Raw genomic sequence first — 143,860 nt, forward strand, 5'->3', positions numbered from 1 at the left:
GTGTTGGGTCACAGCTGTTCACATGAGCCAACCCAGAGACATCTGCTACAGCAGCCTCTTGTAAATGGCAGTGAACCCCATGATATTTCAGGTGCCACACTTCTAAAGCAGTTGCCAGTGTCTCACATGTAAGATCATTTTCATATACAGATAGAATCACAGAATGGTAGGGTTGGAAGAAACACTTGGAGATCATCTAGTCCAACCCTCCTGCAGAAGCAGGTTCACCTGGATCATGTCACACAGGAACACCTCCAGGCAGGTCTTGAAGACCTCCCAGGAAGGAGGCTCCACACCCTCCCTGGGCAGCCCTCACCCACATAGTAGAATAGCCTTTTCTTATATTTAAATGGAACTTTTTGTGTTCCAGCTTCATCCCATTACCCCTTGTTCTGTTGCTAGATACCTTAGAGAAAAAGTGCTGCCCCAACCTCCTGACACTCACCATTTATATACTTTAATGAGATCCCCCCCTTAGTCTCCTCTTCTCTAGACTAAACAGCCCCAGTTCTTGCAGCCTTCCAGTAACACCTCACAAAGGATCCCAAACATTTCTTGGGAGAAAAATGGATGAAAGTATAAGTCTAATTTTAATTAAGTAACACAACTCTCCCTTCAGCTGTTCCACACACTCCCAGAAGAGCTAAAGAACTCCAAGCATGGATGTAGATTTTTTAAATGTCAGATTTATTTCCTTTTTGATACCAGAGAGCTGTTCTGCTCTGCAAATTAACTGCGAAAATAAGCTTTCTCGTGGTATGATTTTCACATTGTATTTGCTTAAAAAAAGATGGATTTCCCAATGATAAGCCCTGCAAATTGAAACTCAAATTACATTCTTCTCTTCTCATAATACTAGCATTTTATAATTAAGCCTGCAAATCTTGAGGTTTTATTACTTCTGCTTTAGCTCTTCCTGCTACAATATGGAAATCATACTGCACACATAATAATCCTTTATTAATCTACAGACACAGATCCATAGAAATAAAAGCACTGGGCAAACATAAAAGCTGCCACTGAGTTTTATATTTCCCAGCAGGAATTCCAGTCAAGCAATGTCTTGCCCATAAACCTAAAGGGGATTCCTCCATGGCCTTCAGGTGAGGCTCAGCAAGAATATCTAAACCATAGCAGGAGAAAGGGGGAAACTGACAACTCAAGATCAAATCTAAAGCATCTTAAATAATACCAATTTTAATTATTTTTATGCTAACAACAGCAACAAAAATATATAAATGTTTAAAAGTAGCACATTTACATTATCTTCTTTTGTACCAGTTTAGTTTTAGTACAGATGATCCTCCCTAACAGAGTATTTACAGACAAGGAAAACCAGTTAAACATTAGGATATTTATTTTGCATACAAATATTTACAGAAAAATACTTAAAAAAAACCCTATTCAAAGTTTAATTAACTTAGCTTAAAAAAAGCTTCATGCTTTTATGTTATAAAAACATATTGCCTTTACTGTGCTCAAATTTACTGTTCAGATCTCTGGACTTTCTGATGAGAGCTTTCTTCTGTGCTTCATCGAACCGGTTGACTTTGAGATCCTGGTCTCGGTCAAAGGGCCTTCGTTCTTGAGGTTTGCTCTTCTCTTCAGAGGCTTTGCTCTTTAGCTTTTTCTGATGTATGTCCATGAGAGATTCTGACCTCTTTGACTCCTGCAAAATGAGAAAGAGGAAATAAAGTATTGCAAAATATCAACAACATACAGAAAATCCAAATGGAAAGATTGGGATTAGGAAGGCTAAACATTCCAGGCAAAAAAAGGAAGACAGTTTAGTGAGTGGAGAACAGAATGCTAAATGTAACCTGCACAGAGCAGAAAGCACGTTGTCATCTTGCCTACACTGCATAAAATACTGATTCACTGACGTGAACAATACCCATCATGTTGTTGAGCCTCTGCAGACAGTGGAGATAAACTACACAAATAATGCGGGAAAAATACACAAGTTGCCCTGCCGTTATTAGCAGAGACAAATGAAGACGTGTCAAGGGAAATGCCTCAAGGTGCAGGCTCAGTTTCTTATGTACTTCCCCATAGCAGCTGGTTTTGACCACTGCTAAATGGGGCAAGAACAAGCTGGATACCCTTTCAATCTTTCTCTCACACACTGTTGTGTTCTTAATGTGAGCTCTTCACTTTTCAGTATTTGAATCGTCTGTTGCCAGCTCACAGGACAAAGTCACAGGTTTGAGCTACAGCATGTGTTCTGACAAGCCAAGGACTTGAGCTGCAATTATTAAAGAGCCCAAGCACAACATAAAACTTTTGCCATTTTCACACAGGAGCAGGATTAGCTCTCAGAAGACTGCATGGCCCTTCCTTTACTCAGATAAAGTGTAGTTGTATGTCCCTAAGTGCTCTCCAATCATCACAAACGAGCCAAAAGATCAGTCCAAACCCATCCTCTCATCTGAAAGATGAAAAGATGAGCAGCTCTGTTTTCTCATGTCCAGGAACACAAGGTCTTCATTTTGAAGGTTCACTTTCCTTCACTCCCTGGGAAAACGCTTCCTTCATCACACAAATAGTAATTCATATGTAAGATGATTCTCACAGAAAACTGGAAATGGGCAATACTTTTTTGGGGTGTAACTGCATCAGTGCTGACAGAATTGAACCAGAGGATGTACATAGCATCAGCACTGAAAGAATTAACTGTAAGAAACCTGTTTTAAGAATTAAAGCTCCTGTTCTAGAAAAGCATCCTTGAGAAAAGTCAGTGGAGAAATAGGAAAGAATAGAGGAAAACTTTAAGATAAAAAACCCCAACAACGACCTGAAAAATGAGAAAAGAGTAGATTAAAAAAACCCCAAAGAACCCAAGAAATGTTGTTTTTAACCAAGATGCCTTCTTCAGTTTTTTTTTTTGAGAGAACTCCATTAACCTTAGAAACTGTAAAAGCCTATATATGTTTTATTTTGACAATGGTACAGAGCAAACCCCATAGTTTTACATTTAAAAGAAACAGACATTACAGAAGAAGTTTCTAAGAGAATATGCTAAGAGCTCTGGATTTGCAAGCCTCCAAGTCAAGAGGGACATGTGATTTAATGAACTACAAATAAATTATTAGAAGTGCCAGATAAACTTCAATCATGTAATATAGGCCAAGGCTGCGATTCTCAAATTAATTATACTCCCAAGAGACCATTCTGCCTTCCATAAGGCTTCAGGCCATAAATCAGGGAAGAACTGGAAGGAACAGCTGTAAGGCAGGCAACAGCCCGTATGCTCCGGTGGACGGGGCTGACAGACAGAAAATGAGAGGAAATTCTACGTGGAGTTCAGATTTCTAGTAAGCAACATCTGTGAAATTTATCTGTTTCTGTAGAGACTGAGGAAAACTTCATGTCATAATGCTGCTGTAACGAGCAGTTAATGGAATTAATTACATAGTGCAATTAATGCATTGATCTGCTTAGCCCATCAAGCTTCTTTAAGAGATAAACTTTTACTACTGTTTAACTCTTGGGATGTTGGTAATTCGGTGAAGCAAGGTAATATCTGAATTAAGGTTGTCTGCTCCCAGCAATCATGTCCTGAAGTGAGGAAAACACCTTTAAGAAAAACATCACCTAAAGCAATAAGGTAATACACCCCCCCCGCCATCACCCTGTCTTCAGCAGCGGCTTGAGGACCCAATCCTGCTCTTGTTGAAGTCAATGGTAAATGCTCTAATGATTTGCACAGCATTAGGGCTGGGGCACAAAAAGAGAAGGCTGTAGTGGCATCACCATGGAAACCAGCAGCACTAGAAATGAGAAGCAGAAGGGTGAAGAATTAAAGGAAATGGAGTAAGAGGAAGTATTTTCCTATTCTACTTACATTGTATGAAGTCACCTGCTCAACAAGTCTCTTGTCTCTCCCAGATAATACAATTTCTTCATTATCCCTACTGGTTGACTTTTTTGCCTCTTCTCTTTCCTGAAGAGTAAAAGTAAATCACATAATACAATAATCAGAACTTTTGAAGAAAAGAGACAGTAAACCTAAATTTACTTGAATTAAATCTGAAGGGCATGATAGAAGCTACCCAGTATTTTTTGTTTGGCTTGATAAAAGAAACTGGACATGCTGCAACTGGAATTTCAATGAACTGATACAGAGTACTGAAGAAGCAAGAGAGAAGAAAATGAACATCAATATTACTTAAAATCGTTATTTTGTTGCCTTTACCTTTAAACCCAAGTTAGTGAGTTCTGATAACGAAATCTGGGCAAAAAATTAGTTGTACAGCTCAGGGTATCTTTGTTTTCAAAGAATATCAACAATATACACACTGCCTGCAGGTGTATATGAATGAATAAATGCTCACCTTGGCTTTTCTCTCTCTGTCAGCTGGAGTATCTGTCCAAATAGATCTATCACCTGATTTGTCATCAGCTCTTCTCTTGAATGTTCTTGGGCCAAATCCAAAGCTTTTCAATTCAGGTGGAAGCTCCGTCATCCACGATTCCCTGGTAACTTGCTTGGGTTCAGCCTTTACAAAAGCAAAAAGAGGGTAAAGGGAAGAAGAGTAAAAAAACCAGTGTCATGGAAAATTGCTGTCTGGATCTCTTAGCTTCCAGCAGAAATCACGGGTTTTTCATTGCCTTAACACTTAGCGTTCCAAGCAGAACTGCAACTTGCTTCACATGGAAACAAGCAAATACAAATATGCTCCAGCAACAAAATACTAGACATTTAAAAATGCAACTTACACTTTCTGCTGAAGTAAGTTTTTCCTTCATTCTCTGAGCTCTGCGTTCAAATTCTTCAGACACGTCAGATTCCACTGGTCCTTTTGCAGGCATTGGGCCTATAAGATTGTCTTCTTCCTCACTGCTATTTGTCACCTTCCAAAAAAAGAAAACATTTCTATGATTTCTCTCAACTATAGTGCCAAGACCATCAAGAAACACTTTAGCTTCATAGGTTAGGATGGTTTTATCTAGAAGGGCATATAAACCTAACGCAATGTACCTGCCATTCTTTGTTCTCTCATTCACTTCTTCAATCCCTTCTGGCATTGCATGCTAAGCAATTATTTGGATAATGGCTCAAAAACCAAAGTTTGAAAGGGACTAGATGTTAGTAAGAATGTTTGTGGATGCAAGGGATTGTGGAGGAAACTCACAGGTCCCTCCATGTGAAAACAGTACAGCTGTGGACGAAGGCAGAACTAGACTGAAAACAGTGACACCACAGTGCCCTGGGAGGAGAGATGAGGTTCCCAAGAGCTATGGAAGTGATAAGATTTAGCTCCAGCCTCAATGTGGGTGATAGAGCAACGGCAGTAGAGTGACAACAAGGCTGCAAACTTAGGAAGCATAGAGCATTACTTGAGAATATAGAACCATAGAATGGTAGGGGTTGGAAGGGACCTTTAGAGATCATCTAGTCCAATCCCCCTGCAGAAGCAGGGTCACCTAGATCATAATGTGGTGATGGCAAAGAAGTTTCCAATGAAGGATGAAGAAGGCGGGGAGGAAAGGCTTGCTTCTGTCACACCAAACTTCCATGACCACATGGACACCCCAGAGCAAAGATACGATACCATCAGAGCAGGCAGGGGCTCAAGGGCAACGAGCAGTGGACAAACAGTATCAGGAGCCTTCTATAGAAACCAAGGTGCCAAGGCAGAGGTGACCCAATGGGGAATGCAAAAATAGAATGCAAAACCTGACTAGAATCATCACCTAATGGGACCACGGAGAATGACTGAAAGGAGAAGACCAAGGAAAGCTATCCTGCTACACTGAGTCCAAGCCTAAAACTTCAGGCTGCTCACAGCTGGCACACCACTGCTGTCGGGGAATTTGAGCTAAGGCAGGGCGCAGATGTGAAATAAGTTACTTGATTCTCCTACGTGCCACATGCTACAGAAACTGGCAGGCTTTAATGACACTGCTCCACGCCAGACAAGCCAGTTGGCCCTGTCTGCCCCTGGGAGCCAGCAAAGGTAGAAACAGGGGGCAAGGCATGCTTTATGTAGCAAGAGACATATGTTACATAGTTACATATGGCTGTGGACCACAAAGTGCAAGGACAGGCTTAGCAAGCTTAATGGCTATATGATCAGTTGCATGAAATAGATCTGAAAGACTGACGGGGGTGAGAAAGAGCTGGTCATTTATAAGCTCCATCAATGCAAAGTGGGAATGCCAATCTCTCTCATATTTTTTCTCAGAAATGGTAACAGGAGGAAGCTTGAAGGCAAAAAGTTCCATTTAAACATAAGAAAAACCTATTTCACTGTTCAGGTGAGGGAGCCCTGGCACAGGCTGCCCAGGGAGGGTGTGGAGTCTCCTTCCTTGGAGGTCTTCAAGACCCACCTGGACATGTTCCTATGCGACCTGATCTAGATGAACCGGCTTCTCTAGAGGGGTTGGACTAGATGATCTCTAAAGGTCCCTTCCAACCCTACCATTCTATGATTATTACATAGACAAGCTTTTACTAATAATCCACCATTGCTACTTTGCTTCAACTTTTAGAGAATGGGATGAAAGCATTCCTTCTCGCTCTCTTTTTTTTTTGTAAAGAAGGAGCTGGTGGGGAAGAACAATAACTAATTTGAGAAACCAACATCGTAAACCACATCCTTCTCTCTGTGTACAAACAAATAAAAAATGCAAAGATTTAAGATTTTCATAATAACACTGTAAAGTAGTTGAAAATAAAAGACAAATTCCACGCTGGGCTTTAATTGAGGAAACGTGTCTCATTTCCTTTCTCAGTAGTCTTAAGTTCAACTCACTTCATTACACCTGCTTCAAACAAGATGTAATTAAACCTACATTAAGAAACACTGCCTTCAAGTCTGAAAGGGAAAATCTATGCTAAGTGAAGAGTCAGCATGGAGCAAGCTGCCTTTAAAGATGTACTAGAATACAAAATAAATTCAAATAAACAAAATAATTACCCATCATATGCAAAGGTAAAAGAAAGATATTAATTAGGAAGAACAAAAAGGAAAATAAGACAAGTTCTGTAACAGCTGTACAAAGCTGATGCTAGAAAATCTATTTAGGAGCAGGAGACTTTTTTGTTTGTAAAATACATACACAGATCAGTTTTGACATCCCTGCCTCAGGAGATTTGTCACTATGATAAATTCCTTAATCGTTATTTGGAGTTATAAGATGATGAGTATCTTAAAAATGTCAGACAATCATTCTTCATGAGGGATTATGACACCACTCGCTGTAGGAGGCTGGAGAATGATATACTTGGCAACTATGGATCAAAAAAAGTGAAGTTCCAGAGGAGGCTTTGCCTCATTCCTTCCTAGCATGTCTTGCCTGTCCCACAGTGTCTAGGACTTAAACATGTAATTATTTTAGAAATAAACAGAATAGCTGTTCATTCTCACAAGGAATATGTAGTTTATCATAGTACGAGAGATATTCAATTGTCTAAACACTGGTATCCAGCACCATTTTTGCTAAGAGGAGCTGCTCAAGAAGGATGCCAGCTCCTCTAATGCTCTAGTCCCTATGTGCCAGCCTGCTGCAGACGGTTCAGATCCCTCACAATGGTACCAAAGGTCCATGTTTGTAGACCTAAATCTTCCCTACACAGAAGTATTTTATCATACATCTTATTCCTGACCAGTTTACTGTAGTCCATGCATTGTTTTGTGGCTAGGGATTAGACTATATGACTTCTACCTAGTTTTTACCTAACCTGATGAGAACAGTCAAAACCCACAAACCAGTGTAACTATCCTGCTTTGCCTTACTCCCAGTTACAGGCGTCATCTTGCTATTGATAAGAACAATGAGTGACACTGTAGTGTCACTCTGAGTTGCATTCTTTTGGATAAATTTAATTCATCCACTAATATTAAGGAGGTAAAGATACGTGAAATATTCAATCATTTTGCTCCCCTATCAGCAAAGCAGTAAAAGATTATAAGTAAATGTTTTTATTTTAACTGGTTGCACCACTTCTTTAATACCTTCAAAAATTTGAACATTGACAAGATGTTCACTTGTGAAGGACGTCACACCAAAAGAAACAATGGAAAAACATTAGGAAGTAACACTGTGACTGCAGTTTGGCATGCCTAGGTCTCTTGTGCATCTGGGAAGGAATAATCCCAAGCACCAGTACAGGCTGGGGGTCGAACTGCTGAAGAGCAGCTCTGCAGAGAGAGACCTTGGAGTCCTGATTGATAATAAGCTAAACATGAGCCAGCAATGTGCCCTCGTGGCCAAGAAGGCCAATGGTATCCTGGGATGCATCAAGAAGAGCGTTGCCATCAGGTCAAGGGAGGTTCTTCTCTTCCTCTCCTCTGCCCTGGTGAGGCCTCATCTGGAGTCCTGTGTCCAGTTCTGGGCTCCTCAGCTCAAGAGGGACAGGGAAGTGCTGGAGAGAGTCCAGTGCAGGGCCACCAAGATGATCAGGGGACTGGAACATCTCTCATACAAGGAAAGGCTGCGGGAACTGGGGCTACTCAGTCTAGAGAAGATGAGACTGAGGGGAGGTCTTATTAACATTTATAAATATCTAAAGGGTGGGTGTCAGGAGGTTGGGACATCCCTTTTTTCTACAGTATCTAGCAACAGGACAAGGGGTAATGGGATGAAGCTGGAACACAAAAAGTTCCACTTAAATATAAGAAAAAACTATTTCACTGTTCAGGTGAGGGAGCCCTGGCACAGGCTGCCCAGAGGGGTTGTAGAGTCTCCTTCCTTGGAGGTCTTCAAGACCCACCTGGACATGTTCCTATGTAACCCGATCTAGGTGAACCTGCTTCTGCAGGGGATTGGACTAGATGATCTATAAAGGTCCCATCTAACCCCTACCACTCCATGATTCTATGATCTGTCTTACAGCAAAATCACAACAAACCAGACCAGTCTTTTTATTTTTCTTTTTTTTTTTAAGGCTTATTTATGCTTCAGTATTTGACTCAGGCAAAAATACGCCAGACACTTACTGGTCTAAAATTAAACTGTCATGCTGAAAAGTATGTCTAGTACACTTTTTCAGCCTCCTGCTTGTTTAAGCATTTCAGATACCTTGCATTAAAACAAAAGGAGGTTTTTTTTTCACAGACCTGGGTCTGGAATTCTGACGAAACAGACGGTCCTATGGAACATCTGTTATTCCCGGTGTCCTGTGAAGGTTTCCTAAAGCCAGGTGGTAGCGCGGGACCTATTATGGGCCTTGAGGGAGAGACAAAAGAAAATCTTGGTTTTCATTGAAAGGTGGGGAAAAGTTACATAATCAACCTGGACAGTACATTAAATGAGTGCTGCAGGAAAAAATATGTAATAGATGAATATACAATAAAGATAAAATGTTGATTAGAAGTGTGATTCTCCTCCCTCCCCGTGCCAAGTACATCCCCTATGCACATACCAGAGAAATTACTAAGAAGAGTTTCTCTGTTTTCCATGAGGAACTCTGCAGACAGAGGTCCAGAAAACTGGAAAAGTTGTAGCCTATAGTCAAGGATATGCACTTTTTTCTTATCTGGCTTCCTTTACCACATTCAAGAAAAATGGAAAGTGTTAGGTCAAATATACGCTACTCTAACTACAAAGCCAATTTTGTTCGTTCTTGCTTGCACCAGTTTCACTGTCCTTCACAAACAGAATTGGTGAACTGCTCTGATTTCAAGTTTATTCTCCCTTGGAGATAGGATGAGAGAAGAAAAGCTGTGTGATCCCAGGTAACATGACTGATTTGTTTTTACACAGCAGCTCTGTAAGCAGTATAATTCAACTCTGTCTAGGAACATAGAAAGGTGAAAATATTTCAATGGTGAAAAGTTCAAAGCCAACAACAAACTCTGCTTGCAGTACTGAAAAGACTTTGGTATACAAGTTCCTCTTAATAATCCACCACCATCTTCTTTAAAGCTAATAAAAGCTAATTAAACCCACAAACAATTATCACCTGGAGAAATAACAAAGTGAGGATATCCCCCTAATGCATCAGCAGAGATTTTGTTTATTATGATCTTCAGTTCCTAAGCCTTAAGGCAATCAAACATAACACAACATGAACTGAATTATGCTAATTATGGTCTTCTACTAAATCCCACATAATCTAATCAGTACAGCCCTGCTGTGGTGATATTATTGTCAGGATTTGAAGAGGGGAAATAAAAAAGCAAAAAGTCCTGCCAGAAAGTCAACCACGGACAGACAGACACGAGCAAAAAATGTGAGCTCAGGCCATGACAAGGGTACTGGTGAGGTTTATAACCCAGGCAAGAGGTTTGAGTTAAATTTGAAGTTCCACCCCCACCTAGCTGCTGCAAAAAAACAACAGCTTTCATTTTCCCCTCTTCCTTTCTCATGTCTTTCTTGTTAAGAGCATATTTTAAATTCCCAGTTTAATTTGAAGAGATTGAATTTAAACCCATGCAGATATGGCCAAAATAATCTTTTATTTTAGTACACATGTACCTTTATTTTGCATGGAGAGACAGTTAAATTAAGCCTTAAAAAAAAAAACTTTAGGCTAAAACATAGAAGAACATCTATATTGTGGGCTGTTTCTGTGCAACTTGTGAAAAAGAGCAGATCTCAAATACACTGCTTTGCTTCTGTCACAGCTCAAAGGCTCTTCCAAGGAAGAGAAAAATGGTTTCCATATTCATTCCTCCCACACTTCCCATTTCTATATTTTTTTTATCCATGTGAATAATAACCCTGTTGCTCAGGTCTTTCCTCAGCAGCATGCAGCTGACATGATTCTTGACAGTTTCCTAGATGTCCAAAGACTCTGATACAGGTGAAGTGAATCTAAATAAAACTTGGTAAAACATATTATGCTGCTGTTGGCAACATCAGCTCTCATCTATATACTTTCAAAAACCACTCCAAACTTATAATGAGGTAAGCTTTCATTTAAGGAATACTGGATTTCTTATATGACAAAGAACGCCTTCCTGTTTGGAGTACTTGCCAATGCATGTTCCAAGATGTTCATTTCAGCATTCTTCTGATGGGTAACAATTTATCAAGATAACCTTTGCTCTTTATCTTTGTGTGTGAATACTTTGGGGACTATTTACCAGTGCTGCACTTCTGTCTAACATTGATAAACAGCAATTTCCTTTCCAAAGTCAAAGGAAATCTGCTTAAATATACACTTTTTTTTTAATGCTGGAATGATTCAAACAATTTCTAACAAGCTGCAAATTGCCACAGGAGCTGCCCCTAATCACGAATGTGAGACTTTGACAAGTTTGGGAAAGATGTAACAGAAGAAAAACTTTTCTAAAAGAAAGTGTATGTGAGACAGAGCTAGTAAACAGCATGTCCATACCCTGAAATAAACAGTTTGTTTAAATCATTCACAGCTAGATTGTCAGCTGGCAATCTGCTCAGTCCCAGGGGACAATGCAGGGGAGAGAGACACCAGTACTGTGTCTACAATCCTGCGCAGCTCAGGTGCCTCAGCCTGTTAGCACAACCAGACTGCCAGGTGTATGGGGGAGGAAGATAGACAAGGCTCTTCCCACGCATCACACCTTTCCCACCTATGCAGGCAATCAGGCTGGGTGCAAAACAGCCCTGCTCAATCTGCTTTCTCAGTGTGTGCTAGGAGCAGTTGTATGGTGAGTTAGGACATAAAATAAAGGCCTGAAAAATTAGCAAGTGCCTTTTGCTGTTTTAATCTCTCATGCTCAAAGACATAGGAGAAAACTCTTGCTCTCTGAATGTAAATGCAAGTTATGCAACATTTTGGAAATCAGCTGCTAAGAAGAAATACAAGCTGGATGAACATACAAAAGACCAAGATGATATGATGGGTGACCACCTGCTCATCTCTCTAAACTACAAGTTGCCTCTTTTCTTCCTCTTTTTCTTTGCACACTTTGACAAGTTTTACTACAAAAGTATTCATGTTGAAATCAAGAAAACAAGAAGTCTATCTCCGCTGGTATTAGAAGCTACAAACAATTATTTGCTTTATAGGAGTCACATTATTTTTAGTGATTACTAAATGGTATAATTAAAATAACACATTGTACGTACAAAATGCAAGAAAAAAAAAATTGTTACTCTTGGGAAGATCAAAGCACCAAAACAAGGCCACTGAGCATGGTACACTCAATTACAAAAGAGTTACAAAGTGTAACCAGACAGGAAAAGGATACTTCCAAATAAGCTTAGTTCCCTAAGTTCTTATTGTCCTAACTGCTACCAAACATCATAAAAATGAAAACTAAACTAAAAATAAAACTCACAGCTGATAGGTAGGTATTGATTTATCTGCTCCCTATTGCTCTGAGGAAGATAACAGGGATGGAGGGACTCTCTTCTACCTGTCATCAGTAAGCGTCCCCTTGGAAGTACCAATTTCACTATGGATTTTCATTTCAAATTTCAGAAGGAAGTGCACAGATTTATGTAAAGACTGGAGGGCTGGGAGACGTGGATAAGTTTCCCATAGAAAATTTATAAGTGTTTTTTTGAGGAGGGCAGCATTTTATAATGGTGTGTGATCAAATCCTGATAGGAGCTATAAATAATGCTTATTTGCTTAGACCTGACAGCTTGCTTTCTAATAACCTACACTGTTCAGATTAGTTTTCTACCTGGAGACACATACAGTAATTCTTGGTGCATTAGCAAACAACAATTCTAATGATTTACATTGTATTGCACCACTCAAAAGACCTACTCCCCCACAGTCCAGAGTGAACTACAGAACTATGCACAGTTTGGTTTTTTCCTTCACTGACCTGGGACCTAACATAAGAAACAGAAGAAATTTGACATTCAAAATGTAACTCTGACAATTCACTTCCTTTTTTTTTTTTTATCTTCAACCTTCCAAGCAGCATGGGGGGAGCCTTGTGTTCTGTTTCAAGGGAATGCTGTTCCTGTTCTCAGGATGGGGAGGAAGCAATTCTAATCATCTGAATCTTAACTGCACAACTGAAGTGTTTTGTAGTAGTGCCACAAAATATTTTGTCTATAATAATTGTGCTTTAAAGAGTGAATATAATTCTGTTTTAATTACCTCTCTGGAGAATCATCCTGTTTTTTAAATCCAGGAGGAAGAGCAGGCCCAAAAAAGCCATCATCATCATCATCTTCATGAATTCTTTTTGGCTTTCTGCAAATACAAAGATTTCACTTAATTACCTTGACAAGCATAGCAATTATCTACATTTTAAACAGGAAAAAACCCCCATAAAATTCTTTCAGACAATCTTATGTACTAAATACCCTGCTGTTACCAAGGAAACACTGCAAAGGGATCCAAAATAATTTGAAGCAATTAAAAAATTGGGAGCATAAGCTTCACTCCAGAAATGCTCTGACATTTAAAAAAACCCATTAAGAATGCTTCTGCTGTAGAAAGCAGAGTAGTATAAATGTTGAAACACCATTTTCTAGCCACAAAGTGATTTAAATTCAGCACACTTCTCCATTTTTATACACTGTCTGCATTTTGACTAGTATTTTCCCCCTTCAATTCTAATTAACTGGTAGACTGTTGAATAATACAAGGAAAAACTTGAGCAATAATTACTCTGACACCCATTAAGGTGGCATAATGCCCTTCAAGTCCCTTACAGAAGGCCTAACACAAACACACAGAAGTTCTTAACACAGCAGTTTAGAGTAATCAGCCTCACCAAGTAAGAGTATGTGTAGACTCCTGTTATGTGCTAAACAATTTCTGGGGTTCTTTCAATAGAGTTGACTCAACTGAATGCAAAAATTCGTGCCCATAAATGGTTCTTGCGACTTCTCAAAGGCAGTATACCAGAAACAGAGCAAGACTGAAGTACCAGATACTTACACACATGATTAAACAGTGCATGACTTTAGTGCAAACAAGCAAAACATGTTATGACTTTAATTGCAGAATTAAAAAGAAACATGTAAATACAGAGATGTAATTGCTCTAAATAGCTTCATTCCACTGTACAGTGTTAAACAGGTTGGTGGGACACTCTTGACCACAAAGAACGTATAGAACATGACACCAACTTTTACACAGGTATAAGGTTTACCTCTTATTTATAAAGTACTGTCCCTTTCTCATAATTTATGCAGACACATTTCATTTGCAATACAGTGTAAATATACAAATAACCCAAGAACGTACTCACTTGGGTGCTGGATCTCCTTCTGTCTCTTCTTCAGAATCAATGTTTGCATCTCTGGGTAGAGTAAGAGATTCCGAGTTGTCATCACTGTCAGAAGTTTCTGAGCTACAGTTGCTTTTATAGCCTGGAGGCAGTACTGGTCCTGCAACTGAACACCCACAGTTACTGGGGGCACTTATGAAACACTTCAAATGAGTATGATCTGTCTCATGTTTGATACTCCCAAAACACATATCTACCCGGAACGAAGTTTATTGATCCATTGCTCTCTCTAGCAGATAGAGAAGATCTCTAACCACACTTATAGAAGATACTTTTGTCAGCACTGCATTTCAATGAGCAACCCCCCTCTGAATTAAATTAGTATGTGACTAATCCATTACTACATGAGCCTCTTCTGGAACCAGACTACAAAGCCTTGTTTTATCTAACAACTGATTTACCGTGCATATGTTATAAACTGGTATATTTAAAAGAAAATATCACCTTAATACAGTATTTTAAGCTCACCAGTGAAAAATTACATCATTTGTACATATACAGAAAGGGAGATCATGAATTAGTGGAATTTAATTGCCAGTCTGCTTCAGAATTGGTTTAATGATTAAGGCCATTCCCAGTTCAGCTAAGTGTGAACAGCAGGCACACGTCCTGCTGGAAGAAAAAAATCCAGATGATTTAGGTATTCAGACTTCAAAGAATTGTTGCTGTCAGAAGGCTGGGGCTGTGGATGGAGCTCTCATGCTCCAGTCAACCCTTTATCATCTGGAGTAATGAGGAGGATATCCCAGTAAAGGAAAAAAATCAGATGCTGACACTGCTTACAGACCTGAGCTGTTTCTGGCACTGTCCCCACCTGCAGACACAGTTCTTTGCAGACTTATTTCCATGTAGTACACCACAGGCAGTGTCTAGAAGAGGCTTAGACACCCAATCCATATAGCAAATGCCTCCAAAACGAGTCACTTAAATACCCTCATAGGCTCAATCAACACAGAGACAGTGGGAGCAAGGAAAGACCAGCAATGCTCCCAAGATAAAGGGCCTTCCCAGATCCAAGGCAGTGCATGCAGGGTCAGCACCCATTTGTACACACAGAACACAAACAGACATCTAATACAATGTAGACTTGACCCTACTGATGATTTAGCATCCTGACACACAGACACCATCGTTCCTCTTAATATTTCAAGCCTTGAGCCAAGGCTGACAGGACAGAAAGATGTTTTGGTGGGGAAAAGATATTGTCAGCTTTATGAATAGTCAAAGATTAGATGAAAAGATGAGGTGCAATAAACCCACAATAATAAAGGGTACCAGGAAATTACATCTTCAGTTAAAGAACAATGATTTTTTGATGGTGCAACATAAAACCTGATATACATCATGGTTCTATTGTTAGCTGACAAAGACGAGACAGAAACTGAGTCCATCAAGTGAGCTTCTTAAGCTTTTTACTCATCTTTAGCACTAGACACAGAACAAGGACAGTCTAATAATTACAAAGGATTCAGACAGCTCTGCCACTTATTTTGCTTTCTATTTTAATGGCAAAGTCTTCAACCAGGACATACAAACCCACTTCTCACTATGAAAAAAAAAATGACAATACCACAGCCCATAAAGGTAATGATTCTGTTCAAGATGAGAGGGAACCAACACATGAATGATAAATAGGAATAAAGACTTCTATCAAGAGGTCTCCCATTTTGACATGAGAAAAGTCCCTGGATAAAAAGCACTTAAAAATAAAACCCAGACAAACCCCACATTTGGAGACAAAATATCATGAAAGCAGAGCTTCCTTTGTTCTACATGCAGACAAGCATGATAAAGGACTTATTGATGGAGTAAAATGAGAACACTACAATGTAGTTTGATGTGTTTGATACTGCAGAGGGAGAGAGAAATTGGGAGCAGCTTTGTGGGCTGGAAAGAACTAGTAAAACCAAAACTATTTAAGGAAGGAAGGAGACTGGTCCCACTGACATGTTGTCTGATGTCAGGGCTAATATACTTGCATTCTATCCCAATTCCTCTCCAGTATGCTGGCACAACTCTTTGCGTGGGCTATGCAATAACTGGATCAGGGAACTCAAGAGGCATAAAAATAATGCTGTAAAACCCAGCACTCCCCTGAAAGAACTGTTTGTTCATGGAAGTGCAGCCTAAGCAGGACAACCAGAAATAAAACAGAGACTAGTTCACAATGGGAAAATGGCATTTAAAGCCTGGGGAAGGAAAAGTAATTGGGCACAGTGAAAGAAGTGGAGAAGAAATAGGCCTGGGAGAGTGGAGATTAAAATTTAATATGGCCATGGAACTGCCTGAGACTAACAATCAGCACAGGCAAGGATACAGCTATGGATTAGGGCAGGGTAGGGAGCCTCAGGAAAGAGTAGAAAGGAAGGAAAGGGAATTGCTAAGCACAGATTCTGAAAGTAAGAAAGGAAAGGGTATGGAGGGAGGCCAAGATCTAATGAGAAGTCTGTGAATTAAATTCCCTGGAAGCCACAGAAAAGTGGAAAGGTGCAGATCAAAGGCAGAATAGAGGAGAGCTCAGTGTCAGGAAGCTGAAAACAATAGGCGAGGAAGATAAATGGATGTAGCAATAGCAGAGCAACAGGAAAGTAAGGAATTAACCAGGACTCAGAACAGGTTGAAGCAAGACAGTGGGATAAGAAAGCTGGACAAGAAAATTTTGGGGATGATGAGAAAAGAAACAGAGCCAACTACATGACTCTCAAGTCAGACTGAAGTGAATGTTTTACAGCTGCTAGAAGCTGTCATCTTACTATTGTTGCTCTGACTTGCCCTCTGAATTGAGATGGCTCTGATGACTCCCTGTCTGGAAATGAAGTCAAATAAACCAAATGAAAAACTACTTTTTTTTTGGTCCTATTTTTTTTCCTCCCTAAGTTAAATGTCTGCTGTATTGAGCAACTCTAAGCAACCTACCACTCCACGAGACAGGCACTGGGAACAGGCACAAGGACAAACAGGATAGCCTTTCATCTTCAGCAACAGTGATAGCTCAGACATATCACATCAATGCACCTGTACTTTAACAAAGGTGGCCTCAGTGCTGAAATCTGGATGTTTTTAGCCATCCCCTAGCATTTCTCTCCTGCTGCAGCAAGGACAGTACACAGGCAGGGACAAAGGGCCAACAGAAGTGTGAATCTTCCAGCAAGCATGTATTTAAGCCAGGTTCAAAGATTCACCATGAGACGAAGCACTGAGAGATGAGCATGTCCCATGGGTTGGACAGTGACACCAATAGACATAGGGATCTCCTGATAAAGTCCATTTGGGCTCCCTCTGTGCTCACCCACAGGCAGAGCAGCAACTGGTACTTTGCCTTAGCTACCCTCTTATTTTTCGAGGCTGGGATGCAAAAGGAAACAAACCACCAAGCTTTTAGTTGTGTTCATGTTTCACAATACAAAGCATCACGTTAACATTAATGTGACTGTACAAGCTACAACTACTACATCTTCAGTTTTACTCCATTTAAAAGAAAGAAAAAAGATGAGGCAAACATTTGCATGCTGAAAATTACATCTGTTAACAGAGTTGTTGTGTCAGGGGTTGGAACTAGGTGATCTTTAAAGGTTCCCTCTGATCCAAAGCATCCTGTGATTCAGAATGTCCAGGGACAGGCAATGAAGCTAGTGAAGGGTCTAGAGCACAAGTCTTATGAGCAGCGGCTGAGGGAACTATTTAGCCTGGAGAAGAGGAGGCTAAGAGGAGACGGTGAGTGTCAGTCTCTTCCCTCCAGCAATGAATGATAGAACATGAGGAAACGGGTTCAAGTTGCACCAGGGGAGGTTTAGACTGGAGATGAGGAAGAACTTTTTTACCGAGAGAGTTGTTAAGCATTGGAACGGGATGCCCAGGATGGTGGTGCAGTCACCATCCCTGGAGGTATTTATAAGGCTTGTAGATGAGGTGCTGAGGAACATGGTTTAGTGTTGGGTTTGGCAGTGTGAGGTTAGTGGTTGGACTCAATGATCTTAAAGGTATTTTCCAACCAAAGTGATTGTATGATTTCATGTTAAAGATGAAAGATGCAAATTCAGGAATGGATCGACAGACATTTACTTTTTTCACTACATCTGGTACATCAAGGTGATACCACACATGGGAGACAAATGTTTATCTGGCAGCCAAGAGGTACCCCACATCCTGAGGTACATCACACACAACAGAATCAAAGAGTCCAAAGAGGAGGTTATCCTGCTGTGTGCAGCGTTGGTGTGGCCTCACCTGGAGCAGTGTGTGTTGCCACTAGCGGTAACTTCACCAGGCCACCCGTATGGATCACTCAGCCCACCCCCTCTGAGGGGACAAGATCACTGCATACTCAGTATGGATGATGCTTTATTCCAACTAATTGTTTACACCATATGCTTTTATCTGCTAACACAAGCACCTCCTTTCACTCCACCCTGTGCCTGCCTCTTCTGTACCGTCCACCTCCCATGTTACAACCCGAGATCTTCCAGATGCCTACCAGCGTGCAGTTCTGAGCTTTGCAATTTAGGAAGGACGGGAAGGTCCCCAAATGTGTCCAGAAAAGGGCAACTAAGCTGATGAAAGGGCTGGAAGAAACGTCCTGTGAGGAGTGGCTGAGGACTCTGAGTTTGTCTAATTTGGAGAGGAGGAGGCTGAGGGGTGACTTCTGCCCTCTGCAGCTTCCTGAGAAGGGGAAGCAGAGAGGAAGGTGCTGATCTCTTCTCCCTTGTACCCAGTAATAAGGCATGTGGAAGTGGCTCAAAGCTGCACCAGAGGATGTTTAGAATGGACATGAGGAAGCATTTCCATACTGAGAGACAGTGGTCAAACACTGAAACAGGCTTCCTAGAGAAGTGTTCAATGACCCAAGCCTGTCTATGTTTAAGATGCATTTGGAGAATGCCTTTCACAACAAGGAAAGACTGCGAAAATTCTTCAGCTTTAGAAGGTGAAGGATCTCTTAAAAGAGCTGAACTACACAAGGATATAGTCACAGAACAACTTTTAGGTCCATTCTGTCTCAAGACGCAGCAAATACAACAGCGCAGAAGATGCTTGTGGCACCCTCACCACACGACTGTGACACTCAGAACCTCCAGCTAGAGCTGCATTTCTGTACAACAAAGTGTGTTACACCAAAGTACTCGCTCTCTCTTCCTCCTCTGCACTACACCAGTATGCCTCATGAGCTGAGCAGGTCCATGTAGCTGTTGTACGTCAGGTATAGTCAATAAACATTATAAAAACGAATAAATAACCCCCCAATAGATTGGGCTTGGCATTTAGTTTTTCTTAATTATATCTTTTTAAGGCAAATAAATTCCTTCACTCAGAAATCCCCAAGCAGATCTGTCAGCATAACTGTACTGCTATGGAGCTGATGCATGCTGGAACAAAAAAGTGGACAAAGCAGGCTAAATAACCTGGACTAGATACTGCCAAAACTCTTGGTATCATGAAACCACAGCCGAATGGTAAGTTTAACTTATTTTCTTCAGTGGATTCATAGACAATATAGATACTTGCAACACATAGCAGTTTGTCGATGGAAAGTAAATATGTTATCAACACACAGAGGAATAGCAAAGGGTGCATCTGCTCAAACGAACGTGTAGGCAGCACTCCAGCACAAAACCAGGCTACTGTCTCGAGCCTGATGTTGCTATGGTGCCAGCTAAGGCAGCAGCTTTGCTTTCTCTTCCTATTGCTCCCTCTTCTGGATTTAAACATAGAATTGCGGATGAGCACAGCAAACCTGTCCCATAGGAGCTGCTTGTTTGGAGTAACTGAAAGATCACCAAAACAGTACTAGAAATTGAGTATATATACACTAGTGGCTTGAAGCTGGATTAAAAATAGGGAGTAACGACACTCAAAGTGCTACTTCCAGAGATATTACTGATAGAGAACATATCAGAGTTTAAGAGAGGGAAACTAAGTTCCATTGCAAAAGAGCCAGACTGGCAGTCAGCTGGCCTGAGAGAGATCTCACTTGTGACTTGACTGCTCTCAACATTAGAGGCCCTGGCAGGTGAGGAACCACAGCCTCGCTGGTCACCAGCTACTTCTGCATCCCGAGCAAAGCTGACCAAAAATGCCCCTTCCATGCGGTGCTTTGGTCTGACGAAGGAAAGCGTGCTGCAAAGACCCAACCACTGCCCTCCTTTCTTTTTTCTGCCCATTAACCTCACATTTGGAGCTGACAGAGGCCTAAAAGCACACGTGGGACTTGAGCGGGAAGACAACAAACAAATCAACGCAGTTTTTACACTAAGCTCTAGACCGCTTTCTACCTGCCGTATCCCACGGCGCTGTTATTTGTTTTCCTTCTTTCCGGAAAGAAGCTACTCTAACCCCTCCCGTGTAGTTCAGTCCCATCCGGACACCACTTCGGCGCAGCCCCCGCCGTCCCGCACCGTCTGCAGCGCCGCCTGGCCCCTGTCCACGGAGCGGCCGCGCTCCGGCACCGCAAGCCCGGGAGGTCCCGCACGCCGGGAGTCCCGCACGCCGCGGCCCCCGGGGAGCTCCCGCCGCATGACGACGCTGTTCCGCTGAGGCGCGGCGAAACGCGGGGGACACCCTACGCCTCGGCCCGGGAGGGCTGCCGCGCGTGGGCCGCGAGGGAAGCAAGGGGAGGCGGCGGCCGCCAGCTCGCCCTCGCCCGGGGCCCGTCCCGAAGGGAGCGGCAAGCCCGCGGCCACTGCCCCGGGGCCCCCTCAGGCCTTACCCTGGCTGAAGTCTTCATCCGGGTCCGCCTCTGCGCGGCGCGGGAAGCCGGGCGGCAGCGCGGGGCCGATGAGCTCGCGGGCCATGGCACCCGAACCCCGATGCCGGAGCCCAGCTCAGTTCCCACCCCCACAACACGGCACCGCCGGCGCAGACAGATGACGCCTTGACCCACACTCGTGACGAGCTCAGTTCCCGCCCCCGTGAGCGGTGGAGCCCTGGAAGTGACGTGTTTTGTAGCAGCCGGCGGTGTAGCCCCACGTGGTGGCGGTGGCCGCGGCAGCACATCGCGGAGCAGAGGCTGCGCCCGGGCGGCCACTTCGGGCCCCACATGAACCCCTTCGCCTGGTACCCGCCGCCGCCCCCGGGCCCCCCCCCGCCCGGGGTCCCCCCACCCTTCTTCTGCCCGCCGCCCCCCTGGGAGCCCGCCTTCTGGACTCCTCCCGGGCCCTACCCGCCGCCCGGGCGCTACCCTCCTCCTGACAAGAGCTACCCGCCCCCCAACAGCTATACCCCCGCCGAGAGCTACCCGCAGCCTGCTGACAGCTACCCGCCCGCCGACGGATACTCTCAGCCCACCGAGAGCTACTCGCAGCCCGAGAATTACCCGTCCACCGACAGCTACTCGCAGCCTGCCGAGAGCTATCCGCCCTCCAAAAACTACTCACAGCCCTCCGAGAGCTACCCACCGGCCAACAGCTATTCGCAGCCTGAGAATTACCCGCCTGCAGACAGCTACTCACAACCTGCTGAGAGCTACTCTCAGCCCGAGAGCTACCCTCCTGCTGAGAACTACCCTCAGCCCGAGAGCTACCCACCGCCTGCAGAGAGCTACTCGCAGCCCAAGAGCTACTCACCTGCTGAGAACAGCTTCCCTCCGCCCGCCGAAGGCTACTCGCAGCCCAATGGCTACCCTCCACCCACTGAGAGCTACCCAACGCCAGCCAGCAGCTACCTGCAGCCCAGCAGCTACCCACCACCTGCTGAGAGCTACCCCCCCACCAAGAGCTACCCACCCCCCAAGGGCTACATGCCACCCCCTGCCTGGTACCCATCTGCCTACAGAGAGCGACCACAGCACCCACACGCTGGTGAGGAGCATGGTGGAATTCATCTCTTGGGCCTATGGGCTCTTTTCAAACCCTGTGGCTCTCCCGAACCCTTGAGGGACAGAGGATACTCTCTCCCTCCAAGCGTGTGCTCCACTGTCTGTGTTGGTTGTGCAGCCCCATCTTGTGTCTCCCGCAGGCACTTCTGTGCCAAATGAGGTAGCAGGGGATGTGTTTTACCAGCTGTATATATAACTAATTGAGTTTTTTCCCTATTTTCTGAAGGTATAAATGGCAATTTCTCTCAGAAATGGCAAGGCGAGCAAGGACCTGGGTTTAATAAACGTTTTCCAGATGAAAATAACAAGCCAAAGGTATGGACTGGGGTTTCCAGTGCCAGATAGATATGGATCTGTTAGAGCAGGTCCAGAGGAAGGTGATGAAAGTGGTGAGAAAGGTAAAGCACCTCTCCTGTGGAGACAGGCTGAGAGAGTTGGAGTTGCTCTATCTGGAGAAGAGAAAGCTCCAAGGAGACCTTATTGCAGCCTTTCAATACTTAAAGGGGACTTGTGAGAAAGATGGGGACATATTTTTTTGACTAGGCCCTGTAGCAGTAGGACAAGGGGTGATGGCTTTAAACTGAGAGAGGGTCGGTTTAGATTGGACATAAAGATGAAGTTTTTTATGATGAGGGTGATGAGACGCTGACAGAGGTTGCCCAAAGAAGTGGCAGATGCTTCATCCCTGGAAGTGTTCAGGGCCAGATTGGATGAAGATTTGAGCAACCTGATCTAGTGGCAGATGTCTCTGCTCATGACAAGGGGCTTGGAACTGTATGATCTTTAAAAGTACCTTCCAACTCAAAACCATTCTATGATCCTATAGTGGTATCTGTTGTGTGGAACTTGCCTCGTGGTACTGCAGAAACCCTGTGCTCTTGTCAAATGGGGGAAATGTAGGACAATTAGTCTGCAAATCTTGAGACAAATTCTGCCCCAGGTTTAATTTAGCAAAGTTGTTCCCATGGTGCTGCTTGGGTACTCTGTTATGTTAACAGGACCAGACAGCCAGGTCACCCTGATGTGTGTAGGATCTCTACTGCCCTCTGAGCACTTACTGCTCTTTGAGGACTCACATGTTCTGACTTAATAGGGAAGATTGTTGATGTACTGTGGCCTAGTTCTCTCCCCAGGCCCCGATAAATCTGTGCCAGCCTGATACGTTTGCAGAAAGGATAACTGAGGAAAAGGTAGTGGAAAAAGCTGAGTGCAGGGCTCTTTGGAATATGAGTGATTTGAACTTCACTTTCATGTGATGTAAGTTTATCTCTGAAACTTTTGAAACAGGTTGTAATTGATGGCTTTATTAAAAATAAGGAAAGTATTTTACACCTAATTAAAACCAGGAATACCTTGTAATCTTGTAACTGCAATCTTGAGATGATCTCATTTCTTTTTTTTCCCCCCCACAGCCTAAAAAGAAAAAAGAGCCAGTTTTCTCTCATTATTGTGATACCTGTGACCGTGGCTATAAAAACCAGGAGAAGTATGATGAACACATTTCACAACATAAACAGGTTGATGAGTTTGGCTTGTTTTATTTATACTTTGATTTTAAACTTTGTACTTGAACAAGTAGTTAGCTGTATTCACTCTTTGAATGGAAGACTTGGCAAAGAGATTCCAGAGCTACAAAAAGTATTAGCAGGGGACTCTTTCTGGATATTCTGTGTTGGTGAGGTCTCAGCTTTAATTTTGGTTGTATTGCTTAAGGCATTTTAACATCTTTCTTGTGAAGGATGGTAGGAATCAATTCATTGTCATGACTATGCTTGTAAAATTTTTATGTTAAAAGCCTTTATAGTTAAACTATAAAAGAATATAGTTTAAAAATTCACTCCTTTCTTGCAAAGAAGTATCAACATTTAAAATTGGAGTTTTGCAAATCTTTCTCTTAGGTTAACATTATGTTATCTCCAATTATCAGGTATATTGGCATCACTGAGTATTCTAAAGCCAGCTGAAATTTGGAAGTACGTTATTCCTTCTGACTGTCTTTGTGGTCATGTCTGTTCTGAAACTGGGTGGCTTAAGTTCTGTATAACTAACTGCACAGGCATCTGGCACAGAGTTTGTTTGAAGTGTACTTGAATGCTCCTGTCTAGTTTACTTGTGTAATTTGTTGTCTCTTCAGTTCACTCTCTTATTTTGCAGTGCACAGAGGAAGGCTGCAATTTCAGTGCCCATGAGAAGATAGTTCAGATACACTGGAGGAATGTACGTATTCCCCTGGTCCCAAAATGTGGGTCTATGCAGTCTTTACTGTAGTCCCTTTCCTCATTCTTCAGAGGGTTGCTTTCATTCTTCTGGGAGGAAAATGGATTGCCTCTGAGTAGAATTTGTTGTAAGAAAATGCTGTGGATGAAAATATGTTAGATACTATGGTTTGGGTTTTTTTTCATTGATTAATTTTATAATTACTGTGTGCAGTCTTGATACTTTTGGAGATGAAAATAGTGTGATACTCCTAGACCTGACAGAGTGATATTTTGGGGGTTTTTTTTCCCTTCTGTGTTTTTTCCTTCCCCTTTTCAACACCTATGAAATGCTTTTTCCTTAGGCACATGCACCTGGTGCTAAAAGAATAAAATTAGATAGTCCAGAAGAGATCGCTAGATGGAGAGAAGAAAGGAAAAAGTGAGTAAGACTTGTGACCTGTGCATTTGCTTTACTGTATTTTCCCTGTGTGATCGTTAGATGGCAGCTGAAAGGCAGTAGCAGCACATGGTTGCTGCTGTGCTTTCTTTGACTCCACAGCTTAAGATGTACCAGTAGACTCCAGCAAGGAGTTTTCCTGATTTTTAAGAACTTTCTGCACTGCTTGACTCTTTTCTACTGAAAGAGAATGGAATCCATGAGTGATGATCTCTCAGGTAGTGTGTAACTTGCATGTTACCTAGGGTACAAGGTAAAGTTCCCATGCAAGCCATATTTCTCACTTCTCATTCTGTGATGTGAACTGTTAGTAACTTTTTTTTTCTGTCGATCAGCACTGAAGTGCACTTCCATATCCCCCTGATTTATTTTTTTTCCTGAGAGTAGAAAAGATTAAAATCTAGCCTCTTCAGCAGGTGAAACGTGCTGTAGGCTTTTCTCACTTCCATCCCAGACTTATCATATAGTCCTGTGAGTGATCAGTATAAGAGTTTTATTTCCATGAGCAAGAGTCCTATATGCAGAGTGGGAAATAATACAAATTTAATCTCAAGGTCACTGGTGATGAGCTGAGGCAGTGTGCTGTCACCTGGGGTTTTTTTTAAATGAAAATCAGCCCAACTGTCTGCAGTCTTACTGATTAATCCAGCTTGCATTTATGCCAGAAAGTGGTGTTAATGCATTCTTGCTTTGAACCTGACCTCCCTTTTGAATTTTTATACAGTGGCTTTGTGAAAAAAAGGAAAATGAGTGGAATGTGTCTGTTAGGGGATTTTTTTTTCATTGCCTTCTATCACTTTTTGCTGTATTTAGAAGCAAAATATCTCCCCATGTAAATTCATCCTTCCAAGTTTTAACTTTCATTTGGACGTGTTTTCAGCTTTTTTCCCCTGCAAATTTCAGAAAGGCAAAGGGAAGCCTTATCACTGTCAGCACATCACAGCAGTCAGCTGTTGCACCTACTGTTAATTTTTTACAAAGGAAGATAATCTGTACGTTCCAGTTTTATTTTTAAAACCAGCTTTTGTTGATACAGAAACAAAAATGTCTTCCATGTTTAAAATGCTACAGTTAACCAGACAAAAATTTCATCTACAAATTGGGTGTTAGGTTACTTTTAGTTCCAAGGTTTTCTTTTTTCAAAGAATACTTGAGGGTCTGGATTTTATTGCTTTCATGTCTCCATCTTGCTGTCTTTTTTTTTTCCATGTCTTTTTACTTTCAATATGATGTGTTAATAGGGTTATCAAAACCCTAGATCTCCTTAGATTTGCCTGTGTGGTGGCCTACACTTAATTTTCTAACAAGGAAAAACATCATTGCTTGCTTGCACAGTGTTACTGGTTTTCAACTTTTTATACACTTTCCCGTCTTGGGAAGCATTTGGGAGAGTTGAGGACCTTCTAAGCCAAGGCCACTAGATGGAGTAGTGCTGTGGTTTATTTCGGTACTTCAGTCCTTCTGTGGGCATCTCGTTTAGCTATAATGAGTGGATGTAGAATGACTACCTGGGTGGCTTTTGTTACTCTTTGTACAGCAAGGAAGCTGTACTAACATCCTTCTATTTTTTAATTAAAGGGGGAGGGCAAGGAAAGAGAGAAGCCCAGCTGAAACTTTTGTGAAGCACTAATTGGGTCGCCAGCAAAGCATCAGTTTAGAACTGAAGGTCTGTTGTTGACTCACAGTAAACATTGCATTGTACAGGAAAAAAAAAGGACACCAGAGGGAGTCTGAGCTATTAGGCAGTTTTGGTTTATGGTGGCAGGAAAAAGCCTCTTTCTTTTCAGAAGCTCCACTCAGAGCTAAGAATGAATCTTTTTAGGCCATTAGTAGTTTGTTTCTAATTAGGTTGTGGTGATTTAACATGTGTGTTTCCATGCTGCTAACATTCCTGTCTTGATTGTTCTTTCAGCCGTTATAAATAATTACTTACAGAGTTGAGGGGTTTTTTTCTTCTTAATTAGCTTCTGTGTTGCTCAGTTGTGTATCCTGCTTAAAATCTTTTAGAAACAAGCTGTATTTAAAGTGCAGCCTTATTCATGTGGAGGGAAGAGAAGGGGGAGAGAGCTGGTAAGGAGTATCTCTGGATGAAGTATGCTGGGTTGGAATGCTGTTTTCCTGTCAGATTCTGTACAATGCCCTGTTCATTGCTGCAGCCTTCATGTATCTACTTACCTAAAAGACTCTTTAATGGTTTCTGTCCCATTGGACCTGCTGGGCCAGGCAATCTAATTAAGGGAACAGCAATAGAGATGAAGTTCCACAGGATCTCAGGGTTTCCCTGTGTTTTACAAACAGATGGCTGTGAAGTCTGATATCAACTTTTCTTGTTTTGATTTGTCCTATCCCTTCCAAGTGTTGAGAAGTGTGCTGTTTTCAGCATATTTTTTCTTAAATGTGAGCTTAGAGGGAATTGTCTACAGTGCATTTCTTTAATGTGACAGAATGAGGTATTGCTGTCTTCCCTTCTTCCCAAGTGATACTTGGGTTCTGCTAACCCATTTATTTCTGACCAACTTTTCTTTAGCAAAGGTTATTAGAAAGAATGTGGCAAGGCTGCTATAGTGTTAAAGTGAATCGTTAAACTTACTTTTGTTAAGGTCCTAATATAGTATTGGAGGATTTTCTTGATCTTATGTGTTGCTTGTAAATTCTCCTTCTCCTCTCCCCACTTTCTTTAATCTTGTGGGGCTCTTTTGTTCAGTTAGACACTGACTGCTGCATTTCCTTGCAGTGTATCCCATAGGCCGAGCACATGCTTAATGAATCAAGGCCAGTACTATCAATCACACCACTTTTAATTAATTTGTGGTTCTGTAGTTGAATAATGGCAATCCTAGAGCTGCTTGGAATCTTCCCCAGTCCTCCATTCATAGCAGTTAAATATGTAATAAGGAGAAGAATTTCTTAGTACTTGGTAAAATTGGAGAAGATGAAGCAAAGCAGAAGGAATGTGTAGATGGAGGTAAACAGAGACAGTAAAGTCTGCTCTGAATTGCAGGAGTGGATTAGCAATAAAGCTGCATCAGCCAACATGTGGTAAAATCACACTGGAGATGCATTGTTTGAAGTGCCTGGGAGTTTTAAACCAAGATTTTATAATTTCTCTGTTGAGCCATCTTTGTTCCCTTCGGGCTATCCATGTCTGTTTTGCTGTTGGTTTTACATATGCAATCAAGACCAGCTCAAGAAATTATTGAGTGAATTTGATCACGGTGTTGTTCTTTTAAAGATCATAAAGTTGTATATCTGTCAGCTCAGAAATTCATTGCCTAAACTGCTGTAGAAAAGTCTCTTCTCTTAGGCATTGGCAAAGCTCTGTTTTTCCACTGCTTGCTAAGAGCTAGTTTATTCTGACATTTATGTGAGCAAGATAAGAGTACACTGGCCTGTAAAACATGTATGGCTCTGGCTACTGCACTCATTTATTGGGTGAAAAAAATATCTATTCACTAAGGCACAGATGTTAAGTGGTTATGCACTGTGTCACCATTCCCCATCTCCAGACTTTGTTGGTGTATATGTAATATATTCAGCCTGAAAAACAGTTTGAATTATGGAAATGCCTATGGTTGGAAACTGCAGCTGCTATGAAATGAGGCTACCTGGCTCCTTCAGGGCAGTACTGGCTCCTTCATGAAATCTACTGGGCCAGACCATCACATCCTGATTAAAACTCCCTCTTTTACAGTAAGTTACTTAGGTTTGTGGAGCCTTTGTGGTGACTGGTGAAGCAGTTTATATTCAGTCTCTGACAAGTTGTTTGCAGGACCTAAGTGCTGGGCTACTTCTGCTTCAGAGGTATTTGTGGATAATGTTTTAAGAGCCTCCTTTTGTTAAGGGAGAAGGGGAGCATGCCTTCTGAGAAGAAGTCATGAGTCAGCTCATCAGATTTTAACTAGTGTCCTTTTATGTGGAGGGATTTAGTCTAAGCTCTTCCTTCTGCATTGTCCCACCTCTATTCAGGAGCAGTCAACTAAATTTGGCCTTCTTGAATGAGAATTCTCTGTATATATATATATATATAAAATCCTCTCTTTGAGTATTGCTGCCTTCATGGATAGATCTAAGCTGATGCTAGGAGGTGTGCAGAACCTCTTTGTACTGGGACTGTAGTACTTGATGAGTTGTGGAATTGCACTGGGGCTAGTACATTGGAGTGGTTGGATAACTTTGATCCACACCTCTTTGGTCCATTTTCTCGTTATAGGGCTGACTGGGGTTTAGGTGACCGGGTCCCAGCAGGACCCACTAGTGGGCTTTGCCCAGCCTCCTTGTCTCACAGCAGAGTACCTGGGGAGGACTGAACCCAGTCCTCCTTGTACTGAGGCTGGTGACCTGGCAACTCAAATATCTAGAGCTTACTGCCCACCAAGTCCTCAAATGGAAGAGTAAATTAGCAGATGCTCATTCTGAATGAAGTGAATCAGTGCACATGCACTGTCAAAATAGGTCCATTTTCTGCATAATGTAAAGGCAGTGAGTAAAATGCTATTTAATGTTTGAGAGGAGCTACAGATGCCTTCAGATCTGTTTTTGCAGGCCTACTTGGACTTACAACTTGAGCTATCTTTAGCTTTAGTTACTGCCTGTGTCAACTGGAAGAGTGGTTTAAGAGAAACCTATCTGCCTTGGCAGTGAACTGAGAGCAGTCATGGAGACCATTATGGTGGCTTGGTGGAGGGAGTGGTAACTCATAGGAATGAAAGTGGGAGGCAATCATGTCTCAAATCATGTTGTGAGAGCATGTCTGAATATGTTCTTAATCAGTATAACTACAGGAGTACTTTGAAAACTCCTTTGCTGCAGAATTAGGGGTCTTCTTTTAAGTCTTAGAAATATATATATTTTTTAAAGACAAGCTTGGGGCTCTTTTGAGCATAGCTTCTTAGTTTATAGCTCTCTCTGACTGTGAGCCTTACTGATTGAAGGAAAGCACCTAAAACTCTGGAGAGGTGCCAAGCATAGGGGATCTTTGTCAATGTGAAGCTCTTGAGATTAAATAATTCATCGCACACTTGCTGTGTGCTGGATGTGTTTGTAACATGGATGAGCAAATGTAGCTAACAGGGAAGAGCAGAGATAAAACACCACACCCCTGTGCTCACTTGAGCTGTATGATGGATTTCTCCCAGAAATCTAATGAAAATAGATACTGGCAGATTGTGTTCAAGTCCTCTTAAGGGAGACAAGTTTTGTGGAGTGTTTTTAGGTGTGTCTCATAGGAAATGCTGCTTCTCATCTTTTCTTCCTTGAAACTCACGTGCATCAATGTGGCACTTAACATTCCTATTATAAATTGGGGAAGATGCATATGATAAGGTTAAATATTTAAAAACAGATAAATGTCCTTTTTGATAGCTATATAGAGTGAGTAGCTGTTTTAAGTTTCTCGTTACTCCATTTTAATAGGGCTTATCAAATATTTATACTTTGTGTTTCTATCCAGAAGCTAGTGGGGGTGCACTGGTGTTTCTCATTTACCACCTTCCTCTCAAAGCACTGGGATTTAGCAAACTAATGTTTACAGAGGAACTAGCATAACCATTTTGGGGCTTTGACAGTGATTTGCAGCAGCCTTTGCCTATTGGACCCAGCGTGGTGTTTGTCCATAGGGAAGTGGGGAATAGAAGAGAGGGGTATTTTGGGAGGTGTTTATAACTGTAGAATTGTTTTGATCTGCATGGCTTAGCAATTTTTTCTTGAAGCTGGAATTAAAAAGGGGCAGTAATTTTGCTGAACTAGAGGTCAGTGTGCAAGCACAATACCGAGTATTGCTTGAGAGGAAGCTTGCGTCACATTAGAGGAATCTTATGCACTCAGAAGCTGTTCTTATAACTTTCTTTGTATAATGCAAGAACTCAGCACTTGGTTTGCTAAATACATACTTTAAAATCATTCAAATACTCTAATTGAAGCACCATAAAAATAAAATTGCAGGACTGAATTGTGCTGTTATGTGTAGGGGCAGGTGGAGGGTCTATGTGCGTTACTGAATTGTTTATGTATAGCTTCTCTGATGGTTTGTTAAGTCTGATCATGCCAATTTGGTATCCTTTTTTTTTCTTGTATCTGAGCATGTAAGCATAAGTGCAGTCAGATTTCTTTTCCTCACCGATGCCTTTTTAAGGAGGAAACAGTCTGTTAAACTTCCATGGAATGTTTAAAAAAAAAATCTGTTATGTTTATAGAGGATACAGCTTTGGTAGAAGGGGAATTGATAAAGTGCAGTAAATCATTTAAGAGCTACTGAATTGGGTTTTTTCCTCCTAGAAATTTCCCTACGTTGGCCAACATTGAAAAGAAGAAGGCGGTGCAGATGCAGAAGGAAGAACGGGGTGAAGTGCTGACTACCCAGCAGTTTGGGTAAGTGTTCTGAAACAAGTGTGTTTCTTTCCTCCTAATGAGTTCAGAAGTATGCTCTCTTTACTGTGGTCTCCCAACACTTGCTACTTCCACTTTACACATGATCTAGCTGCCCTTTAACAGAGGACGGGTCATTTGTCAAACTGCAGATGTAGTGTTCTTTTGCTTACAGGGCTTCATAGTCCACTTCAGTTAAATTAAACAAAATTTATATTAGAAATCTGATGTTCTTGTTCAATTCTGCACTCTGGTTTGTTTGATAGAATCACATTCTAGTGGCCATTCAGTAGATCAATATAACTTTGGTCTCTGAGAGAGAAATAATGGGGATGGGAGTCATGCAACATAATAAATCTGTATGGTCTAATACTTTAATGCCTGAAGACAAACAGGAGAGATTTTTGTGAGTGGATTTGGCTTCTTACTCTCTCAAATGATAAATCAATAATGGAGTGAAAAGGGGAGGAATGTTTACCTTTATTTTCATAGCTTAAGTAGTGCTTCTACTTTTTTTCTATCCTCCATCATCTTTATCTGCTACCTTTGTTCTGAGCCTAATCCTTACTCTTCTTGGATTTTTATCTGTTCTCTCCCTCACATTGTAAATTACCTTCTGATTGGATCTTTATTCTTTTCTCTTCCCCTCAGTGTTATGTGCAACCAGCTAACTTCTTTAGCTCTACTTTAGGGATTAGCTCTACTTTAGGGCCTGTGGGAAGACCTTTCTTAAAAGAATGTTATAGTGATCCACACTCCTGGAACGTCATTTGTTTAAACTAGAATGACTGAGGTGGAAGGCAGGAGCAGGCTCAGTTCTAAGTGGCTCTTGCTAAACACCATTTGTTGATGCATGAAAGTGAAACTGAAGCTTGCCTAGTTTGGGTTTTTTTTTGTTTAATAGGAGATGACATCAAACAAAATAAAACTTGCATGGTGGTGAATTGGTTGAGCTAGGGCAGAATAGCATTCAATGTGAGGCTAGTGTCATTTGTTTAAATGGTGACAATGCAAATTACCTTAGTACAAGTCCCTCAGATGACCCACCTCTTACCCACTCCCTCTAACCACTTGCCTTCTATGACTTTGAAAAGAAAGTTTTATAAAAGATTGAAGTAAAACTTCTTTTAAAGTACATAAAGTTGCAGAAGTGCTTTGGTCCCGTGGAACCAAACCCAGGAATTGGGACTAAAGCTGCAAACATCTGTTAATACAATGTTTGGAGATTCTTATGAGTAAAGATGTGTTTTGCATGTCATGGTAACAAACTGTATGGTGTCTGCAGGTTTATTTAGTAGCTCTTGTGGCTCTGAGTCAGATGTATTATGTAATTAAATGGCCATCAGCAATTCCATACTATTAACGTTTGTTAGTAAATTTAGATCTGGGAAAATTGCTTGGAGGGCAAAAACCTTCAAAATTCTAGGTTGTTTGTTTTCACTTAATGACCTTTAACTGTGGTTGATTTTAGAAATCTCTTTTTTTTGCTTTTCCCTTCCCTAAGCTGATAGCACTATGGACTTGAACCATCAAAAAAGTTGTCATTTCTGCTTTGTAAATCAACAGTGAAGATTCTGGAATTGGTTCTTATCTGGCAAATTTGCTGATGCATGAGGCAAAAATAGAATGCAGCTTATTGTCTGCAAGCAGTACTATTAAAGCAAATAGCTAAATAAGATTTAGAAAGGATTAGATAGTTAACACTTCTATGGCACTTTCCATTTGTGGTTCTTTGAAGTGCTTTACAACTGATAGTTTTCAGCATCCCCATGTGTGAGATCAGAGATGCAGAAGGACCATGTTGGTAGTCTGTCTGGTGTCTTGCAACAGCTGATTAACAGCATGTGGCTCTCCATCCCCTCTGAACGGGAAGTGAGGAGTAGTATATCTTTCATGAGGGGAAGGCAGAAGGCAGATGCCAGGCTGACATTTGTTGGGATGTGTTTGTGACCTTGGGGTTTCCTTCTGGGTGTTTGAGGCCCCAGGGAAATCGGAATGTTGTTTTTAACTCTTGGTTAAGGACAGCGCTCTGATGGAGCTTCTATTTGCTCAATATTGTCTAGGGTATATAACAACATCCTGAATTCAGAAATTCAGATCTCTGTCTAGATGGAATTGAGCTATGGGAGCTTATATCAGCCTCCTTTGGCGGATGAGAGATTGATGCACAGGAGGGTGGTGACTGGCCTCTTGTGGCACAGGAGCTCTATGATGGATGATGTGACCAGGTCTGAGCAATCAGTGTTAGACACTATCATGAAATGACTGGAGAGTGAAATTATATGTTTTTGTTGCGATATAAAACCATTTTGAATGCTATGACAGACTCTGTTCCTCTCTCAAGAAAGGACTTAGGCTAGAAAGGTATGGAAGAGAGGAATGTTTGCAATGAGAACATTTCTATACAAGCAATGTAGTGGTTGACTGGGAAGGGCTGTGGGATAGGTGTCTAGAAAAAAAATTGCATGTGTGGGAAGAGGTGAACAGAATACAGTTACATACTGTTTCTTGTAACTGGAGAAGAATGGGGATACTAAATGACAATCGTAGATACCAAACCGAAGGCAGATGAAAAAAAAACCTTTTTCTCAAAATATTAACACTTTACTGCAAGATTTCAGGAATGCCACATATTCAAACAGCATCCTGCGGCACGAGACACAAAACCATTAGTGTCTTGAACATCTCTAGTTGGAGAAGATCTCTGAGTGATAAAGCAGGCAAGGAGAAAGGTGATCATTCTCCCTGCTCTTACACTCTTTTTGTTCTTTCTTCACATGTTCCACTGGCTGCTTATCAGTGAAGAGTTACCAGGTTAGAAATACACCTCTGAGACTGTGTTTTCAGATGTGTGACTTTGCAGATGTGTAACTCTAGATCCATGGAGAAGCTTCAGAAAGAAGCTCTTGCTCAAGTATGGTGTTATATGGGTGACAGACTAGGGATAGCGGGACCTCTGCTCTGCTAGCTCTAGGTGAGGCTGAGAGTACTGTGCAGAATGAGGCATGGGGCTCATTCAGGGTGGTAAATCTTGTATGTCGTTTTGTGTTTGTAATATGCTGATGATTAATTGCAGTCTTGTTTTACTGAATTAAGTTTCTGTGGAACATAAGTGGTTTCAGGAAGCCTGGGTTGTCCTTTCTGTATTTGTTTATCTGTCTAAGTCACATCTATTTTTGTATCTGTATAGTTAGAGAGTTTAAGCTCTCCACTCTCTAGGTACCTTCCTATAAATGTGTTTTGTGTTTATAGGATACCTGGAAGATTATGGAACACAAGTGAATTTTAAGACTGTATTTTAAGACTTGTATTTTGGTTCAGGTTTTTAAAAATCCATTGTCCTGATAGAAGTTTCTTTTCATGCTTTTCCATTGGAGTGAAAAAGGTGAATGGCATATTAGTTGGAGGCAGTCATTGCACCTGATAGTGTTAGATGGCTTGAATGGATTTAGTGCAGCAAGATCCTTGTCTGAGCTGTAACTTGAAAAAGGAGACCTAAGGATTGGAAATATGCTTATAGTAGATGCTTCCCTCTTAGTTCCACATTCCCTGTTTTGATTAATTTGAATGAGTTGTTTAACTGCTTAGATGAAGGGAATATTTGTCGACTTTGTAATGTGAAATGAAAGCACCGTATCCTTACACTGTAGGTGATCAAGGAATGTGTTTACCCCAGGTGCCTTTTGCCTGAGCTGTTTGGCTACATCACTTGCTTTATTCTCATAGCTTGTTTGTTTGAACTTTGTATTTGTATTCTCCAGCAAAATGAAGGGGATGTGGAAACCTCCAGAAAATGAAGAGAGGCCTGGGCAGCAAGGAAGGCAGAAGAGAAGACAAAGGCGCCCATTCTGGAAGAAATTTAGGAAAAATGGTGGAGAACATAATGTACATAGAACTCAAAATGAAGCCAATGGATCGGAAAATAGCACGTGTGAAAAGGAACATGAAAACCAGCAGGCTTTGGCAGCTCAGCCATGTGTGAAGGACATGGACCCTCTCAGTCTTCTGGCAAACAGTGATGTTGGTAAGATGAAGGAACTTGGAGAATTTTGATTTTAAGTAGTATTTCCAAAGCTGTTGCTGACCTTGTGCCCAATCAGCAGCTTCTGGGGAGAGCTGAGGATTTCCAAAACCATATAAGCTTTGTCCTTGATTGAAAGAGAGCTAACTGCATGTTTAAAATGGGAAAACTCTCTTAGTAGAAGGTTGATGCATTTATGTGAGGCTTTACAGTATTTTTAGAGAATAATACTGTGGAGCCCTTTGTCATATTTACCTTCTCATTGTTACTACCAAAAAAGCCCAGATGGCTATACAGTGGCTAACATAGTGCCAGAAACAAGAGTTGTAAGCTTGAAGGTAGTGCAACATGCTTGTGCCCAAAACTTGCACTTAGAACTTTCTTTTAGATAGAAATTTCCATAGAGATCGATCCTGATTCAGGACATGACCTAAGAAAATTCCCAGTGGGATTGTTGTGAAAGAGTAGGTTTGTGCTTTATCCAAATGAACGGTGGTGAATCTTGCATTTCGGGGATCTTCTTCCCTAGTAGGCTTGGCCTGTTATGGAGAAAACTGTCTTAGTAATCTAGAGGTCTTTGAAGTATTTATCTGTCTAATTGAATTCATGTCCACATGTGCTGGTAGGAGGAGCTAAAGCAAGTCGACTTGGCTGAGATACAGTTTGAAAAGAAGCTGAAGTGGAAAGTCATACAAGAGGAAGAAAAATTCTGATTCAGGCTGACACAACAATGTTTGAAATATTTCCAGCATTAAGCATTTCTACATAAGTCTGCTTGCAAGCCAACTCGATTGTATTATAAACTGTGGTAGTTTGACCCTGGCTGGATGCCAGGTGCCCACCGCACCACTCTATCCCCCACCTCCTCAGCAAGCCAGGGAGGGGAGATAATAAGATGAGAGTCTCCTGGGTTGAGATAAAAGCAGTTTAATAAAGAAACAGCAAAGCTATGTGTGTGGGAAGCACAGCAAAAGCAGATAAAGCTGTTACTCTCTACTTCCCATCAGCAGCATTGTCCGGCCACCTCCTGAAGGTCTGGCCACCTCCTGCTTAATCTGAAGGGGAGAAGGCATTGGGGAAGCAAGATGTAGGTGTGTCTTGGATTTGAAAAATAGCCACACTAGCTGCTTAGTTACCTGAGCTTTGTATGTTTTAAAAATGCATTAGTAGCCTTAAATCAATATTTAGCTAACAAACTGAAGAGGATGTCTGGGCTCTTAAGGGACTACTGCAATTATGTCTCTGTTTTAACAGGTACTTTACCATAATAATCTTATTTTACCTGTAGTCTCCTGATTAGGAATTCTTTTTTTGTGCAAAACATGTGGGAGAGTCAGCAAAGGGAAAGTGGTGCAGGCTGTAGGGAAGAGATGCTGTAGTAACCTTAGGAAAGAGAGGGAAAAGAAACAGCTTTTAAGTTTAGCTTGCTAGACAGGGTATTGAAAGTGCTGCCATAAATTTTGTAGGCAGTATTACACCTTCTGGTGTAAATACTGTACAATAGTCTAAGGGACATGTGCCAAATTGAGGTGGCTAAACTAAGATGCAAAATAAGAAAACCTTTATAAAGCCAGGAGAAGAATAAAGTTCTTCAACAATCAAATTATTGTTTACACACTATTAAATATCCCTGGGTGGTTTTGAAAAGAAAAGTGTTTTGAGTGTGGAAACAAATGGATTTCCTTGTGTGAGTTAAGCAAGTTACTTTAAAATATCAGTATTTTTATTTTAATTCTGTTTTTTGCTGTGTTATTACTCTTGGTACTCCTCACACGTATGTGTTCTCTGAAGAAGCTGCTTAGGTTTCTATTTATTTATTTTTTTTGTGAGAATGTCTTGTTTCCACATGCTGGCAGCAATATAAACTCTCCAGATAGAAATATTTATAATGTAGTCAGCAGTGATGCAGTACTTTTAGACTATGACATGTAAGCTGACTTATACTCTAGCTATTTTTAGCAACAAGGCTCAAATGCATTCTCTGGAAAGACATCTAATGCTGAATTTTTCCTCTTGAAAACATAATCTGCAATTAGTGGGAACAAGGACTCAGCATCCCTATGCAATTTGTTTGTTCCACTAATCTCTTTGTGTTGGGAAACTTAAGTATGCTTAAATATATTTCCCCACATCATCTGTGTTTTACTTAATGATTAAAAAGTCTAATTATACCAAAGTACTGCTAGTCATTTCTGTTACAATAGGTAGAAGAGGAATGTGGTTGGCTATTACATGTTATTAAAGCCAGTTGCAGTTTTTGATACTATTGAAAAATCCAGTCATAACAAATAATAATAGACACAGTATAACCAAGTAGAATTAAGAAGAACCCAACGTACAACTGGATTTTTACTGTATTGGTACATTTTGTTGGGAGTATTTTAACCTTTCTAACAGCAGCACCTCTTTCTCTAGAGTGAATTTATTTGCTTCTGTTAAGTGGCTAGTTCCTTCAAAGATAAGAATCTGAACGGGAGAGAGAAAACAACTTTCCTCTTGATTTGTAAACAGAAACAAGGTATGATGATGAGTCTGTGAGGTGTAAAATTTTGAGGGATCTACTGACCAGAAGCAGTCAGTTGGATTGAGTAGTAACATGACACTTCCTCCAAATGTGTTACTCTTTAAAGAGAAAAGGTGTTTGTCGTGGTTTGGCCCAGCTAGCAAAGAAGCACCATGACAGTCTCTTGCTTGGTGCCCCCCATTCACTCCCACGCTAGTTAGAATGGTGGAGACCCCAGTGAAATGGGAGTAAAAAGATAAGCAAGGTTGTTGTGGGTTAAGACAGGGACAGGGAAGGCTCGCTGCCAATTACCATTCTGGGCAAAACAGACTCCAATACTCGACTTAGAGAGGAAAGTTTATTCTATTACATACAAGAAACAGAACGGAACAAAAAGCAAAAAGAAAGCAGGATGATGAGAAAATTACGACCAGCACTTTAAGATCTCCCTCCCCCATCCCTCCTTTCTTCCTGGGCCCAGCTCTCTGCTCCCGATATCTCTACCTCCTCCCCCCCCAACGGCTCAGGGGGGCAGGGAATGGGGGATGTGGTCAGTCTCTCACAGATGGGCTCTGCTGCTTCTCTCTTCTTAGAAGAAGACAACTCCTGGCATTCTTCCTCTGCTTCAACATGGGATCCCTCCCCCCAGACACAGTCCTTAACGAACTTCTCTGGTGTGGGTTGTTCCCAGCAGCTGCGGCTTCTGCTGATACAGGGTCCCTCACACAGGACACAGTCCTTGTTGAATATCTCTGGTGTGGGTTCTTCACCACAGTTGCAGCTTCTGCAGAAACAGGGTCCCTGCCTCTGGACATGGCCTCTTCTGGGCATAATTTTAATGAGCTTCTTTGGTGTAGGTTCTTCCCCACAGTTACAGCTTCTGTGAATGCTGGGTCCCTTCCACAGGACATTGCCTCTTCCAGCCATAGTCACTGCCCCTGGCATGGGGTCTTTAATGAAGTAAGTCACTGCTCCTGGCTTGGGATCGTCTTTAGCAAAGTGAATCTCCACACTTGATGCGGCATCTTTAGCAGAATACAAACAAATCACAGCTTCACTAGTCTTTTCCATAGAATGCAGGGGAGTCTCTGCTCCAGCACACCACCTTCTCTCTTTCCTCACTGACCTTGGGGTCTGCATGGTTGATTCTCTTCCCACTCCTTGTACCACCACCAGCTGGAGAAAAAGAAGAGGGAGAAGAAGAGAAGGAACAGGAAGAACCCTCCTCTTCTGGCTTCTTCTTAAAAAGTGATAGTGGAGGCGTCTAATTGGCTCCGCCTCAGAAGTGGGTCTGGCTCAGAGCTGGGGAGAGTTTTGAGCAACTTCTTACAGGAGCCATCTTTACAGCCCCTTACCAGAAACGACTGTCATGTCAAACCATGAGAGTATTCCAGTCAATGTATTTTCCTGCTTTGCTAAAAAGCAAATTCTTTAAAGTGATTCTTTAAAATGTAAAGAAATAAGAAGAAAAGGCACCCAACCTCAGTGTACACTCAATGTTTTGGATGACTTAGAAAAAAGCTGCAATGAATCAAAATAACTTGAAGTAAATGCTGGTTTTAGTTGCTTAAGTATGTGCAGGTGCTATGTATTCTCCATTAGAAAAATATACTGCTTCTAGCATGAGCTTCCAGTGTAAATGCAACTTGGTATGATTATGAAATCTGAGAATCAACCTTTCTCAGATCTGAAAAGTAAAAAGAGGTAGGTAAGTAATTTAGAGATTACACAGGAATTTTATTTGATGTAAGCTCCAATGAATCAAACTGCCAGTTGTTAATGGTATGTTAGAAGAGAATAGGGAAACATTTATGATTTCAAAAGAAGCATCTCAAACAGCACTTGTTTCAGTAAAATTTCTTAAGAAGTATGAGACTGCTTTCCTGTGAGGCAGGCTTGGACAGAGAGAGGATGGGAGAGGGCACAACTCCTTGTTAAAAAGAATATTGCAACAAGTCTTTTTCTAGAAGTTTCAATAGGATGGTTTCTCAAAATGTTTCCTGTACTGTTGTGTGTGGAGGGGGGTGTGTGTGTATATATATATATACACACACACACACACACGTATGTATGCACACATGAAACTTGTATGCAGGAGTCTTTCTAATATTTTAGTGTGTATAGATCCTTTGCTGCAAACTAAAGCCACCACAATTTTGCATGTTTATTTCCAGGATTTTTTTTTTATCTGGTAGAGCTCTCCCTTCCTAGTATCCTGAATTTCAGCATTTTTCATCCCCTTGCCTCCTATTTTCCCAATATTATCTTTTGAATCTTTCTCCTCCATCCCCTGCCTCCGCAGGACTAAATCCAGCCAGACTTTGAAACAAGTTATGAAATCCTTTCTCTCTCTCTTTACCTATACTTGATAATGAAACCTATAATTACGTTCAGTATGTGAAGAGAGAACCAAAAAGCCCAAGCTTTTGTTCTGGGAATTTTTTGCTGCTGTAGCTTTCCTGGCAGGACTGTATACCAGTGGTGAGATGACTTTGCCACCAAATGTCTGTAGAGGGTTGGCAGAGGTGGGGTATTTTGATCAGGCCACAGCGTGACTGATGTTGGGCTTATGTAGTGGTGAGATTTAGCAGCAAGGCTGGCTGTTGGCATGCAGTATTGGTCAGAACTCCTCTTGCCTTCTCTCTCTTTCTCTGCAGAATCTGACAAGGATGACACAGCAGACAAAGATGGGAAGCTGGAATTGACTGTTGTTCCCAAGCAGGTCACCTCTGCCCTGAGTTCTCTGTCGGCCAACTACGGGAGCGCGTCTGACAGTGAGCCAGAAGGTGTGTATGAGCATGTCCTCTCCCCTCCTACCCTGTGTCACTGCACTGCTGTGGACTGCAAGCAATGATAAAACCTGATAGCAAATTACCCTTCTTTGGGAAGAGTGTGAATTTGGTCCTTTGCCATCTCCCTTCCTGTTGTCCAGCCCCTGTATATTCATGAATACAGCATTTATGAGTGCAGTAGTCCAGTGTCAGGTCTTCATGACTGTGTGCCCAGCTGCTGAAGGCTGCAGGTTATCAGTCAGAACCTTTATAGTACTTAAAATTTTTTGAGGAAAAAAACTTTTATGAGTAATCAAAAGTATTGCAGAGGAAGTTACGACAGGTAAGCTGTGGCTTACTTTAACATGTTTGTTAAATCTAATGGCTATTCGGTGGTTATATCTCCAAAACACTTGGCTATCAAAATGTTTATTGATTTCTAATAGGATTACTAGGTGAGCCATTACTTGTTCCCAGTATAGTGATAGCTCCTGGTCTTGAAAGAGCACCTGGACAGAACACAGCATTTGTGCAGACAGCTAGTGCACAGGGATGGCCCTGTCCACTTGGTTTTGCTGCATTAATGCCTTTTTTTTTTTTAAACCTTCCCCTTGGCCCTAGAGCATACTTTAGAAAGCCCCAAACAGTTTTCTGAAGGACTTGGTAGAGGTTTTCTCCCGTCTGCTTGCCTTTTCTCAGCAGCATGTGCTGGGTTGAAGAGGGTGCATAAATATCTTTGGTTAGGGTATGTGTCATCAAATTTCCCAAGCCTTTTTCCCTTAGTTGGGGGGAAAAAAATTCAGCCTATCTTCAATCTCACTTCAAATCATGTTTGAATAGTGCCAGGAAAAAGCTGTTACGCTCAGCCTGTGAACTAATTTCCATGTCCTTAAGGGCTTTTTCCATAGAAGGCTGCTGGATGTTGCAATAAGACATGAACTCTAGCACTTGGATTTTGTTCTCTCTGAGTGTGTGCATTAATGTATAGTACAGAAGTGCTGCTGCTTCTATTTTCTGCAGATAGTTACTATGCTTTGCTTGCCCTAGATGGCCTACCCAAAGTTACAGAGGGCATCTAGCAGGCAGGGAATTGAACTTGAGCATCCTCTGCCCTGTATAACTGTGTCATGATTCTCTCAGTAGCCAAATTTGCAGCAGGCTGTATTGTGGGACAAAAGCAGTGTATTTGCTAAGTGATAATAAGACAAGGGCCTGAAAATCTTGTTCATCTCTTACTACTATTTTTCTTGTATTGTAGAATCTAGGTATGTTGTTTTCCTTTCTGTGAATGTTAAGAGATATTTTTTGTGTGTATTTTAAAAGAACCAAACAAACCCCTCCCTTCCTCTCAGTAAACTTTAAACATCTTCACACCAGGTTATATGAGCAAGAATAGTACTAACGAGCTGCCAGTGCATGGGGATATAAGCATGTTCAAGAGGCTTTTAAGTTTGACATGAAAGTGTGTTCTTTCTCTTTAAGAAGTCCCTGTCAAGACTGCAACAAAAGCTGAGACAAACCAGGCTGCTCTCAGAAATGCACCTCAAACTGCTCCAATCCCTCGGAACCGAAACCCGAATCAGAAGCATGCAGGCGCGACGCTGAGGAGCTCGAATGCAAAAACACGTCCCCCCAGAAAGCCTGAGAACTGGGGCAAGAAAACATTACCTCTCCTGCCCAAGCGCCGGCCAACCCTGCTGGAAATGGTAACAGTCTTACTGCTAAAGCAATGCCTCTTGTATGAGAGCAGCAATGTTTGTGAGGGTTCTCCTCACAAAAGTTAAAGCAGGCTATTTGAGAACAGCAAAGTGAGTGTTTCACTCTGAGAAGGTGTAGATGCTGAAATAAGGCAAATAGAAGTACCCTGGTGTACATTTAGGTGATGACTGCCTTTGGTGGGAAAGAGCTGACAACTTAACCAAGTGCCTAAAATTAGCTGTGCAAAGCACAAAATCTTTATTCCTCCCTCTTCCCTCCCTTTGGTAGTATCCAGTAGGTTTTGTTTGTGTGATCCTATCAGCCTTATTTTAACCTTCCTCCTTTTGCTGCCCCTTTTGCTATTGAGCTGCCATTCTCTGGTCAAGGAGAACACAATTTCTTCAGATACTGTAAGAGAGGCCTTGTTGATAAGGGTGTTGGTGACTGAAGATGTAGAGTGATGTTGAGCTGCAACCTGCATGTGCATAGGTTTCGTATCTGTAGGCATGTTTAGATCAGTCTGAGGAAGTGACAGCACTGGTACCCTCAAGATCAGATTGGTGTCTCAGAAGGGTAAAAAGAGGTTTGTAAGGATGAATCTAAGATGTTAACAGTTCTGTTCTCAGTAACAGAACTGCAAAGCATCCTATTCAGAAACTTGGTAGGTTTCTTTAGTATAAAAGAAACCTCAAACTTTGAAGCTTCTGTCACTTTTAGTACTCAAAAGCAGTAGCAGATAGGTGGGCTACCCTTTTGTGGTTCTGTAAATAAGCAGCATATAGCTCTGCCATCGAGGGAAAACCTGCTGTGGGCAGAACATGGAGGGAAGCAGGGTGCCACTGATATCAGGACTCTGAAACAGCACAGGATATTTAGGCAAGAGATACCTGATAAGGCACATTGGAAGCTGCAGATGTGAGAGAAATCCCTTGATAGTCATTTTAACACACACTGCCATTGCTGCCAAGAATTAAATCTCCTAGTGACTGAAAAGGAACTGTTTGCCCTTTATGTAGCTCTCTAAGCATGCAGTTGTCTTTATCTCTTGCTCTTCAAAGTTACTGGTGATCAAAGCAGTGAGGACTCTGGAAAAAATGCAGATGAAGTCTCACATGCTGAGAGAAGCTGGAAGAACATTGAAAGCCTGAATTGTAGCTTGCCAGTATAGTCCATTTTTTTTTAAATTGCAGTTTGGTGGATTTTTTTACCTTTTAATGTTGCTCAGACCTGTTGTTAAGGGACATGTACTGTGGCTGTGAATCACAGAGGAGTGCCTGCAATTCACAAGTAGGCTTCCACTGTCAAAAATCGTCAGTGTATAAAACCTTTGAGGCAACAGCAAGGTTGAACCTTTACAGTGAGTCACTGTTGAGGATTTATCCAAAAAGTGAGGAAGCAGGATTGCCAAGGAAAGGATTTGTTGTAGCAGTGAAATGGTGCTTTAAAAATATAAAAGAGAGATAGGAGAGTAGCTGCAGGTCTCTATTCAGTAGTGGGCTTGGACACTACTGAAATGTATTGATTGTAGCTATTCAAACAGTGATGCCTCTTCAGCCATTCTGTATGCTGACAAAATAAAAAGCTCGTGTAGCATCACCCCACTGATAACCATCCCTGCCTTTAAAAAGTGTAGTACAAAGATACAGTCTTTGATAGGGTGATGATGCATCCCATCCATGCCTTATTTGGCCATTTGGGAAGGCAGCAGTTTCTCCCAGTCTGGCAAAGAGAACATCACCATGCTGTTCCATCTCTGCCCTAATGTGCATCTCTTAGTTTTAACAGGAGGTTTCTGAAAGACCGTTGAAGGTGTCAGCTGCTTGTCACACTTCTTAGTAACAAGTCTAAATAGCAGTACACACACCTGAAAGTGGCTGGTTAAACTACTGTTGAAACTTGTAACAGCAACAGAAAAGCTTCTCTGTGATGGTACCAGCCAAATTTAACAAGATTTGCAATGCCTAGTATAAATCTCCTGCAATTAATCAAGTAGGTACATATTTAGACCTGTGCTTTAAACTTGTTTTTTCAGAGTACGGGTTCTGTTGATGCTCACAAAGACAGAGTCCTTCACCCTGATTTTTTTTTTTTGTAATGCTAAAATGAACTTCACTGAGATTAAGGGAGATGAGGGAGGCCTCTAGCACTTTGATTAAGCTACTAGATTTAGGTTGGTGGATTAGAGCCCAAACCAGTTATTGCTATTTAAATCCACAGTCTGGTGCTTGATGAAACCTGATGGTTAGATGGTCAAGTCCAAAGAGTCCTGGTCAAGGGAGTTAAATCCAGTTGGTGTCTGGTCAGAACCAGTGGTGTCCCCCAGGGCTCAGTACTAGGGCCATTCCTGTTTAATGTCTTTATTAATGATCTGGATGAGGGGATCTGTGGAAGGATCTTATTAATATTTACAAATATCTAAATGGTGGTTGTCAGGAGTTTGGGGCATCCCTTTTTCCTATCGTATCTAGCAACAGGACAAGGGGTAATGGGATTAAGCTGGAACACAAAAACTTCCATTTAAATATAAAAAAAACCTATTACTGTTCAGCTGAGGGAGCCCTGGCACAGGCTGCCCAGGGAGGGTGTGGAGTCTCCTTCCTTGGAGGTCTTCAAGACCCGCCTGGACACATTCCTATGTGACCTGATCTAGGTGACCCTACTTCTGCAGGGGGGTTGGATTAGATGATCTCTAAAGGTCCCTTCCAATCCTACCATTCTAGGATTCTGTGATTCTATAGAGTGCACCCTTAGTAAGTTTGCAGATGACACCAAGCTGGGTGGAAGTGTCAATCTGCTTGAGGGCAGGGAAGTTTTACAGAGAGGTCTAGATAGGCTGGGACAAGGTCAATGCCATGAGTTTCAGTAAGGCCAAGTGAAAGGTCCTGCACTTGGGCCACATCAATCCCCAGCAGTGCTACAGGCTTGGGGAGAAGTAGTTGGAAAACTGCCAGATAGAGAGGGACCTGAGAATGTTGATTGACAGGGGTTGAATGTGAGCCAGCAGTGTGCCCAGGTGGCCAAGGAGACCAATGACATCCTGACCTATATCAGGAACAGTGTTGTCAGCAGGAGTAGAGAGGTGATCATTCCCCTGTACTCGGCTTTGGTGAGGCTGCACCTTGAATACTGTGTCCAGTTTTAGGCCCTTGTCTTCAAGAAGGACACTGAGGTGCTGGAGAGGATCCAGAGGTGAGCTACCAAGCTAGTAAAGGATTTGGAGCATGTCTTCTATGAGGAACAGCTGAGTGATCTGGGACTGTTTAGCCTGGAGAAAAGAAGGCTCATGGGAGACCTTATTGCTCTCTACAACTACCTGAAAGGAAGTTGTAGCGAGACAGGGGTCAGTCTGTTCTCCTTGGTAACAAACAGTAGAACAAGAGGAAACGGCCTTAAGTTGTGCCAGGGGAGGTTCAGACTGGATAGGAGGAGGAATTCCTTTCCTGAAAGGGTTGTCAGGCATTTGAACGGGCTGCCCAGGGAGGAGTTGGAGTCACTGTCCCCGGAGGTGTTTAAGAGATGGGTGGATGTTGTACTTAGGGAAATGGTCTAGTGGTTGAGAGGGCTGGGACAAAGACTGGACTTGATCTTAAAAGTCTCTTCCAGCTGAAATGATTCTGTGAAACATGCCCTTTACTTGTGTTCATAAAGTATCTTTTACTCATAAGGGTTTGTTAATAAAAAATGCATGGGATATTAAATTACTGATCCTGTATAACCTGGAAAGTGTAAAGGATGCTGATAGACTTGCTCTGCTGATGTACTGGAAGGCATTGCCTAATATTATAGCCCATGATACAAGAACATTGTCATCTGGGTCTACAGTCTAATTGAGGGGGGGAAATCTGTAGTATTTAGGTATATTCAGTGATGTTCTCTACTTCCTGAGCAAACAGACTTAACAGGATAACCCAAAGATGCCATCAGATTTGTCAGCTTGTTCTACCTGCCTTAGTGCTTCAGTGGTGCTAAATGAGTGGTGATAGATCACCTGCACGTTGGGCATGTGTTTTTTTTCATCCTTTTTAGTAGTACAGTTGTGTGTCAGTATCATAGTGAATTGTGGCTGTTACGAGGCTTTGCCACTAGAAGTGATGTTTGACCACCAGCCTGTGCTGCTCCAGCAGCCTGCTGCTGCCCAGAGGGCAACTCCTTCCCTGCTGCATCCTGGCTGCATCCCTGGTCCCACCTCTTCCTCTCTGGCACACTGGGCCTTTTGCTGACCACAGTCAATTTTTGATACACATGCCCCTAAAAAAACCCACCCAAACAAAGAATAAAAATTCCCAGAACATCCCACTACTTGCTGCTCATTGTCAAGTTCATTCTCTCCTGGCTAGTGAGTTGAATTGATGCAAAAAGGGATGTGATGGAGCTGGAATACAAAAAGTTCAGCTTAAAAATAAGGAAAAACTTATTTTTATGTGAGGATGAGGGAGCCCTGGCACAAGCTGACCAGGGAGAGTGTGGAGTCTTCTTCTCTGGAGGTTTTCAAAACCTGTCTGGGCATGTTTGTGTGTGACCTGGTCAAGGTGAACCTGCTTTAGCTGGGGTTTGGACTTAGGTGATCTCTAGAGGTCCCTTCCAACCCCTGTGGTTCTGTGATCAGCATAGGCTGGCATGAGGAAGGGAACAGCAAGCCCTTAACTTGCCCAGCCCAGCAAGCTATGCAGCAGTGCTGTCAGATACGCTTGTTGGCTATGCCAAAGCCCCAGACAGTTGGTGGGAAACCACTGAATGTGGGAATATGTGTCTTTCCTGTGCTGTGTCAGGTAAGGCAAGTCTCCTGCTCTGTGTGTCCAGGATTTGTGAGAGTGCCAACTATTTAAATTCAGAGACGTTCAAAATTACTGAGTAGAGCCGTATGGTCTTGTATCAGTAATAGAGGGACACGTGCATCACCTTCTCTTCTTTCTTTGCAGTTACTGGCCCAGGACATCCGACATGAAAGGAATGTTATTTTGCAATGCGTTCGATACCTCATCCGAAAGAACGTGTTTGGACTTTGTTTTAAAACAGAACCACAAGCACAAGCAGAGACTGAACAGTCCTCGACAACTGCAGCAGAGTCTTTGACAGACAAGCTCCATGAATCTAACTGTTCTTGCAGCTCTGACCTTCAGTTAGCAGGAGGAGAAGATGATGCATTATTAATAGCCCAGGGTGAGAAAGCACCCGTGGATCAGACTTCACAGATGGCTCACTTGGCAGATGAGGACACGTGGGAAACCCCATCAATTCAGTGTGAAGAAGCACTGTAGAGGATGTCGTGGACAATAAAGCAAAGGCTCACATTTTCTACCTGACTGATGTCTTTTGAAAGACATCAGTATAACAAAATAATCATTAAAATACATACTGAGAGCTGTTAAAACCACTTTTCTGATCTGTTCTGCCCAAGGTAGAACTGAGTGGCTGCATTGAGCCATGGCAGAAAGGCAGCAGTGGCACAGCATATGACCTTCCCTAGAGCAGGTGCAGATCCTCCCTTCCAAGCTTCAGAGTTCCGAATGTTTTACCTGGTTACAAAATGTGTGTCAGTCCATCACCAGAGCCAAGTAGTGTTGTGGTAGGATTAATCTTCCTCATGTGAAATTATGGTCTGGCATGTCTGGGAGTATCTTGAGTGTCCAGAAGTATTTCAATGTACTTTTGAAATGGTAATGCAGTGCATATTTTTTTTTCCTCAGCTGTTATTTGATATAATATATCCAATATAAATGTAGTATATCCAGTATAACATGAAAAAAGGAAATGGAAGATATAACTGACCTGGTTCAAAGTCCTGCTTGCACCAGGAGTCTCCTCCTCTCTGAACTAATTTGCTATTTGAGCAGAGAAATGGACATGAGGGTGCAGGCTGATGCAAGAAGCCTTTTATTAAAAAATGGAGATAAAATAACTGTTAACTGCTTGCATCAGTGATAGGTTGCCAGTTGACCTCAGGTACCCAAAATTAAGCCTTAGGCCTTAATTGCTGTTATAGTCATTGCCTGACAAATCTAACTCTTGAAGCAAACTCTTAAATATAAGAATATTGTCAATGTTCTGAAACCTTAGTGAGAGTTACTGGTTTGTCTCTTTTAATGCACATTGGGAATGTATTAGTTGGCCTTGTGGAAGAATGTCTTCCTTGGTACATTGTTGCAATGCTTCTACAGCATCCAGTGATTTTCTTTTTCCATAGATGTGTGTGTGTACATCCACAGTGTTGAACATCATCAGCAAAGGTTTAGGAACAAGTTTCATCTTTTGATTACATTGTGCATCTGTTTGTTGGATTCCTTCTTGTCGAGGGCAGGTACTGGTTTGTCACATTGACACTGAAAACATGCCATGAAAAAAATCTGTTGTCAAAACTTCCACTTCCAAATGTTTCTCTGCTCTTTGTCTTTTAGCCATGGCTAAATGTTGGTGTTAAATCTCAGGGACTGATTCTATGTCTTTCGTTCTTTAGTAGAAGTGTAGCCTTCCATTCCACCATCTAAAATACACAGATTTGCATGGAGGGATTTTTTTTTAGCCTAATAACTGTATTTTCTTTCCTCCGGCTCCTTAACTTTGTGCCATACGTCTCATTTGTGGTGCACAGAAAACGAGAAATGGTTGAAAACTCTGTCCCACTGCCGTGCTATTTATAGCTACGGCTGCATATTGTGTTTGTAATGCACTGTCTAAATTTATGGCATTATATAAATATCAACACCCTTGTAAAAGTTGCGTGTCTCAAGAATGTATGTGCAGAATAGAAGCAGTGATCATAAACATTTATATTTCCGAGGCAGATGATTCATTCTTCCCATGATGGTCCCACGAGCCATCTCAATCTCACTGACTTGCTTATGGCATGTACAGTTCTACCGCAATGAAAATACCAGCAAAGGACTCTAAGCCACGGACATCTGGCCCTCGGGCAGAACCTGATTTTTGGAGTGTGGTGGTACCAGTGCTATCGAAAGCATGAGTAACAGCTGCAGGCAAGGAAATGGATGGCTAAGGATTGCTACTAAATTGCACTTTAAACAACCCTTAATATGCTTCTGTTCCTATCGAGTTGATGGCAGGGCTTTCTTTGACTGTACACCCTGACCCTGTGTTTAGAAAACAAAGCAAACAAAAAACTTTAATCTGAATTCTTTCTACTGTTGTCATCTTGAACTTCAGAATATTAAACTTTCACACAAAACCAAAAGTTTTGTCTGAAGAAAATCTTTTTAAAGTCTATTACATGTAGCTAGGAAGAGGTGGGTTTCTTTTGGGGGACATCTGTACAAGGCCAGCATGGCAAAAATTGGGAGTTTTAACCTAAGATTTACTGTATACCTGCAGAATTGTAACTGTGGTTCTCACAGTGAATCATTTCTGCCAACTAATACAGCAGAGATGTGTAGGCATAGATTGCAGCGATGTTAAACCAAGCTTGAATTGCTGTCTTGGTCAATAAGTTGAAAGTCTCTGTCCTTTAGTCTCTGACACATTTCTTTTCCTGTTCTTTTAATCCATGTTCAGGCTTCAGCCACCTCTTCCTGCTACTCAAGAATATGCTTCCTTAGTTCTTTGTCTTCAGCCTTTGGGTAGAAAATCTGCTGTAATGACTTTTTCTCGTAGTCTAATGCCTGTAGGCTTCTCTGCTCCAAGAAACTTCACAGAATGGTAGGGGTTGGAAGGGACCTTTAGAGATCATCTAGTTCAAACCCCCTGCTAAAGCAGGTCCACCTTGATCGGGTCACACAGGAACGTGTCCAGGTCGGCTTGAAGATCACTAGAGAAGGAGACTCCACACCCTCCCTGGGCAGCCTGTGCCTGGGCTTCCTCACCCTCACAGGAAAGAAGTTTCTCCTCGTGTTTGAGTGGAACTTTCTGTGTTCCAGCTTGTGCCCGTTACTCCTCATCCTATCACTGCATGTTAGAAAAGACTCGCCTCATCCTCTTAGCACCCACCCTTTAGATATTTATAAGTGCTGATATGGTCCCTCCTCAGTCTTCTCCAGGTTAAAACATTCCTGTTTCTAGTTTAAGATGGGCTTCATTTACTCCTTTCTAATAAGGTGCCCTTTTGTGTCTGTGTAAGAAGAACCTGTTGCTTGTGACATGCTGCAGGAACCAGTGTCTTGATTAAGCTTTATGCAGGTTTTAACTTTCTCGTTGTTTTGGTGTAGGATGGTGATTTTGTATTGATTTTTGAAGGGTTTTTTCAGTGTTATTAGAGAAAAACCCCCTACTTCTCGGGATTTGTGACTCACTTCAGATAAAAATATTCCACTGACAACCTTCACACTTATGAAATTTTATTTTTATCTTTCTTCTTTCATAACTTCACTGCTGAAAATGTAATTGTGGGTGTCTAGTTAAAAATCAGTACCTTTAGGCTTTGGTAGGTTTTTTGTTTGCCTTAAATCCATCTCACCTACTGAACTAGAGGTATTAAGACAGTAAAAAAACTCATGAGATTTTACTCAGTTGTGGTGGTGCAGCTTAGGCAGTCTAGGCTGTGCTGTGAATAAAATCACTTATACTACAGCACAGCTGTTCCTGAGATGAGAGTAAAGGAAATGACAGTTCAGCATTTCTAATCTGCATGATTTCTTGTTCAGGGCAGCTGATTTTACACGTTGATGTTGCAGTCATTGCGTTGAGAGCACAGGGTGGTTCAGTTAGCCCTGCCCTGCTGCCAGCGCTGTGGTCCTCTGTGTCAGCTCCTTATAACTGAGTGTTCCTCTGCTTCCCCTTGCTGCTGTGACCACTAACCCAAGTCATGCAGTGCACTCATTATTCAAGAACAACAGTCATGCAGTCCTGGCAGATCTTAGATGTTTAAAAACTGTTGAGGAACAAATACAAACTCTTTGGGCAGTTGTTCTGTCAAAGGCAGAAGTCTGGGCTGGCATACTGCATTCTTCAAGCTATCTACAAGTGGCAATCATACTGTGGGCTGATGTCATCATCAGGCTACTCTTGAATACCTTTAAAAGCACAAGACAATGAGAGTTGCTGAGAACTGGAAAGAAAGCAAGTATCAGTTCAGGAGGATCTGGGGACCTACAGGCTCAGCAGCTTCACCTTAACCCCAGGAAAGGTTGTGGAGCAGGATGAGCCTGCAAGTAATTTCCAGACATCGTAAGATCAAGAAGGTGTTAGGGTTTACTGAGCGTGGATTTAGGAAGAAGAAATGCTTGATCAACTGGATGGTGATCTTACTTGCTCAGTGGCTGAGGGGGAAGCAGAGGATGTTGTTTAGTGTAGCTCTAACAAGGCTTTTGATGCTGTCTCCCTCAGAATTCTCAGTGATGAAGTATGGGCTAGGTAAGTGGATGGTGAGGTGAGCTGATCACTAGCTGAAATGCCAAGCTCAAATGATTGTGATCAGCAGTAGGTTGTGGGAGGGGGTACTTTTCTCTCTCTTCAGTATGGGTGAGGGACATCTGGACTGCTGGGCTCCTCAGTGCAGGAAAGACATGGACATACTGGAGCAAGTCCAGTGCAGGGCTACAAAAATGATTAAGAGACTGGAGCATCTTTGATACAGGGGGAAGCTGAGAGCCTGGAGAAGAGAACGCTTGGGGAGGGATCCTATCCTTATGGATAGTTACCTGATGGGAGAAGTAAAGAAGATGGAGGCAGCCTTTTGTCAGTGGTGCCCAGGGATGGGAAGTTTATTATAAATATAGGAAGAAACATTTTTTATTGTAAGAGGGGTCAAACCCTGGGCAGTTTGACCAGAGAGGTTGTAGCGTCTCCGTCCTTAAGGATGACCTGACAAGAGACAGCCTTGAGGCTGTTGTGTCTGACCCTGCTGTGGGTGAGAGTTGGACTGGGTGATCTCCAGAGGTGCCCACCAGCCTCAGCAGCTCTGGGAGGCTCTGGGCCGAAGTGAGTGCCTTGATCAAGATGACTTCTTGGTGTAAAACAACTGCTTTGGAAGCTCTGCCCCTAGTGAAACAAGAAAGAAGGCAAAGCCCACAGGCTGCCTGCACAAGGCTGCCAATGTGGTGGTTTAGCTTTGGCTAGGTGCCAGGTGCCCCCCAAGTTGTAATATCACTCCCCCTCCTAAACTGGACAGGGGAGAGAGAAACATAATGAGAGGTACGTGAGTGGAGATAAGGACAAGGAGATTGCTCAGCAATTAGTATTGTGGGCAAAACAGACTCGAGGAGAAAAAGATTTATTAAATGAACAATAAGAACAGGGAGATGAGAAATAAAACTGAATCTTAAAACACCTCCCTCCACCCCTCCATCTTTCTGGGACTCCCCTTCCCCCCCCCCACCAGTGACACAGGGGATGGGGGTTCCAGACAGTTCATTACAGATGGATTTTGCTGCTCCTTCTCAGGGGGAGGCCTCCTCACACTTCCCACTGCTACACTGTGGGGTCCCTCCCACAGGAGACAGTCCCTCATGAACTTCTCCAGTGTGGGTCCTTCCCATGGGCTGCAGCTCCTCACGAACTGCTCCAGCATGGGGCCTCCCACAGGGGCAGCTCCTCACACCCTGCCCTGATGTGGGTCACCCACGGGGAGAACAATCCTTAAGGGACAGACTACTCCAGCCTGGGACCCTCACAGGATCGCAAGTCCTGATAGCGAACCTGCTCTGGTGTGGGCTCCTCTCTTCCCATGGGCTCCCAGGTCCTGCCAGGAACTTGCTCCAACATGGGGTTCCCACAGAGTCACAGCCTCCTTCAGGCATCCACCCGCTCCAGTGTGGGGTCCTCCACGGGCTGAGATTGGATCTCTGCTCCCCAGTGGCCTCCATGGGCTGCAGGGGCACAGCTGCCTCACCATGGTCCTCATCACAGGTCACAGGGGAGTCTTTCTTAGAGGGCCTAAGCACCCTCCTCCCCCTCCTTCTCCACTGACATTGGTGTCTGTGGACATGTTTTCATATTCTCATTCCCTGTTGCTGCTGCAGTTTAGCAACTGCCCAGCAACAACTTCTTCCCCTTCTCAAATCCATTATTCACAGCGGTGTTACCTCAGTCACTAATTGGCCAGGCCTGGGTCAGGTGTGGCATCCTTCTTAGAATTGACTGGCCCTAACGAGCTACACAGGAAGCTTCTGGCAACTTTCTTTTTAAAAGAAGCCACCCCTGTAGCTCCCCCTGCTACCAAAAACCTGTCCCAGGCAAATTCACTACAGCTGGGCTGCTTCAAGTATTGAAAAAGAAGCTACCAGGGTCCAAACTCAACAATGGACCTGACTCCATAGCCTGCATTTGTTCCTAGTGTCTGCCTTTTCACAGCTTTGGACTTCAGCTCTGTGCATCAGTTTGCAGACAGGGATGCTAAACCCAGTGCTTTAACTCTCCTTTGCAACACAATTTGAGACTGATGAATGAAAAATACTTCAAAGCTGTTTCACTTGTCACTTAGTGAGGTGAAAAAGAATTGTGTCAATCTGGGTATCCGCTGATGCTGTCTGGGAGTGCTCAATACCTAAATGAAACTCCCCCTCTCCCTAGTTTTCATTACTCTTCTGGCTTATGTTGTGCAACTCTTCCTAAGTTGTCTTCTGATTTCTAAATATACCCTTCAGGCAGCTCTTGTTTGGTAAGACAGCTTTCTTGGCATGTTACAATTTTTTCATCTTTTCCTTGTTATGTATGTAAAGGAAGCTGTATAGACTCTATGGTAATGGACTTCTGTATGAAAACAATACCAACTCAGTAAAGGGAAGCATGCGTTGAGGAGTATCTCATGCATCCAAACCCCTAAGTCGTCACAGAAGCAGTTGTTTGGGTGGGGGGAAATACAGTACAGATTTCAGCTGAACATTGTCTCTCAGGTTGACTAACATCATCATGAAGACACTGATATGAGTACTCGTTGCAGAAAACAAGGCAAGAATTTGGAGCAAAGGCAGTCTGTAGTTGAAAGAAAGAGCAAATTTGTTTTCTATTCGTCAGAGCAAGACAAGTGCCCAGCTGTTAAACCATATTCCCTCACTTCAGTCTCACCACTTTGCTTTCTAAACACAGGGTGGTCTGCCTGAATAATGGAAGTGTAACCTTGGCTTTGGGGAGGCTGAAAGAGAATTGCAGCCACCAGTATTTGCCTGTAGTGATGTGCTGCCCTCGTGACCACTGAGTGTCTGTTCAGGCCTGGGTGCATTTTAAGCTCTGCATTGTCGGCAAATGGTTGAGGTGAAATAGCTGGATTTCCCACTGGATTGATTTACAGATGGATTTGGGCAGGCAGGATTTTTTTTTCCACTTCCAGAGATGGTCTGAAACATCCCACAGTAGGCTGGTTTGTAATAATTTCAGAGGAGATTTCTTTGTAATGCCCATGAGCCCGAGTGTAACGTTTTGGGGACGTTTGGTTTAGATTGGTGAAATCTTTCTTTTTACTTGGAAGAAAAACATTTGTTTTCTATTTTAACACAAGCAAGGAAGCCATAGCAGGTCCTCCCCTGTGTGGGAGACAGGAACCCTCGTCCCCAGGCTCCCAAGAGAGGGTTGCTTGGAGCAGTGCCCTTAGGGCATGTGGGGCTGGCCGGCTCCATCTCCTGCACCCCGTGACTCCACTTGGCCCAAAAATCTTCCCTCCCAGTGGAGGGAGAACCAGGCTGCTTCGCTGAGGGACTGCATCTCTCACCTGGGAACCTGGACCTCTGCAAAACAGATTTTTTTTAAAGAAACAAAAAAGGCTGGTGGATCCTGGAGAGACACAATGGGATGCTAGGAGTATTCCTAGGCAGGGAGATGTTGAGAGTCCACATCCTCATGATGATCCCCTCCTGAGTAAGTGCTTTCACTCACTTGCCTGCTAATTAAAGCTGTCTGCCACCTCCTCCTCCTCCTCCTCTGCCTGGGCTGGGGAGTCAGGTCCACACTCTCTCATTTTGCTGGAGCTGTTAAGTACATTCAACCTGAATCTGAAAATAGCAGTGGGATTACTTAAACCACATTTCTCAGCAAGTTGGCTGTTGCTAAAACTCTTCATCTTGCTGTACTTAAATCTAAAGCCTCTTTATTTTCATTTGGTCTCTTAGCCAAGAGATTTTGACTTTCGAGGGCAAGATGTCAGTATTGTACTAGGCAACGTTAGAGGGAAGGTGATTGCATCATATAGCGACAAAATGTGATTGCGGCTTTCCAAAAGTGGAGGCTCTTTTCCAACCTTTCTATTAAAGCCAATTCATTCTCAGTTTTGGTGCCTGTCTTGCCTTTAGTGCCATTAAGTGATACTGTTGATACAGACTTTCTCACAAGAGATAATGAAATTTGTCTGCCCTTGCACCATGGAGAGAAAATGCCAATAACACAGGAAAAAGATGCTTTTTTTTCAATTGCTCTTTGGTTTCATGGCCAGGAGCACTCAGTTTCAGATGACCCTGGTGTCTATTAGCCCAGGACCTCCATCCACACACAAGAGCTCATAGCTCGTGTCCAAGTTCTTTGACACCCTTTGAAAAAAACCCCAAACGACAAGAATCAACATGTCTGGTGTTTTCCAAGGAACAAGGGTGGTGTGGAGGGAGCAGCCTTTCATTTCGTGTATGTATTTCTTTTTAAAGTGAATTTTAAAAAGGACTTGGGAGTTATATTTGAACATAGATACTGGTAAAACAATGCAAATCTCCAATATTTGTGAGATGAATACCCTCATATTCATGGTTCCAAGGCCATGCCAGGCAGGTGTCCTGTTCCCTTTGCCTGTGGGAGGGCTCCCCACCTTCCAGCACGGAAAGTATCCGGGGACCCCTGGGGTAAGCCTCTTGCTGGAGCCTCTGCTTCACTGGAGCCTCTGCTTCGCAGTCAGACGTGGCATAAGAAAAAGCAGTGATGTGAAAAGCGATTCTCCTCTTTTGGAAACAATTGAATCATTGTTGTCAGCAAAGTTAGAGGCAGCGTGAAGCATAGGCTGTTCTCAATGGAGGATTATGAGGTTCAGTGGGGATTTAGGGATGGAAATGCACACAGGGTTACCTGTTAATAACCCTATGCTTAAGTAGCTGTTTAGTTCCTGTGCTAAAAACTAGAAATCTCAGGCTGGTGAGCCACTTTCTAAACTTTTGGGGCATTTTTGCTCACCCTGTGGCATGCCACTGGCAGTGCAACGTACTGGCATGTTATGCCACTTGTAGCTTTGTAGTAGTGTTTCTTGATGAGGGTGCTGCAATGATCTCCTCAATTGAAATATCAGAGTATGCACAGATAAAAAGGTGGGGGCAAGTCACCTGTGGAGGATAATGCAAGGTGCCAGTACCTGTCTGCTACTCCTCTGGCCCAAGGGGAGGGGAACACTGGGTGGGTGCAGGCGACTCGAGGCTTCGATGTGAGCGTGGATCCATCCCATTAAGCCAAGGAGGTGAAGACATCAGCCCACTGACACGTTTGAGCCGCAAGGCCAAGGCAACATCCCTGTGACCCACTTTTAATTTACCACTTAATTCATCTTCTCCAGCGCTATAAATAATTCAGTCTGAGGCAGTTCAACAGTGATAAATAGGACAATAAGCCTCGTACTGTAGTGAAGGCTACAAAGAGAGCAGAGCTTTTTAAGTGGCTGTTGCACAGTGACAAGGGAAAGCAGAGAAAACTCACTCAAAGCGCTGCACACAAACATCACCCAGCACAAGCTCTTTGATGGCTTTGAAGTTTCCTAGAGTAAGTCAGCCCTTGTCAAAGGGCTGTGTTTCACATCACGTTGGAGGACTGAACCAGCAGATTACTCGTGATCACAGAGTCTTCACACAAACTAATCTAACCTCATGGGACCACTGCGAAGGTCCTGTTTTATATCTGGTAGGGTCTCTCCTTGGTCTACTTCATTCATTCTGCCTGCAAGAGAGCCTGGTAAAACTTGAAGGCTCTAGGTGGGGAGATACAGAGCTCTTGTCTCCAAGCTTAGACCACTGCACAACACTCACCTCAACTAAAAGATATTTTCTTTGCACTTCATCCCCAGCACTTAGTTGGGCGGCCTTACTGCCCAGGTGTGAGCCAAAAGCAGTAGTGACAGCAGTGGCTTCACGGGGCTGGACCAAGAGGTTGTCCCAGTGATGTTGCCTGTATAAAACCTGTTCCTTGCTGCAGGTCCTGCTCATGACTGATTGCTGTCAACACCCCTGGTCTTAAGGGAAATACGACCTGAGTTGTCCTCTGGGCTACCAAGTGAGCCTTGAAAGCAGGAGCAGGCTGCTGGAGGCTCGGAAGAGTAGCACATCCCTGGGCTGCCATGTGAGCTTGTGCATGTCTGAGTGTGGAAAATAACCAGGCGTGCAGGAGGCTGGGTTTTTTGGCAGCAAAACAGAGGCACAGTTTTCCTCCCTGTGGTCCTGGGGAGATCTAGTTAAAGCTTCCTGGCTCACCAGGGCTACAGTTGCATCGTCCGAAGAACATCCTATGTATTACGATTTTCTGCTCCCCGAGGAAGCAGTCTCAGAGCTTTAAAAATTACTGGGTTTTTTTATGTGTGCCTATATTTATCTTAATTTTTAATGGTCTGCTAGACTTCTCTGTAGTTAGTTAATGAGATCTGGTTCAATAGGTTACTGTGCTACATCCAAGTCCGGTTTGACTAGCAGCTATGAGAAATAAGGGGCCAGGGATTCTCGGAGCCTGTGGTTGTACACGCTTATTCTGTGCTGCTCCAGGAGCAGACATGTCTCTGCCCTTTCCCCTGCTCCCATCCAAGCATGGAATCACAGAGTGGCTCGTGGGAATGGCCTATTTAATTTTGTAAGCCTGAGATTTCTGCTTCGGGTCATGGGTGGTGAGGATGTAAGTAGAGAGGAGCTGAGATCCATCAAAACCACTTGGCTGTTAATGGCTCCAGGGAATAATAATAGAAGAGGCTTCTCCAGCCTGCTTCCCATGAGGGCTGGGATTGCTGAGTAGCCTGAAATTTGGTCTGCTTCGGCAGGATCTTGGCAACCACTAAGGGAGACATTATGAGGTATGATGTGGGAGAGGAGGGGAGGAAGGAGAAGGAGCCTCTATTGCCAGTCCAGCTGTGATAAATGACTTTTGGGAATGCATTGCCCTATTAAGGGCAAGCAAATGAGAGGGTGCTGACATATAAATACTCACCTTTTCTTGGGAGAAAAGACCCGAGAGGCAGATGGGCAACCAGGCATCTGTTTCTGGACTCAAGAGGATGCTGTTTGTACCAGTAGCCAATGTCAGTATCTAAATATGCGTCTAAATCCATAACTCCAAGGGTGAGCATCAAAAGGGTTAACCATGATAAAACCTGAGTTTGGCACTGTGTCTTTTCACTGAGAATCACCCAAGTAGAGATTATTTTCACTCTGGCCAATGTAGTTGAGCTCCAATCACTTGAAGATCTCTCTGAATTCAGGCCAGCGTCCCCTTGAGACAGCACTGGTGTTTTCTCATAGCTCTTTCAAATTTGTATTAAAAATGCTCTACCTGAAGCCATTTTGATCAACAAGAGAGTAATTTTCCATCTCACCTGATCTTGGTAAAGTGAGATAGTTTTGCTCATGAGCTTTTTTCTTTCTTTCTTTTTTTTTTTTCCTGAATGGTTTTAACTGTGCCATCAGGAAAATCTTAATCATTGCCTTCATGTAGCAGTAGATCAGAGAAGGAGCATAAATTCAGCAGGCTGACAGGGACAAAGGGTCACGGGAGTAGACCTTGGCAGATAAGCTGATGAGCAGAGCCTGGTCAGTAGCTGGGTGGGTAATACATCACCGCTGCTGCAGAGTGAGAGGCCACCCTCTACTGCAGCTGAAATGGAAACCCCTGCAGCAACGGAGGTGGGGTTTCTCAGTTGGATGGTGGTGGGCTGAGGTAGATATGGGAGGGAGAGTTGTAGGCACCTACAAGTACATGGGTGGGGAATCCTGTGCCTCTTTTTTTCCAATTAAATGAGTCTAATCCCTAAAATCACCTCCTGATCTCAACTACAGATGCTAAATTCAGTATTAATCTTCAAACAATTTACTCTCCTCAATGCATGAGTTTTGGCCTCCAGAAGCAGGATCTGTTCCTCTTCGGGACACAGTATAAGAAGCCAAATACCTGAAAGAAACCATTACCCTGGCCTTTCTCCCAGACAAAGCAAATATCCCACACTTTGTGTTTTCTGTGGGAGGTGTGTTCATCCTGGATACATCTTTAGGGGACAATGTTTGATCCTTTGGTCACCTTAACCTTGAATTCACAATGGAACCATTTTGGCTTTCAAAACAAGGGTCCCTTCTTTTGCCTATGAGTTTGATGACCTTATAGCTCTTGCATTTATGGGTTCTCAGAAATGAAGGTGACGGGTGCTCTGTCAGCACTGCTGTAGGCAAGAAGGTCCAATGAGGTGGTGTTGACATAATTTGTAATCAATCACATCATTTGCAAGCCACTGTGTAGTATTTAGACAGGTCATAGCACCAAAACACTGCCTGAAAAATTTAACCTTGGGTGTCTCGTGTTCTCTCTGCAGCAGTATCCATCTATCTGTCTGGCAACCCCATGCCCACCCTCCAGGGATCTTCAAAGCTACAACTAAATGCTGTGTCTGGCTTGCAGGTAGAAAGATCCCGGCAGCTGAGGAAATTGTCTTGGAGGTCTTGAGGATTGCTAGTGGGAGCTCTTTATCTCAGCTGAGTGGAGATTGGAGTTCAGAGGTTGGAGAGCAGATCAAATGCTGACAGATTTGGAGGGTAAGGGGATTCAGGTCAGGGTAAAATGCACTGAACATGCAAAGGTTCCTTTAGCTCCAGAGGGACTGCAGCAAGATATGCTCTGTGCCAATACCTTTCTCTAGCATGTCTTCGGAGCTGGTTCAAGCTATTGCTGAAAGCTCTGAAAAACACACTTCTGAGTGCTTCTGAGTGCTAAACTAGAAAATTACTCCTCAGGGCCCAAATCAAAGATGGCTTTATAAGTGGGAAGGAGTCTTGTAAAGACCTCAGGGGGGCTCCTTCCCCTCTGTTAGCATTGCCCAGTACAGCAAGCATTTATGCAAGAGCTGCTGTGTGCGATTTTCCTCTCTCCTTCCCCCATCAGCACTGCAGCTGTGTCCAGCATCGTAGCTTCCCGTAATAGCAGCTATAACCACCCCTGTAAATCAGGGTCTGTAATTATGGGATTCAACATGGAATAGCAGGATGATCGTATTGGTCAGCAGCCACTTTTGAAGAACACATGCAAATCCACTGAGGGGCCCCAGTAGGTGCTGAAAACATTTTGTACCAAAATCCCGATGAGCTTAACAGTTTGTCTTAGTGGTAGTTTGTGCTTTTGATGTCTCTGAATGTAGCTGAGAATCAACTATCTCCTTCTCACTCTCCTCTCTTACCTTCTCAAACGGCAACCACAACCACATAGTGAGGCACATCTCTTTGCAAAAGAGTTTGGAAATGAAAACTGTGGGCAAGGCTTCAGTTTCCCTCGCCATCATCTCCACCAGACGTTGGTAAAAGCATGATGACGAAAGGCCCTGGTATTCTTTAGAGCACTGGTGTTGGTGCCTGAGAGCTAAACTTTATGCTTTCAGGCTTTTAGTCATCGATAAACAGAGTGATTACACTCTCTTTCTGGATGTGCTCTCTCTTCTGCAGGGAAATTGTTTGTTGCCATGGATATCACTTTGTCTTGAGAGGCACATAACCAAAATGGATTTAAACAGACCCTTGTGGGTCAATATTTCCACAGGAGCAAAGGCACATCTTGAGGCTTCCTAGAATTATTTTACTTGCCCCTGGTGCACGGAGCATGAAGCACCCAGAGCTTCAGATGGAGAGGTAATGGATGCCTCTTGACTCTAAGGAAAGATGAAATAGATTTTGTAAGTTGTACTGACCAAATCCAGAAAGGTAAAGGAACCTCTCAGATCTCAGCAGCCGGAAAGATCAGGTAGAAATTTCTCTATTGTTTATTCTTGACAATTTGAAACTACTTTTTCTTGCCAGTCCTACTTTTTTTTTCCCCCTTTTAGAAGTGCCTTTCAGTCTGGGGTTTCCAAGATGTGTCGTATTGCAGCTCATAAATGGACTTGTGTTCTGGGCGAACAATAGTTCTTACTGTTTAATGCAGAGATTTGATAAAATTTGCTAATGACTGCTGCAGAGAATGGGCAGATCAAGTGGAAAGAAGTTTTCAGTTTCTACCCAGAAGCAAAACTCCCACTCCCTGGCTTATGAATTTCATTAGGTGGAACTAATTAAAGGGATGTTTCTTATTACCAAGACGAGAAGCAGTCCAAGAGGAGTCCAGGGAGGTTTGTATGCTGCAGCATAACCGCTCTGCTTTTAAGCGCTGCGAAAGCGTTGCATCCTATTTAATTTGACATTCCTTGTGTTTGTTTCTCTTCGTGACTCATAGCACAACACTGGCAGCAGGCCTAGGAAGTAGGTTATGGGATCTGGCGTGGGGACACTGGCGGATTGTATTCCAAGTGTTGTGCTTACATTGCACCACCAGCTATGAGAGCATCCAGCAAACTGCCTTCATACTGCCCAGCAAGCTGGGGACTTCAAAAATCAGATTAGCAGCCGCAGCAGTGGGCCAAGGCAGGCTTCACTTAGCATTTAATTTGCCACATCTCTTAGCCTAACTGGTTTAAATGAATCACTTTTCACATGTGAGTAAAGAAAGCTCCACAAAGCACGCACTTCTAGCCGTTGCATTCTGTTTATAAGCAATAGGTTGATCCCTTCCAGCCTCTCACCTGTCCCCTGACAAAAGTGTCGCACTGCAATCATCAGACCCGCACAGAAACAGGGTGATCAAGTAATTGCTGACAGAAACTGCATGATGGCTCTGATTTCACCCACCGATGGAAGTAAACACATTCCTTCTCACAGTGATGGGGACTTGATGGTGAGGTGGGGGATGGTTACGATGGGTGACAGCAGCTTTGCCTCAGCTCTTCAGCCTTCGGTCTCTGGTACAGCCCAAGAGCTCAAACCTTTGCTCTCTCTCACTTAAGCTAATTAGAAGGCAGGGGCATTGTGCTGCTCTTGTGGGCTCTGAAGCTGAAAACACTAGTGGTACATCTCAGGAAAAAGAGGGTGATTTATCTAGCATTGCTCTTAATTTGATCTTCTGTAGAATAAAGAGCTCTCAGCAAAGCAAATAAAGTGTTTAGGAGGGTTCTTTTACTTTGCATGGACATTTCACAACCAATAAAACCAGCAGGGCATAAAATACAACTGGGTTGCGGGCTGTGGCAAACCCTGCTTCCTTAACCCGACCCTTCTCTGTAGATGGACCAGAGTCAGGATTTAGATTGTCTCTCTTTGCTGATTTCTTCTGAAACAAGACAGATGTCTGTCATTCTTTGCTGATTTCTCCTGAAAGAAGACAGATGATTTCTTGCAGCTCAGTGCCAGAAAATAATACTTACAGAAAGCAGCAGGAGAAGTGATCATTTGCAAGCAGAAGAAATAAAAGCATCAGTATAAGGTATTTGTAGTGCCTACCTTAGTTATGTTAGTGGCTTCTTGTGTCACTTTAAATGCTCTGTGCGTTTTGCAATGTGGATACCAAAGGTGTGTGTGCGCTTGTATGTGTTCTGCTGGATACAGGGCTAAGACCTCAACTAAATTGAGTTCAGTTTAGTTTTGTAAATGTATGAGGAATTTACAAAGTGTAGGGTCAAGGGCAAGATGCCACTTTGATGCCATCTTTCTGCTGGCTTATGAACACCTGAATAGCAACATCAACTTTGAGTAATTCAAGACTGAGTTTTTAAAAACATATAACCCAGAATTCAGCTAAGCAATGAAGTGAAACAAAAACTATTCCCTATCGCCTTTCTTGGGACTTACTTCCTTAAGAAAACAGTTTCTAACAAGCAGACCTGGCCTTCAAGGTAACCATTCAAAGGTTAGCAGGAGCAGTACAAATCCAGTCCTTCTGCTACTGTACAGCACCCAGCACCATGAAGGAACTGGAGTGTCCTTGAGGATCCAGGGCAGCGTGTACCCATCTTCTCAGGTGTTCCTGGAAATGCCTGTTTGCATTTTATCACTCCCTCAGGCACTCAGGGAAAATTTCAGAGAACACTTAATTCTCCCTGAACTGAAAAGTCTGCTTGTTTATTTTTTTCAGTCTGTAGGTGTGAAACAGCAGAGTGTTATTTACTGTCGGTGAACTCACATAAGTTCTTCTGTCCTTTTCCACAGTTTGAGACTCCTTTATTTACAGGTACGCAGTAAAACATCTCTGGAGCTTCATGAGTACTGGAATATATGGGGAAAGTGAAATTAAGCAAGTTGTTAACATATTACTTAGGGTTTTGTTTTTATGGTTATTTTGCAGCTTGGAAACAAAGAAGAAAGCCAGTGCCATACCGTCAGCCAGCTGGAGAGAGGCCAAAACCTGGAGACACACACTCTCACACTGTCTCCTTTTTTTTCAAATTCTTGACAAGATCTTTTCCAAAGCTTCCTAAACAGCTGCCTGGCTTCCCTTTTGGAGAAGAGGCAACGGAAGACGGGAGCCATGACCAAGGCTGCCGGCAGCAGTTGCAGATGGGCTGCTCCAAGAGCTTGCTGTCGCAGTGGGCTTTCTGCCCAGGCCGTGCTACAGAACAGGTCACAGGAATAGCTTCATCTCCTATCAGAGCAGCAGATCCTTTTTCCTCTGCTGAGAGCAGATGATGGAAAACACATGGTCATTGGACATTTCCTCCATATTTGTGTTTTTAAATATACTACATGTTTCGATGGTAAGTGCAGTGAAATGGCAACCTTCTTGCAGCTCTTTGGATTGCAAAGCAGATTAAGTTCCATAGATGTTGTTACTTTGATTGTAATACAGTCCAAATCACTTTAGCACTGGTAAAAAGTTGTGTTATTTGTGAAAACCAACCTTTTTTTCCAGCCAGGTTCCTGTCAGCTCTTCACTGTCAGCTCTTCAGTGCTCACTTTGACTTTCTCTGCAATGATGTGTTCTTTTCCAAGGCTGTAATTTTCTATGAAGAGAAACATTAGATACAGGTTTGATTTATCAATTATCCTGATAAAAATTGCATGATTTTGCATAGTAAACTGATAATATTTTTACAGTGACATTTTGGCACACACTGAAGTAACAAACACCATGCAATCATAGAATCATGGAATGGTAGGGGTTGGAAGGGACCTTTAGAGATCATCTAGTCCAACCCCCCTGCAGAAGAAGGTTCACCTAGATCAGGTCACATGATGACTTCCCTTTTCTTCAATTTGTTTTTAATCTTGTGCACGTGAAATCAACGAGTTTTCACCAACTGAAATCACTTATCTTCTTTCTTACTCTTTCCTTCTCTAGCAGTTCTTCTCCCAGAGAGAAAGATGATGTATCAGCAGGATGCACATTAAAAATTTAAGTGCACTTTATTCTTGAAATTTTATCACAAGGTCAAAAATATCCAAGTGGAATAACCTGACTGCAGGGTTGACAACTGCATCCTGTCAAAACATCAACCCAAAGCCAGCACTGGTCACTTGACTATAAGAAACACATCTCGGTCATAAATTTTGCTACCCTGTGGAATAGCGTGTTTTAAAAGTATATCTGAAAGATCAAATAATGCCCTGGACATAATTTCCTCCACCTCAGTATTAGATAGCTACACAGGAAGAATAATAGTTAGCATTTCTGCTTTCCTGGGCTAAAAGATTCCTCTATAGTCTTGCTGCTCCATCTTAAATAATGCACACACCCATATGGGTGTGAACAGGATCTATCAAAACTAAGCAGCGAGCTCATGGGCTCTGCCTCACCTGGAGGAATAATCCTTTATTTGTCACATCCCAACTAGTTACCAGTGCAAAGGATTACAGCTCCATGTGAGATATGAATGGGATGGGTGCAACCTAAGAGGCTAGGAGATGTGGGGTTTTTTTCCCCACATGTTAAAATTTGTCTAGGACATATTTATTAAAAAAAAAGAAAGCACTTGGGTGAAGCTTTTCCTACAGGAATACTCCTGAGTGAGTTTGCTCCTGGTATGCCTTGCTAATGTCTGCCTCTGTCTTACTTGGACCTTATTGCCACAGAGAAATAGCTAAGCTATACCAATTTTAATATAAGGAAAAATCTGCAACAGCAAAAGGCACCCATGCTGTAGGTTTCTACATGCTTGCACTAATCCTGTAGAAGTAACAATGATGAATGCTGGCTGACATGCTTTTGCCACTATAATAAGGGTCTGTCCACTAAAGGCCAAACCAGGTGAAATGTCAGGGCCTGAAGATTTGACCTGAATTTAGGGCTAGGCAGATTGCCCCTCCCCTGTTGAGCACTACCAAGCGTTGGCTTGCTCAGGGCATAGCTGTGGTGTGTGTGGTGCCAGACAGGGGATGTGTCTTCCCAGCCAGCTCTGCTGAGTAGTGGAACCTGCAGACCCAATCCTGAAGGACTGCACTGGTAATTCCTGACTATCCCATGTCCCATGGAATATCTTTTAGCTTTACAGGAAAGTGCAGCCTGCTCCAGTGACCTGGCCCTGTTCACATCTCATATTGTAACTAAAGGCTTGACCTCATGGCCTGACTCTGTCCTCAAATGTTTGTGCCTGAAGGGTTGGGCTGTAATGCTATACCTCCCCATAGAAATAGGATAGGGGGGAGATTTCTTGGAAACTGTTAGCACAAGCACCAAAAATAAAAGGCATCTGAGCAACAAGTGAAACCACATGGACACAGCACTGCTCTTCTGTGTTTGCTTTTCTGCTTGGCACTTTATTGTTATCTTTTCCTCTTCAGGACATTTGTGGTAGGCTGTAAGTATATAGAGTCTGTGCATTTATTACTGTGGAAATGAGGGTTCCTGTGTCCCTGTGCTTGTGACTGAGCGTCAGGGTGTTGGTGTCATGAGGGGGACTGTGTTTTTGGGCTACCCTGGGACACCTCTTCCAGTGGCTTAGGGAGGGGAAGAGAAATACTTGATGTTTTGAGATTGATACTGCTCATGTGGCACAAACAAAGGCACCATAAAGGGCTGGGGAGGTTAGTGCTAATTTAGGACTGTAACATACAGCTATTCTGTCTCTCTTCACTCCTACCCCATCATAGCTTACATGGGAATTCCAGTGTGCCCACAGCAACGAGTGTCTGGGGCAGAGACTCATCTTCTAAAACATGCAGTGAAACATTGTTACAAGGTCTGAATTGCCCCAAAATTCTGGGAAGTCTTCTGCCCAGAGAGCCTCCCACGTGGCTGCACAAAGAGCAGACAAAATTTACCTTGGCCTGTTTTACTGGGAATGCTACTTGTAGCTGTGAGCAAACCCACAAGATCAGTGATGAGATGCAACCTCTGCTGCTTTCTGTGGCAGGGCACTGCAGAGTTACATGGTTTTAGTTATAGCACTGGGACCTGGATGGCCTGTGTGGGCATACCAGGGATGCGCTTCCCGGCTAACACCATGGGGCAGCTGGTAAAGTAGATCAGGCTCTTTCCCTCCCAATACCAAGGCTCCAATTCTGTTTGGGCTTCATGCGTGCTTGTGGAATGAATTTTACCTCTCCAGGCTGGCTCCAGAATGTCCACTCTGTTTAGCTTCTGGTTGCCAAGCCCAAGGAGAAATAAACCAAACCAGGGGGGTGACTCAGCCCTCTGCCCTGCTCAGTCTGGACTTGGAAGCTGGTCCTACCCAGTGGTGGCTACACTTGGGATATTGTGGCTTTGTGCAACACCTGTAAAGTGTGTTGAAGCTTGGGAACAAAGACAGGGAGGTTTTGATCCATGAATAACTCCTCAGCTCAGTGGAACAAGCCAGGGATCAAAATAAGGCTAAATGAAAAATTATAGGGTGAATTTGTCCTCATAATCACACACAGATAATTTGTTGCTTGAACAGAGTAGGCTGAACACAAACAAGTCTACAATGAGCCTCATTAATTGGAGCTATTTTTCTAGCAAGTCCCATGGAAATGTGAAGTGGCTTCACTCTGCAATTTGTGATGCAGTTTGCTATTAAAGGCATTCCATTTAATTGTGGCAATGCTTCTCATTTTGGAAGCTTTCGCAGCCACCATGTAAAAATAGCAGAAGAAGCCAGAAACCAATTCCCCAGCACAGATGTCCTCCTGCATTCGCTGCGAGCTGTTGGAGCAGACAGGTGTGCTGGGAGAACCTAAGCTGTGAAGCACCATAATGCTGATGGCAGAGAGGCATTTTGGGACAAGTAGCTTTCCTATACAGGTAGCACCACAAGGGATAGGATGTCCCAGGTTTTGACTGCCTGGACAGTCATGATGCTCCATCTGACCTTCACCCAATTCTAGTTTTCCATCTCTAGTCACAGTGAGAGATTTGTACATCTATAGTGCCTAACAGTAGTCATATCTGTTTTCTGCACTAATCCCATGACCTCCCAAAGACAAGACCATGCTGGACTGCCATATATCAAACACTCCCCACCAGCCTCTTGTTGTCTTTGGCTGTATGCTGTCAGAGCAATGAAACAAAAACATTTCTGAACTTGACATGCTGGGGCTTAAGAGAGTAGCTTAGAGGATATTTTTTCCATAATTGGAGGTACAAAGCCTTCTCTTTAAATGTATAGTTTATTTTGATCTGTGTGCTTTAGATTGGACAGAAACCTATGAATGAGTAAAGGCCAAAGCTGATTAAGACACAGGTGAGCTTGCCCAGCCCAGAGATCTTTGTGTCAATGACAAAATACAGTTGCTGCATCCCCAGCCATCAAAATCTATTTCTTGGCACAATTAAAACAGATCTCCACAGTACTTTAATGATTGGGTTTGTTGATCACACTGCATGGATCTGGGCTTTCGGCAATCTGCACATGACTGAAAAGGGATCATTCAGCCTTTTCAAAAGAGCTCCAGTCGCAGTGCTGGCAGGTGGCATGTGGCCAAAAGGGGTTAACAGGAATATGGGTTTGAAAATAGCTGTCAAATATGTATCTCTTCTGGCCTCATGGTAATTGCTAGTGGTGCATGATTGCTGCCCTGTGAGGAGTTGTGGTAGTTTGAGCCTGGCTGGATGCCAGGTGCCCACCACACCGCTTTACCCCCCACCTCCCGAGAAGCAAGCCAGGGAAGGGGAGAAAATAAGATGGGAATCTCGTGGGTTGAGATAAAAGCAGTTTAATAAGTAAATAAGCAGCAAAGCCGCGCGCGCGGGAAGCAAAGCAGAAGCAGATAAGCTGTTACTCTCTACTTCCCATCAGCAGCGATGTCCGGCCACCTCCCGAGAAGCAGGGCTTCAGTACGCGTAGCGGTTGCTTTGGGAAGGCCAGAAATGAATCTCGCCTCCCCTTCCTGCTCCTTTTCCCCAGTTTATATTTCTGAGCTGACGTCATATGGTGTGGAATATCTCCTTGGTCAGCCTGGGTCAGCTGTCCTGGCCATAGTCCCTCCCAAGATCATGCCCACTCACAGCTATTGGTGAAGGTGGGGGAAGGAATGCTGGAGGGACAGCCCCGATGTTGTGCAAGCGGTAGTCATAATATTGATATCAACAGTAAGCACAGCACTGCAGGAGCTGCTGTGGAAAATCACTACCGTCCCAGACCCACTACAGGAGTGCACCTGAAGCAGCTTCTGGATGTTAAGGAACCTGTGATAGAAAAAGTTGTGGCTTTATTCACAGCAGTAAGGAGGATGGGTCTCATTTATTGGGAGAAGCAACAGTGCAGAGATATCTGAGGGAGAAGGTGCCAGGAGGTCTTATATCTACAAGCCAAATGCACTCATGGTTCGGTGATGATCTGTGAACTCAATGAGGCTGGACAGTGGAGCGCTTTCCCAGCCCCTGGTCCAGCTTTGGCGTGGTGGGACAGACACGTAGTCTCTTGAGCAAGACCTTCCGACTGTTTCCTCCGTGCACATGAGCAGCCTGTCCTGGAGAATGTCAGTGCAATTTCACAGTGCATGTTTTTCAAGGACACGTACTGTGATGACACATGTCACCCAATGTCATCTGTGCCTGAAAAAATATGGCATTTGAGAGTAAACACTTGGCAGAAACAGCAGCACAGGCTCATATTCAGACAGGAATAATTTATGCTGTGCAGACCCTGGCTCGTTGGAAGAGGACATGCTCTCTGGAAGGCAGGGAGGGAAATGTGTTGCTAATTTTACTAGACAACTTCTGCCCTCCCCTCCTTTTCATTTTGTAGTTGCCAGCCTTTCTGGTTGCTCTTAAAATAGAAACATCTGACACCTTGTTTAACTTATTCTGGGTGCCTGCAGGGAGGAGGAGGAAGAGATAAATCCCCTCTCTGCAGTGTGTCGGACAGCATCTTCCAAGCCCTGCTAAGAACTGCCGCTCAGCTTGCCACCTGCCCCCAGCTTCACAACCCCCTCCCTGCTCTCCTTTTCCTGCCTCCACTTTGTGCTGGGTTGGGGACTTCCCTGACATCGTCCCACTGTCTCATATCACTCTCCAACACCTCTTGGGGACACTGCTGTCAGAGGCACAGGGCTGGTGGTAACTGTCATGCGGAGAGGGGACTCCTCCATGCCATATGGGCAGTTCAACTGCACCAGCAGCAGGGTGAGAAGCTCAAAATGGAGAAGGGATATCTCAATGAGGTCAAAACAGAGCTCTCCTTGCATTTCAATGAGCCTGTTATTGTTGCCTGCTTGCTTGCAGTTAATCTCCCTATGTGGTATTAGCTTTGAGGATGGCTGGGTCATGTTGCCATGCTACTGAACACACAGTTAGCCATGACAGAGGAAGATTGTGCTTCCAAACAGTTTGAATGTTTCCCAGTCCCCATACTACTACCTGTGTAATGACCGAGGTTCTCCTTCCTCCATGCCATAGGGGATCTCCTTTCCCCTTATTATAGATGAGAAACCTGGCTTGATCTTTGTTTCTCTGAAGGAAATACATAGCGAAAACCTGCAGGAAACTCCAAGAGATATTTTCATGGGGTGAGGTTTTTTTGTCTCCTTTCTCTGGGGAAGATGCAGACAACCTCCAGAGGCAAGACACCTTCAGTGGTGAAGCGCTTGGGTGCTCTTTATGAGCCCAAAACTGCAGTACCTCCCTCCTTGGAGGAGACATGCATGCAGTCTAGCACAGTGAAGGAGCTCCAGCTCATAGGACTGTAGGTAGATATGTGCCCACCTTCCCTATTGCAGTTGTGTCTGTATCATCTCTATTGTCCCAGCGACAATCATGGGACAGTTCTCTGGAGAGGACATCCTACTCCATAGGTAATCTGGAGTGTTTGTAACACAGTTGTGATGTCATTGGGCTAAATTCCATTCAAGCCACATCCTATATAATTTTCTAGTCCTTGTTACCCTGCCAACTCAGAAGTTACCCTATCTTCTAAAATCCTCAATTACAAAGCAATGGGGAATGTAATGGAGCACAGAAAATTCCAGTGAGAAGTACATACAGATGAAAAAAAAAAGAGGAGAAAACTTTCCTGGCAGAAATCCCCTGAACTCTGGAGATGCAAGAAATCTCTCTCCTCAGTTTCTCTCTTTTTATTGTTTAACAAGCTGCTCCCAATCTCATGTTTGGTCTTGAAAATCCTTTACCAACCCATCTCCTAGAAGGAAACTGTCACACTAAACCCGTTGTTTTCTCCAGAGCTCTGAAAAGTGAGGGTCTTTTTTTTTTTTCATCATTTGCTTCTACAGAGAAACAGAAAGGTTTAGAGATTGAAAACATAATGATGGCTCTGAAAAGAAATTGACTTTTAAAGTTAGCGACTAACGCAAGACACGGGAGAGATGAATGATGGTAGCTAAGAAGGTTTGCCACTCTCTTCCAGCTTTGTGTAAATTAATCTTCCAACTGTAAATAATTTCCACCTCTGACCTACATGAAGTATCAAAATGGTTCAAAATGCATGGCTTGCATGACTCCCTTTCACCCCTTCCTGTTATCACCTGGGTAAAGGCTTCAAGTCCTAAATAGCTGAGGTAAATTATTTGTTAAAGAAGGCTTAAAAAATGGCTCTGTGCATCCCTGCCTTCTGCACCTGATGCAGCTTGAATTGCAAAGACATCACTGGTGCATGTTATTTTGAGGAGATCTCACCAGAGCATCCTGCAAGGGCAGGAGCCGTGACTGGCCACCATCACCTCACGTCACCTCATGTTTGCTGGTGAGGTGGACTTGGTCTGAAATCAGAGCCATTATACATCTCTGCCTAACAGGAGGGATGGAGGTGGACAGACTGTGAAACAAGGAACATGTTGTCTGAGCACACAGGGAGCTGCAGGTGACCAGTCCCAGTCCAGACCTATGGCCAATCCTGTCCTCACTGGTTGGCAGATGTTGCCACTGGACCCACGCTAAGCAGTTGTGAAATGCAGTGATTCACCACAGGGTTAAAACCTCACAGTGAGAACCACTGCCCCAAAAGGTCTGCAGCTGGGCTGGAGACCCTTGCTCTCTCCCTGCCCAGACAGCTCTGCACTATCAGATTCTGCATCACCAAACTCTTCATTAATTTGGTCTGTAAATGAACAATCCAGGCTCCAAGCTGCCAGGCTGAAGTTATTCTTGAGCACTGAAATTTGAAAGGAAACAAAATTGGAGCTACTTCTTGATGTTCCTTGTCTGATTGTGCATCAGATGTGCTGGCATAAGCCCCTGAGCCATAATGGCACACAAATGGATGGAGGAGAGTGAAAATGAAGATATCCCTGCTGCCATTTAAGTCATCTCTCAAAGTCCTTGTCAGCCAATAGCTTTGTGGGAGCACCAGGTGGTGAGGGATACAGGACACCCAAAATATGCCTTGCTCTTGGCTTGTTTCTGAGTTGGGTGGTTTTGCACATTTTGTTTGTTTTTTCATTTGGGATTTTTTTGTGGGGTGAGAGTTGTTTTAGTTTTTCAGGGGAAAAGAAATCTGTTTTTTTTTTTATAAGCTTCTTGTTGTTTTGGTTTCCCTCCCCCACCCCTTGAGCTCTTAACCTTAGCAATGATTGATATGTGTATATTTTAAGTGCATCAATCAGCATTTCAATCAGCTGAGCATGAAGTCTGAGATGACAGCTCGCTGTGCTATGGCTGGTATGTGCAGTTGGAGGCTGCTTTGGCTTTCATTTTTGTCTGACAATGAAAGGAAATAACTCACTATATATTTATGAGGGCTCACAGGCTACATCGCTGTGACTTCATGGTGACCTGACTGCACCATGCCCTTACAGATGTTTATAGAAAGGGACAAGAGGGAGTACTAAATTTATGACCAATCAAGTTGTTACTGATGGTATCATTATGGTTTAGCAAAAAAAGGATCAACAGTGTATTAAATACATACACAGGAATGTCTTGTGTAAAGCATGTAATGGCCTTAAACTACAGCAGGGGAATGGGGTTTAGGTGTTAGGACACACTATCTGCAGGAAAGGATAATGAAGCATCCAGACTGCCTAGGAAAGGTACATCATCTCCATTGCTGTGGACTTTTAAGACTATTTGAGAGGGGCATTCAGCAGAAGTGAGGTAAATCTTTTAAAACGGGATTTGATCTTTCCAATGGACAAAAGTGCCCTTCCAATCCCTTTTCCATCATTGCAAAAAATGGAAACTTCTCTTTTCCAAGGCAAGATGGTGAGGTGATGGTTAGATACAGATAGCACCTCTGTAAGACAAACTGGTTTATTTGCAAAAAAGTATTAACAACTCAGGCTCAGAAATCCTTCTCCAGGTATGAAAGAGATAGAACTTACTCCAGAGCTTTGAGACTTGAATACATCCACAAACGTAAACTTGCACCTTTCCTGGATAGCAAGGGCTACAGACTCTTCCTTGAATCAATTTTATAGTACACTACAATCCTCCTCAACTTTATGTTTCAGAGAATGTAAATGAATTATCTGCTTCCCCAGAGGCTACTTAATGATTTTCCTTTTCCTGCTAACATCCTTCCTTCTCCACTACTATTAGCTACGTTACCTTTAGCAGGTGGTCCATCTGCTATGTATCTAGCACATAGACACAGCAACCTACATGCCAACTTGAAGTTAGGGATGGAGAACCTCTGTCACATTCTTAAGTCATTCTGGTTCCCTCCAGCCAGGAGTCTGACTTCATGCTCTGATCTCTCTGAAATGCTGCCTGTCCCAGGGCTTACATCTGTGCCACAGCAGGAAGATCTCTGTTCCATCTTCTGCTCAAGGGCAGCATCATTCCTGGCAGGTATGTGACCATTTGCCAATGGTGGAGACCTTCAGTGATAGAGAAACCACAGCTTGGATAGACAGTCTTCTCCAGTGCTTCCTTATCTTCAGTTTCAGGAAACTTCCTCTGCCCTGATGTCTAACTTCTCATTTTCACCATTAAATAATTTTGTTCTAGACCTGATTGCCCTATTCTCAACCGTGTCTGTTTGGTCCACACATCATACAGCTTATGTTTGAAGTACTGTTGCCTGAATTGTGCAGTTCAGTCCCACTGAGGGCTTTGAAAGAAGATTGTCAAGCAGAGCACAGCAGAATTATCTTGGGTTTTCGCATTGGGATGCTTGTGTTTATATATGCAGTACAAGACTTACCATTTTCACAGCAACAAGATGTTATCAGGTTGTGCTCAGCCTATAGCCTACTTCCCCAAAACTTCTCCTGACCCTAGTGTGGTTTTGTGAATCTGTTTGTTTGCTGTGCAATGCAGAACTTTGTATTTGACTATTCAAAACTGAGTCATGTTGTTTTGCAGGGGATTTCTTCAATATTTGTTAAAAAAGTCTTAATCTGTGCTCTAACTTACATGTAAACTCTTCCTCCTTCATGTCACTAGCAAATGTCCCTTCTTTTCCATTCCCAAGTTGTTATTGAAAACATGGAGTGCCATCAGACTTGGGACAGAGCACACAGACTGCTGCCTGAATGTCCTTTCAGTCTGACTATGAGGTGAGATAAAGGCACTGATAACTGCTCTTCAGATGTGACATTCTACCTATGCTTGCAATCACCTTATATAGTTTAATCCAGACCATACTTTCCTAGCTTTGAAAAATCAAGATACGTGGCATTTACTCATTCTCCTACTATCTTGTTGTGAAAACAAATTTAGATTGATCTGACGTAACTCAATACAATTAGATCAGTTTGATGCATGCTGGCTGTTAGTGATCTCCTTGTTTTCTCTGAAGGACACACAAAACTGTGTGTGATTTGTTCTAGGAGGGTTCATAAAAGTGAAGTTGAGCAATGTGAGCTACCAAAGTTAATCCTGAAGTCCATGAAGCCAACCCAACCACTGCCAGGAGTACCATGGGCAAAGATGTGCTTTAGGTCCCAGATATTTTGAATTATCTTTGCCTTGCAAAATGATGGGATCTCTGATATTTAATTAAAGGAATTATTTTTCCTATCCATGCATAAATGTGCTGTAAATATTTTTGCAGGTATAATAGGAGTGTTCAACAGGAAACACTTGAGTAGCTCTGGAAGCTTGTGGCAAAGCTGAAATCGCCCTCCTCTTTAAGTGAAACTAACTCTTGACTTGTTCATCATGAGGTTTCCCAGGATCGAGTGCAAGAGGAGGATGCCAGACTTCTTGGAAGACATATAGGAGAATGTTGGGTGCTGCAGGGGTTAGGAAGCAACTGAAGCTTTTTGTTCCACATAATCAGGGTTTGGATGTCCAGTGACATGGTTTTGCTTTCAGGCTCAGACCTTTGCTCACCTACCTTGGACGCTGTTGTCATGTGTTTCTGAGGGATTGCAGTTGTCCATAAAGAAGGAGGGCAGATCTGGGCTTTGCGAGGGGAAAATAACCCTAGATGTCTGAATAATTATGGTGAATGGAGGATCCATGCATGTTTTTGAGTGTGTGAGGAACGAGAAATCTCATAGCTGCCTCTAGCACATCTGTGGTACACTGAGGGGCTCTTAACCCCAACAACTTGATCTGGAGAAAAAGTAGTCCTCAAATAGGTACAACTTCCACTATTTCCTTTATTGCTGGGCTAAGAATGCGTTTTAAGTCCTTAAGAGTGATAGGAAATATTCCTGAGTAAATTGCTCCTCAGCTCTGATGAGCACATTGCTCCTTTTACAGTACTCATTGTATTTTGGCTTTTCATTCCTGTTTTCCCACACAAAGCCTAGGCACTCTTTATTTTTCTTTATTTTATTCTATGACATGGTATGTCTACTTCTGTATATTTTTCTCTGAAGATCAATGTGACAATACCATGAAAGGAAAAACTTCTTTCCTGTGAGGATGAGGGAGCCCTGGCACAGGTTGCCTAGGAAGGGTGTGGAGTCTCCTTCTGTAGAGGTTTTCAAACCCACTTGAACGTGTTCCTGTGTGACCTGATCGAGGTGGATATGCTTTGGCAGGGGGTTAGACAAGATGATCTCTAAAGATCCCTTCCAACCCTACCATTCTATGATTCTGTGATTCTGCGATCTGTACAACTCCAGCCACGACAGGTGAGTTCAGCTCCTACTGAAATATGTAAGGTATCTAAAAGTAAAAAAACCCATCATGTTCCAGGTCAAATCTAGTTTCTTGAGATCTACTGCAGGGATATACTTTATGAAGGAGGAGTGGGTTGATTGGAGCTGAACTACCACCCCCTCGAGGCCTGCCCCATGGCAGGGTGTGCTGAGCTCTGCCCCTTCACTCACGTGCACAAGGGAAGCTGACTCCTGCAGCAGAAACCCTGTGGCTGGGCTCGTGTTTTCAGAGGAAGGTCTGGCTTCTACCATGCCAAACTCTGCATTTTGACAAGCCAGGCAACATCCTTTTGGTATGTTTGCTTCTGCGTAAGCTTTCTGGTTATAATCTGGGAGACGTGTAGAGATCACGCCTTAACTATGAAAACAGTTGTGTTCTCATGTCAGAGGCTCCAGCACACCAGCACGTAGGAGCACTCCTTGCCTTTAAGTGGCAGTGGTTTGTATCAAAAAAAAAAAAAGGCAAAAAAAGGCAAGTAAGCCACAGTTTTGTTTCTGTTATTGCTTATGCCACTCGATCTGATGCCAAGGAGGAGGACTGATGAATTTCCAAACATCCTTCTGGGTAATTTCCCTTCCTCTTCTCATATCCCCAAGAAAAGTCTGGTTTTCGAAACTACTGTATCTAGGGGTTTTCTTGCTCTACTTTTTCCTCTTTTTTTTACATCAGGCTTATGCAAAAAGACTAAAGAATATGACTGTATTCTTATGAGGTAATTCAACTAATGAAAGTTTAATTGTATTTGAGGGAACTGTATGCCATTGTGGTGCATTACTTTTGTACCTCACAGCTTGTGTTATTAAAAGATTGCAGCTGATACAATCAGCTGCAAGTGATATGAGTGAATGCCAACTGGATTCAGAGTACTTAATCAGATTACTTTGGCTTTGAAATCTCTTCATTGGTTAGTTATAAAATTTCCTATTAATTTTAGGGCATTCCTGCTCACTCTTGAGGGCTCTAACAGCATTAGCTTGAAGCCTCAGAAATTATTTGGGAAGGAAGAGACATTTCATGTTCTTGTTCTTACTTGGTTTTCTTCTATTCATTTTCTTCTGAAGTTTCAGCTTGCATAACATTGGAATGAGTGGTGAATGCCTCTCAAAAGCAGGAGGGAGAAAATTGTTTTAAAGGCTGTTGTCTGTATATTTGAAATCACCCGCCTTCAAAGATTTGTAAAGTTTGACTCCATTTGCAAACCTTTGCACAGCTTTTAAGTTTGAAGTTTCTTGTTGTTTCTGAGGACTAGAGAAAGGCCAATGTCACTCCAGTCTTCAAAAAAGGCAGGAAGGATGACCCAGGAAACTACAGGCCGGTCAGCCTCACCTCCATCCCTGGAAAGGTGATGGAACAACTCATCCTCAGTGTTATCACTGAATATAGGAAGGATAAGATGGTTATCAGGGGAAGGCAACATGGCTTCACCAAGGGGAAATCCTGTTTGACCAACCTGATATCCTTCTCTGAGTGCATAACCGGCTGGCTAGATGAGGGGAGAGCTGCAGATGTCATCTGCCTTGACTTCAGCAAGGCTTTTGACGCTGTCTCCCATAGTATCCTCGTCAGAAACCTCGGGCAGTGCCAATTGGATGAGTGGACAGTGAGGTGGATCGAGAGCTGGCTGAATGACAGAGCCCAGAGGGTGATGATCAATGGCACAGAATCGAATTGGAGGCCTGTGGCCAGTGGAGTTCCACAGGGATCAGTTCTGTGGCCAGTCTTGTTCAACATCTTCATCAATGACCTGGATGAGGGGACAGAGTGTACCCTCAGCAAGTTGGCTGATGACACCAACCTGGGAGGACTGGCTGATTCCCCAGAAGGCTGTGCTGCCATTCAGTGGGATCTCAACCGGCTTGAGAGTTGGGCGCAGAGGAACCTCATGAGGTTCAACAAGGACAAATGCAGAGTCCTGCACCTGGGAAGGAACAACCCCAGGCACCAGTACAGGCTGGGGGTCGAACTGCTGGAGAGCAGCTCTGCAGAGAGAGACCTGGGACTCCTGATTGATAATAAACTGAACATTAGCCAGCAATGTGCCCTCATGGTCAAGAAGGCCAATGGCATCCTGGGACATTAAGAGGAGTGTGGCCAGCAGGTCAAAGGAGGTTCTTCTCCCCCTCTACTCTGCCCTGGTGAGGCCTCATCTGGAGTCCTGTGTCCAGTTCTGGGCTCCTCAGCTCAAGAGGGACAGGGAAGTGCTGGAGAGAGTCCAGTGCAGGGCCACCAAGATGATCAGGGGACTGGAACATCTTTCATATGAGGAAAGGCTGCAGGAACTGGGGCTGTTTAGTCTGGAGAAGAGGAGACTGAGAGGGTATCTTATTAACATTTACAACTATCTAAAGGGTGGGTGTCAGGATGTTGAGACATCCCTTTTTTGTCTAATAGCTAGCAACAGGACAAGGGGTAATGTCCTCCTGGACATGTTCCTATGTGATCTGATCTAGGTGAACCTGCTTCTGCAGGGGGATTGGACTAGGTGATCTCTAAAGGTCCCTTCCAACCCCTACCATTCTGTGATTCTATAATTTTATGGTTTGAACAATGCAGGTGCAAAAAGCCATAAAATATTACTTATAAATCTTTCCCTCCCCAGTGATTTGCTGGTGGAAAAAAACAGCTACTGGGTGGATAACACTTGGGTAGAAGAAAAAAAGCAACTACTAATTCTGAGTACCACAAGTAACAAGGAATAAATTATCGATGCTTAAGACAAGCCAAATTAAGTCCTGGAAAGAAATGCCCACCTGAAAGGACATCAGATAAGAGAATACTTTGCCTAGCCAGGTAATTATGATTCAAACAGTAGATGTATTCAAGGTAAGCTGAGAAAAACTCTCGCAATGTATAGAATAGGTAGCTTAGCAGTGCAGGGGGAAGGAGAAGGCCTGGGAGCCCTGGCCTATTGTCTGGTGACCTGCTTCCCTTTCTCCCACTTCTCCATCACCCTCAGCCTCTCCTGTTTCTGGGGAGACATGAGCAGGAGGCTGGCATGGTACGGGCAGTAGGTCCCTCTGCATTTCACAGGAAGGGGCTAAGGCCAAGATAATTGCCTAATAAAAGCAAAATCAGTGATGTTTTGGACATGGAACAGAGGGATGCACCAAATAAAGACAGCTAGGGCCCTATTCCCAAGGGTTTGAGCTTTGTCTGAGCCCGTTTGCTTGCTTCTTATTGAGTAGTGTTGTATGTAATGCCCGTGTTGGTGCTAGTTTTGTCTGAGTTTTTTTTTAGCTTCTCATTGCAGAGAAAAAGGAACTTCTGCTATGTTTAAAGAGCAGGGGTGGGAAGAAAACCCCACTGACAGCATATGCCTCATGACAGCACTAGCACATTCATTGTGAAAGTGATGGGCAGCTAATGATGTCAGTGCAGGAAAAACCCCAAACCACGTTTGTTTGTTTTTTCTCTGAAAAGCTCTGGCCTGAGAAAGGGCTGCAGAAAGAATCACAGCCTGGGAAATCAGGGCAGTACTTAAAAAAGGAGGTGGGAGGGGGGAAAGGAGGATAAAAAAGTAGAGCCAGCTGGGTGTGAAATCAATCTGTCATTTCAAAATAACAAAAATATTTCTTTCCCATTCATTTAGTCTGGCATGTAACATCAGCACTGCTGCCACATCAACATTCAGAGTTAGTATGCCAAAAGGGAGGCACCAGCAGAGACCCACTTGTCTCTCAGCCCCCTAGAACAGGATACCATTGTGGGATGGATGGGAAGGATGCCCCAAGCAGAAAGTACCCAAGCAAAAGCACTCCCTGAGTCCAGGGCAGCACATGGAGATTGATCCTCAGGAGCAGTCGCTGAAAAAGGAAGGGGGACCTGCAGCTGAGATTAAAGGTGGCTGATGGCAATGGCACAACCTTTCCTATGTAAAGTCTTTCATTGAGTTGGGCCTCATTCAATCTAATCTCCATTTAGAAGAGGGCATAGTAAATTTGAGTTTCCCACACACATAACATGAGAAAAATCTTTCTAAAACACAGGGTGCAGCCATGAGTCTCTGTTGGGTGGTCCGAGCATCCCACTTTGCAACAGGAAGGATGAACTTCAGTCTTCATTAGCTTGATCCTCATTTCCAGCCACCTCTCTCTTTTGGAGTTACACCACTACTACTGTAGTTCCACTACTTCCATTGCTGTCAAAGCAATGAGGAAAAGTGACTTTCACTTGTCTGGCTTCGGACACACGCACCTTCCCCTTTTTCTTCACCCAAAGCTGGGAATCATTTTAACGAATGAGGTACCTCTTTGAGCAAGCAAACCCCAGATCTGGAAGTGTTGAAGAGGGAGATATGTTTCACAGTTTGTTTTGATGCTTGCTGAGGGGCCACTCTGTGACTAAGATGAGTCAGAGACGCTGGAGAGCCTGAATAGCACACTTAGAGGACCATGTCAGCACAGAGGTACAGGTGGCTCCCGCGCTGGGGCAGATGGCATCAGAGCAGTGGAGGAGGAGGAGGAGGTGGAACCTCCTCACCCAGGGTAAGAGCTGTGTGTTTGTCTGCTGGATCAGCCCTCTCTGCCACTGGTCCAGGTTTGATGCAGCTTTTCCTAAAGCAAAATACAGCAAAGGCAGGGTGTCACTTTAATGAACTGGATAGATGTTGCAAGGGAAGGCTCCAGACCTACTTGGACAACTAAGAGAGTGGCACTGGTGAGGAAGAGGGACCAAAAACAATTTGAGAAATGCAAAAGAAGTCTTCATGGGTTGATATAAAGAGGAAGCTGCTGTAAATCAAGCTGAGTTAGACCCTGCAAGAACAGCAAACATCCGAGTCCTTTCCATAGCACAAACAGAAGGGAGACAAGAGGTAAGGAGGCAGTAAAGGAAGAAGCAAGTACAGGAGATGTTCAGAGAGTGCATCAAGCTAAAAAACAACCATAATTCAGTTTTCTACAACCAGGTGTTAAATACTTGGGTTAAAACCAGGGAAGCTGTTAGGAATCAGGGAACGGAAATTCAATGTTACCCACACCATAGGCAAAAGCAAAGGGTGGTCAATGCACCTCACCACATTGATAAGATATCTCCATCCCAGGACTGCTAAAGACTCCTTCATCAGATTGCGTGAAATCATTAACCCAACGGTAACTACTCTTTCTGTGAACATACACAGTCAGAGGTCCTAAGCTGGATTTAGAAAATGAGAGATCATTCCTAGCCAGTTGACCACTGTGGTCTTGACGTGGGAAAGGGCTAGAACAAAATTTGAAGGACAAATAAAAATTAAAAGGCTGTTTGGGAGGAGGGGGAAGGGCACAATATTACCTATGAAATTCTGACTAGATTTAGCAGGAGTAGCTCAAGCCAGTCTAGTCTGATAGGCAACCAATAGATAGGTAGGTAATGGAAGATTGAATTTCTAGGCACAAGACATGAAGTAGATGAAATATAGGTGAATTTCAACAGATGATTTTGATACAGAGATACCTGAAAAATTATCAGGGATGCTAATGAAGATGGACATTAGTGTAAGACTGATGAGAAGGGTAAAGATTTGATTCACAGTGAGAAATAGCTTTTGTACTTTGGAGCATCAAGTCAGAGGAAGCTGCCGGTGGCATTTCTTGGGTTTGCTTTTCTTAAGTACTTATATGACTGGTTTTGGCATAGACAAATGGGAGCATACTGATGAATCCTGCTTAAATGTGCTGTCTCTACAGGGTAGGATCAGGGTAGTTTTGGGGAAGAACTTGTTGAGTTTGGGAAGCATGTTAATTTGTACAAGAGGAGTTGAGGTAACACAGAACTGGAAAGTGATGCACAAATGAAATTTTGTGCTACACTCTGGGAAATCTGTCCACTGAAATTCATCTGACCTGGAGAGACCTGAGCACTGGACTTGACTATGGATGACTATGGAGGTGGCCGTGTGAAGTGGCTGTGAAAAATGCAAAGCAGCCCCAATAGGCACAAAAGCTAGTACAGAGGAAGGATATACTGAGCCTTAATGAAGGCACTGGCAAGGCCTGACCTACACAACCCAAATTACCCATTTTCGAGAGAGAGAAATTTTACCAAAATCAAGATCAAATAAGGATATAAAACTGTGCTGAGGGGGAAAAAATGACCTAACTGATAAAAAGCAAATAACAAACTTGCTTTCCTTAGCAAAACTGAGGCTTAGAGGAGCTATGGTTGCTGTATGTTGAAATAATGGAAGTAACCCCACAGGAGGGATGCAAACTGTTTAAGCCAGGGAGACGGTCCACCCAAAAGCAAATTGATCTGAACTGTCTGCTCTTAGCTACTCCTGGAAACCAGAGGATATCTCTGGCTCGAGAGCAGTGAGTCTCTGAGACAGCCTTCAGACAGAAGAGGCAAATGCCCAGCTGGCACGAAGACGATATTTGAGGAGGGTGAGAAAGAGCTGTAAGCAAGGGGGCAATAATTGAAGTTATACAAATTTAATTCCCACCCTATCTTCCTCTGTTTGAGTAGCCAGTAATCCCGTGATGAGCCTCACAGCAGACTCTGTTTGCTCTGCACTGTATCAATGTTTATCTCATTCGCAGCAGAAAAAGTAAACCCGGGAAATGGGAATTTGACTCTGAGGAGAAATGCCGTGGTGCCCTCACTTGCGAGCTCTGAAGGGCAGATCTGCCTCGGGGTCCCAGCAGACTATTCTTCAGCCATCTTCCATTCATCGTTGGGAACGAGAGCTAAATAACTGCTGGCCTGTTTCATAACGGAGAGACTAGCCTCTCTAAGAGGTAGGACATTTCCTTTCTTTGCTTGAAACATCATGAACTTTCAGACTTGGCAAGGCTCTTTTGAGTTCGATCTAATAATAAACCCGAACCTTCCATCGCACAAAAGCAATGAGTCTGAACTTGCCTGAACTTGCCTCAGGCAGCTGAGATCCAAAGCTCTGTCAATCCCTCAAAAGCCATTCTCTTCTTTGCAAGGACAGGATGTTGTTGTAACAGGGCATCCTTGCTGTTTGCTCAGGCTCCTTTCCTCGTGATGAAACCCCTCTATAGCGACTCTGGAGGTCCTCCTTCAACTCCGGTTTTGTGCATACAATGTGCTGCCCAACTAATCCCCGCTCTTTTCTATGAGTGATTTATGGAGACTTGAAGGACATTGAGGCTCAGCACATTCTCTATTTTCCAAATGTTGGTGCAATGAGAGTGGTACTTTTCCTGCCAGTGGGAACCTGAAAGACCTGATGGGCTTTTCTGGCAGGACTCGATGTCAGTGAAAGGGATGCCAAGCCGCCCACGGAGTGAGAGGAAGTATAAATGTGCATTTGCTTTGACTTCCACTAGGAACCATGGGAAAAATATTTTGACTTGATTTTCCAGTTCAGTTTTTCATTAGCACAATATGAGCTCTCGGCCAGTGATCAGAAATGCCCTCGCTTAATTTGCATCAGTCCCCACTCAGTTATTAAGCACAACTGACATTAGAAGAGCAAGAAAGCAATCAGTGCATTGAAGAGCAAGTGAAATACTTGTTCTCTCATCATTTTTTTCCTGCTGTATCCAGTCTTATTTTTAACAAAACAGAATTGTCTTATGTCATCATGAAGTATTTATTCTGGGATGGAGGAAGAGAGCCTGTGATGTTTGTTCTAGGCATCTAAATTTAAGAGACTAACGTAAGCACACAATCTCCCTAGGCTACCTATAAAAACCAATGGAGAGGGAAGGGCTCTTCTAGTGAGCAGTTCAAAGGATCTTGCTTAAGTGAACAATATTTTATTACCATGCCATGCAATATAATAGGTGTTTAGGGCAATATAACAGATGTTTAGGGTTATATTTTATTTTATCTTCTTGCATACTCTCGCTCTCCGGCATGATATGAAAAGCACAAGAAGTTCTCTGTATATCTGGATTTATTACCCATCATCTTCCCATATTTCATTATGCCAATCACAAAATCACTAGAGAACAAGGCAATAAAATAGGTGACTTCCTTCCCCCTGCGTAAAAACAAACAGCCCTCTCCGATATTGAGTTTGAAGCTCAGCAATTTTTACCTGTGCAGGAGTGGAGATTGCTGGTGGAAACCCATCCCTTATAATTGGAGTTGGAAAATGAATTTGGAATCATATGAGCCTGATCCAAATCTCATGGAAGTTGGGAAGCCCGTGATTTAGGAACTGTTACATTAAATGATTCCCAAATCCATTTTGCTCATCATCCCATTTGCAGTGTGGACAACCAGCTTTAGGTGAATGCTGAGATGGGTTTGCAATAGGTAGGCTGTGACATTTAGTCACATTCTAATCCTCCACAGAAGGAAGCTGAGTGAAGTCAGATGTGACACCTGGATGTTAGCTTCCCCTCTATATGTTACCTTAGCATTAACTACTAAAAATACAGGTTTTCTTGCTGCTCATATAACAAGGAGAAGCTGTAGCTACCATATCCTGCCTTTAGAGCAGTTTTCTTTTAAGAAAATCAAGGGGAAAAGGTCTAGGTGAAATTACTGGGACCGCTCAGACAGCAGTTACCAGCTGAACACTGTCAAACTGGAAAGATTTATTGAGCTGGATCCCTAGGGATATGGCCTGCGTTCAGGCCTATTCAGTATTTTCATTAATATTTGGATGAAGGGGCAGAGAGTCCCTTTGTTAGAGTTTCAGCTGAGAGCAAGAGGCACTAGGGAGGAGAGGATTAGCACTCAGAGATCTCAGTAATTAGAGGAACGGTCTGGAAATAAACAGGATGCAATTTAGCAAAGACAAGAGCAAATCTGCACCTACATTGAAATAATCAGCTCCACAGGCACACGGTGGGAGAGAGCAGCCAGGTAGCAGCTCTGCCAGGATGAAGCTGGGAGTTATGATGGAGTAGTTACTCAGCCATGGAAGGAAGAAGTGTTGGGCTGGGCTGGACAGACGAGGATACCGCATGTTAGGCAGTGAGGGATAAACCCTTCAGCTGGATTGCTGGGACTGGTTTCCAGAATAACACCTTGGGAAAGCTGTGGCCGTCAGTCCCTAGGAGACCAAGGCTGCGGGCAGCCTGCAAATCAGCAACTATGAGGAGGGATAAAGCACTTGCATTTAGCCTGGGGAAGGCAAGGCTGAAAGGAGACACAATAACAATCTTCAAGTGCAGTCAGTCTGCCAAAAAGAGGAAGGTGGTGAACTATTCTGTGTCCAGAAATTATCCTCTGTGGTTTAACCACGATTTTCTGTGGTTAGAAAAAAAAGAGAGAGGGAGAAAGAAATTGAGATGGTAGATAAGTTGACTTTACTGCTTTACTTATGAAGTGCCTTGGGGCATAAAGCACATGATCAAACATGTCGAGTTACTGCAGCTTAATGAGTTATTGCCTGTTGGCTGAACCGTACTAATTAACCATGTGCGTGCTCTCAGCCTGCCTCAATTGCCAGATGAAATGGGCTCTCTTAAATACTTGTGTTTCACTTTGCAGAGGAGGCAGGCTGAAAGTTTGCGTAAGAACAGTGATTACAGCTCAGCTGATGGAGGGTGACTTCTAAGGGACTGAATTTTATCCTTAGTGCACAACGGTGTCGCTGAAACTGTTATACCTGGGAATGATAAAAGAGGTTTGACAAGGGAGGAAGAACAGAAATCAGACCCAAATATATCAAGTACATTAATTCACAAGCTTATGTCAATAGGAAACCAGTTCCATACACGTTTATTGGAAATGTAGTGACACGGAGGGTTTTTAGTGTTTTCCAGTAAATTATTCATTTTGGTTTATATCCTCATGCTCCCTTCCAATTTCTTCCAATTGTTGCTTTAGTTTGTCATTTAGTTGAGCTGCCTTCTTCCCTTTAACTGTGTTGAGTTGTAGCTGTTGGAGTGGAGCCTTCCTGGTACTGGTAAGTGTGGAGTATATAGTGTTCCAGGTTTCTTCTGATGCCTTCCTCTCTTCCTTCCTTCTTTTCCCCTCTAAATGGTTGATTTTCCACTGTTATCACCAATTTGAATTACCTTGTTAAGCGTGAACATTTGGGTGTTGCAATCTTAGGGAAGTCTTTTATTTGCAGCAGTATTTCTGTCTGGATCTTGTACCTTATCCCTTTTAAAGTAACTTATTCTTTTGCTTATACTATGCCATTTAGGAAGGCAGCAGACTTGGCAAATTTGCTTAGCAGACATCCTTGAGAAGTGCCATGTGACATGGAAGCAGAGGCTTCTACTTTGTTAGCTTGTTATTGTTTTATAGAATCACATAAACTAGCCTGGAGAGGACCTCAGGAAGTTACCTTGTTCCTTTCCATGCTCAGGGCTAGATCACCACCCTTTCTGACTGATCTTTGTCTAACCTGTTTCTGAAGCCCTGCAGTGGTGCAAACTCCAGCCCTCCCAGACAATGTTTCCCTGTACTTTCCTATCTTCAACCACTCCATCTGATTCAAAATGCACAGCTGATGACAAGTTACACACAGTTCAGCCTAGGCCAGACAAACTACATCCATTTACTGCTGTGATCCATTTGATTTTCTGTAGGAAAGGGAAATGCTAGAAATCATTGTAGAGATTATCTGATAGCATAAATATTTGATAACCTAATTTAGTCTAAAGAGGATTGTTTTCCCTTCAGGACATAGATTTTTGTGCTGGGAGAGAAACTACAACCTACCGGGAGCTATGATACCACAGTAGTAAATGTATACACTTGCTTTCCTCAAGTGCATTTCTCAACATGGAAACGGGTTTTCATAGCTGTGTTTTATATATGTGGAAGAAGATTCTCGTTGCTTTACCAGGCATATGCTCTAAATGGAGGATGAGTGATTTAGTTAGAGTTGAAATTCAGTCTATGCCTGGGGACTCTGTCTACTGCAGCACGGGAATATTGGCATCTGTATGAAGTTTATATCCAGATGTAGATCTGCAGTGGGGAAAAGTCCGTGGATGATTATAGCTGGGGTTGGTCTTATCTCTAGTTTTACTGCAGAGAAATTTTATCTTAAAACAATACTCTGGCAGAGTCCTTCCAGTACTGTTAATCCCCCTCCTGTATTACCAAGGAAATGTCAGACAGTAACTGCTCCACGGGGATCTGAATTGAAAGCATCATGCAAGAGGAACGTGAGAACTGCTGAGCAGACTGTATTTCTGGCTGTCTGAGAACAACCATACATCTACAAGTAGCTGAAAATTGTGATGTTGGCACGATTCTGTCACGTCCTTCAGCAGATACATTTTGTACAGGCAGACCCGAGTTCGGACAGACAGATTAAACAAACCATTTTCTCTCCCTGCATGCAGAAGGAACTATATGCAGCTTGGAAGTGAGGAGGGATGCTTGAAAAATGATTATTGAACTAGGAGGTCATCTTAAAGCAGGTGAAGGAAGGCCTGTTTCTTACACAAGGAGTAGTGATCTTCTAGCAGTTCCTGCAGAAGGCAAGGTTCCACCAGCTAGTTTAAGAAGTAGTTAGGTGAACCCATGGACAACAGATCCATAAGAAGACACTGAAGGGAATAAGTAGGGTTGTACTCACTAAACTCCCTATGGGGCATGTCCTACCACCATCAACAGAGGCAGGATATGGGGTGAGGTGGGCCACCTGTCTCGCCCCAGTAGCTCAAGTCTGACATTCTTAAATACATCCCCTCCCCATCTCGTCTGCCTTGCCCATGACTCCAGAGCCAAACCTACCTGTAACAGAGGTAAAGAGGTTCTTTGCTGGGCTTGCAATAGTATACAAAACTGGAGCTGGCCTATGGTGAAATGGCTAACTGGGATCATTTGGCATAAGGGTTACTGGATCTGTATCTAAGTTAAGGGTATCTAAATCTGCCAACATCATTGTCCAACAACAGTTGCAGAGAAAGGTTGGTGATAGCGAAAACACAGCCTGGAAACACCTAGTTATTTCTCAGATTGTGCTGGGGTTTTCATCTGGATTCCTCATTGGCTGCTCCAGGAGATGAGAGGAGGGACAGACTATCCAACACACACAGCTTGTCTGTTTTTGCTTTCACTACATTTGGTGAGCGTTGGAAATGTGACATATTTTCCAGAGCTGACAGCATCAAATACTTCTCAGTAGTGTCACAAATAACTTTGTTTCAAGTCTGAGAAGGATTTACGAACAAGAGCCAGAGACCTTTGAAATAATTCTGCTGCTCAAGCTGAAGGCAAATCTCCAACAGCTGTCAGGGGCTGTGTTTTTTTATACCCCCTCTAGCCGCAAGGAGGCAAGACCATCATAATTAGCTGCTAATTGAGAAGCTTGCATCTCAAAAGCAGAATTTCAGAGAACAAAGAGCCAGAGAGACCCATTTCAAGAGCTAATTAGAATTAATTCATAGCTATAAGTAGAAGGGCTCCCACAGTCCTGAGACTCTCTCTTGCCCTCTCCTGAAACACTAGTCTAAACAGATGAATACTGATCACTGAGGGCTCAGCATGACTTATGCAGCTCTTGTGCAATACAGAAATAGCACTGCTTGTTAAAAATTAGTCTGATTTTCTTTTTTTTCTTTTTTGCAGCTCAGGGCTATGTCTCCCTTCTGCAGCCTCTGGTATCTGCACTTAGGTACTAAGCCTCTGCCTTCACTGCCTTTTGTCCATGAGGTACAAGCGGTCCTCACACAGGCTGTGGTGAGCACCAAAGCAGCATTTCTGCCTGCCTCCACTTCTTTTGTCAGTCTGTAATGACAATCTGTGCTGGTTTTGTCTGAGGTAGTGTTGACTTTCTTTATAGTAGCTGGTACGGGGCTAAGTTTTGGATTTGTGCTGGAAATAGTGTTAATAACACAGGGATGTTTTAGTTACTGCTGAGCAGTGCTTACACAGGACCAAGATCTTTTCCGTTCCTCACCTCATCCCATCAGTGAGTGGGTTAGGAGTACACATGAAGCTGGGAGGGGACACAGCTGAGACAGCTGACTCCAACTGACTCACAAGATGTCCCAGACCACAGGACATTGTGTTCAGCATATAAAGCTGTGAGAAGAAGAAGGGAAAAGTTCAGAGTGATGGCGTTCGTCTTCACAAGTCCCTGTTACATGTGATGGAGCCTGGCTGTACTGGGGATGGCTGAACACCTGCCTGCCCATGGGAAGTGGGGAATGAATTCCTTGGTTTGCTTTGCTTGTGTGCACGACTTCTCCTTTACCTATTAAAGCATCATTATCTCAACCCAATTGAATGTACTAGATCGAATTTATAGCTGTTATTTCTGTTTATCTATGAATTGTCAGGCTGGAGGGTCAGCTCTCCTGGCCATGCTCCCTCTCACCTTCTTGTGCTGAAACTGTCATGGTTTAACCTCAGTTGGTAACTAAGCTCCATGCAGCTGCTCGCTCACTCCCCACCAGCGGGATGCAAAAATGAACCAGACTGTTCCCTTCTGGCAGCCAACAGTTTCAAAATGCCACAGTTTTTGGTTGTCCGGTATAAGGTGCTTTTAAAATGATTTTTTTAGAAGGCATTGAACCTCTATCTTTGCAAGATTGCGATTAATTCAAGTTGCTTCAAGCTAAGAACCCAAAAAAGAGCAAGACGATAATAGATTTGGAGAAATGCATGATAACACAGTCTCATTAGTGATGATCTTGTTATACAGGAGGTGGCTTGCTGAATTCTGCTGTGCTGGCTTCCCCATGTAAGGATGTCTAAAAAACCTTAGAAACTTCACAGTGTAATTGTGGGTGACAGAAGCTGATGCTCCCAAAGCAAACAACCGTCTTAATTTGCAGGAAGGAGAAGTCTGTACTGCTCAGTAGTTGTGAGATGCCTCATTTATGGCTCCAAATATAGATGCATTTCTACGTATTTAGTAACCCACAACTGAAAATCTGATGTGTGATACCTCTGTGAGTGTGTACTGGGGCACATGTGAATACCCTGTTGCTGAGATCAAGAAACTCTGAGCTCCTTGAGCACCTTTAGATTTCCTGTTGAAGGGAATTATTTTCTAAAAAATGATTCCCCAAAGGATTTCCTGCCCACAGGTAGAAAATCTGGACCATTAAATTGCAAGAACTACCTGTCAATTATTTTCTACATAGCTTGGGCACATCTTTCTTTTTGTGCAGTGTATTGTCTATATTCCCATAGGCTCATTTTGGTGAGGGACAGTATCTATGGCTGCCATAAATGAGGTCAATGACTTTACTTTGTCTTTGGAATCCAGTGCTAAGAGGGCATCCAGCTGCAACAGTCTGTGCCTGCTTTAAGGCTTCAGTTGGAACCAAACCAAATCCTAACTCCTTTGCCCTGTCTCCAGGGCACCAAGTTCCCTTCTGCATAGAAGCTTCGTCCTGAGAGCCGAAACTTCACAATTCCATCTGACCTGAATGACCAGATCTGCCTCTGCAAACTTCCCCATTGCTTAGAGACGTGCTTTGCTAGGACCCTACTAAAGGTTTATGGACAGCTTGAGTCTTCAGGTGCTGCATGGTAGGCAAAAGTAACTTGTCATGCAGGGAGCTGCTTTCTACAAGGTTTCCAAACACAGTAAGGCAAATTAACACCCTCCCTTTCATACAGCCATCATTCATGCTTTGCCAGCCCGTACTGATGTGGGCAGTCTGTGACCCATCGCTTCTGACCTGGCTTGTGCTGCTACATACCCAGGTGCTGCTCACAACAGGAGCCTCCCATCACTTTCTGGGAGGCCTCCATCAGTTTCCTTTGCCAAACATCTGCATTCCTTGTGCAGTCTTCGGGAGCTTTACACTGCTCCAGTCTTGCAGGTGAAAGTGGGGGCGAGATGGTTTGACAAGGTCCCAAGTAGTTCACTCTTGCTGAACACCAGAATTTCCTTCCTCTTTATACAGCTGATTCCTGTTGTGTTGTCCGCAGTCCTGCCTTCAGATGCTGACTGAAACGCTGAGAAGCAGTTACAGTGGGACTTGTGGTTTTGCACTAGGACCCCGTGGCTGATGTTTGCTGGATTTGTTTGTATCTGCAGCGGCTCACATTTCTTATATTAGGTCAGAAAGGCTGGGTAAGGTTGTACTGAACTCTAATTACAAAGACTTTAAAGGTATTTTTGTTTAACATCTCGCTGACCTAGTCTGTAGCAGAGCAATCAGATGACTACAGAGCCAATCTCTTGTTGGGCACTGTTCCTCTCCTGCCCTTAGTCTCTTCCTCTTGAAGGCATGAAGCATGGTGTCAAATGGAAACCCTTTCCATGGGTTGTAAAATTTCTTTATCACCTTTTTCGCCACTGATTTTGCACACAAATGAACTGCCTGATGATAGTTAGAAGTGGAACCAGAGATACTGAAATACCATTATGATGGTGCTGGGACTGCACTGTACCTAAGTGATACCATATGTTGGCCTGCTTCTAGCAGTGTTTACTGTGTGACTACATCAGCTCAGTAGGGAGCTGTCTGGAAAAACACTCAGGGTGGGAAAGAATAGCTGACGAGAGCCTCTCTGAGCAAATGCTAAAAGAACTGCTAAGGGGCAATGACAGAACTGTTGTCTTTGATGACTTTGTTCCCAAACCAGCCAACCTGCAGAATTGGTTATGACCAGTAAAGGAAGACTGTTCCAAAATGCACTCAGGAGATGTCTTTGCTCCTCCTTACTTGGTCTGTATGCAGTGATAATCACCAGTCCTGTGGATGGCAGCCAGCCAGAGTGCCAAATACCACTGTGGTGTGACATTGCATGGCAGGGGACTGTGACCTGCAAGAGGAAAGAAACTGAAAGAAGGCCTGGGGCTCCAAGCTTTGTGTTTAAACCCCATCTGTCCTATCAAGAGGTGTCTGTAGATTTCAATGCTTGCATGAATCTGCTTTCTGTAGGGCAGTCAGACAAAGCCCTTACACTCAGTCTGGAACCCAAAGGTGGCAATGACAAAATTACCATCACCAGATTTGGACATAGACTTAACAATCAGCTGGCCACGCTTTGGGCCATTGTAAAGGGGAATAAATCCCATCAAGTCCTTATAGTCACACACATGTGCAGCATGGCTAATACCTCATTTATATCTCACAATCACTGCAATTATAAAATTTCTGACTTGAAAGAGAACTTTTCTTGTGCGATTGCCTAAAGATTTCTTTTTGAAGTCTGTCATTTGCCCCTATTGTGAGGCTCAAAATGTCCAGAATCTGAAGCATATTTGGTCTAATATCACAGCTGCCATTCCAGCAAACATGTAAATAAAACAAAGATTCTGTGAATGGGGATCTCAAGCATTTATGGGGAGGATTAGGGATTAGTGAAAGATGATTCTGCCATTGTTCTCCTAATGTATAAAAGACAGACCACTGTTATTTCCAATAATGCTGTTACCACACAAGCCTCAAGCAACTTAACAGAAGACCCTGTGTAATCGAGAGGAACCGCTTCTGAATGCTGGAAATGTTCCTGTGAAGTTACTCCACTCCAAGTGCTTCAAAATAAGGAGCAAAGTGAGTGAGGCAGTATCTCTGCTTCATTTTTTAAATGAAAAAAATGCTTTCTCATTTTTCCTCTGAAAATTTACTTTCCCATGCTGCATCTTCTCTGTGCCTGAGCTCCTTCCCAGCACTGCTGCAGCCCCATGGTGTGCTTTGATGTTACATTGCTCCTGCCTGGTCATTCACTCCTTTCCTCCCAAGCCCAGAAGCGCTGGAGAAAATATAAAAGCAGCTCTTGTACATCAGCTTTTCTTTCACTGCTTGTTCATCACCTGAATTTGGCATCAAGTAGATTCATATTTATAACAGTAAAAGCCAAGCAAATCAGGTGAATCACAGAATCTTAAGGGTTAGAAGGGACTTCAAAAGGTCATCTAGTCCAATCACCCTGTCAGAGCAGGACCACCTAGAGTAGGTCACACAGGAACTCATCCAGGTGGGTTTTGAATGTCCCCAGAGAAGGAAACTCAACAACCCATCTGGGCAGCCTGTGCCAGTGCTCCATCACCCTCACAGTGAAGAAGTTTTCCCTTGTGTTTCTTTGGGACCTCTTATGTCCAAGTTTGTATCCATTGCCCCTTTTCCTGTCACTGGACATCACTGAGAAGAGCCTGGCTCCATCCTCTTGACATCCCTTCTTTACATATTTGTGAACATTAATGAGGTCACCCCTCAGTCTCTTCCAAGCTAGAGAGTCCCAGCTCCCTCAGCCTTTCACCATAAGGGAGATGCTCCACTCCCTTCATCACCTTGGTGGCCCTGTGCTGAACTCTCTCCAGCAGCTCCTAGTCCTTCTTGAACTGAGGGGCCCAGAACTGGACACAATATTCCAGTGATGTTACAAAGAACTCAAGATAGCTTTATGACATGTACTTAGAAATGTACGACTATATTTACTCTCAACATCGGCTCTTCTGTGGAATATTGCTGTGTATTTAAAAGGAATTCAAAAGAAAACACAGGAAAGGGAGTGGCACAGTTGTATAATGTGTTAGTGTCATCCTAATGCAGAGGTCGTGTCTTAGAGGACAAAAAGAAGGTTCCTGGCAACTCGAACCAGGGATTTGGACGTGGGATTTTAAAGCAGCTCGTCTCTGCAGGATATCTGCACAAATCTTAACACAAATCTTACTAACTTGGTCTTTCAGGATCTCCAAAGACAAACCAAGTGCTGAGCCCCAAAGCCTCTAATGGGATTGTGGTAGGATCATGTGTGCAGCACACTCTGAATAGGGCTGGTCTCATATGAGCTTTGACCAAATACTGCTGTGCAGCCCTCTGGGGTGAATGGGCAGTGTGAGGACCAGTCCATTCCTTTGGAGATGAAGTGGTGGCTATTGGTTTAGAGTTGTATCAGCATCCAACTGGTTGACAGGTGTTGGTTTCAGGTCAAGGAGAGAGAGAGAAACCATCTGCTCAGCGAAACGGCAGCAACGAAGGGTGAGAGCCACCAAAGGGCTTCAGAGGTTGTACCACACCATATATGATACCATAGCAAATTAGACACTGCGCTGCACTACACTACACTAAGCACATAAAGTATGCCCTATCTCCTTCCCAGCTCCAACATGTAACTACCTCTCAGGCTGCTCCAGATACCAAATTTGCCTTTTAATATTACTGGGTGGGTCCAAGACCATGTCACACACAGTTTGAGTTGTGTTTTGGGGAAAGGGTCCTGAGAATCTTTAGATCCATGTATGTCAGATGAGAAGTGACCGTCCATGTACATAAATTATCTCCTTTTCCCCCTCCGAAAAAGCAAATGTGTAAGCACACCAGCCAGAGGCAAAGGCTGTAATTTTCCTTGCATTCTGCTGGCGAGGACCTCCCGTCCCATCCCTCCTGTCATTCAGCAAAAAAAACCAAAGTGCTCCGCTGCTTCTTGTTTGGCAGCTGCTCACAAGTCTGCATGAGAAGTGCAGAGTGATGTGCTGGGGAAATCTGACTCCCAGTGTGACAAGGACCTGCAAGCAGAAAAAGAACCGCTGAATACGTACAGAGGAGCTCAACAGTCACCAACGGTCCCCTAAAACCCCAAGGAAAGCATCTGATATCCTTTAAGTGGACAGCACGAGGACTTGGGTGAAATTAAGAAAGGGAAACTATAGACCTTGAAATCAGAGAGTTTTTATTAAGATGTGCCTTCTAATAGCACCCCAGGAGAAGAGTAAAAGCTGTGCAACTTCAGAAATTTAAAACTGGACAAGACAAAGTGGATGAAACAGAGTCAATAAATGAAACAGGGTCAATAATCCTGCTTGGGGATGTGGTGAACTGTTGGCCTCATGTCATGTGTCTTTTCCATTCCCCACTTCTGTGATGCTAAAAAAAAGTCTGACCCGATCCAGGGATTACACAAAGAATGCACTTCAACAAAGGGAAACACATGGCCTTTCTACTCACCCTCCAGTGGCATTCGGGATCAAGAGGGGTTGGTCTGAATAGTCAGGATTACATTCCTGGTTGTGTCTAGCAAATGCTGTGTGGGTTGAGAGGAAGAATACATGCACCCTCTCATTAGAATGTTTTCTCTGTGTTCTCCTGTAAGCCAGGTGCCAAATGGAGGCAGTAATGGCCATTGAAGCCATTCCTGCTTAACAGCATGTCTGAGACAGTTAATTCTTCCTGTGTCTGCCTGAGAATGGGCTAGTCCCAAGCGTAACTCAGCAATTAGGATATTAATAGTCCTATTACTCTGAGCCATCTAGTTTGCTTTAAAATTCATGGTGCAGTTAGACGAGGTTTGTTCATAACAGGAAAAGTACAGAGATGCAGGAAGACTGAGTTGGAACAGAGCTTTGAAATGCATCAAGCAACCATTTAATTAAAGAAGGGAGCTCTAACATTGTGTTCCAAATGATTACTTATTTATATGCTCCTCAAACAGTGCTATTTTTAAACCAGATTTTGAAGAGAAGACAATTTGTATTTCTACATCCAGGAAGTCTTAAAGTTAAATGAGCTGCCAGCACAGCACTGCCCTAGAGGAGTAGGGAAAGAAAAATCTCCCTGGCAGTCCTTCTACCTCTGCTGCCTCATGGCACCACAAGCGCTAGAGATAAAATAGGTACCTCAGCTTAGGCAGGCTTACCAGCTTCCCCCCACTGTCCTCATGTGGCAGCTCTTTGCCTGATGTTATCACGGGTTTAGAGGTGCCTGGAGGCAGGTGCCCATAAGCCTGGGGAGATGGACAGGAAGAAACATAGGGATTTGGGGCAGGGAGGGTGTGCCTCCATGTGAGAAAGAAGGGTTTTGAATTTCTGAATTGTGAACTTCCATGGAGTGAGCTGTAGGCAAGGCTTTTATCTTACTGTACGGAAGTTAAATGGAAGGCAAACTCTTCGTCCAAGTGATGGACTTCATCCTTCTCTCCTCTGATATTTGCTGAATGTACCGTTGTGGGCTGTGAAGTTCAGCAGGGAACCATTTTATGCCCCAAATAACCACGCAAGTTGCAAGGGAACAAAATGTTGGCTTAAACAGATGCTTGAAAACTTTCCTTAGGAGTTGAGCTAAGAAAGGCCTGTGTGGGATGGAGTGAATGTTTGCTGAGTTCTCAAATAAATCTGAGCCCAGCTAGAGACACTGAAAGCCCAGTTCCTTCCATAACAAAGGGCTGGACCCAAGTTTGCTGAAGTCAAAGGGAGAGAGCCTCATTGACATCAAAGGACATTGAATCAGACTCGATGAAGGATAGTCTCAGCCAGGGACCAGCAGAAATAATAGCATGTGATGTACGTGACCAACCGCCACTAACCAACTGCTCGGATTCCAGGCATTGAATACTACAAACAGTGAACTTGCAAACAATTCATGAAAACATGCCAAAAAATTCAAAGAAAAATATGTAAGGAAACTGCAATGTGTTTGTGGGTATTCTGTGAGCAGAAAAATATGTTATTTGTGGAATAAATTAGTCCCCAAGAAGTGTTCTTGCAGCTTGGAGTTGTGTGCAGTCAAGTCAACCAATCGAACCAAAGCTTCTTTTCTCTTGCCAAAGGAAGTGGGTAAGCACAGAGACATGGATGAAATTAGTTTGGTTTTGCTTTTAAAATGTGAGTCGCCTATTCTATCTCATTTCAATAGTTCTCATCGTTTGAATGATTGTTTTTGCTGCTGTCTAAACGCTTTCAGTTTATTCTCTCACGAATGCTGACAAGCTTTGGTCTGGTGTTTATCCATATCAGACACTGCAAAGCTCATCCAGTCTCTTATCTCCTTCTGATTAGATTACTGTAATGCCCTGCTGCAAGGTTCACCAGGCTGCTTCCTCTGGCAGAGAATGCCACCACCGTCAGAGCATTCCATGCGGGAGGAAATCCAGTGCATTTTATTCTGAATGTATCATGGCTTTCACTGTCTATAAACACAAAAAACTAACTAAAAATGGGGATATCTGCAGCTGGGAACCAGATCGATTAGGAAACAGGGTAACACCAAGAGCAGGCTTCTCTCTAATGATGTGATCAGCATGGTAAAGGGAGGAGGGTCGGGGTCAAACCTTTGCCTCAAATTTGGCCCTCTCTGGACAACGAGGTAAGGGCTGCCTGATCTGGTCTGTGCCTCATATGGGCTGTCTCAAGAAGTCAACAGGACTTGTTTAACTCTTCCCTGGGAGGAGTTTCACTTTGTGACAAGGAGTGGAGTGGAGTGGAAGTGATTTAGTGACCTGCTCTAGGTGGACCTGCTTTAACAACGGTGTTGGACTAGATGATCTCTAAAGGTCCCTTCCAACCCCTACCATTCGATGATTCTATGATTCCACACCTACAACACAGGATAGTGGCTTCTGATGGTGGTTTAAAAAGAGTCTGTCAGGAGCCCTGTGGCTACCAATGGATACCTGCACACAGGCAGCTCACACCTCCAGTAAGCCATGCAGATTCAGAGACAAAGGAATGAAGGGGTTTTGGGGTGCAAACAAGCCAACTCCAGAGAGAGCCACAGAGATTTTTCAGAGAAGGGCTCAGATGCTCAGAGACAGACAGCATTGAGAAAGATAGGACTCTAGGATAAATGTTGTCTTTGCCTGTGCAGGTTTGGGTGTAAGGGTTACAAATGTATTTATTAAAAACTGGATTTTAGCTTGGCTTCTGAGGTGGGATAGCAACAAGAGTCACGCTGCTCTTTGGGGTGTCTTATACTTGACTGAATTGCTGAAAGATGCATTCTCCTTATAGGCAGGTGGTTAAAAATACTGGTGGTTGTAAATGCTCTCATAAATACCACTCAATTCTCAATCCCAACAAGCAAGCATCGCTTTCTGTCTATCACCGAGTGCTCTACAAGCCTTCACAGACACACTCTCATAAAGACTGCTTTACATCAGGACACTGAAACACACTTCTTCAAGGCCACACAAGGAACCAGCAGGGCATAGACTTAAAACCCCAAAGATAACTCATCTCCTTGCTTCCCCAGTGAGTCCCTGTCACCGAGAATCAGTCTCTGGCCCTCTTTGCGTTTCAGCTCTTCAATCAAGTGTTGCTGCTTTGTGCACAATCAAAATCCTGTTTGATACGGTTCTCATGCTACTGGTGTTATTTATAACTGCTCTTACCTTGGACTGGACTTCTTTAAAGAATGTTCAGCCCATGATTTTTCAAGTGCCATGAGCATCTTTTGTGCAGCAGGTGCTGCTCAAATTAATTGTTTGCCTTGAAATTATACTCTTATCTAGCGATTCTCAAGTTCATCAGTTGTTCCATTAGGGCTATTATTTCCCATTCTCTTTCAGTGAGCACCACAATTTCCTTCCATCACAGCCAGTGTTTCATCATTCTTTGCTCCCCATAATACAAACTATTTTTTGATTGCCAAGCCCTGTAGACCAATACCTCCTGCTTTTTGTCTGTCACAGGCAAATGACTATTGAGCTTGGCTCTGAGGCTCATTCAAGTTCATAGTATTGCTTGGTTAAACGGGCTTTTCTTAAGTTACCATGTCAAATGTGCTTAGTGTGTGGTATTGGCAGTAGTAGGTGTCTACAAGTTCTGTCATGCTGATGAGAGGTAAGAAAGTGCCTGGAGGAGCCTCTGGAAGGAAATCTCTTGGTTTGACCACAATGCAGGGAGGTTTCACATCTTTGTCAAGCCTGAGGGTGGCCTCTGCACTGCAAAGCAAGACCTTTTTTCCTGCCTGCCTGGAGGTGCCACAGAGAAATGGGAGGAGAGCAGGCCAGTCTGGGCTGTGACTCCTCTAAGGGCCTTTCCATACAAGGCAGAACTGCTGCAGCAAACACTTGGCCTGAGACTCTGACTTGGCGATGTTACAGGAGCAGTTTTACTGGTGGGGACTGGGCGGGCCTTTGTCACTCCTCTCCATTAATGCCATCCAGCACATGGGTGGTCTCACAGGTGACACAGGAAGCTCTGCAGCTGCCCCCATCCAGTTTTGACATCCTGCTCCAGAAGCCATGTTGGCCATTCAGTTATGAATTCAAGTTCTTTGGTCTGGCCTGACTGAGGATTCTATAAATACAACTAGGAAAAACGCACATTGTCCCAGAGCAGCTCTGAATGTGAGCAAGGTTGAATTAGTCTGCCCTGCAAAGACTCTCTTGCAAATCACAGTCTCCTACTTTTCAGCTAATTCACTGTATGATGTTGCCTCACTTTCTCTTCCTTAGGATCCTGAACTTCTATTGCAGCGGGAAATGCTTTTGGATTTGCACTGGTGACAAGAATAGCCTCACACATTTGCTTCCATGTCCTGGGAACTAGACAAGTTATTCTTCAAAAGGCACATCACAGTAGATTTGGTGGTCTCCATGTCTTGGCTTTGTTCTCTGCTGGGGTTTGCACTATAGGCAAGCCAAAGGCAAATGGGAAAGGTAGGAGCTTTCTAAATACAACTTAAAATCAGATCTAATAAGGTAAAGAATAACATACATAAGGGTGGCATAAACTAGCGTCCCTGTCTCTCTTTTTGCTTGCACTGTTCAGGAGTTATTTGGCTTCTTGAGTTCTGAGCTTAAGTGTGTACCTAACATTGCCTAGGTGAAGTCTCCCTTGGCTTCAGTGTTTGTCTTGTAGCACATGAGGCTGCTGGTTCCCCCTGAGTCCCTTTAGCTCTGCTTACAGAGAAATATGAAGCCATGATAATTTTTCCCTCGTGCCTCTGTGTTGCAAAGGAAATGCTGCCACTTCTACTTGGAGTCTGTTAAACTGACTTTTAATGATAACAGACCTTTTACTGACAATAATTAGTACTCACTTAGCTTTTAGTGTTTGTGTCCTCAAAGCCCAAGAAAGAGTCCATTTCCCAGAGCAACAAATCAGTTCATGAAGACAGGATGGGAGGAGTTAGCCATGGAGGTGACCATGGTGGTTTGGGGCTTTCTCATTTAATTTTTCAGGAATTTGGTTGGTTCTTGTTTATTTGTTTGTTTACTAGTTGGCTAGTCTTTCTGCTCTAGTCTTCATTTTCAAAAGCTTTGCTATACTACTCCTCATCATTGTTACTCTGAAAGGGTTTGCTGCATTGTCAGCTTCTCCCCTTGGCTGAGATGGCATCTAGGGACTTCTCTTGAGGCTTTCTTTTGCCTTTAGCAAGGCCAAAGGTGGGCAGAAAGCTCTGTGTTCAACAGCTCCAATGAGCCAACAGGCAATTCCCTCATTGCAAATTAACTTCTCTTGGTTTTCCTTTGCTGATAGGGGAGTATCCTCCATTCTCAGACACTGTCCACTGCCAAAGATAGATTACCTAACTCAGCAGTGCTTTTACCATTTTCTTCCTGCTGTTGCTTTACTTTACCTCATGGAAAAGTGTTCATTAGCTTTCTAAGAGCTCAGACAAGACAGGTCTCACTCACTGGGAGTAGGTTTGAAGCTATTTGGTGAGCAAAGCTCCAATCCGTTGCTTGAGTACTACTGCAGCTCACACAGGCAGGCTCCCTTAACTGTGCTGGCCTCTTTAGCTTATCATGGAATCACAAAAACACCCAAAATAATTCAATCTCAGTAACAGAAAGCAGCAAATATTGCATGTCAGAGCTCCCTAATGCTGTGGTTTTGGAATGCAGACAGCTCTTCCCCCACAACCAACCCTTCCTCTCAAGCTGTGATCTATGCAGGTGAGTTTGCAAGCAGGAGGTCTGTGACCCTGCTCATCAGCAGTGATTATACACAGCTATAACTATACTGACTAGGAATGACTTCTGGTTTATAGCTCTTGTGAATGGAGAATCTGGTCTACAGTAGGTATGGGAGCTGCTTGCTTTCTTTCTTTTTTGAAAGAAATCTCCTTCTGAAGAAATTGATATGAGTTCTGGGAAGGATTTTTGTTGGATTTTGTATTAAATCCAGAGTATTTAAGAAGGTTTTTGTCACTAAAGGTCACAAAGTTGCATTTTCTTACCATTACTGAAGCAAGTAAGAAGGCAGCTACTGTGCAAACATTGCAACTACTGGCACACAACAAATAGGATGTTCTGGTGGACAGTGAGCATAGGGAAATGAGAAGAAGAGAAAAACTTGAATGAATGAGGCAGCATGAAAAGGAAAATCTGTGGAGACCTTCTCCTTTTTGTTGTTTTTTTTGTTGCTCAGAGTCTCCTCATGTGTTGAACTATATATATACTTGTATATATTGATTTCTGAATGGATTTCTTCTCATAACATTCCTCTTTCATGGTTTTGTAGTGTTTAATGGTGGGAAGCTGGGATTAATAAGACTCAAACTTACTCAGTGACATGAGAAGTGTAGGAGATTTCCTGTGCCCTAGGCCAGGTCACTTGTCTCTGTCGAAGAGCTTCTAATTTCAGAAATACAGACAGAGATTTTTCACTTGTTTTTTTTCTATAGGAGACCGCTTGGCCAGTTCTGAGTGCTCTGGGATATCTCAAACTCTATGCAAGGTCCTATCTTAGTGTCTGTGGAGGAGAGGGAGGTCAGATGGCCAAGTAGCAGGTGTAAGAGAAAAGTCTCAGGTATAGTCTCAGCCTCTGCCACAAGCTTGCCCTGAGCCTTTGGACAAGTCTTTTCCCTTTTTGGTTCAGTGTTTTTCATCCGCTATGAGAGGTAAGTCAGCTTACCTGTTTCACTGGAGTGTTGGGAAAACTGATCAGTTCCTGTTCTGTGTGCTTGGAACAGTTGATGCTAACTTTTGTTAAAAAGCTGTCAGAGGTGAAAAATTGAGATAGAAATCACATAAACTGTAGCCACCCAGTTGTATTATTATTGATTTCAGTTTGCATTTCTAGTGTAATTTATTCTAGGCCTTAAAATAGAAACAATGAACCTTTACGTGGTTCTGTCCCAGGGGATGATAGACCAGAGATCCTGTATCTGGCTGCACAATGCAGTTACATACACGGATTGCACAATATTACCTCTCCCTGTGCCCTTGCCTGGCTCACGTCTTCAGCCCATCAGTGTTACACTGCTGTTATTGCCTTTGTATGGAGCCAATTGCCTGCCATCATCCTGTCAGGCGCTTACACCTAGTTCTCCTAATGTAATTTGTATTAAGCCAATTTACATTACACAATGAGTGCTTGATGGAGAAGGTACCCACAGGAGGCTTATGTGCTGTTTTCCCTCAATGGTATTTAGTTGATCTACTGTCAGGTATTACCTCTCCACATAGGCTTTGCCTCATTTACATCCTCAGACCATCAAAGCTGCAACAACGTATTTACTCCAAGAATGACTACTGTTTTTCAGGACTTACTTTGCTTTCCTCTCTATGATATACAGGATAAGCACCTATCACCTGGCCCTCCAGAAGGCCTAGGAGGTGCACTTTGATTTTCTTATTTGGTCTCAGATCAGTCCTTGTCCATATACAACTGCATTTCTATTTACTTTAGTTATAGCTGTGTTTGCTTCTCCTTCTCTGGTGAAGTTTTCTCCAGGGAATATGCAATTTACTCAGCTTCTGGAGGTACCATCCTTTCACCATCTTCCAGCAATGGACCTGACTCCAACTGCGATTTTTGTCTATGTAAGTTAGTTGCCAATTATGTCAGTGGAATTACACTAGTGGAAAATTAATCTGATGATAGCTACACTAAATCCTGTTAAGTTTCTGTTGCTGTAATTCATCTCCCTCACCTATTTTTCACATATCACTTCATTTTTTAGATCTGTATAGTGCTCCGCTTGCTGGGTGCCTTGGGAGTACTAGGAAATGGGATAGGAGACAACCCAAAAATAAATGTAAGCAGCTTAAAGTCATCTGAAAGGGTTGGGAGGGAGTGTTTGACATGTCCATTACTTTTACTTCAGAGAGGAACAAGGATAAGTGCTGATATCTGGTGACTAATATGTTGGAGCAGACAAAATATTAACCCCCTCTTTCTCCTTTCGTCCCCTCTTAAATCTATGCCAGACTGTGATATAAACTTGCATTCATAGGCATGTTTCTGTGAATAGAGCAAGCATGATGAATCATTGTTCCCTTGTTGCTGTTGTTTAGGAGCTGAAGGCCCTTCTGCCTCACCCTTCTGCAGAGGGGTCAGTTGAACCACCCGCTGAACAGCATTTCTTACTGCATGGCTGTAAGAAGTTTGATAGCCAAAGACACCTGGATATGATGTCCTCACATACTGCAGGTTCAGCCATTTCTTTCTCTTCTGACCTAGTTTGTAAGTAACATTTTATGCTTGCCCTTATTGTTCTCTACGAAGTCAGCAGCATGAGAGCCTTGGGGTGGTGGGGTCTCAGATCCCATGGGTGCGCACAGTGCACTGGCACTGGACTCCCTGCCCGATCCCATGGCCTCCCCTAGCTAGCAACAAGGAAAGGGGTTCCATTTAAACACAAAAAGTTCCATTTAAATATAAATAAAAACTATTTCACTGTTCAGGTGAGGGAGCCCTGGCACAGGCTGCCCAGAGGGGTTGTGGAGTCTCCTTCCTTGGAGGTCTTCAAGACCAGCCTGGACATGTTCCTATGCGACCTGATCTAGGTGAACCTGCTTCTGCAGGGGGATAGGACTAGATGATCTCTAAAGGTCCCTTCCAACCCCTGCCATTCTATGATTCTGTGATTCTATGGCACTTCACCAATTTCCATAGCCATCAGATTATAGCCACCCTCCCCTTTGCAAATCCACTTTCCATAAATCACCTTGCACTGCATAGCAAGGGTAGAAAGTACCCTGCAAAGTCCAGGCCAGCACTGAAGACAGAGATGCAGCCTGTATTTTATCAGTGGCTTTGATTTTTTTTCTCTTTTTTCCAGGCTTTGGCTCCCAACTTTACTAAAGGAAATTATGCAACTTTGAAAAAACAATTCATTTTTCACAACTTCTCCAACACTGCCAGCTTTTTGTGGCTTTAGAGAAAAACTTGAACTGTTTGGTGTTTTGCCTGAAGTTGCATAAGACTAATCAGACTTCATTGAAAAATAAATTCCCAGGTTTATCTTTGAGTCTGAAGCTTTGATCCAGCCGCAACACACATACGGTGTCCAGTCTGTACCTCTCACCAGCTCCATCCCTGCAAGGTGTAGCTCATCAACACAATCCAAGCCACAGAGACAAGCCTGAGCGGTAGTACCACACAACAATTTTCATTGTAGCTGTCTGCAGGGCTCCTGTGAATTAACACAATGAGACATTTACCAGCACAATGTGACATTTACTGGAGGGGCCATGGGGGTGTTAGTCTCTCCTCTTCCATGCACGTTTGCTCCAGCTGGTCTGACACGTGCTCCTGTATCACAAAACACAGTCTTGTAACTGCACATCCCCCTATTCAGATCAGGGCCATCTCTGCCCTTGCTCACTTTGCTTGGGAGTGAAAACTATAAAGTTCAGCAAGGGAAAGATTAATCCTTTCAAAAGGAAGCAAATGGTTTGAATGGAAGTATTTCAAGCAAATGATTTTATCGCTCTGAAACTTTATCCATCCTTTAAAAAATAAACAACCTCGGTAACTACCTTTTCAGGCTAGGCTTTGCTGGCAGTTTTTATCTGCAGAAAGGATTAGCTTATCCGTGGATGGAACGTGCTGCACACACCCTGTTCCCATGCAGATTCATGCAGTGGGAAGCTGCATTTCCCAGTTCAGCTCTAGGACATTTTTCTGTACCTAAATCAGATGACTGCAAAGACCATTAGAGCAATGTATCGTTGGAATCTGCAGGAACATACTGTACCCAAAAGGAATATGTTCAGTGATAGGGGAAGTGCAAGATTTGTGATCCTTGTAAATATGCAGATGATCCTCTCCAGAGGTCTGTGGTATGTGAGCAGGTCCACAATGATGGCTTTTGGCTAAAGCACCTTAACAGTCCACTGAAACCCAGCTGTTCTAGCTCTCAAGTCCACTTGGCTGCAGCCCTGACTGGCACATCAGCGTGAATGGTTTTGTCTCTCACTCAGGACACGCATGACGCTGACATCCAAAAGGCTCTCTGAATTTTTTCTGCTTTTTCTGGATAGTTTGTGGTGTTTCTCTGTTGAGCCCTATCAGAAGTTTGCAACTTGCAGCTCAGAGGTGGTGGAGACACCAGACATGCAGAGATGACCGACTTTTGGAACGAGATGCCACCATTACCAGCACAGACTGGCAATATGCAGGTCAGACACTTCCTCCAAAAATCTCCAGTCAAAACCTGGTCTAAGGAAGTATTCCTTGACATAAAACTCTACACAAAACCCTTCGTCTCCCTTGGCAATGTTTGCACTCGATACACAACCTGATGCAAGAGCTGCACATTTCCCACCGTGAATCCAAACTCATTCATGTGCTGAGATTTTGGAAGGCTCCACACAAGAAAATCACATGGTGATGTTTACATTATAATTTCTTGAAGGGCATTGCAGAAATCAAAAAGAATTGGGAACTAAAAGAAGTTCTCCTCAAGAGTTTGAAAGCTGTAGCACTGATGAGCAAAACAGGCGGTGCAAAAATGTGTAAGCTTTTGCTGCTGGTTCCCTGCCTGGCCAGGTGAAAGCCATCCTCTACCCATAAATACTTGATTACCATAAAACCATGTCCTCGCCAGAGAAGCCAAAGCATCTTGAGTTTAGAGGGCTGTAAACTTCTGGTGACCTCAGGGTGACTTTTTGGTGTGGAATATGATGCCTGTTGATCTTGTGGAAACTGTAGCTGTTTCGACCCTCTTCACGGTTTATCAGAGTTTAAAGAAACATCCAGCTGGATTATGCCTCTCTACATTCAGAAAATGATCCTACCATCTCCCATTCAGCCCAGATCAGGACCTGGTTGCACTGTACCCGTTTGTAGCAACACCCAGCTCCTTCCCTGTAAAACTGACCCCCCACAGTGAGCAGGACAGTTAAGGAAACGTTGTTCCAGTTTCCCTGATAAGGACTCAGAGGAAGCAGGAAAAAAAAGTGCTTTTTTGCACAAAGCCTTAAAGGACAACTGTTTCAAATCTGGGAAAGGAGCCTGAATCTCTTGACTTTTAATGCCCTGTCCTTTTTAGCAGTAACCTAACACACTTTTTCAGTCTTGGGGAACTGGGACTGCCTCTCTACAGGAGGGATGACAACCAGGCTGATGCAGAAGGGAGCTCTGGAGGCTGTGTCTTGAAAGAGCTCATCAGGATTCTTTGATATGACTTAACGCAGCTGGCTACAGCACAGAGACTGGAATGATTTTAGGTCTGAAGTTCTGGTAGAGGAAATGGCTTGGACTAGCTCTTGGTAAAATTCTTACCCCAAAAAGCTCTGTCCCCAAAACCTGAATAATTTCCAGTCCAGATTTTCTGGGCTTGATATGAGTTGATTTGTGCAGAAAAAAAAAAAAAGTTAAAGGAGGTGAAAATGAGAATTTAAGTAGCCAGGTGTAGACAAGAGGTAGGATATAGAGTACTATTTGCCTACTGTCAGAAAAGGGAAGTCATCATGCGACCTGATCTAGGTGACCCTGCTTCTGCAGGGGGAATTGGACTAGATGATCTCTAAAGGTCTCTCAGCCCCAGGGCCTAGGCTTGCTCAGAGGGACAGTTTTTGAATGGATCAGCACCCTCTGACCAACACGAGGCCTCCACTTTGCTTGTGCTGCGGATCACAGTGCTTGAAACATCTTTATTTGTATGTGCATGTATAGATGCGTGAAAGTATAAGAAGTCAAACAAAGCATTATAAATGTGCAGTGAAGAAAAAACAATCTGGTTTCCTTGATTAAATAGCTTGATTTACTAGGCTAAACAATAGGTTTATTACTCTGCTACATAATTGGTATTGGAGGACACATCTGGTCTCGAGTAGAAATGTGTTTCTGTGATGTCAAAACATTCCAAAATGTAAGGAAGAAACAACTGTCAAACTTGATCTATATATTAAAATATCAACCAGAATTTTTTAATGATATATACTTCAAAAAGTTGTGGGAGAACACGATTCTTTAATATTATATTTACCAAGCTATGAGATTTATAGCTCTTCTCCTGCCTGGCCACTGGAGGCTTCTCCATTTCTGTTGAGCACCAGCAGCCACTGCGACATAGTGCCAAAAGAATTTAATCTTTTCCTACGTGCAGATACGGAGTTGCAGCCATTTGAGATGCAGGCCATGCTGGAGATGGCATGGAAAAATAATGAATTTGGCTAAGCACACGGATAAATGGATGGAGCAGGAAGTTGGTCTCCAGCCCAGTGAACCTGGAAGAAGGCACAGCTCCTGCTCTCCACCCCTCACTGCTGAATGTGAAGCCAGAGACTCAGAAATGTTGTCTCATGGCTGTCAGGACTTATCACCATCACAAACCAGTGGAAAAAAACCCAAACAAACTCACAACGAAGTTAAGGAGATTAGAGGAACTGAGCAGTGAGACCTCACTTGGGTCTCTTCCAGTTTTTTAATGAAACATAAAAAAGGCCTTCAAAAGTAGGCACATTTGTTTTCCCCTGTTTGCTTTGCTACACCAGAAATTTAGATTGCACTTGTTTTTCTAGGAAGACTCAACTGATGAGGGGCTTCCAGCAGCACAGGAGCACTGCAACTGCCAGACAACACTGAAGGGCCACATTTTCAAAGGTGACCGATAATTTCCACCACTCGGCCTGTGACATCCTAAAAGCAGGTAAAGTTTCTGAAAGCAGTGAGCGCACACGCTATGGAGGAAGCCAAGTAGTCTGGAGGTTCTCCAACGTGGCAGCCAAAAATGAAGGCTTTCCACATAAATGGATAAAGCTCAGACTGGGTACAGAACTCAGCTTTCCCTTTGGAAGAATTGACTTGTAACAAAGTGTTAGCCTGGAAGAGATGTGGGACCCCCTAGAGCTGTAGGGCTACCTACGCGCAAGCTGTGCATGGGGGAAGAGGCTGATGAATGAACATGAAGAGAAGAGGTTTGCGTCATCTGTAAAACTACACACTCACGCATCCAGATATCTCACATAGCAGATGACCACATCACAGAGCAAGAAAGCATTAAAACTGGTTTTAACTGGGATTTTCAAGCTGCCACACTCATGTCTGTGTGCTACCGAGTGGTACTGTTGCATCCAAGCATGCAAGAAAGCATGAGTCGCATCTCTTCAAGATTAGGAAATGAGGTTAAAAAAGTATCCATTAAAAAAAAACCCAAAACCTTTTTCATGTTGTTTTTTTTTTTCCTCTCTGTACATATGGGAGTCACAACTTTGGAAAGACAATTAAAATTCTTACCAAAAAAGAAAAATTAACGTGACCCTGTAAATTTACAAAGCCTGTAAATGTTACGTAATCCTGTGATTCCAGATGATGATGCCTTATGAGAGCCATCATGCTGGGCTATTTGCACTCAATTTATGAGCCTTAGAGAGTGGAAACTGGATACACGATTGTCTTAGAAAAATGCAAATAAATCACAAAGATCCTCAGTTTCTCTTCACAGTAACAAAGAATTTAATGAAGAAAATATGTTAATACTAAAACTTCCGTATTTTTGTCTTGCTCTGTTTCTTGTACTAGCCTCCATAACCTTCTAGTTTCCTCTAATGAAATTTAAAAAGCACAAGAGGCACTTTTAAATTTTTATTTTTCCTGAAATCTCCCTTTCCTGTGTGCAAAGAAATTTGAAGACAACAACAAATTATTTCCAGAAGAAAACCTTCTTTCCTTATTGTGCAAGGCTTGGCCTTCTTTGGACTCTGCCTGCTGGATCAGCAGCTCTTGATGGTGGAGTAGAGGTGGCATCTCGTGGGGATGCAGAAGATGAAGTTTCTGTCTCCAGTTTAACAAATGAGCCTTTCTGGGCATTTTCTTAAGCAGGTGCATCAGTTCAAGAAAACTGACATTCGCCTGCCTGTCATCTGTTTCCAGCAGATGGTTGATATTAAGGAAAATCATGACTGTTTTAGTTTCCAGTGTGTTAGGGCTTATCATTCATTTCCTTTGGAATTACAAATGTGTATTTTCAGACACAGCAAAAGTTTGGATGGAGGAACACGTTGAGATACTTTAAAATAATCAAAATAAAGGAAAAGTAAAGGTTGAACCCTTCCTGAGGCTAACAGCACTGGTTGCTCTCTAGTGCTGCATTCAACGTGGTCAAGCTGCTCCCCAAAAACCTGAAAATCCACAGGAAATAAGAGTATGTGGAAAACACTGGATGGAAACATAAGAATTGATCCTGCAAATCTCACAAGGATGATTGATTAACTTAGAGCATGATAAAAGCTCACAGGAGTCCCAGATGAAGTCCAGGGCTGCATCTCTATTGCCCCTTGGTCTCCTCTCCGTTGGCAGCACAAGAGTGGGATGAGCTAATAAGACAGACCAACAGAAAACAACTACCTGTTACTTGCAGGGATGTTTCTTATGGTGGAAGGGCTGAAGGTGCACACCATGAGACCCGTCATGCATCAGTTCTCGCCCATGGAGGAAACAGGATCATGGGGATGGAGAAGGTAGCAGAACTGTAGCAGCCCTAGCTCAGACTGATGACTAGTGGAAGTTAAACCCATGGAGAGCAAACAGCATGGTGCTGGATCTGACACTGAGATAGGTGGAAAACTGGCTGGATGGCCAGGCCTAGAGAGTGGTGGTGAATGGAGTTAAATCCACTTGATGGCCAGTCATCAGTGGTGTTCTCCAGGGCTCAGTTCTGGGGTCTAGTTTGTTTAACATGTTTATCAATGACCTGGATGAGGGGATTGATGCACCCTCAGTAAATTTGCTGGTGACATCAAGCTGCGCAAGAGCATAGACCCGCTTGAGGGTAGGAAGGCTCTTCAGAGGGACCTGGACAGGCTGCAGAGATGGGTTGAGGCCAATTGCATGAGGTTCAACAAGGACAAGCGCCGGTTCCTGCACTTGGGCCACAACAACCCCAGGCAAAGCTACAGGCTTGGGGCAGAGGGGCTGGAAAGCTGCCTGCGGAAAAGAACCTGGGGGTGTTAATCCACAGCTGGCTGAACATGAGCAAGCAGTGTGCTCAGGTGGACAAGAAGGCCAACGGCATCCTGGCCTGTATCAGAAATAGTGTGGCCAGCAGGACCAAGGAAGTGGTAAGATGGGTGTTGATCTCTCTTGTAATGCGTGATAGGACTAGAGAAAATAGGTTCATATTGCACCAGGGGAGGTTTAGGCTGGACTTGAGGAATCATTGGAACCGGCTGCCCAGGGAGATACTCAAAAGAAGCATACATGATGTGCTGAGGGATATGGTTTAGTTTCGTGATGGGCCGGGCAGTGTTAGGTTTGTGGTTATACTTGATTTTAAGTCTTTACCATCCATGATGATTCTATGATTCTATCATTCTGTGATTCTGTATCCCCACCTCACGTATGGATTGCCCTGGGCACTGCACTAAATATATTAAGCAGTAATGAATATACATATTATAAGATTAAATCTACTTCCTAATGGAACTTTTCACTGGCAACCTTTTCCTCTTGTACCTTTGAACTCTCTGCAGCAGATCAACTGCTTCTGGGTGGAACAGATTTCTGAGTCAAAATAACATCACCAAAAGATGGAAGAAAATTCGCAAAGTGATGAAAATATGTTTGTGGATAAAACCAATGAAATCAGCTTCCAAAAATCTCCCTCAGATTTAGGATGTGATGTGGGAACTTTGTTTAAAAGAGCTTGGTTTTCTCCCTGGTAATTCTCTTACAGGTGTTGGAACTTCATGCAGGAGAAAATACTCAAGAGTACAAGACTACTCCCTTTTTCTTGATGTTAAAAAAGGCTTCTGAAATCTATTCCCAGGATGGCTGCAGACCTCAGAAGAGTTGGGCTCTATCTGCAGGTGCCCGAGCCAGTACTTTTTCCCCAGCATACTTTATGTCATAGTTAGAGTAAATGCTGGTGCAGTCTTTGGCAAGAAGCAGCAGCTTCATGACGTGGCATTGCAGGGATATTTCTCCACCCAAAAATCTGACAGCACGTTGAGGTTCTCATATGAAGACATCCTTCCAGTGCCATCTGCAGTGTGGTGGTGCAGTGGCACCAAACCAAGCCTGGTCATATAGGCTGCACGTCTCTGATCCCCGTGTAGTGAGGTGCAGCCTTTCACTTTTCCCTAGCCTCAGGAGGGACCAAGAGATGGTGATTGGTCCTTGGAGAATCCAGAGTGGCAGTCTGGGTCTTCTTTCTAGTAGAGGACATTGATTGGTCAAGGTAAGGTGAAGGGTGGTGTAGACAACCACAGCACGGTCCTAATGATGCAGGGTGGTTGCACCAGCCTCCTGCTCAAACCATAGTGTAAAGCAGAGGAATTATGTCAGGGTTAAGACGGAAGCTGTAAAGGCTGGAAACCGAGACCTTTCACTTTGCAGCTCCTCTGTGTGTCCAGTGATGCCGGGGACATCCAAGCCAGCTGGTCCCTCTTTGCATGCAGGGGAGAATGTATTGCCACAGCCACCCTGAAGCATTTTATTATGAAGTTTGGGAAAACCATCAAACCAAACAACTCCTTTGCCAGCTCTCTCATCCATCTGGCCTTTGCCTTTTTCCCTGGAGCAGAGCCAGCTGAAAGGGATGGTCCCACAGCATTTCCCAGGCCATTTCAGGGGGCACCGGTTGCATCCAGCTGGACTGTCTGACCAAGGATGGATCCTATAGGTTTTCTGCAATGCCTCCTCAGAGGCGAATTCTGCTGGAGACAGCAGCAGCTTTGCTGCAAGAGAGCTGGAAGCAAGGACAACAGAACAAGATTTTTTTGGAGGCAGTAAGACGACTTTTTTTTTAAAAAAGTCAATAAATAAGAGAATTGTGGGGTTTTAAAAGCAGGAAGGCTGAGTCAGACAGGGCTGCTGATCACAGCTCTGCCTGCGAACTGGGAAATGCGAAGAAAGTCATTTCTGTGCCACAGAAATATCTAATTATCGTCTGCCATCTCAAATGCCTCCAAAGAGAAACTCCTGCAGAGACCTTTGAAGCTCTTTTAATACAGAAAGTAGGAAAACACTCTGTCAGACTGAACCAAGATGCAGAATGTGATCATATAAATCCCGTGTCTTGGAGCACAGCCCAAGCGTTTCTGACTTTGTTGTTTTTTGCTGCGGTTTAGCAATTCAGCAGAATCACGTTTGCAGTCCTACATCTCCTGGTTTTGGTAGGGACAGCACTCAAACTAATCACTTAGATAAATAAACATTTAAAAACCTAGAGGAGGACTAAGATGTCTGTGAAAAAAAAAAAGAAAAGGAATTACAATTAACTTCTGGCAATATATTTGGGGGTTACAAATCATCGTTATTTTTCAAATTCACAGAGGCTTTATTTTTAGAGAGGATAAAACCCGCTAAGCCTTCAGTTCCTGACACATCTCTTTGGAGTGAGGAGAGAGCGATAGCAATTAATGAGGAGGGCTCCGGTAGTGTCAATGGGACTGGACTTGTCTGTGCATTTTAATCTTGCAGCTCCCTAAGAGAGAGGGATTGGTGAGGTAGGCAGTGCACAGCTGCATAGAGGTAATTATTGGTAATGAAAAGAGAGTAGTACCAGCACTGCTTCAGCAAAAAGATCCTGGCTAGTGTCGGTGGCTCTGGGCTCGTTATTCACCTTCCAGAAACCCTTGACATTGTTGTTTGGAAGCTGGCTGCTGTGATGCCCAGGGGGCCACCATCATCACCTGTCCCGCTGGCAGCGGTGCTAGGGAGAGTTGAGAAAGGGCCAGATGTAGATGAACTGTGCTGAAGATACCTTCGGTGGGCCAGACTTTTACTCTTTCCCCCTCAGAACAGTCATTTGAATTAAGCATCTGTGGCAAAAAAAGAAGAGGGGGAGCAAACATTTAGAACTGTTTATTGAATAAAACAAGGTTTTAAAAGCCGCATTGTTGTTTCAGGACACAATGGTCGTTACTGTTTTTGTTAGTAAGTACCCGTGTGATTTAAAGCTGCTGACAGCACCAGACGCTCACAATGAAATCATCTCTCCCTCCCCTCCCCGCAGTTCAGGCAGACACTCATTTGTATGTATGGGTTCAGCCTGTCTGCTGCGGCTGGCCAAAGCGACAGATACTAATGGCATATGTTAATTACAACCCAACAACTTCCTTTCATTTGGGTGTTTATTAACATTCTCACTTCTGCCCATGGAGGCAGCTGGCAGGAGATGCCGAGGCTGCTGGGGGTCACGTGAGATCTTCAATCTGGGGCCGCGATGTGCACCAGATTATGCCCGTCCCTCAGCCGGAGAATCCAGCATCCCAGCAAAGAGGTTTTTTCCCTCTGTGCTTATAAGGCTGCAGAGAAGTTGGAAAGGAGATGGGAGCTCAGGAGTAAATTCCCAGCCGTGGGTACTGGCCTCTTGATTACTCCAGTTGTGGTTCTGCCCTGAACCCAGGATTCTCCTGGGAACACCATTGTGGAAAGAACCCAGATACCTGGAAAACAGCCTAATAATTTGGAATTTAGGGGGAATCATAAAATATCTAGTGTAGGCAAACAGGTTTTGTTGAGACTAAGGGGAATCGTCACCTCACGTACAGCCAGGATCCATCTGTCCTTCTCTCTAATTTCTGAGCATAATCAAAGACAAATGTTTCAAAGCCAAAGGGACAATTAGGAAGTACCATTTAAAGAAATGTTCCCTTACCTTTCCCTTCACAACTGGTTTGTGACATTAGAAAGTTGAGACAAAACCTTTTTTTAGAGAAAGAAAGGATACGCAATTCCAATTTCTAAACCCCTCATCCTTATTGAGAGCCATCTATCTCAATGATTTCTTATGTCATAGTTGTCCGAGGGGGTCAGTTAATTCTACATAATACTGTTGGGGGTTTTTTTCAAATCAGAAAATCCATTTTCAGGTTGCTATGCTTCAATTTCATTCAACTTTATTCATGTCACTCTGCTTGCCAGGAGTCACAGCCAACGGAGCAGGACTGCACGCAGTCAGGTTTTGCAGACGTATAGAGCAAACCCACCAAGCTCAAGGTATAAACCAAGCAAAGTCAGACACAGGACCACAACAGAGACCAATGTGAGCCGGTAATTCTTGGTTGCCTTTAGAAAAAGTTGTATTAATCAAAAGACATTTTCAGGAGCAGTTTGTAGGAGGAAGCTGTGTGGCTGATGGAAAGCTTTGAGGCAGCATGAAAGAAAAATAAGAGAGTCCTTTTACTTTTGTTTCCAGACTGGTTTTGATTTGTGTCAAACCTTGTGTGAGGTAAGCCTGAGTATTTGTGGCATTCCCTTCAGCAGGCATCAGGCTGCACTTGGCATCTGGGGACTTCACGTAGCATTGTGCTGCTCTGGTGACTATGAGTTGTTAAGTCCCTGCATAATTCCCCACAGCCTTCACTCATCTGGAAGTAAAGCACAATTTGCAATTTTTGTTACCTCACTGTTTAACCCTTCTATGGATTTTGATTGCGTGTGCTGTTCATTCACAAATACCCAAGCTAAAATTGCACATCTGCTTTTATTTGTTGAGATGTGCAAAGAATTACAGCAGATTAGTAGGACACAATTGTCCTTTACAGTATTCTATTTTCTCTTCATCCTTCTGTCTCCCTTTTACCTTCTTGAGGTTAATTAGTTTAGCTACTGGTTTGACCACTTTTAAATTTTATTTATAAAACAAAATAAACTTACTATTTTATTTATAAAATAATATAAAGAAAGTATTTTTTAAGGAGCTTGATATAATGAGGATCAAAATGTTATGGACAATTGAAGAAGAGTTTCGATTTTTGTGTATTGTTCATTCTCAGGTTTAAGCATTTGGCCCTGGAAGCTGCTCTTGAGCACCTCAGTATTGCCCAGCAGAGGATCTGTAGGGTGAAGCTAGGCCAGGTGATGCCTCTCAGTGGCCTATAGCACCTTTTTTTCCAAGAGGAGATGGAGAATGGCTCCTCTCTTTCTCCTGTGGGACATGGGACAAGGGCATACCCCTGCCTATGCAGAGCTGCCTGTGTATTATTTCTTCTTTGTGGTGACCTAGGGCAGAGCCAAATGAGGTTACCCATGGTCTCTAAGGCTCTGAACAGGACTTGGAAAGTCATATCTGGGATGGCCAAGCCAGAACAACAGAATAAACAAGGGGTTTGGTTTTTTGTTTACCCAGTGTTTGCATTCAGCAAAATCCACACACATTTACTTGTCACAGATTGCCAACTGCCCAAAAAACCATGTCAGAGGAGCAAGGGCTCTTGGTTTAGCAGGCTCTATTGAAAATTACGTTGTTTCTTGTCTCAAGAAAAGACATTCAATTATCTGTTTATACCTTGTTCTCACTCCCCATGCTACTGCACTGACAGGACATTTTAGTTATTTACTGAGATGTAGTAAAGCCAAGACCTTTGAATACTACATTACTGAGGAGTTCACATGTGTTGTACTAGCTCTCTGTATCTTTCTGCTAGAAAGAGATTGTCCACAAGATGAAGCAAAATGAGAAAAACACAGTCCTGTACTACAGCAGCTATGTAACCAGGGTGTGCACATGGGTCTAGGTTTTAGCAAGAACTTGCAAAAAAGGGCTAAATTCTCTGTACTTACCCTAGTGTAAGGGCAGTCACACTGTATGTGTACACCTGTGGGCAATCTCGCAGTGAAAGGATTGCTTCCATGCCCTGTGGCTTTCACAGAATCACAGAATGGTAGGGTTGGAAGGAACCTTTAGAGATCATCTAGTCCAACCCCCTTGCAGAAGCAGGTTCACCTAGATCAGGTCGCATAGGAACATGTCCAGGTGGGTCTTGAAGACCTCCAAGGAAGGAGACTCCACAACCCCTCTGGGCAGCCTGTGCCAGGGCTCCCTCACCTGAACGGGGAAATAGTTTTTCCTTATGTTTAAGTGGAACTTTTTGTGTTCCACCTTCATCCCATTACCCATTGTCCTGTGACTCTACTTTTACAGTAATAGAAGTGATAAAGTTAGAGAGAGAAAGTCTTTGGATGGCTTCTGTTGTGATCTGTGGGAATGTGCCATGTCCTAAAGTGTTTCACAGGACAAACTATCCTGTGTAAGAGTCTCTGGTTTGTAAATCCCAGCTATCACATAGGTGTTGTCGCTTGTGCCCCTTGTCCCCATGTACATAACCACAAATCCCACTAAAGAGTCCCTTCCTCTTTGTTTACATCCACTGAGAAATCATGATGCAGGGTTTTTCCAGCCATGGGCTCACGATTGTTGCAGGTATATCCCCTCCCCAGTCCAATATGTGTAAATTCCTCAGGAGAAACACATTAAATTGATAGGCTGAAAGAAGTAATGTGAGAGGAGTTGGTAAGAGTTTGTCATTGACCGTGGCAGAGGGAATACATTGGGTTAAGTAAATGTAACGCATCTTTCCAGAAAGGTCTGGTGATGCTTGGCAGTTCTCACCTCTGTATTGGCCAATATCTTCACTGGTCCTAGGTGGAACCAAATACTCCCATCACCAGGAGGTGCTGCTTCTGCAAAAACCCTCTGGGCAGCCACTTCTCCCTCCAGAAACGCTCTCCATCATGACCTTTGAGGCAGGACTTGAGATATTTTTTCCCAACCTGAAAGGCCAAACAGTTTGGAGGCTCATTACTCTTTTCTTTCCTCCTTCCTGCACTGTGTATCAAACAACCAAGGACTGGAACTGATACGAGGCTGAGTTGCCAGTAAAAACATCCCCCTAAGCCCTAAAGGAATTTGGGATGTTTTTCTCTGGACTGCTAAGACCCTCCAAAGCACAGTGATTGTACCAGTTTTGAAAATAAAAGGTGTGGACCAGGAAGTCTTGAATCAGGAACAGGAAGCACTGGCTGAACTGATAACTGAAACGCTGCTTTAAAACAACCTGGTGAATAGAGCAGGCCAGCAGCCGGCCAGCAAGGCTTCTGCAAGGACAGGCTGTGCCTCTCCCATTAGCTCATCTATTAGCTCATCCCGCAGTAAACCCATTCACAACCAGACTCACATTCTCTAGCATTTTAAAAACATCCATCTGAAAACTGAACAGGCACATGGGCAAAATTCGGTCATGGCTAAAACTTGCCAACGAGTATAACGCAAGAGTTCACTTGCAGTACGGCAAAGGCAGCACATGGCTACAGGCATCCTGGTGGGCAGAGCAGCAGGAGAGGGAAAGAAGAGGAAATATGCTGAAGACATCAATTTGCTTGGGTTAATTGAAACTAGAAAAACCTGTGAGGCACTTCAGAGATGAGGTCAAAATAGTCTGAAGGAGCATAGAAAGAGTAATAAAAAAGATTTGAGGACTGGAAGAGACTGAAAGATGAAAAGACTCAGGTGGGAGTGATGATAAATATGAAGGAACCTGATAGAATGATTTGAGATAATATAAAACATGTCAGCTAAAGCAACACAGAGAAATTCAGCTGAACATGTTATTTCATTTTCTTTAACAAGAGAGCAAAGCGCCATCAGATGAAAATGAAATACAAGGAGTATAAACATCCCCAAAAGAAATGCTGATTTTTCAGAACAACATACACCTCAACTGCCATGACCTGAGCGGATATGCTTTCATTCTGCCAGGGTATGGGGTCGTGTCCATATGTATGTGATTGCTTGTTTCTCTCATGACACTAACAGCAAATGATGGGCATGACTTTCATAAGGCAATGTTGGAAGTGATAATTCAGCCAGATTCCGGGAATGGCTGGCATTTACATGGCTAATAGGCGCAGCAGGTACGTCAAGAGAAAAAAATGATGTGGGCCATCCCACTTTGAGGTGTGATCCAATCAGTAGTTGCCTAAGATTAATGTGAAAAAAATAAATCCCATGAACAACGTACTCCAAATGTCCCTGATTCCAGCATCCCTTCACCTTCTTCTAGGATTAGACATTTCCAAAAGCAAGTAACAAAACTGATTTAACTAGTCGGCTGGGACCTAGATCCTTAGCAAATGTCTGCAGTCAGGCACAGATACAATGCACATGCTATAGGGACCCAAATAAAACCCCATCTCAAAAAGCCTCTCTTTAGACCGTGAAAATACCTGCAAACGTGATGTAGATGTATGAAACTCCTGCGAAAACACTCTCCCTGTGCATCCCAATGAAGCCCCAGGAACCCCTCAAGGGCCAAAGGGCCCAAACCAGGGAAGATCTGTTGCTATTAGGTGAAGCACAAAGCCCAGTAGCCAAACATGCAGAAAAGTTGGTGACTGCAGTAAAGTGTGCATGCGTGAGCCAACTAGATCTTTGAGAAGGAGTCTGGGATGAGTGGCTGCCCCAACCTAATGCCACGGCTCTGAGAATCTGAGCTGCAGAGGGAAGGTACTGTAGCACGTTCACAGGAGCAGCCAGCAGCAAGGGGCATAGGGCAGAGCAAGGGCTCACAGCTGTGTAAGTCATTGCTATCCTGCAAGAGCAACTCTGAAACCGCCCATGAAAGGTTACGCAGGAGTGGGAAAGCTGCCAAGCAGTTACATCCCAAAGCAAGAGAAAGCGAAAGCGTTACAGCTTAGGCACTCATTATTATGATGTTGTTTACCTATCTTGTTCAAATTTCTTTTGTTTCCCTTTAATAACTGCATTTCCTGTTACCTCTCTGACTCTTGAGAATGTTTTGAAAATAACTGCCCTTCAGATAGTTTAGCCTGTTTTTCCCAGGCTTCTGGTTCTGAGCTCAAGCTGGAGTGTTTGTAGCAATGCCCTTAGGCTTGAACTCAGCCCTCAGTACTGCCCATCAAGTCCTGGCAGAAGGGTTACGTACACATGACTCTTATTCACTCCTTTGGAGAAGTTGGACACGCATCCAAGGACAGGCCTTGTCTCCACGAGCAGACACAATATCTCATTATGGTCTGGAAGGATCATTCTCAGAGATTCAGCGCTGGGATGACAAATCCATAACCTCCTTGGGGATCTGTTTCTTTGTAAATACACAGACATGACTCAGATTATACCCATGTAGTTGTGTGTGAAAATTCAGGGGGAAAATATAACCCCAAACCACCTTAGTAAGAGAATAAGCTGCAAAGGCAAATGTTACTGCATGCTTTTTTTATTTTTTTGCCTGGCTACCAGCAGTTTGCAAGTTCTCTCTTGTTGGTCCTTGGGAAACAGCACATCCCAAGACTATGAGCATCAAGCAATTCAAAGCAACACCAGCGCTTCCCAACGTGATACGTAAAGCAAGCCTGCAAAGATTTGTTGGCATCTCAACTGGCCTAGGTGGTCCATGATGTCCGTCCTGTACATCACACTGTCAAATGCTTGCAGGTGTATGTATTGATCCCCTGGGATTGCTGGTAGCTCTCCTGCTTGCTAAAAGCTCCCAGATCTCATCCTGCTCACCAGGAGCCTTTGGAGGGTTTGATGTTGCAAGTCCTCCGCTAATGGGCTGTGCACTGGTGCTAATGAGGTTCAGAGTGCTGACCACAGGGTGGATGGGCCACTTGTTATTTCCCTAATTAATTCAAGAACTAATCACAGGGTAGCATGCTGCAGAAGACAGCCCATCTAACGACCCAGTTAAGAGGTCTGCACAAATCTGTCCCCTCTGCATTCTTTTCTGAGTAATTTTCCCTGCCTTTTGTAGCTCATTTGAACAAAAGATGGTAAAAAATCTTGTTCTACCAGCTGCTTGTGTTCTCCCTCGTGGCAGCTCATCCTGTACATTAGCTCCTTATGCTATTTTCAATCATCTGGCATTCCTTTTGGGCCCACCCATCCTGCATACACTGAGCTTAAATTCTTGACCCCTACTGGGAGATGACATTAACTCTCTGCTTCACTGCCTTTCCCATCTTACTCAAAGCTTATCTAAACCCACACTTGCTCCTATCTCTGAGTTTTCTTTTTCTCTTGGTCATAACGCTCTAATTAGAGCCTTGAAGCATACAGAGAAATGATTTGCATGAAAGGCACTATTCAAAATGAAACTGGATCCCAACTCGTGCAGCTTAGCAGCAGTATTTGAAGGCAATAAGTTATTTCGAGCCCTCACTTCTTGTGATTATTTTTGAAAACACTCAAAGCCCCCATCATCTTCTGTTTCCTAAACGATCAGAGCTAGTTTCTCTAGTTTTTCTGGATGGGTACTAACCTCATAGCTCTGTACTGTGTTAAATACACCCTGGAAGAGTTACCACATTCCTCTTAAGCAGGTATATATTTACTTGAGTGTGTATCACCTGTTATCTGGCCCACACAGTGGATCTCTATCTTGTATGTTAAAAACACAAAATAATGACATTAATATAAACATCTGTGTTTGCCACTTTCTTGTTCCTCCAAAGCTTCTCACTAAAAAAAAAAAACCAAAAAAAACCCAAACAAACAAACAAAAAACCAGACAGGAAAAGTTAGTCATATCTCACAGTAGTAGGTAACTTTAAAGTACTAATAGAAGAGATGAAGGCATCTTCATAACTATAACATTAAATATGGAAAGTTTGTAAATATCCCATTTACATACCAAAGCGGTTGTCTTATGCTCAAAACCTCCTCTCAGAAGAAAAGCAGCTCCTGATGCCATTTGGCACAGAGGGGGACATAAGTTACAGAAGAGCTGACACAAGGAATTTATGCTGTGGCTATTCGTGGTGCTGATGCTTTCCATGTAACTCTCTCTGTTTGTGTCATGGGTTTGTGTGAAACTGCTTTTTGCTTGTTAACAGGGGGAAGGGGCTGCAGTGCTGGTCCCAGTAAGCAGTTCTTGAAAGTTTCCCCCAGCTCTGAGCTGGACCCACCTCCACCCTGGCCAGGCCCATCTAGCACCTCTGTGATCACTATTTGTAAAGGGAAATCTGACGTGGAAGAAGAGGTGTAGGAGTGGTACAAGATGAAGGCAACCATATGGACTCCACAGTTAGAGAAGGAGGGAGGAAGGAGGAGAACCACACCAGAGACCCCTCTGCAAGCTGTGCCCCTGCAACCCATGGAGGGCAATGGCAGGACTGAGAGCCACCAGCAGCTCCGTGTGAGTGCATCCAGACGGGTGAGAGACTGTGTGAGGAGACGGCCATGGCGCAGGCCGTGTTGGAGAGCCTGCAGGCTGCAGAGCAGCCCCACACGAGAGGTGGAGGGGAGCTGCAGCTGATGAGAGAAGCTGCAGCCCTCGGAATGAACACATATTGGAGTGGCCCATGCAGGGCTGCCCAGCCTGTGATGGACCCCATGCTGGAGCAGGGAGGACTGGCAAGGAGCCCATCTGCCTTGAGGAAAGATAAACAGCAGGAGCCATCAGGAAAGGACTGACTGAAACCCCCATTCCCTGCCCCCCTGAGCTGTTCAGCCAGGGAGGAGAGAAAGACACCAGGATCAGGGCTCTGAGCCTGGGAAGAGGGGAGAGGTGTAGGGAAAGTAGTCTTAAAGGCTGGTTGTGCTCTTCATCATCGTGCCATTCTGTGTTGTTTCCTGTTTGTTATGCTTTGGAGTTTTACATTTTTTGGATGGTGATGGATTAAGTTTATTTCTGTTTTCTTCCCCAAGGTGAGTAGTCTGGTCTGCTTTGCCTGGAACCATAAGTGGCAACTGAGCCCTCCCTGTCCTTAGGGAGTTCCAGAGGCCCTTGGTACTTATGGTTGATCATGGTCCTTTATTTCTAAATGGGCCTAAACCATGATATTGGGGAATGAGATATGTCTCAGGCACTGGAGAAAAAACAGAAATGGCCCATTTATTCGTAGCATATTCAAAACAACATTTGTGAAAGAAATTTGGCACCAATGCAGTGGATTTGTTTACTCTGCATCTAGTAATATTGACAAACCCTTGTTTGGGGTGTCCATGGCAGGCAAGTCACGTCCTTGCCGGGGCACCCTGGCTGTGCTTTAGGAAAGTTCCATTGCCCGTAAGGATGCTTTCCTCATTTGAAAAGCTGGGAGAGCTCCTGGCATTCTGAATGCATGGCTAGTCCCATGGGAAGCTCTCTGTGCTGTGCTGTTTCAGCAGCCAGCTAGGCAACAGCAAATTGGTTGTGTGGACCCAAGCGTTTCCCCGTCCCACTGCCTCTGAACCCACAGGAATGAAGAACAAACTTCTAATGAATGGGTGCAGTGCACTGCATGTGCCTCTGGCTGGGCTGGTATGGCTCTGCTGGACTCAGGGAGAAATGCTGCACAGGAACAATGTCAGGACCGAAGCACTCAGAGATGAGTTTGGGCCTGTAATTTCCATACATCAGAGATGAGTTTGGACCTGTAATCTCTGTCCGAAGCAGTAACAGGTTAAATTATGCAAAACTGAATGTTGTTACCCCAAGGATGAGGGACAAAGGCCAGGTCGAGGCTGAATGTAGTGGCTTGTGCCATGGCAAGGGTTAAAAAAACAAGAAGAAAGAGTCTGGATAGAGAACTGACATTGCTACGGGAGCTGAGTAGAACAAATCCTGCTGCACCCCTGATCATCTCTACACACCAGCCTCCCCTTCAGCAGCATCAATAGTAGTCTCTCTGGTTTCCAGGGCTCTGGCACGGGAAAAGAGCAGGGTGTCAGACCTTGAGCTAGCCCCTTCCTCCCTTCCTGCTTCAGAACAGCCCTTCCCCATGGGTAACTGTCTACTTCCCCATGGGTAACTGCCCATGACTAGAGTCGGTCCTGCTCTATGGGGCTGCACTTACTGTTTTATACAAGAGATATTTCCTAGAAAAGAAAGTGCAGTAACATGTCAAAGGAGGGGAAGAAGTGATTTTTCTAACTCCAAATAAGTGCATGCAAAAAGGGACAATTGTCAGTGGTTACTCCCAGAGCTGTGCCTCCCAGACCCACCACATTCCCATCCTGTGCTGTCTGCTCTTCTCTCTGGGCCAACTGAAATCATTATCTGACAGATACTGTGGAATTTTGCTGTCAACTAGTAAAACTAGGCACTAGAAACAAGTTTCTTCTGTAATTACTTCAAAATCCTCTTAGAAGCAAATGTTGAGGCCTGTCATCCATATCACAGGATGGCTGTAGTTGGAAGAGACCTCCAGAGGTCATCTATCCTAAGCCCCCTGCTCAAACAGGGCCAGTTGCCCAGATCCATGTCGAGATTGCAGTCCCAAACTGCAGCAGTAGGAATAGCACCTGGGGAGTGCTGGCTTCTCAGAGTGACTCAGAGAAGACTTCTCAGAAGTTGCTCCAGAAAAGGAAATGGAGTTGCCCCAAGATGGAACAAAATAGTTCAAACTCCTGTCAGTGTGGTTTCGTCTGTGCCCATAAAGCTGAGTTAGGGGTCATGCTTTACAATAAAAGAAACCAGTGTAGAAAAGCCAATTCCAACAGCCATGTCTGGAGGAAGACCTAGGACTCAGGGATCCTGTGAGTGGGAGACCTAGGCCCATGTTTCTGCATTGCATCAGGCTCCCTATGATGTCCTAGGCAAATCCCTCCCCTTGACAGTGCCTCAGTTCCCCACAGAAACAACAGGGAGGTAAGAGATCTTCTCGTGCTCCCAGCAGTGTACATGTTTGGATGGGATAAACCTTAAATACTGAGGTGCCAGGCAAAAGTGATGGATATTTAGGTGGACAGGTAAAACCGCTGCAAGCAGGTGTTGCCAGACCACCTTTAATGAAGACATCTCTAGTAGCCTCAGAGAAGAGGTGTTCTGAAGACCTCCCTGAAGTGTTTCACAGAATAAATCCTGATTATTTGGGCTTTGTGCAGACAAAGTGATTGTTACCCTAACTTCTTAAGGCACATAAGCATTTAAGCTGCCTTAAATCTTTAAGGTAGCACAATGTGAGGATTAAATCCAATTTATTTCCTTGTTAAGTCTTCTAGGTGCTTAAAGCATTTAAGCCATTTTGAAGTCTTTTGAGAATGACTGCAAATTTCCATGGGAAGGATGCAATGTTGAAAGACACTTTGTATAGAAAGTCCTCTTAAAGTTCACGCTGTCAGACAAGTAAACATCTGATACGCAGTCTTATCAGGAAAGACTTGAAAAATGTCTAGACTTTAATTTCCCCACCATTTCAGGTTTGGTTCTGGGATCACAGTGATGCTTATAAAAGTGGCAGAGTTTAGAGAACACAATTGATCCATCAACTGGGACATGGGAGTTCATGTTATCATCTACCATGGCTTTACCACACTGGTCTGTGGTACATACTTCAGAGCACAGCAGAGGAAGTTGAAAATAAGCAGATTCCCTCCACATCCAGGGACAATCATAGCTCACAACTAACCAAAAGCCTTTTGCTCTGACTTTTCAGCTCTGACCTTTGGATTGCAATCAACCTTGGAATGTCCCATCTGAAAAAGCAACATTTTTGGCATGCTGTGAAAGCAAGGCTTTATAGTAGAAACTACTTTTGCAACTTTTACTGCATGGTTTGCACTCAGAGGATGCTGTAACAAATTGCTGAGTACAGTGAAGCTTTCTATGAAAAGAGATCTGATGCAGCAAACCCTGTACTATGCACACAGATGAAGAAATCACTTAACCCATTGAATAAGGGCTCTAGAGGACTGGGTCACCAGTTGACAGAGTGCTTTTCTTAACTTCTATTGCTGGGTCATATCACTTGTACAATTTGATACTCTGAATGGCTAATGAAGACCTGTCTGCTTCAATTTGGATTGGCAGTAGCTGGGAAGCAGCCTGCATCCCTCAGGCCCTTAGCTTGTGCTGATTTTGCAGCCACCCACCAAAGCTGTCCTCCAAAGTTAACAGTGAGAAAAGACCCCTAAGCAAGAGCAAACCAAAGAGACTTCTCACCTGAGTGTAGGCCACTGTGCTGGGACATGGGCTCTCCTGATGGAATCCTTTAAGGGCTGGCAACACAGGACTCTCAAGGGACTAGGGTATGATTTGCCTCTGTCTCCTAATAAAATCTAAGACTAAGTGGGTCACCTGGCGTGTGTAGTCAGTGAGCAGGGATGGGCATTTGTAGGAAGCCATTCCCCTGACTCATTTCACACATCTCAGTAAAAAAGCAACTGCACCTTCAAACAAGTTAACTGCTCTCCTCTATGACTCCAGACAATGAGCCAGATATGGGCACCCACAGTGCACATTTGAGCAGAAGAAACCATGAGCCTCACACCTAGGTACAAGCAAAGTGCTTAAATTTGGAACAGGATGTCCAGAGGGGTTGTGGAGTCTCCTTCCTTGGAGGTCTTCAAGACCCACCTGGACATGTTCCTATGTGACCTGATCTAGGTGAACCTGCTTCTGCAGGGGGGTTGGACTAGATGATCTGTAAAGGTCCCTTCCAACCCCTACCATTCTATGATTCTATGAAATTGGTCAGACAGGATCCTACCATGTGTGCTCTGGTGTGCACACAAAAATTAATGACTTCCTTGCCCACGTCTCCAGGTCAGTTTTAAAGTCCCTCTACACTCTATAAAATGCCATGGCTATGGCATCATGGGGTCAGTTTAGTTTTTCCTCCTTTCAGTTCATCACAAACTGTTAGTGTGTGCCATAAAGGGTTTATGCAAGCACACTCAAGTGGTTTGGAATGCTTTCCACTTCTCTGCATTTGCACGTGAGAAGTCTCTAACCCCCATTGGCAGATTCTCAGCAGATCTGGGGTTTATGACTGAATGGCTCCAAGCTGGGATATGCAAACGGAGGCAGTGTTTGGAGTCAGTGACCGCACTCATGCCCACAATAATCACAAGCACGTACAACCCACGGGGAATTGTTAAAATGGAGGCTGATTTGACCATAACAAAAGTCTTGACTGGGTTTTGTTAGAAAGTGCCTCATTAGTCTGATATTTTCTGTGACGTCCCATTGGCAGTAGATATGAATTGAGGGTTTTTTTTCCTGTCTCACAGATGAGCAGTAGGCAGAAATTCCCATGTTGGCCAAAAACAGGCCTGTTCTCCACACCTGAGCTGTGCATCTGGAGGACCCGAGCCTGAAAGATGCTGAACATCCCCCTCTGATGAGAGGAGCCAGGTAGTTATTTGCCTCAGCCGCTGGGATAAATCTATCCCAAAAAGGGAATGGAAAGTTCAAGGGCTTATTTAAGAGCTCTGTGCCCAAACTTAGCTCGTGCAAAAGGAATCTGCAGGCTGAGCAAGCGCAGTCTGCTGCACAGCTCTCTCTGTTACCTACCAGAGTGAGTTAAGAAGTATCCCAGCCCAAGCAGAGATGGCCCCTGAAGAAAGCAAGTGGGAAATGCCACACACAGAGCAGAATCCGATGGACAGTGTAAATATGTAACATATTTGGGTATGGTAGACCATCTGATGGGCAGAGGGGCTGGTAGCCCAACATGGATCACAAGAAGGTCTGGCTGCGCTCCTGCTCACGCAGCCCAGGCTGACGCTGATCTCCTCTGCTGTCATGAGGTGCTGCTAGCTCTTGGTCAGCTTGGTGAGCACCTGGGCCTCTAGGTCCTTCTCCACAGAACTGCTTTCCAGCTGGCTGCACTTCCAGCTGTGTGCACAGCCTTCACTAGTGCACACAGTCATTCCTTCCCAGGGCCAAGGCTTTGCATTTCCCCTGCTCAACTTCATAATGTTCCTGTTAGTCCTCCTCTCCAGCCTCCCTAGGTCCCTGTGCACGGTGATGCTGCTCTAGAGCTTATTGACTGCTCCCCCTGACTTAGTACTAATGGTATTGTCACTGATGAGGCATTCTGTCCCATTGTCAGTTCATACTCCTGCATCAAAACCTGACAAAGTCCTCCAGCTGGACTCTGAAACACTGCCCACCACCCTTTGACTCTGGCAATCCAGTCAATTTTCCACTCACTTTATATCCAAATACAGTAATTAGAGAAGGCCCTATCAAGCAGTAACTCTACAGTTGAAGCCACCATGGTCAGGAATTCAAAATATATCTGCCTTTCCTTTTGAATGCAGTTATTTCTGTTTGAAAGAGACCCATCCTTCTTCTCCCTTACTATCTAGACATGTGAAATTATTCAAACTGCTCATCATGTGAGAAACAGCAAGTGTCATCAGAGACATCACAGAAACTATCCACTTGGCTCTGCAACAATAATTCTCACTTGCCAGGAGTTATAAATGATATTTAATGGACTGCAGGTCAAAGGCCCTGAACTGATCTCACTTATTACTTGGCCAGAGGAAAGACAGTATTCCTGGTGTACTAAGACACCTCTGTTTATCTGAGTGATATGAAAGAGAGAACTGTAGTTATTCCAACGAGATTCACAAAGGATATACTGCATGTCTAGCTACTGCAGAGATGGAAAATCCATGGTAAATTGCTGATCACCTGCAGAGACAATGACCTCCATTCTGTAGCACCCTCTGAATAGCTAAGGCCAGCAATCCTTTGCCATTACAGTCAAGAGTTCATTCTGTTTGCTAAGCCATTACAATCATTATTCTAATTACCTGTCGAGTCCTATTCTTGTGTGTGGTGCTGCACAAAGACAAAGAGAATATTATTTTGTTTCCTAAAGTTCGCACTCTTAATCAAAGAAGGAAAGCATTCAGGCACCTAACAAATCACATAAGTTGGTGTGGGATAGAAATTACCCCACAGATTAGCTAGGCAACATCTGTGAGGAAGATGTCTGGGTGAAGAACTGATGTATTCCTGTCAATCCCCAGCCCCCATACCCCTGCAAAGTGGAGGGTGGGAATGCTGAGTGTTTAATAGCCTGGTGCACAGGCAGCAATTCCTCTGGAATATGGTGACTGATTTGCTTGACATTTCCTCTGGAGTCGATGGTGTTAGAACCATCAGGCAATTTCTGGGAAGCTAATTTGTTCCTTTCTACTGTATGTTGATAAGGAACAAAGAGATGTTAAGTGCTCGAATCTCTCAAAAATCCAACATCATTTGGATGCAAATCTCAGCAACCTTTTCTATAGTGTAATGTGAGGATTCATACAACTGCTTTTCCTATTTCATGAACAAAGTTTCCTGCTGGCAGTATCCGAAATAAATCTAAGGTCTGGAAACGTATAGAGATTACTACAGAATTCTTTATTTATTTATTTAAATCAATAGTACGCCCTTATAAGGAAATCTTGTCAGAATATAATTATATATCCAAGCAAATGTATTGCTGTATCCTTCTTAATAAGACTATTGCAGAGCAAAGCTGTGAACTGAAAAGGAATTGAGAGGCTTCAGATGCCCGGAATGTTCTACAGTCCCTGCACAGATGGAATTCCCAGTGCTACTGTGGCAGGCAGTTGTAACTCCCTTATTTAACACAAGCAGCTATTTGGGAATTTTTTTTGGCTCTTTTTTTTGGAGTTGTGGCTGAGATCATGCCAGTTCCCACCAACATATCAGGTTCACTAGACAGCATTCTGTTGGCTTGGGTTGAAACAAGTGTGTATTGAATTTGATGGCTTGGCCCAAGAGACTGGATTATTTACTTTTGTCTATATGCCTAACCTTTCTGTTCCTGTTTTTGTCACCTATACAGCACTTTAGAGATAGTACTTATACCATGTTTATCATGACCACTTAGCGATGCTCAGCTTGGCTTTTTTCAGTGCTTCTGCTCTCTGTTTGAGAGCCCACACTGTTCGTCCACAGCAGGACAGCCCTTATCCCGGTCTGCTGGAGTCAGCACAAAAGCTGAGATGGGTGCTCATTATGCAGAAATATCTGTGTTTTTATTGCTGTGTCCCTTCCCTTTTTCTTTTCCTAACATCTGTTGCCACTCCCCATACATCTAAGTCTTGGGCACAGAGTAAATATTTCCCGTTGCTTTATCCAAGGTGCAGATTAGGCACATACGGGCACCAACTCCTTCCTACATGCAGGAGCCAGTTAGGATAATTAGCTCATATGAAAATGAGTTGAATGGCTTTCAAGGTCACCTCGTATCTGAGAATTGCTTTTGTGCTGCATCAAGCTCCCAGCAGACTCTCCCTCTCTATCCCTATTTTCTGCATTTCTCCGTTATTTGGCGAACCCAACTCCCTTGTTACCCTGGATCGTAGACACTTGACTTCACTCATTCTTCAGGCTCAATGGAAAGAAATATTTGGGCCTGGAGTCCTGAGGTAGCACCGAAATGCATGGAACAGGGGTGATGAGCACGTTGCCTGCTTTGCTGTTTGCTGCAGGTTGAAGATCAGTGCTCACCCTGGGTGAAATCAGCTCCTTACAGAAGCCTAAGGACGAGTTCAGGTTTTTCAGCTTTTGAAAGCTGACAGATATTTACTAATACAAGCATTTCAGTGTGCAGCTTCCTAAAACATGAGACTTTGTTTCTTCCTTTAATAAGTTAAAGAAAGAAAACATCCTTATGGGAATAAATAAGTGAGAAAAGACTGAGCCCCAGGTGTAATTTGGTCTCAGATTCAGGCTTTACGTTCGCTTACTGTGGTGTGAGCTGCTGCGCTTGAAGGAGCACGCTCACTCTGAGTGGCACAAGGTGGAGGCTGTCTGAAGGCATGCACTGGATGCTAAGAAAATCAGCAGCTTACTGGTGATGGTTTTGCTGTTGTGTTCATGCAAAACTTGTCCTGTAGTTCTCCCCAGGGCATGGGCAAACGCATGCAAGCGGTGTTAATGATTAGCTACAGAAAGTATCAATGACTGTGAGCTTTTATTTTACTAGCAGCCTTGAATGCGTAGGTAGGCATGGAGCTCAACCATCTTCTTAGGGAAGTTTGAAGGGCTGAGATCCATACAGGTGTTTACATCCCACGTAGACTCTGGCAGCCAGGCTCTCCCCACCAAACATGAGGCACATTGCAGAGATGCTTAGTCACCCAAGTCAGTGAGAAAAAATTGGCACTTTTGGGGGAGATTCAGACCTGAGCTACCCCTCAGAACCACATATCTCTGTGAAGGGAGACTTCTTCAACTAAGCTTCCAGCTGCTCTGCGTGCTTAGGTGCCTGAGGGCAGTGAGAGCAGGTCTGGTGCTTTGCAAGACTTGCAAACAACCGTTGTCCTGGAAAGGGTGATCTGTTAACAAGCCTGCAGAGTAATTTTATGTGAGAGGCTGAAGAGCACTGCTGTTAGCAGCAAAACCATGGGGGAAAAAAAAGGTAGTGCTTTACATGCTGATGAACGTTCCTTTCTGCCTTTCAGACTATTTCCATTTCAGAGTTTGAGTGTCCTCCTGAGGATGCTGGGGGGTTTTATGCTGTGAAGAAGATTCAAGTTATGCCCATTTCTTAAAAGAGCACTGACTCCTGTGCACTGCTCATTCGGTTTTTCTTTCTAGAACCACCTAGCATGGAGACGAGATGAAAAGCACAGAAGGGATTTATCTGCAGGTAAGGTAAAGTGATACCTAGAAGGCTTAACCCTTGATAGAGTGTGTTTGGCCAGTAACTACAGTTTAATTTCTTCTCAGAGCACACGAGTGCAAATATTTATTGGCAGCTGCCTGTAATGAAGTTACAAATGAACTAATGATATAATACTTTCTCCTGGAATTTATTCTATGAAGATGATTCATCCTGGACAGCTAAATGCCATCAGTGTTGTATCAGCTTTTACTGACTAAAGTATTTTTCCACATGTGACAGTGGACTGTTCTCATTAATGGCTGAGCTGTAAAATCTTGCTTTCCCTCTTATGTATGATACTGGAAAAGATCCAATGTAGCACAGTACATGTGTAAGTCATTACCCTCCCTCTAAGCTTCCCTCTAAGCATGGAATGTTACTGTATTTTAATATATTACAGAAATAAACAAATGTTATACATGTGGGGGATGAGTATAAATCAGACATGACTCAAAGGACAAAGGGGCTAAACAGAGTTTGCTGCGCCTGAAAATCTCTGGAGCACAAGGGCTTTCAGGCGAGTGGCTGCTGCTCTGCTCTGCTGCTGTGCAGTGCCCTCACCTCACTGCTTTGGCCATATCCAACCCTGCTTATTGCCAGCTTTCCAGCTGATGCAAGTTTATGGAGCTGGTCTTAAAGAGCTCAGGATACCTGATATGCCTTGGGATGTGTGGCGTGTGCCAGAGGCAATGATGCTCCTCACTGTTGCTTCCCAAAGCCTGGCATGGAGAGCCTTTCCTTCTGATGGGCCACCGACTGCTGCAGCACCTCCTCAGCAGGCACCAGAGCTCCCATCCTCAAAGCCTCCTGAGGGCCAGGTCCAGACTATAAGCACTCCCTTCCCTAGTGCAGCAGCTTCAGCCAGCCACTGCCATGGTGTGCAAGTTTCTTCTCACTGAGACAAGTAAAGGCTGGTGGACGTTAAATGTAGCAACACCCCTGGGAACAGAGACCTCCCAAGGATCTATAAATTTTCACTTTCTTCCCTCCTGGCCCTCCAAATCTTGCATTTGTCCTTGCATTAGTGGCCTAGCTTAAAGAGGAGGGCTATGGTGATGCCCTTTCCTGAGGAGTTGTGGTTTAAATGCCTTGACCCTGGGGACGGAGCTGTTCCTTGTCCCTCACCACTGACATTTCCACCAAAAAGGGCAGAAGCCTTTTGGAGATCTCTCATAGTCCCACTGGGTGAAGGACTATGGTCTGTACACCAGCAGGTGTCATCTGTACTGGTAGGGAAAAGGGGCTGCTGACTACTGATGGACTCACAGTTTCCATCCTTCTGCTTGAACTGTTTCACCTCTCCTCAAAACAGAGCGGCTTCATCCACCTTACTTCTGTCAGTCCCAAGCCTGTGCCCTAGGCTGGCCAGCTTAGCTGTAGGCACCAAATCCACCCCTAAACATGCTGTTTAGGTAACATAGTTGCCTAATTGGGCCATCAGAGATAACTGGTAGGTGGCTACCCAAGCATTGGATATCTCATCTCCCATCCCAGAGGCACCCAAGTCCCTTTTTTGGATTGGGATTTGAGTTTGTCGTGCCGAAGACCCTGTCTCAAGCATTTATGCTTTGATCAATTCTCTGTCACATAGGGAGCAAGATAAAAAACTATTCCTCCTGCAAGAGCCTTTTCTTCCCTCTGGATCAATGTATACGACTTCATTTGACATCAGTGGGAGCTCTGTCACAGATCAAGAGCAGTTAATGGCCTAATGGAAAGAATAATAATGCTATCATGCTTATATACCCCTTCTCACCCATCTTATGGTTTTAAAGATCTCCCTCTTAGTGAGCTGGCTGGCTGGTCATAACGCTCACCCTCAGCTAATTCATATCTTTCAATTATCTTTTCAAAGGCGCTATTGAAAATCAGGAGGAAAATGGAAAAGCACAGAACACACAGCTGAAATGAGATGCTCTTCCTCCTTTGAAATATAATAGGCAATACAAGTTAAAAAAAACCCAGCGGTAACTTTTATTAGAAGCACCACAGTTTAAAAACCATGAGCCTGAGATTTCATTTCATCCATAAGATGCAATGTAATACTTGATTGACCTCAAGTTGTTTTATACTGTGTTTTTCTTCCACCTCTTAATGCTAAGAGGCACATCCTTATAAGCCACTGGATTATTTGCTAATGCAACATTTTCATTATATTTCAAGTGGGAAAAAAATCTATTTCTTGTGGGATTTTATTTCTCATAGTCTTTTTTTTCCCCTGCATGGATGTTGTATCTTTGCAGGTACCTTTCATCCAACACAATATTAGCATTCATGATGGAACTGACTGCTTCCTTGATATTCACTTGAAGCTGGATAAAAAAGTAGTAAAGAGTAAGAGAAAGACAATAGAAACAGAAAAGTCTTTATGTGATGGTTACTTGTTTAGCAGCAGCATCATTATAGCCCCCAAAACCTGTTTCTCTGTTTGAGATTTCACTCTTGTTTAGATGTTTTGTTGCTCAATGGACACTTTAAATAATTCCTGTTCTATTTTCATTTTGCTTGTATAGCAGCAGTGTGCTGGCAGTGTTCAGTGCTCTCATTCACTTATAAAAGTGGAATTACCAGAAAACATTTTTTTGGGAGTATATTCCATGGTGACCCAAATAACAGACATGGAAGGGAAGTGAGTAATGCTAAACTATTCTCTTTATTTATTTTGGCATCCAGAAATACGTAAATCATTGTCCTGTTACTATAAGTGGTCATTAGGTAGAAATTGAGAGTCTCTTGATAGCATAGCTGATACATTCTTAAAAATGAAGATGTTAAAAGAATGTGATAGTGTTAACAAATTGTAATGGATAGATTTTCAAGAAATACGGTATCTATGTCAAGTATCACCATATATTCCATTATGGAAGATTTCCTACACAATGAGTAAATAATAGTAGTCTGTACATGAGGAATCACAATAAAAGTATTTGCATTTAGTTTCAAAATGTACTGAAAGAGCTAAAAGGTACATTTAGTACCTTTTAAAAGGTACTAAAGAGCTAAAGTTAAACATATGCTTTCCCTCCCTCAGTTGATTCATCTCAATCTTCAATGGGGATGCAGAAGAATATCTGTACGTGGCATAGTAAAATGCAGAGAGTTAGGCTATCGATAGAATATGATTTTAGGGTAATTGCCATTTGCCTTTACTCTGCTCCTTGGAGATGAATGAGTTGTTCATCACACAACATCCTATGTGGCAGGGAAGGATTTGATGCAGGAATTCTGAAATTTTAAGGTGGGCAATTGGGGTTTAATTCCTGGGGTGCAATGGGCAGCAGAAGGTAGGCTCTATAGCAGAGCCTTATTTTCCACCAAGAGAGTTGCAGAGAACTTGGCTCATCCAGCAAAGCCTCAGGACAAATGGAAACATATGAAAATGATATTTTCCTCACCAACGTTTGGGTGGTAGAGAGCACAGGGCAAAAAGCCAAATCGCCTTGTGAGCATCTGCCCATTGTTTGGGACCCTTCGAGTCATGGAGTGGCAGGGAGACGCACACCTCTGATGGGCTCTTTGTCCTTAGGGGCCAGAAGATAGGCATGCCAGGTAACAGGGCACTGCTTTCTGGCAAGTTGGCACGGTCAGACAACAAAAAGGATTATCGAGACCATGCATCATTTCTTCCTTCATTTTGACTTCTTTGAGCTCCCGTTAATGAGCAGAAGCAGCTAATTTCCAGCTTCCAGATTGCTCCTTGTGTCAGGTTCTGAAGCAGTTTCTTTTGCAGAGGTCACAACTGAACTTCAGAGAGGCTAAGTGTCTTTCCCAGGACTGGAGGGTGACAGCAATCAGGGCTATGGGGAGCAATGATAGAGACAGGTCACACAGCAAAACAATTGCAAGTCAGGAAAGGAAACTGGGTCATTGGACACTCAGACCCTCTTACAGCCAGATGGATGCTCACCACAGTGCGAAGTAGAAAGAGGACATTGTTTCTGCAAATGTCTTGGGCCTGAGTGTTTATCAACATGGAGCCATCTTCAGATGTTTTCAAAACATAGTCGAGCCCAGGGCTTTCCTTGATGTCAGGGGATTGCTTCAAAGGAGCTCATAAAAAGCAGTGAAGACTAACAAGCCTTTGGTAGGTTTAAACTCTTAATTGTGATATTAAGGGATAGATGTCTTCAAACCAAAACAATCTGAGAAAAATCACAGGTCCCACCTTTATCCAGAAAATAAACTCATGTAACAAAAAAATGAGACATCTCAGAAAATATCCACCAAGAGAGACATAATTATCCAGACTCCTCCAGGAAAGTATGAAAAAAAGACGAGATCAAAAGTAGATACACCAAGTGCCTTAAACCTTGTTTATACATAACATTTTCCATGTGTTCTGCTTTTAAAAGTAGATTAGGATTGGAAATGATTCAAACACCTCTTCAAAATGAGCAAGAGTCCTTTCAACGAGGCTGCAGCTTTAGGAATACCAACACCAGGATGAAGAAATGTACAAAAGGAGGTTCAGATGTAATGTAAAAGAAGCTGCTGTAAAGCCCTTATAAGTTAAAGATGCTAGGGAAGACATCTAGACATCTGCACACAGGGAGTGAGTTGCCTATGTCACGTGAGAAGCTCAGCCATGAATAAAGGGAACCAGCAAGGGCAAACCAAGGAGAAGGAGAGTTTATGCTGAGCTTCCATCAAAGAGAAATGAAAAGAATCTCAGTGTAAAATCTCTTATTTCTTTTGTATTACATTTTGGGTGCAAGAGAGAGAGTATGAATTTGACTTATGTTTTCGTATGGCTTTTCCTTTTATTTGGAACCTTGTCACAAGAACACTCTTATTTAATGAGCAATGGTACACCTGGGAAATCTCTGTGTAGAGCCCAGAAGCACGGAAAGAAGCAAAAGGAAGCTGCCAGCAGCATCTTGAGGCTAGGATTCACTGGAGTTTTCTTAATTCTTTAGCTGTTTTCTTAGAGGTTGACCACTGGCCTGATTTCACTGGGAGAGTCAGGTGTGTTAAACTATCCAGAGTGAGCAAGTAGGAGCTTTTCTGCAGACGCCATACATGTGGTTTGAGTTTCTTTGTTGAGGGGATGAAACGAGGAGGCAACAAGGGAAGATATTTTCTTGTATGGGGTTGATGCTTCATTGACTGTTTCTGACAGCAAAATTCTCTTTGCACCATTTGAGAAGGATGAAAGGACTGTCCCCCAGTGCAGAATAGATCCTAAGGAATAGCAAGTGTGTTTGGCATCCAAAAACACAGTTGAAATGCAACATCCCAGATCCACTGTTCAATGAAGATATTATAGGTCCTGCTTCAGCCCACCTCCTGAGTACATGCTTTGTTTTGCATTTCCCTGAAATCAATGCCCCTTTCCTACATCTCCAAGAAGCACAACAGAGATACTTCAAGGTTAACCTAAGGTAATGGCACTAAGCTAATACACTTCAGACTTTGATCTATGGTCTTTCCATCAGCAGCTGTATAGATGTGTACGTTCTTTTTGATGCTTATAACTGTGTTGCAGCACAGCAACGTTTAGAAATTGCATTTCCTGATTTAGTGCTTGAGTGACTTTCTCTTGTTGCAATACAAGGCAAAAAGGAGCTTCTGCACATGTGGCCAGTTCAAGGACTGGTCTGGGCAAAGCACTCCTGCTGCTGTTGGTGTCAGAAGGGAACTTAGTCACCGTGTGGCACAGCAGCATTCGGTTCATGGGAAGACACCTGGGTGCAGTCAAGATTATTTGGTCTGCTGGAGTGTGGGTGTATAATGCTGAAAAGCTTCAGGGGAAAGCAAACTGCAGCCTGGCTCCAGCGTGGTGATGTGTTACCCTTCTGTGCCTTCAGCTTTACAGTCTGGTATCATGTGTGAGTCAGTGGGCAGTGGGCAGCAGCACTGAGATCTCCCTGCCTACCCACAGGGTCATGTAATGTCAGGTCAAAATCACCCTGAGCGTTTCCTTTCACATTGTACTGCAAAGTGCATCCTTTCCTTTCTGTCACTACCAGCACTCCTCCAGAGCTCTGACTTTCTAGGTTTCCCATCACCTTGAACATCTGCCTTTTTCCCTAGATGTATTATGTTTCATTTTCTGAGTGAATGTCACTTTGTTATTTTTCAGATGGCTCTTCCTATCCCACTGGTGTTTGCAACAGTATTGTCTGTGAATCTTAATAAACCAGAGTGCAGACCATCAAAGACAAGCACTTGGATTTTTAAGAACCACTGAGCTAATGAAAGGGGAAGGCAAATGTCCTGCCCACAGCTCTGGAGCGGGGTTCAGACTCCAGTGGCACAGAGAGTGTTTTAGATGATGCTTGATCTGCAAGGATCAAGTTTTCATCTGTTTGAAAAGAAAACAGCAGTGACAGTAACACCCCATACCCACCCTCACCCCCCAACCCCAGTGGTTTGTATAAATGTACAGCAGTAAAGATGAAAAGCAATACAGATGGAAAAGGAAAACCCATCCCTCTTAAAAGTGCAACTGGCATTTCAGAGGCTGCTTTTGCTTTTAATTTGTGGGTTTTCAAAACGAATGCACATTAGTTAGTGTTACGAAAGACGGCTTGTGCTGAGAAAATTTGGTGGTGTGCAGAGGAGCTTAAAGAGGATCAAGTGATGCCTGAAAGAGGTAGTAACTCAGTCTGGCATTGCTTTGGGCACCTGGAGTTGATCTTTAAACCAGACATGAGCCCTGGGCTCTCCCTGAGGCCACCAGAATTTTTGCTAGCATGGACTGGGATTTGAGGGGATGCTTGGAGGTTGACTGGGACATATTTATAAGAGCAGGTTCAAACTGGCCCACAGTTACCTTGTCTGTCCATACTTTGAAGTGTTGTCCACTGAGATAGCCTGTGTCTGGTATTCTTTCTACATGGGAATCCTCTTTTCCCCTCGGAGAGGACCCTTTTCCCAGATCCCATTTCAATGTGCATCTGCATGCCCAACTATTTCTTAGTCAATATAAACAGTGGGTAAAGAGTGTTTTTTAAAACAGCACTGGTGCATCTCTTAAAAAAATACTCCTCCTTCCCTTCTCACCTTTCCCATCTCTTTCTTTGCTGGCTTCAGGGTGAACGATCAAGGGCAAACTCAATTTCATAGGCTTGGTATTATGTATGGTAGGCTGGAGAGCAACAGCTTTCTGAAGCAAGTATAAATATGGAAGGTCTCATGAGAAAAGAAAGAAGATTGCACATGTAGCAAAAAGAAAAGCTAGGATGAACAAAAAATAAAACTTAGGAGCGATTTCCTTATTGCTGGTGAGGACCTGTTTAGTTCAGGAATAGAGTATTATTGTAAAATGCATTAGCTAGTATGTTGTAACTGCTACCTCTTAAAATTCCTATAAAACCCCATTTTCAGTGCTAATACATTATGATATATTTAAAGGTACGGCTAAGACTAAAGCAAAGGCTAATGAGCTAATTTTGCTCTAGCTGGCTAATCTGTGCTAAAATAGTTTTCCTTATCTAGATTAAGGGCACAGGTCCATGACTGCAAGCACTTGTAGCAGCTGATCAAGTTGCCCCTCATCAGCTGATTTGCAGTACCAGTTAAGTGCCCACTCTTAGCTCATCCAGACACTGAACTCATGCAATTTCTCAAAGGGGACTCATGCAAAATCTGAGCCACAGCTTACATTAAGATGTATATGACAAGTAGTTGCTGGGGTAGTGCCTGGTAGGCACTTTCAGCAGAGTATCTGCCTAATTTTGGTTCTGTGAGTGCATGTCTTGATGTCATTAGGTCTAGGATCTGGATCATTCATCAGTCCTTTGATCCTTTAAGAGTCACAGTATCTACTTGAGGTACTGCTGATAGGCAGGCTGAATAAAGCCCCTTTCTCTATCTAATCTGCATGGGCTGATGTAAGGCACAATACGAGCCAGCATCTTCACGAGATAGGGATCTAGGAGCTGCTTATGTGGCTAAGCCTTATACCAGACACTGCCCAGTAATGTCGATTGGATGGGGGAATTAACTAGAAGAACAGTCAAGGCTCTTTGATTAAGGGATTGCATCAATTGTCATAAGATATGTTTGCAATAAAGACCTGTGGTTCCCGCTAGTAGATCAGTATCAGTTGTGGCTAAGAACACTATCTTGCCATCTGTACCTGGCAGGAATTGTACAATCCTTTCTTTCAAGTTGCAGATATTATTACACTTACTCAGCCTTTGTCAGCTCAGGACTTGACCAATATCATGCACCCTGCAGGATGCTGCGACCATCTGGAAAAAGAGGCCTGATCAGTGTACAGCTGCTTGCTTATTCAGTAGCATTTCACACCGCAAATGTCTTACACATCTGCCTTATAGTCTGCCCCAGCTACTCATTGTGGGTGTGGTGGGAGGTGTTGCTTTGAATCCTTACAATGCTGTGCATGCACACACACAACTATGCTAAAGGAACATCAGGCTGCAGAGTGGGGTACGCCTGGGGTATACCAGTGTGAAAGAGGATTGTGAAATTTCCAGCTTAGAGACTTTGCATGAAGTCTCTGGACTTTAAGTTAACTGTATGATAATGGAGTACACATACCTCCCATCTTAGGCTATGTGAACACAACCTCTCCTCCCCAGTGAGATTTCTAACTTCTTGCTCTGGATTGCCCTCAAGCCAGGTTGCTGTGACATCCTCCAGTCACTGTGGATACACTGTCCCCCCCCAGTCACAGAATCACAGAACCACAGGATTTCAAGGGCTGGAAGGGAGCTCAAAAGATCATCTAGTCCAACTCCCCTGCCAGAGCACGACCTCCTAGAGTAGGTCACACACAAACTCATCCAGCTGGGTTTTAAATGTCTCCAGAGAAGGAGACTCAACAGCTCATCTGGGCAGCCTATTCCAGTGCCCCGTCACTCTCACAGTGAAGAAATTCTTCCTCGTATTTCTTTGTCACAAGCCCTTGCTTTGTTCTTACAGAAAGAATGGTGCCCACCAAGTGAGTAGCTGCTCAGTCCCTTGTTTGTCATTATTCAGTTCATAGCCCAATGTCCCATTGATCACGTGTTATTCAAGCCTTTCTCAGAGACAAATTTGTCCATTGTCTAAAATTCTCCTAGGATCTCACCTGCTTTAAGTATGCTTCACCCATTCACAAACCCTCATATACCAAATGCACTGCAGAGCCATCATCTCTGTGGTCTGGATCCAGCTCAGGGCCTCAGGTTTTTCCTCATTGTCACCATGTCTTGCTGCTGGTGGCGAGGGCATCTCTCAGTGCATGAATGGAGGACATGGCCTATGTCTCTCTGTGTCTTTCAACGTTCCCCTGCCTGGTATGTGGATTGCAGGGAGAAGGAGGTGCCCACCTCAAAGTCAGAGGAAACAAGCACTGGCATAAAGATGGAAGGTCATGGGGAAAGTATCTGAGGACCAGGAACCTCGCCAAGGAGAGGCAGAAAGGAGCAGACTGTGGCTGAGGTAAGGCTCTGCAGGCTGGGGTGCTGCAGAGACTGCACCAAAGGCTGGGAGGAGAGGCCAGGTGAGAGATAAAGTAGCTCACACATTTGAAAATAGAGAATGCTTGAAAAGTTATGAGGCCAAGACAAGAAGCCAGGGATAAGAAAATAAAGCAGAGACTGGGAGGGGCTGGAGCATGTTCTCCACCATGATCTTGGACAAAACCCATCCTGGCACTCCTGTGTTGGCAATAAACAGCCATGAAACACAGCCACAAACTATGCTACCATCCACACCTTCTCACTGGTCCAAGGACTGGATGGCAACCTATTGATGCTAAGAATGACTCCCTCAGATCAAGTGCCTGAGTCACATCAAGTATTGGAGGATCAACCACAGACCACATCTAGCCTACTGGCTTTTCAAGGCAGACCTTACCCGTGAAGACAAGACAGAAGAAAAGATTCAATTCTCAGTAGAAAATCTTCGGAGCTACTGCCAGCTAAAATTCAATTCTCAGTCGAAACTCTTTGGAGCTACTGCTATACATGGTGTTGTATTTTCCCAGGTGGCATTCAGGTAAAGTGGCAGCAGTGATGAACGTGTAAGTCTTCTGTGTGTAGTTGCAACTGCATGAGGAAATCACAGTCTATTTGCACAGCCCGTTAGCTGCATAACTGGTCTTTTGTACACAAAATCTCTGATTCAGCAAGTTCTTTAATCGTGTGTCCCACTTTAAGCATGTCTCTGAAAACAGGGGCCTTATGTCACATACCTCTGAAAAAACAATTTTGGTAGTAATTTGCTGTTTTTTCTGTCACTTTAGCTCTAGCAACTGCCCATCGTTTGGGAGTTTTTACCTCCTTTTGGTTAATAGGAATACAACTTATGGGAATAATAGGAATAGGAATAAAACATCTTCCTTATGAGGAAAGGTTGCGGGAACTGGGGCTGTTTAGTCTGGAGAAGAGGAGACTGAGGGGGGTTCTCATTAATATCTACAAATATCTAAATGGTGGGTGTCAGGAGATTAAGGCATTCCTTTTTTTCTGTTATAGCTAGCAACAGGACAAGGGGTAATGGAATGAAGCTGGAACACAAAAAGCTCCATTTAAACATAAGAAAAGACTATTTCACTCTGAGGATGATGGAGCCCTGGCACAGGCTGCTCAGGGAGAGTGTGGAGTCTCCTTCCTTGGAGGTCTTCAAGACCCGCCTGGACATGTTCCTATGTGACCTGACCTAGGTGAACCTGCTTCTGCAGGAGGGTTGGACTAGATGATGTCTAAATGTCCCTTCCAACCCCTACCATTCTATGATTCTATGAAAACTAGAAAACAGAAAAACCCTACGTTTTACAGGATCTATCTTACCTTTATGTCTTCCTTTAAGCTCCATAACCTACATGGGCATACCACGTAGCTGCACAAGTTATTTTGCACTTCTCAAACACTCTAAATTGCCATGATCCTACACAGTTCATCGTTCACTTCATTCGACTACATGGTAAGAAATTTTCTCAACTAACAGTTTTATATCTAGTTTGTGTTCACGCTACAAGGCTGGGGATTCAATGCTCTCTGCTGAGAAACAAGAAAAAATATCTCCATTACTAAAATCGAGAAGATTTCCTTTGCATTTAGTGATAATATTTCTTGACTGGAATTATCTAAAATGCATCTTGCCGTCCTACTACTTGTTATGTGCATGACAGCCTTCATCTCTGGACTCCTCAGAGATGATTGATTGTATTTGGGTTTCAGGGAGCACGTTGCCAGGTCTCAGGAAGTTTCTGAAGGCGGTCTGTGGCTCCCCTGGGGACTTTCAGAGGATGTATATGCCAGCCGTGATGGAAAGAAACGATGACCTCTCTTCTTGTCCTCAGAAACTTTACAGATCTGCCCATAGAAAACCAATTTGGGAATCAAATAACCTTTGTGTTTTCTAGGCTGCAGCTTGAATAGGCAGAGAAGGAGTAAACCACTGTCAATAAAAGCAAAGCTAAAAATAGGCAGGCCGAGAGCCTCAGCAGAGCTCTGGAAAAATTCTGAAGGTGGAAGTAAGAGTTATTTATAAGTTTGGGAATTGAGAGGGGAGAAAGAGGTCAGTAGAAGACTTTATTTACATAGTCTGGGTTCCAGAAATTACTTTCCAGTGCACACAGCATCATTAGGAAGTGTTTCTGCTTGAGTCCTGAATCCTAGCTACTTTTTGTGCCTACACAACACGCTATGCTGTGCCAGGAAGCAGGTTTCTGGGTATTCTTGAGATGCAAGAGGGACAGGAATCAGGAGCTGCAAATCCACTTTTCAGAGCAGAGGTTCTTACTTGCAAATGCGTGTTTTGCGACAGCACTTTTTGGAGTTTGAAAGCAGGAACAACTGCCTCCCTAGTCATGGTCCTAATTGGTAGGTAGGCAGATAGTATTACAGATAGACACATGCCTGGGGTGGAGTCACCTTTTCGAGCCTGAAATACAGAGAAGTGAGTTTTCAAAGTTAGCTAGCTAGAGTGTATCCAGACATCTCCACAATGGCAGGTGAGCTTTGATAATTAGCATCGACCTGGGCCACGTACACTTAAGCAAGCAGTGCAGTAGGTGCAGATTGAGAGAAGGAGAAGCAGTGCTGAAAACTTGATGTTTACACTGTACACAGCTGTCTTGCTCCAGTCCCATCCCATTGGCACACCAGATGTGTCCCTAGGGCACATCTTTTGGTTTACTTTCATCAGCATGGGATCCAGTTGGTGCCTCCAAGACCACTCAGTGTTGTGAACCGTAGTATGGGAGGCAGGGATGCCTGCGGGACACATTTCAGAAGCACTCTGCCAAGTGCAAACAAAAATTCTGCTGTAGACACATACTCAGATGAATAATTTTTATACAGCTAAAATAGCTGCCATGCTACCTATCCCTCTGTCTGAGTAGTCCAGTGCAAAGGCGAGGTCTCAGGCAAAACCAAGAAGACTGACCTCATTTACACTTCTAAAATTTGAAAAGCTCATAGGTTTTCACCTCACATTTTCAAAGGAAACAGAAGGAACATTTATCTGACAAGAGACCACATATATTTGTTTTCTATCTTTACTCCTACAGGTAACCAAAATATTTGGCTATTTCACTTGAGGCAGATAATCAGCATGAACGAATTCTGCATCATAACAACTGTTAAGAGTTTTATTTAGTGAGAAGTCTTGGACAAGCTTAACAACAGATGTAATGTAATGTAATAGAATATAAATGACCAGTAACTGTGTATTTAAATACCTCCTCTTGGGTGCATTTTAAATTGGCTATCTACATTAATTATGAGTTTAATTGCTAGTGAATTTCGTGAAGAATTTGATCTAGTTTGCCATATATGAGAAAGCAGGGCAAGAGTTATGCAAATGCAATGCCCTGCCTGGTAGTTTAAGTGGATGTCTTTGGCAATGGGACATCTCTGAGAAGCTGCCTGTGCATCAGAAAGAAATGGTGGGACAATCAGCTTCTTGTCCAGGTCCTGGATGAAAACATCGACAGCATCCCATGGAGGAGCACTAACATTTAAGTGACCAGGTTTACAGCTTGCTCTCCCAAAAGGATTGCACTGTCACAAATACAGGACAGTGAATTGCAGAGTGGAGGTGAGAAGGAGCAGTCAGGGCAGAAATCTCTTTGCTGCATGAGGAAATGAGTGAGATAAGGACTTATGAGGAGGGAATGTCTCTTGCTGATGCTGGAGCTTGCAAAGCAGCAGTGGTCCTTCAGCAGCTAGTTAAACAGTCATCTTGCATAGGAAGAAGACCCACTGACTTTTGGAGCTCATAGAATAAATAATTGATACCTTGTGAAGGGGACTATCAGGCTCAGCCATCAAGCTGATGGGAATTAGCCTCATTGGAGGGGATGTCTGCAAGGCCAGACCACATGCAATACTGATGCAAAGTGATTTAGCTATGACATAATGCAGAAGTTAACAGCATGTCAATATTCTGTTATGCCATTTTACTCTCTGCTCTTCATTAAACACTTTCAGTGTCTGAAAAATCATTTCCTCTCCACCACCAGTGCACTTGTTAGAACCCTCTGTGCCCAGGGGCCTGGCTATAAGGCTTGCTTGCTGAGAGGGTCTCCTGGAATAAAGCAGGCAAGAGGGTCTCAGCAAAGGCCACTTCCACTGTGAAGCTTCTTGGACGTTATAGCTCTTGGGAGTGAAAAGACTGTAAATCTTTTTCTAAAATAAAGGTGCAGGTTTTTAAGGTCTAGAATCCTGCAAATGGCAGCTCGGAAACAGGAGAGTTTCCAGTGGCACTGGCTGGTTTGTAGGTAAAGTCCTATCTTTGGAGAAGAAGACCAGCTGAGGGCAAATCCCATGGCAGACTGTTTGGTCAGTCAACGCCTTACTGCTCCACTTAGAACCTAGATGAGGTATGTGAAAACAATCTGTGAGTGCAACACAAACTGCAGGGAATAGCCATAAGCCAGTAAGGTGATGAGTGAGGCTGGTCTACAAAACGGCTGTGTCTCTTATCTTCACTCTGATGCTCTGGATCTATGTGCACACACCTAAAATTTAGATGAGAGATTTTCCTGAACCCCTGAGCTAGCAAGAAAACAGAGTCAAGGGGAGGTAAATCCACAGAACTCTATCAGCTACCTCTGTAGCGGAAAAAGGAGACAAAACAGGGGAGAGGCTATTAGACCTGAAAGCTCCTGAGATCACAGTGATGACTGCTGAGACAAAAACTTTAGGAATACAGGGCAAAAATACCCTCATAAGGTCAGAGGGCTGAAAGCTTGAGCACCTCTTGCTCATATCTCGACAGAGCAAGCCCTCTGAATGCAACCCACCGTCACAGCCAGCTCTGAGCTCCAGCCTCTGCTAACAGCTGTTCCTCAAAACAACAGCCCAGGTCACCGACTTCACCTGGGTCTGGCTGGGGGCATGCCCCAAAGCCCACTCCTGCATGCCATGCATTCCTCAAGCCCCCTGCAATCAACAAGGGGAAATGGCCTGTCCTATTAACTGCTAATGAACAAGCTGGCAACAGAGAGGGTTGGCTTTTGACTTCTCCCTGAGGGGGAGACTAAGGTAATTAGATACAAAGAGAAAGGTGACAAGGTCATTCCTGCTTTTGCTGGCCCCGGGTCACAGCTCTTTCCAATGGTGCTGGGTCACAGCCTCTGCTGACCTACCAGGGAGCCAGGTGAGGCTACCACACTTGGCCCATGTCAATCAGGGACAGGGCAAGGAAAAGCCACACACTAATTCATACTATCCCCCAAAGACAGACAGCACTGCACATCACTTTCAGTAACACTTGGGTAGTGCTTGAAGCTTTGTGAACAGCTTGAAGAGGCTGACGGTTTGGAAATAGGGAGGTCTACTTAAAGAATGGTACCACAGCTGGAACCTGGATGTACTCTGCAACTTCCACAGGTGTGGAAATCGCCTCTTTGCAGTTTGAAC

General features: G+C 43.6%; 2 protein-coding genes and 1 long non-coding RNA gene across 6 annotated transcripts; 1 reads left to right on the plus strand and 2 right to left on the minus strand.

The window, feature by feature from the left end:
* Window positions 1–666: 666 nt before the first annotated feature.
* Window positions 667–21,004, minus strand: GPALPP1 (GPALPP motifs containing 1). Of its 2 annotated transcripts, none has more exons than XM_062020479.1 (8): window positions 20,839–21,004; window positions 14,097–14,241; window positions 12,995–13,090; window positions 9,066–9,174; window positions 4,720–4,854; window positions 4,335–4,499; window positions 3,845–3,943; window positions 667–1,669 (listed from the first exon to the last, which is right to left on the minus strand). In XM_062020479.1, the coding sequence occupies exons 1-8, from the start codon at window positions 20,921–20,923 to the stop codon at window positions 1,451–1,453; spliced, it is 1,053 nt and encodes a 350-aa protein (XP_061876463.1). In that variant the 5' UTR covers window positions 20,924–21,004; the 3' UTR covers window positions 667–1,450. The 2 variants fall into 2 exon arrangements, with proteins under 2 accessions (XP_061876463.1, XP_061876464.1); XM_062020480.1 differs by having other exon boundaries at window positions 14,093–14,241; window positions 20,839–20,949.
* An 89-nt stretch (window positions 21,005–21,093) lies between these two features.
* Window positions 21,094–49,145, plus strand: NUFIP1 (nuclear FMR1 interacting protein 1). Its single transcript, XM_062020483.1, has 10 exons — window positions 21,094–21,928; window positions 22,172–22,260; window positions 23,358–23,462; window positions 24,100–24,162; window positions 24,506–24,582; window positions 30,874–30,966; window positions 34,725–34,987; window positions 40,145–40,273; window positions 41,741–41,964; window positions 46,876–49,145. The coding sequence occupies exons 1-10, from the start codon at window positions 21,169–21,171 to the stop codon at window positions 47,212–47,214; spliced, it is 2,142 nt and encodes a 713-aa protein (XP_061876467.1). The 5' UTR covers window positions 21,094–21,168; the 3' UTR covers window positions 47,215–49,145.
* A 12,857-nt stretch (window positions 49,146–62,002) lies between these two features.
* LOC133629652 (uncharacterized) lies at window positions 62,003–63,835 on the minus strand. Of its 3 annotated transcripts, XR_009821104.1 has the most exons (4): window positions 63,737–63,835; window positions 63,217–63,511; window positions 63,023–63,105; window positions 62,003–62,214 (listed from the first exon to the last, which is right to left on the minus strand). It is a non-coding gene; the product is annotated as an uncharacterized LOC133629652 (long non-coding RNA). The 3 variants fall into 3 exon arrangements; XR_009821105.1 differs by lacking the exon at window positions 62,003–62,214 and having other exon boundaries at window positions 62,828–63,105; window positions 63,217–63,508; XR_009821103.1 differs by lacking the exon at window positions 62,003–62,214 and having other exon boundaries at window positions 62,828–63,105.
* Between the last annotated feature and the right edge of the window lie 80,025 nt (window positions 63,836–143,860).

Source organism: Colius striatus, chromosome 1 (genome assembly GCF_028858725.1).
Source record: "Colius striatus isolate bColStr4 chromosome 1, bColStr4.1.hap1, whole genome shotgun sequence".
Classification (NCBI taxonomy): Eukaryota; Metazoa; Chordata; class Aves; order Coliiformes; family Coliidae; genus Colius; species Colius striatus.

What these genes read in the sequence shown, in the direction of transcription:
- GPALPP1 (XM_062020479.1), bottom strand. Translation starts at nt 20,923, where the DNA reads ATGGCCCGCGAGCTCATCGGCCCCGCGCTGCCGCCCGGCTTCCCGCGC. An exon ending in GAAGGAGATCCAGCACCCAA is followed by an intron (nt 13,091 to 14,096) that starts GTGAGTACGTTC and finishes TTGTATTTGCAG; the next exon opens with AAAGCCAAAAAGAATTCATG. An exon ending in AACTTACTTCAGCAGAAAGT is followed by an intron (nt 4,500 to 4,719) that starts GTAAGTTGCATT and finishes GCTTTTGTAAAG; the next exon opens with GCTGAACCCAAGCAAGTTAC.
- NUFIP1 (XM_062020483.1), top strand. Translation starts at nt 21,169, where the DNA reads ATGAACCCCTTCGCCTGGTACCCGCCGCCGCCCCCGGGCCCCCCCCCG. An exon ending in ACCACAGCACCCACACGCTG is followed by an intron (nt 21,929 to 22,171) that starts GTGAGGAGCATG and finishes TATTTTCTGAAG; the next exon opens with GTATAAATGGCAATTTCTCT. An exon ending in TCTGGCAAACAGTGATGTTG is followed by an intron (nt 34,988 to 40,144) that starts GTAAGATGAAGG and finishes CTTTCTCTGCAG; the next exon opens with AATCTGACAAGGATGACACA.